Source organism: Microtus oregoni, unplaced genomic scaffold (genome assembly GCF_018167655.1).
Source record: "Microtus oregoni isolate MIOR12 unplaced genomic scaffold, Mior012 000005F_ref0000423, whole genome shotgun sequence".
Lineage (NCBI taxonomy): Eukaryota > Metazoa > Chordata > Mammalia > Rodentia > Cricetidae > Microtus > Microtus oregoni.
This window is the reverse complement of record NW_024543064.1, coordinates 17,575,044-17,715,900: the sequence shown is the minus strand read 5'-3', so window position 1 is coordinate 17,715,900 and position 140,857 is coordinate 17,575,044. Positions and strand designations below refer to the sequence as shown.

At 50.0% G+C, this 140,857-nt stretch overlaps 4 protein-coding genes and 1 long non-coding RNA gene across 12 annotated transcripts in view; 2 read left to right on the top strand and 3 right to left on the bottom strand.

The window, feature by feature from the left end:
* The window catches only part of Rcan3 (RCAN family member 3), a 24,316-nt gene extending 8,737 nt beyond the window's left edge, over nt 1-15,579 (bottom strand). The window contains exons 1-4 of one of the 2 annotated variants that reach the window (XM_041651328.1): nt 15,353-15,579; nt 6,175-6,410; nt 3,213-3,386; nt 1,533-1,704 (exon numbers count right to left, since the gene is read on the bottom strand). In XM_041651328.1, coding sequence (XP_041507262.1) covers nt 1,533-1,704; nt 3,213-3,386; nt 6,175-6,369 — 541 coding nt within the window. In that variant the 5' untranslated portion in view covers nt 6,370-6,410; nt 15,353-15,579. The remainder of the gene's footprint in view (nt 1-1,532; nt 1,705-3,212; nt 3,387-6,174; nt 6,411-15,352) is intronic. The other variant, XM_041651327.1, reaches the window with a different exon arrangement.
* A 9,898-nt stretch (nt 15,580-25,477) lies between these two features.
* Nucleotides 25,478-67,031, bottom strand: Nipal3 (NIPA like domain containing 3). 6 transcript variants are annotated; one of them, XM_041651579.1, is made up of 13 exons: nt 66,166-66,355; nt 62,460-62,813; nt 54,019-54,087; nt 51,712-51,883; nt 48,190-48,249; nt 45,252-45,397; nt 40,964-41,060; nt 38,803-38,938; nt 36,917-37,005; nt 35,932-35,995; nt 33,934-34,028; nt 32,251-32,282; nt 29,107-29,241 (listed from the first exon to the last, which is right to left on the bottom strand). In XM_041651579.1, the coding sequence occupies exons 2-12, from the start codon at nt 62,556-62,558 to the stop codon at nt 32,266-32,268; spliced, it is 1,044 nt and encodes a 347-aa protein (XP_041507513.1). In that variant the 5' UTR covers nt 62,559-62,813; nt 66,166-66,355; the 3' UTR covers nt 29,107-29,241; nt 32,251-32,265. The 6 variants fall into 6 exon arrangements, with proteins under 6 accessions (XP_041507510.1, XP_041507509.1, XP_041507508.1 ...); XM_041651576.1 differs by lacking the exons at nt 32,251-32,282; nt 66,166-66,355 and adding an exon at nt 66,727-67,031 and having other exon boundaries at nt 25,478-29,241; XM_041651575.1 differs by lacking the exons at nt 32,251-32,282; nt 66,166-66,355 and adding an exon at nt 66,465-66,709 and having other exon boundaries at nt 25,478-29,241.
* LOC121448024 lies at nt 29,936-33,872 on the top strand. Its single transcript, XR_005974339.1, has 3 exons — nt 29,936-30,064; nt 32,827-32,980; nt 33,610-33,872. It is a non-coding gene; the product is annotated as an uncharacterized LOC121448024 (long non-coding RNA).
* Nucleotides 67,032-76,862: 9,831 nt separating the features above from the next.
* Nucleotides 76,863-107,399, top strand: Stpg1 (sperm tail PG-rich repeat containing 1). Its single transcript, XM_041653168.1, has 8 exons — nt 76,863-76,950; nt 78,822-78,940; nt 85,479-85,580; nt 89,731-89,901; nt 94,484-94,595; nt 98,172-98,337; nt 104,698-104,888; nt 107,323-107,399. The coding sequence occupies exons 1-8, from the start codon at nt 76,863-76,865 to the stop codon at nt 107,397-107,399; spliced, it is 1,026 nt and encodes a 341-aa protein (XP_041509102.1).
* Nucleotides 107,400-112,092: 4,693 nt separating this feature from the next.
* Nucleotides 112,093-139,622, bottom strand: Grhl3 (grainyhead like transcription factor 3). Of its 2 annotated transcripts, none has more exons than XM_041652319.1 (16): nt 139,369-139,622; nt 129,148-129,334; nt 127,149-127,210; nt 125,840-126,185; nt 125,522-125,595; nt 124,821-124,974; nt 124,582-124,693; nt 123,568-123,662; nt 121,592-121,750; nt 121,068-121,146; nt 120,824-120,960; nt 120,098-120,132; nt 119,021-119,109; nt 118,184-118,269; nt 115,940-116,004; nt 112,093-112,940 (listed from the first exon to the last, which is right to left on the bottom strand). In XM_041652319.1, the coding sequence occupies exons 1-16, from the start codon at nt 139,383-139,385 to the stop codon at nt 112,826-112,828; spliced, it is 1,812 nt and encodes a 603-aa protein (XP_041508253.1). In that variant the 5' UTR covers nt 139,386-139,622; the 3' UTR covers nt 112,093-112,825. The 2 variants fall into 2 exon arrangements, with proteins under 2 accessions (XP_041508253.1, XP_041508254.1); XM_041652320.1 differs by having other exon boundaries at nt 120,824-120,957.
* Nucleotides 139,623-140,857: the final 1,235 nt, after the last annotated feature.

Sequence of the window (140,857 nt, the reverse complement as noted above, 5' to 3'; positions counted from 1 at the left end):
TGTAAAATCATCTATCCTGCACCAGAGGGGCTTAGCCTGTTTGGCATTAAAAATTTCCCTTTTTTTCCTCTCGACGGGGTCTCAGTATGAAGACAGGCTGGCCTGGAACTTCCAGAGAGCTGCTTGCCTCTGCCATCCAAGTGCTGTTAAAGATAAGTGCCACCATGCCCTGCAGAAGTTCCATTTGTTGGGCTGGAGAGATGGCTCAGTGGTTAAGAGCATTGCCTGCTCTTCCAAAGGTCCTGAGTTCAATTCCCAGCAACCACATGGTGGCTCACAACCATCTGTAAAGAGGTCTGGTGCCCTCTTCTGGCCTTTAGGCATACAGACAGAATATTGTATACATAATAAATAAATAAATATTTAAAAAAAAAAAGAAGTTCCATTTGTTAAAGACACTGTCCTTTCTGTCCTGGGAGTTAAATCCAAGCATGGCTGCTAAGCTCACAGGCACCTTCAGGGCAGACCCATTCAGCATACCCTGAAACCATCCTATTCACAACAACATCCTGGCCATCATGTTAATCTCCATGACTCAGGAATCATAATCAGCATACTCAGGAATGGGCCTGCTACTGTATGAATATACACAAGCTTCCTTCATTCAGGGAGCACCTTGCTTTGGAACTAGCTCCTGTCTCTTCCTGCAGGTGAGGAAGTTTCTCCACTCTTATGTCCTTTGCTTACTTGGCTTTGTGCTCGCTATGATGGGAACCCATTGATTAAATTATATAAATACTAATTAACTTGTTAATATAAATGCTAATTGCTGTTCTAGAAACAACTGAGGTGGGTTAGTTACATTCATAAAGGTTTTGGGTCCCATGGGAGGCTCTGGCTAGGCTCCAGGTAGCAGTTTCTAGTGTAGGACCTGACTTCTGAAGGAGTTCAAACGGCCACAAGCATAAAGCTCTTTCTTCTCAGATGCCTCTGAAGTGCCCTGAGGAGACATGCTGTCCTGAACAGCTGGAATCAGCTCCTCACATTATTAAAGAGATGAGAGAGACAGCACGTAGAGAAGGAAAGTAAGAAACAAAACAGAAGCCGGGCGGTGGTGGTGCACCCCCTTAATCTCAGCACTCGGGAGGCAGAGGCAACCAGATCTTGAATTTGAGGCCAATCTGGTCTACAGAGCTAGTTCTAGGACAAGCTACAAAGCTACAGAGAAACTCTGTTTTGGGGAAAGAAAAAAAGGAAGGAAGAAAAGAAGGAAGGAAGGAAGGAAGGAAGGGTTGCAGAGAGAAAGTAGCCAGTGTGTTCGCTAACAGTCTGTGTGAACGCCCAGCTGAATCACTGACAGTGAAAACGATCATGCTGTACACACCATCTAACGTTCACAAGCAGATAACACAGGCTTGGCAGCTGGCTGAGGACCACAGTATTGGAAATACAGTCAGAGTGTGGACCCAGACTGGTGTGACTGCAGTGTCCCCTGGGCAGCCTGCTGGTGCTGGGCTCCACACCCCCTACTGAACACCGTCTCTGATGCACAAAGCTCCTGGGGACAATAAGAGCAAGAGCAGAAGCCGTACCTGGCCCTAGCTTGGAGACAGCACAGAGTAAGTCGTAGTTGATCACCGGCATCGCATCTTCACTCTGCTTCCACCCCACGGGCGGGGAGGCTGGAGGGGAGATGAGGAACTGCTTGGCGGGCTGTGGGGGCAGTAAGTAGGACTTATCCCGAGCCTCCCCAGACACCTGCACCTGCAGGGAAGGACATGACCACGACCGCTTTGCAAATGTGTCTTCGTTTTCTTCATTTCCATCTTTACGGTAACTGTTACTTTCTTAGAGGGTGATTAAAAAGATCCTAAAACGTTTGTGATCTTCCAGAAGGGAGACCGGGTTCACCTGGCTCACTGCACGGGACCACACACACCGGAAACTTGATAAACATGAGTTGTGTGAAAGAAGCAGTGTGCAAACAGACGGACGGAGAAACGCACAGCAGTGACTGTGGCCGGGATCTGGGCTCTCAGTGCTCCTCAGGGCCCATGTGGTAGAGGTTTACTCCCGAGGGGTGAAACGGGAGCCTTTAGGAGCCAGGGAGGTCTTTAGTCACTAGGAGCACACCCTAAGGCACAGTGGGACCCCAGTCCCTGACTTCTTGTTTCCCATGAATGAAGTGAACAGCTTGGCTTTGCCTTCATGTGCTACACCCATTGCAGGCCCAAAAGAAAAGGGACGATCATATATGGACTGAAACCTCAAAATCATGAGCCAAGACTTTTCTCTGTTACAGTTATTATCTCTTGTTACAGCGGGTGTGCTAGCTAGTTTTATGTCACTTGACACAAGCCTTCATTATTGAGAGGAGGGAACCTCAATTAAGATCAGGCTGTATGGCAAGCCTAGAGAGCATTTTCTTAATTAGTGATTAACGTGGGAGGACCCAGCCATAAGGGTGGTAACACCCTGGGCTGGGGTCCTGGGTTCTATAAGAAAACAAGTGAGCAAACCATGAAGAGCGAGCCTGCAGGCAGCACTCCTCCATGGCCTCTGTATCAGCTCCTGCCTCCAGGTTCCTGCCCAGGTTGAGCTCTTGCCTTGGCTTCCCTCAGTGGAAGGTGATTCTGGAAAAATCCTTCAGTGTCCATGCTACTTTGGCCATGGTGCTGCATCACAGATGGCATTACAGACTTCATCGCAGATTAGTAACCCTAACAAGCTCAGTGGGAAGAGCTGACGCATGACAAAGCTCCAGTCTTAGAAGAGAGGAAAATGCCAGAGGAGACAGGTCAGCTCTTCCCTCCTACCATGTATGTGTGGGTTCCAGGGACCAAACTCAGGTTGTCAAGCTTAGTGGCAAGCACCTTTACCCACTGAGCCTTCTTGATGGCCCTTGAAGATTTTTTTCTGTTCTCCCACAAATGTCCCACAAATGTCCCATCCTAAGTGCTATTTTAGATGCACAGAACATTTAATCCACTAACCTTGAAGGTCAGGGCTTAACCCTTGGAGAGCTCTAGCTAAGCAAAGCTGCCACTAAAATGAATCCCTTAACTGTTAGCTGCAGCAAAACAAAGACAGAAGGCTTAATACACTCCTAAGATAATGAACTTAGGTATGTGTAAAGTAAGAGAAAACACGACATCGTCTGCTCATGGGAACGTCGACTTCACAAACCTCTGACCCAGTGCTGGAGGGAGAACTGCCAGGAGCTGTGACGGAGAAGCAGCTGTGGTGACACGCAGCCACGCAGCACACCGTACCTGTGCGAAGTAAAGCTTCAGCTTCTGGCCATGGAAGTCACTCTCGTGCAGCTCTATCCGAGCTCTCGCTGCAGCCTCAGGCTTGCTGAAGTTGATCCTCACTCTGCGGAAGCTCTTGAACAACTGGAATGTGACCTGGTCATCATAGAGGGTGAAGAGAGCTTCGAACCTCTCCTGCGAGGAGGGCAGCAAGGCAGAGAGAAGAGGGAAGAAGAACAGAATACTCCTGTTAACAGGACGCCTGCGGAAGAGAAGTGGCCGGGTGAAGACCCTATGAAGTGCACTCCTTTCCTTCCTGAGAGCCCCTCTCTGGAAGGAGTTCAGGGTGGACGTCGTGTGACTTGTGCTTGCATCTGCACTGACTGAACACGGCTAGCTTCGTTAAATACTGCAGCTTCAAAGGTCATAAGATAAACATGATGCATAAGCCAGCACACACGCGTCTGCACACAACAGGAGCACAGCTGCCAAAATCACCAGTGTATCCAGCTCTGCTGTTCCTTTGACAAAGGAACATCTCTGGTACTTGGGGTGCCCCTGATTTCTTCACAGTGCTAGGCATTTGTTGCTGCTTAAGCCTGACACACTGAGCAAGATGTGTCTTAGAACCTGGACACCTCCCCCAGCATGTACACACAATATAACACAGAGAAATCACTCCTATCTTTTTTATTTTTTTAAAATTTTTTTTTAGACTAGGCTCTTACACAGGCCAGGTCAGCCTCAAACTTGCTAGCAGCTGAAGATGGCCTTGCATTCTGATCACGGGGTGCCACCAGGCCTGGCAGCTTCCTAACTTTCGCTTTTAACGTCTATGTATCTTTATGCTTAAGAAAAGTTTCAGAAACAGCAATGTACATATGATATTCATGCGATGTGTGCAGTAAATAAAGCCGACTTACTACCCACTGTCTTGTTCAGAGAGTGTCTCTCACTATGAAACACTGGTTGGTCTGAAATTCAGAGAGCCACCTGCCTCTGCCTCTGCCTCCTGGATGCTGGAACCATAGTATCTTTTTATAGACTTTATAGACTGGCCTTTAAAATCTTCAGATATTAAGTTAGACAATGGTGGCATATGCCTTTAATCCTAGTACTCGGGAGGCAGAGGCAGAAGCAGGTTTCTGTGAGTTCGAGGCCATCCTGGTCTACAAAGTGAGTTAGTTCCAGGACAGCAAAGGGTATTACACAGAGAAATTCTGTCTTGAAAAATCAAAAGTAAATAAATAAAATTCAAACACTGAACAGTTCCAGTAGTGTTTTGGTTAGGCAGACTAGGAAAGAGTTGGGGTGAGGATACTGTAATTTCAGAACAGAGCTCTTCCTCCTTTCCACTTAGCAGCCTCCTGTGCAGCCTTCATTGCTCGTCCTCAGCCACTGCCCTGAAAACCCATCCCTCAGGGCAGCGGATAGTTCGTGGGTAAAGGTGCTTGCTCCTGCTACACACTGTCCTAATTAGGTTTCTTGGTATATCTGGTTTCCTCTGGCTAAAGCGACCTTCCTTTTCTCTGTAAAATTCTAACTCATAGCTCTTCCCCAACCCCACATGCCCCTCTGAGAGACTTACTGAGCCTGGCTGCGCACTTGTCCACTGAAACTTTGGTGGATTTCCAGTGTTTCTAGAGGGTCTAACTTTCCATTTTGTCGCCGACCCACCAGCCCCACTGCAGGACTGTACGCCCGTGACTCAGATGCTGCTTAATTCACACTGTCCCTCGACCTATGCTGCAGGTGCTTGAGCATGTATCCAGCTCTGCCCTGAAAGACACTGAAGGAAGTCCAGCCTGGGCTACAGAGTGAGAATGGGTCTCACTGAAAGGAAATTCTTTGTGTACACAGTTAACATTTAAGGATCAAATCAGGAGTGGTGGTTTCTAGCTGTGTATCCAGTGCCCAGGAGGCTGAGGAGGATTGCCCAGATGTCAGCCTAGACCACACAGTGAGACTATGGCTCAGAGAAAGAAAAAAAGGTGTGCAGGCTTTTATGAGATCACGATCTCTCTCTCTCTCTCTCTCTCTCTCTCTCTCTCTCTCTCTCACACTCACACACACACACACACACACACAGTTTCTAAATAAATAAATAACTTTAAAAAGATAATCTTAGTTTTCCTTCCAAACCATACAAAGTACTACCAGAAATGTTAACAATAATTAATCCTAATAGCCTACATGCAATAAGCCCTAGGAAAAAGCCGAATTCCTTCTTCAGTGAATGCACAAGTAGGAAGAAGCCAGGAAAAAAAATCCATGTGCTTGGAGGTTGGGTGTGGTGACATAGCCCTGTGACATATCTCAGCATTCAGGAGTTAGAGCTGGGAGGATCACTGGAAGTTCTAGGCTAGTCTGAACCACACATCTATTTCCACGGCAGTTCGGGCCACACAGCCAATCCCAGGCCAGTCTGAGCCACACAGCCAATCCCAGGCCAGTCTGAGCCACACAGCCAATCCCAGGCCAGTCTGAGCCACACAGCCAATCCCAGACAATCCTGGGGCCAGAGTAAGACCTTGTCTCAACTACAGCAGCCTGTTGGGTAAAGGAGGAATTAGTGGTGGAGGTGGGAAAGGCACAAGAGAGGATGACAGAATGTATATGGCAGAATCACATTAAGTACAGAAATAAAATTACTAATGATTCACATTATGTATATTTAATATCTTCGAGTAAAACATTAAAAAAGCTTTTCCTCAATTACAGTCTCCAAAACTCAATGAATAAGAGAATGAATGAAAAGCACATTTAATGAGCCTTGAGTTCACTAAGAGCCAAGGCTTCTCAGGTGGAGCAGGAGGACTGGCTCTGCAGCACACCTGTGAGTGGCAGACGGCGACTCTCCATGATACAGGGAGGGACCCAGTGTAGCACACACTGTTATTTCACGTCACGGGCTCTCGGGCCGGTCTACCCAAAGCTATCTATGCTTCCCATGGTGTAAGTGCAGGGACTGGGCCGTGCCTACCTTCTGCTCTTGGACCTCAAACACCGCTTCGTGGACACTGCAAGCAAAAAGTGAGGTGGGCAGGTCGCTTAGATCCATCATCTCTTCCAAGTCATCTTCATTTTCACCGAACACCATCTCCTCTTCCTCTTCCTGATCGCTGCTACAGAGATCAGACTGGCTATCATTCCAAGATTTCATGGTGTCTCGAAGCATCTTCTCCGTAGGGAAAGTTCTAGGATATCTGCCAGGCACTGCTTAAAAAAAAAGAAAGAAAACAATGGAGAAAAAAAAAAACTGAAGGCCTGATCATGTTGCAGTCAATTTATCCTCAAGACAGCAATTCATCAAGCAAAATGACTTTATCGAGGAAAGATCAATCAGCATTTAAGTCAGCTCCAGCTCTCGCAAATGAATTTCTATCTACAAACCTGATTTGCTTAGCAGATTTTATGGGGCAATGGAATATGAAGAAGTGAAAAAGCAAATGCTTCCTGGTGAAAACGGGATGAGAAGGACGAGGTGACAGGATCGCATCAACATGTACTTTGGTTTACAAGCAGAGAGAGGGAAAGTGGGAGCCGGAGCGGCCCTCACATATTTGTTTTGGGTTTTAGGTGGCAAACACTGGAAGTGGCCCAGCAGAATCACACCCACACGGTCTGCTCGCCATCTGCACCCTGAAATGCTGTCTGTGAGGCTCTGCCTTTCTTACCCAGTGTGCTTTTCTTCCTGAGCAGACTCTCAAATAACTAAGTTGCCTATGTCTCCGAGTTCCCTCTAAAAGGTGTTCATGAACACACACCAAGAGTGTACAGCATACAACTAAAGCTGGAAGACAACCCAGAAGACGCACTCCCCAACTTTTAGACATTGTGCACTTAGAGTCAGGCCTAGAGCTGGCACTGTCCTTCTGTGAAATACTGGGGCAGAATCTGCCTGTGCCTGGCTCCTCAGGAAACCACACCACGCTCATCACAGTGTACCTTTGCACATGTGACATGGAACTGAAGGAAAACCACGAGTGACAGAGACACCGAGTGATCATGATTATTACGACTGCACTTCTGAGTTCCCTTTCATTTTGAAGGACACAGGCTCCAGATGCATTGCTTACACAGAATACATTTCATACTAGTTATTAACTATGGGGTAAAAATAGTGTAGTTTCCAGCTGGGCAGTGGTGGCGCACGCCTTTAATCCCAGCACTCGGGAGGCAGAGGCAGGCGGATCTCTGTGAGTTTGAGGCCAGCCTGGTCTACAGAGTGAGTTCCAGGACAGCTAAAGCTACACAGAGAAACCTGTCTCAAAAACAAAAACAAAAAAGCAGAGTTTCCCATTATTCTATACCACTCAAGACAACCTTAAAAAAATAGCATCTATCCTTGCTCTGTCAATATTCTGGACACCTACTGCCAGGCGCTGAATAGTTCTCCTGTAGGGCCAGCCAGTCCCACTCCCTAACGGGGCCTCATCCTGCTGTCTGCTATACCGTCCACTTCTCCACTTGCTCCTCTTCTTCGGCATGGAAGCCTGTTCATATTGGATCCCCACCATCGGTTCTACCTTGTTGTCATCTACCTGCTCCTCTTCCCACCCACTCCCTGTATATGGGTTCACTTACTTTATTTCCTCCCCTCCACTCCCTCCAGGGTTTAGTCTCCCAAGCAGCTGCCATTCTCTGTCGGCTTCAACTCCCCTCACTACTGACAACCAAGGCTTCCTGAGCACCAGAACCCACTTTCTGCAGTGTGCCCTCGAGGCCCCTCTCTTCACTCCCAGTCTCCCCCCAGGCTCATTTTCTCAGTCAGTCTTTACACCTGGGTCTCTCTGAGGTTCCAGCGCTGCCCCTCTGGAGCCCTTAGCTTCTTAGTTCTCACCTGGGTTTCCTGCGTCTCTGGGTCCCCCATGTGCCAGTTGCATTGCACAGACTGCTCCTAAGCCGTGAAGCACGGCATCAAAGCCATGGGGAAAGGAGGGCTGAGTCTGCACCACGCAGAACTGGAGGTTTGAGAGATATACCACATCCCTGGAGATTCTAAGCTGCCCCTTGCCCCACAGGTCTGACAATAAATTTTAGCTGATTCTTTTAATTGCTGTGTGAGGCCTTTCTGGTCTGAGGGGAGCCCCCAAGAGAGTGTCTCACTACAGCTTTCATGGGGGAGACTGGGCTCTCACACTCCGCTCCCTTTTCTGCTCTAAGGTTATTCGGCTGCTGACAAATCACCCGCCTGCCCGTGTTCTGCCCGTGCCTTCAAATCCCTGCCAGTTTCTGACTCACAGCTGCTCAGCAAGGACTGCTGAACAAAAGCAGACAGCACCGAGCTTCACGCCATGCCACCATGTCACTGGCATGTCATCAATGACAGAAAAAAATTCAGTTCTGTGAGGAATCAGAGATGTACTGTGGGACAATGCTCTTGCACCCTGTAAAGATTTGTCACTTGTATGGTTTAATAAAATGCTGACTGGCCAGTAGCCAGGCAGGAAGTGTAGGTGGGGCAACCAGAAGACTCAGTCTGCAGTTATCACCCAGATTCCGAGGACACAAGGTGAGAATGCTTCACTGATCAAAGGTACCAAGCCATGTGGCTAACACAGGCAAGAATTATAGCTTAATTTACGATGTAAGAGTCAGTTAATAAGAAGCCTGAGCTAACAGGCCAACCAGTTTATAATTAATGTAGGCCTCTGTGTGCTTCTTTGGGACTGAATGGTTGTGGGCCCAGGCGGGACTGAAACCTCTGTCAACAGAGATGGGCTCCCAAAAACGGTTGTGAAGGACAATAGCAGGTAAAGAATAGGTGCAGTCAGGCACCAAGCAGGCGTGTGCAGTCAGGACGAGAAAAGTCAGAAAGCTGGTAAAGGTATTTAGTACCAGTCTAGTTTAACCTGGGGTATAAAAGTGGGCTTTCTTTGTAGCCTGTCTATGGCATTAAGTGTTTGTTTTTTTGTAATCCCTCATTTATTTTTTATTTATTCCCCCACTTAAAAGATTCTGGGTGGTGGTGGCACACACCTTTAATCCCAGCACTTGGGAGGCAGAGGCAGGCGGATCTCTGTGAGTTCGAGGCCAGCCTGATCTACAGAGTGAGTTCCAGGACAGTCAGAGCTGTTACACAGAGAAACCCTGTCTCGAAGAAAAAAAGGAACTCCCTCAATATCCCCCCACAAGAAATATGCACAAAAGATGGTCATGGTAGCTCATGTTTTTAATCCCAGCACTTGGCAGACAGAGGCTAGTGGATCTCCACGAGTTCCAGGCCAGCCTGGTTACATAGGGAGTGAGTTCCAGACCAGTTCTAGGCAGGCAGAGCTCCTTCGGGGAGGGGGAGAGTAGAGGAAGGGAAAGAAAGTCAGGCCATTTTTGGCCTACATATGTGTAGCACTGGCCTTGATAGTGCTAAGCCCATACTCTACTATTGAACTACAGCCCTAATCTACAGTCTACTTTTGATAATTAGTACTGTGTTTCAAGGCTCTTCCTCCAATATGACAAAGAATAAAAATAGAGCATAGGAAACAATCCTTGGTTTGACTTAGAATTTTATATATTCGTTTCCTGTTTTTCTACCTTCATCTTATGGTAGCTTTCTTTTGATATAACTTCAAAAAGAAATGATAAAAATAGGCTTAGGCATGCACGGTAGCTCATGTCTATAATCTCAGCACTGGAGAGCCTGAGACAGGCGGAAAGCCATGAGTTTGAAGTCAGTTTGGGCTATATAGTAAGTTCCAGGCTTGCCTGGGTTACAGGGTAACAACACATCTTAGCTGGGTAGTGGCGCAAAAGCGTTAATCGCAGTACTCAGGAGGAAGAGGTAGGAAGAGCTCTGTGAGTTCAAGACCAGTCTGGTTTACAGAGCAAGTTATAGGACAACCAGGGCTACACAGAGAAACCCTGTCTCAAAAATGCAAAAGAGATGGCTCAGCGGTTAAGAGCACTGACTGCTCTTCCAGAGGACCTGGGTTCAATTCCCAGCAACCACATGGCAGCTTACACCTGTCTGTAACTCCAGTTTTAGGGGACCCAACACCCATAGCAAAAACACCAATGTACATAAAAAAAAAATCCAAACAACAACAAAAACTAAAACATCTCTACATATAGGTAGCAGACTGCCTTTTATCATTCTCTCTCCAAACTATTAAAAAGTAAAGCATAGTTCATATCCTATCAAATCAGCATGAGAGCAAAATCCATTTCTTACACAGTAGTAAAACCCATCCATTTAACAATGATATAATAGCATTATCTATTTTAGTCTCTATTCAAATTTTATTAATTATCTTAACAATGGCCACAATAATAATTTTTCCTTCAAAATTACTTATTGTGGCACTAAGGGTTGGACCCAGGGCTTCCTACATACTAGGCAAGTGCTCTACCACTGAGCTGCTTCCCAGTCCTCTTTTTATCTGCATTTTGAGACAGAGAGACATGGTCTCATTAAGGTGTCCAGCCTGGCTCTGAATACTTGCTTTAGCTTGGCAGTCCTTGACCTTTTGACCCTCTTGCCTCAGCTTCTCTGTTAGCTGGGATTATAGGCCTATGTCACCAAGCCCAGATCAAAGGTTTCAGATCATTAAGTAATTATGTTATAAGACTTACACATTTATATTCTTAAAAAGGACAGAATGGAAATGCACCTAACTGTGAACGTGTCTGAGCAATCCCCGGTCTCCAGGAGGGGTCAGAGGCCACCTTCAGACCTTCAACACGGGAACTCTGGCACCAACAGGACTCCGCTCGTACACATGACTCTACCTATCTTACCTGTTTCTGGTGGCTTTGGTTTTGTAAACTTCTAGTGCCTCCTTATGTATGTGTTTTTACACACATGTATGTGCTGCTATGTGTCATGGTGTGCACAGGGAGACAGGGCAATTTTTGGGAGTCTGTTCTCTCCTCCTACCATGTGGAACTCAGGCATCAAGTGCTTTTACTCCGTGAGTCATCTCACTAAACCTGCCTGACTGTTCCTAATTTCTCAAGCAGAAAATGTAGATAGTAATAATCTCCACTCAATAAAGATGTTGGGAGACGTAAACACTCATATTCATAATAACGGTTTGCACATGGCCAGTACTCAGTCATTCTTTTAAAAACAAGCATGATATGAGTTTCCTTGTTGGTTGAAAGGGCTGAAATAGCATCAGCACGGCTGGTAGAACTGATATTCAAATCATAACACAGAGGAGAAAAAAACAACAAGACAACCCTCTAAATGATCACAAAGGAAGAGAAATCCCTCGCAGTTTGTATGACCCCAAGAAAAGCAGGGAGGCTTTGTCAGTAAACTGAGCTAACGAGTTATCTGCTTCCAGTGTGGAACAGACTTAAAGCAAAAACGCCACTAGGCCTTTGCATGAGCCTTACAGAAATTTATGTCACAACAAAATTTTTACGGTATCAGCCATTACTTGACAGATATTGGCTGTCTTGCTAAAAACACACAATGAGGTTTTTTTTGTGTGTGTGTGTGTTTGTTTTGAAGTCAACACTGTCAATGACTTCAGAATTTCCTGACATTCTAAATGTGGTTAAAACTGAAAAGAGAATCTGGGTGGCAGAGACGCACGCCTTTAATCCTAGCACTCGGGAGGCAGAGGCAGGTGGATCTCTGTGAGTTCGAGGCCAGCCTGGTCTACAGAGGGAGTGCAAGGACAGGCTCTAGAGCTACATGGAGAAACCTTGTTTGGGAAAAAAACAAACAAAAAACCAAATTAAACAAAAAAATTGAAAAGAGAAATATACATGGACGTCACACACTTTAACCTAGCAGCTACTTAAAGCTAAAGTTGGCTTCGTTAAGGCAGTGCACAACACAAGGGTGGGGCTATGGCTCAGCACTACAGCCTTGGCCTGGCTCAGGAGGCCCTAGCTTCCATTCCTAGCACAGAGGTTTTATTCCTGACTGCTGGAACTATTGCAGCCTCCGCTTGTGCTGATCGGGGCTTAGCATCACCTCCAGTGCTGCCTTAGTCCTGGCTGGGCTCTGGCAGACGGCTTCTTCATAGAAACATGAACTGGGTGGGAAACCTCCAAGGAGCATGGCCATCTGCTTTGCTGGACCAGCCTCAGGACAAGACTAATCCACCAAGGCTGCACGCCAAGCAATTTCAGTCGATAAGGAAAAGGTGAATTCTTTCTGCTCCAGAATTTAAAAAAATATTATGTTTCCCAACTTGAGGAACATTTTAATATCTTAGCCAGATTTGTTTGAAATGAGCAAAATGTCTACAAAAATACCAGAAGCAAATGTGTACTTTATTTGAATTTCTAATTTAGACTAAATCTTCCAAAAGACTATTCAGGACTGCCAACATCGGGGTTCTGAAGTCTACTATGATTCCTCTATCTCCCAGTCCTTCTTATCGATCAATGACAGAATTCTACTTTTTTTAAAAGTAGTAATGGCAAACAAAAATCATCATAATAAAGTTAGTGGAACATTAGTGTAAAACAGGTTATAAAGACTAGATTTGGGGCTAGAGAGATGGCTTAGCAGCTAAGAGCATGCACTGCTTTTGCAGAGGACCAGAGTTTGGTTCCTAGCTCCTACCTCAGGTGGCTCTTAACAACCCGCAAGTCCAGCTCCAGGGGATCCAATGTCCTCTTCTGGCCTCCACAGATATCTGTGCTCATGTGCATATACTCACACAGAGGCACACTTTAAAAAAAAATCTTTTTAAAAGTTATATTTCTGGAGCTAGAGAGATGTCTCTTACTCTTGAGGAAGACCTGGGTTCTGTTCCCAGCACCCGTACGGGAGCTCACAACTATCAATAATTCCAGGATATCTGATGCCTTCTACTGGGGGTACTAGGCATATGTGTGGTACATATACATACAAGCAGACAAAATTCATGCACATAAAATAAACCTCTAAAAACTTAAAAATTACATTTCTGCATTTTCAGGACCTAAAGTCACGCCATTTTATTGATAATCTACAACGTTCCTATCATCATCGCTGATGGTCTTACTCCACCCATCAGTATGAGAAAGGCAATGCTCAGTGCGACTTCGGAGAGTGACTGACGCTATTTGTTGCTGCGTGTAACCCAGTCACTTCACTCCAGGGCCAGGCACCCTCCACTCAGTAACTGAAGGATTTTTCCCTGTTCTTACACTGGGGTTGAACCTAGCACCTCAAGCACGCTGGTCAGGCGCTTGAGCGCCATCGCTCCAGGCAAAGTGGAGCTTTCTGTAGGGTTCTGGAGCTAAAGTCAAAGGCTGCTTCTGAGCAACACCTGCAAGCCACTGCACAGGGTCACAGGTCAGAGGAATGGAGTTCTAAGTCACACTACTTTTCACACCTTTCCCGCTTTGGGACCCACATTTCCTGTACCCTCATGTAGCGTTGCTTCTCATTTGCTAGCCTAAGACTACATGGGGTTCTAAAACTGTAAAATATATCATGATTGAATGGTAAAGAAGAAAATCCCCCAAGCACTAAAACCTCCTCTTTTGGAGACTGGTTGCCGATGAGGTAAGATGCAAAGCTGTAGCAAAGACTAACAGGACGCTAATTTTAATTACTTCATGATCATCCTACATCCAAAGTTTATCAGAACACTACATAAAATCCCGGTCAAAAAGAACAACTCTGCATGCCAGGAAAAAAAAATCTAGACTCTGAGACGTACTGTATTTTTTAATTCTGGCTTTTTACTTATTTATTAGTATGTATGTGTGTCCCTGTGGGTGTATGTTTGTGCATCAGGTACATGTATGAGTCTTCAGAGGTAAGAAAAGGCGTGGGATCACATGGAACTGGACTTGTGAACTATCATATGGATGCTGGGAATTTATGCCCAGTCCTCTGCAAGAGCAGCAAGTGCTCCAAATAGCTGAGCCAGCCCTCCAGCACCAATATTTTGTTAGACTATATTTATTTAATGTATGTATTGTGCTTGCCTGTGGTCGCAGCAGCACTCACATGGAGGTCAGAGGACAACTCGGAGGAGGTGGTTCTCTCCTTCTACCCCTTGGGCTCCCTGGATCCATGAACTCCAGCTGCCAAGCGTGCTGAGCCCTCACACAGGACCAAACATTGTTTTACAGTTTGACACACTGGATCAGAGGTAATGGCATAGTGATAAAATGAGAGGTTTTTGTTTTGTTTTTTGCTTTTGGACAGGGCCTTGTTAAGTAGTCCAGGCTAGGTTCCCAAGTACTGAGAAAGAAAAAAAAAAAACAAAAACAAAACCGTGCGCCACACCCAGTCCTTAGAATAAGATTTTTTTTTAAAAAAATTTATTTATTTATTATGTATACAGTGTTCTGTCTGCATGTTTGCCTGCATGTCAGAAGGGAACACTAGATCTCATTACAGATGGCTGTGAGCTACCATGTGGTTGCTGGGAATTGAACTCAGGACCTCTGGAAGGAGAGTCAGTGCTTTTAACCTCTGAGCCATCACTCCAGCTCCCCTAGAATAAGATTTTTAAGTAATCAGCAATTACAGATACTGATGAAATTACTTTTCTAGCCAACAGTAGATGAAAGACTTCTACGAAAAGTTCAAGAAAATCTGTTGTACTAGACAGCTTTCAACAAGGGGACGCGAGTATTTTTTGGTTTTAAATCCGACACTACACCACTCTAAATAATCCTAGTTTGAATCTGAAACACGGGTGTGAGCGGCTAGAATCTTAATCTCCTCAAGAGATGATGAGATTTCACACGGAAGCTGGAACCGGGCAACCTGGAAACAGACCGCTATTGAAGGCGCGTCGGTTCAGGAGGCGGACACAAGTTTCCAGAAGCCAGGGAGGCAGAGATGCGCTGATGATATTCCTGCATCCTGGGGGAGGGAAAAGGGGGAGGAGACTGGGGCTTCCACCTGCTGCCAGCCTGTTTTCCTGGCCACACCTTCCCTGCCCTCGAGGGCAGGCTGGGCCTGTCATCTTCCAAAAAGTCGTACAGTTGATGGAAAAATTGGTGGTGGAGGAGGAAGGACTTGGGGGGCGAGGGGTGTTTTGTAGGGTGTTACCCCGAAGCGCCCTGGGAAGACCCTGGGGACCAGGCGGCTGGCCCTTCGCAGCGTCTAGGGGGCTCCGGGCAGCTCTGGCGGCTGCTGCTACGGCTGAGGCTGCTGTAACTTTCGGGGTCCCGGGGATCCCCAGCGCCGCTGCAAACCTGCCCCGAGCGGCCGCACGCCGGCCCCGCCCTGCGAAGGGGAGACTCACCTGTGCGCTCGAGGGAAGAGGCCCGGGGGCGACGAGCGCGGCCTGGGGCAAACAGAACCCCTCCGCCCGGGGCCGCGAGGAGCCGCCACGCCCTCGACGCCGGCGCCTCAGCCGGGGACGCGGGCGGTGACTTGGGCCCGAGCGAGGTCGCTGGCGTCGCGCGCGCTCCCGGACCCGCGCGCCTCGCGCCCTCCCTTGGGGCCTGGCACCTAGCGGGCGCGAGGCGCAGGCGCACGGACCAGTGGGTGGGGCCAACAGCTGGGTGGGCGGGAGTCCGGCGAGGTGGACGGGGCTGTATGGGGTGTGGCATGTTCTGCGCGCGCGCACTCGCCCGCTCTTCCTGGCTTTCTGGCACAGCTTGTAAGGGCTTTGGGCGGGAACCCTGTGCTAAGGCTTTATTTGACCTCCAAAAAAGGACCTTTGACAACCCCTACGAGTTCGCCGCGACCCAGAACCTCTCCTCTCTCCTTGCTGACACCACAGGACAGTGACAAGAACAGTTAGCAAAGATACTAGAAATCTTCTCAGGGCGGGTTCCTGTGAGCTCCAGCCGGGGAACCTCCCGGGAACCCGCCAGCCGGATGTGCCAGACCGCACCCTGCAGCCCCCACCGCCCAGCAGAGGCGACGAGCTATGGGTGTCACCAGGTGTGTGACTGCACCGGCTCCACCCCTCCCGCCATTGCTCGCTGCACAGATGTACAGTATTAATGATATTTGCGGTTGCCTTTCCGTGCCCAGTCTTGATTGTCTCCCTCGGAGACAATGGGGCATTAATTATGTCTAGGTCGAGGTCTCTGTCAGTGGTAGCACCGAGGCTGGCTGGCATTAGAGCGTTAGTTTAATTTGACTGAGGCCAGCCTGGCGCGGAGCTGTGCTTTCCTTCAGCTCACAGGCTGGATGACGGGTACAGAGCTGGAGATCTTGTCTCAGCTCCAGCTAGAAGGAATCCGCTCTGCTGGCCCGCAGTATGGTTCGGCGGCTGAAGGTGCTTGCTTCCCCAGCACCAGCATGGTGGAAGGAGAGAACCAACTCCCACAATTATTCCTTGATCTCCACACGGCTGCCCTTCCAAATAAAAAAAATAAATAAAAGGGTCCCAGGACAGCCAGGATTATGACACAGAGAAACCCTGTCTGGGGTAGGAGTGGGGTGGTGGTGGCCGACTGGACCAAAAAAGTAAAAGAAAGTCAGCTTTTATCACTCAAGACCCTTCTGAGGACAAGTGGAGCAAAGGGGTCAAAGCAAAGGAGTGACACAGTGTTGTCACTCGGCAAGGGTTATGGGCATAAAGTGTAATAAAATTCTTAGCATCTTCATCAGGGTTAGATCTAAGGAAGCGCTGTAGCTCCTATAGTGTCTGCTGCGGGGTCACACGGTTGTATCCCTCTTGCCTAGTTTCTGCAGCTTCTCACCCTGTGGCTGCGGAGCAATCTTGACTTGACAGGTTACATTCTTCACTTTTTCACTAAAGAATGCTACGGAGAGCGGCTTCCATTGTCAGAGTCACACTGGGAACCGCAGTCATTTTTCTTCTGAAGTTCTCTTAACACAGCAGTTTCTGAGATGGCTCAGTCGGTAAAGCACTGGGATTCAGTCTTAAACAATAAACAAGCAAATGGGGAACAGTTGAGGAAGACACCCAACATCAGTTTCTGGCCTCCACACACACGTGCATGTGTGTACAAACAGAGACGTGTGCATATCATAATATACACAGTGGAGTTTTCGGTCAATGTGTCTAGGACTGCTGCCTTCTCTAGTCCTGCTTAGCGATGCATGAGAACTAGGAGGAATATAGGAAGAGCTGTGAGCCCCTCTAAAAGCCTGTTTTCCTTGGGTATTAAGACCCTGCGCTGGGGGTTGAGCCTGGAAGGGACAGCTCAAGGAATTCACTAGGAGCCCACCCTGACACACGTGTATGAACTCCTAATGCTCCCATCTGCCGGAACCCTGGAGGTCGGAGGACTTGTTTCTATTACTGAAAGGAAAGGGAGTGAACAGAGCTGGCAATGTGGACCATTGCTTCCTAACAGTAGGACAGGGATTCAGATCAGAGGATCTGGCTTAGACAGGAGCCGTGCAGGTGGCAATGGGGAGAAATGGCAGGATTGTGGATGTGCTCCAAAGGCAAAGCCAGCAATAGTCACTCATGAGAGCCATGGGAACTTGGAGTAGTGGGGAACACACTTCTGGGACCTCCGCAGGTGAGTTGGAGGGTGGTGTGGTGTCAGCTGAATCCATGGGCTCAGCTGAGATGGCCCAGAGAGAGTAGGCAGAATAAAACACACAGGTCAAAAGTCAGAAGCCAGATCTGTGTGCCTGCCTTCACGGCATAGGAAAAGTTGCTGCTGTATTGTGAACAAGGCCAAGAGCAAGAGACTAAGAGAGCAGGAACAGAATCTTCTACATCCTCCCTCCTCCCCATTGTGTGTGACAAGGCGACAGGCACTGTGTGTAAGGAATGTTTGCTATGAATGAGCTTGGCACAGACTCCCATTTCCGAGGCACCCTACCTTGCTTGCCTCATCTCTGTGGTTTGTGTTACAGGCAGAGAGAAAACGATCGCTCCATCCTTTGAAACGGGGCTAAGGTTGATAAGCGTTTTCTGTCCCACAAAACTCAGGAGAGCCTGTTAGCTGATGCCTCCGGTCCTAAGTGGCTCGGCTCCTGCAGCAAAGTTTCCAGACACACGATCTCATTTCCGATTTTCACATCCGATGTGCAAGCAGTCGATACACTGAAAGCATCCTTGATGGGTCTGCTGGAGGAATGAAAAGGCTTGTGGCTGTTCCCAGAGATGGTCTGCCACTCTATCAACTAGATGGACACCTAATCTGTGATCCAGAGATTCCACTCCTGGGCATATACTGAAAAGGAATGCCCAACTCCATCTCACCCCCCTCCAAAAAAAAAAAAGAAAGAAAGAAAGAAAGAAAGAAAGAAAAGAGGGTAGGGAAATGGTTCTGTGAATAAAATGTCTGTTGCCCGGGTATGAGGATTGTTGCTCAGATCCACTCGAGGGGGTGTGGCCTTTGCTGTAACTCCAGCAGAAGACTGAGACAGAAGATCACTGGAGCAAACTGGCAGGCTGGATTAGGCAAGCTCTGGGTTCAACTGGGAGTCCCTGCCTTATGAATACAGTGGAAAGCGATTGAGGAAGACTTTGACGTCCCTGGGCCATTCCAGACACATGAACAAATGTGCAGGTACACCCATAGATAACATACAAGCAAACAAGTAAGTGCGCGCGCACACACACACACACACACGCACACACACTTTCTTTTTTTCATTTTCACACACACATACTTTCTAAAATATTTTACTTAATTTTATTTTTTGGGTTTTTTGAGACAGGATTTCTCTGTGTAACAGCCCTGGCTGTCCTGGTACTCACTCTGTAGATCAGGCCTATCTCTCTGTCTTCCTGAGTGCCACCTGGCCACTCTTTCTTTCTTTCTTTCTTTCTTTTTTTAAAGAGACTTGTCCAAGAGTTCTCTGGACATGTTTGCTCATTCATATTATCTCTGAGTTGGAAGTGTCTCACATGTCCATCAGTTGAGTGGCTAATAAGAGCATTTTAAACATCTGCTGACCTATCTTAGTTCTTTGAACTAACAGAACCAAGGCTTTTCTTTCTTTTCTTCTCCTATTTCCTGCCCTGCACACATACTTTCTCTTTTTTGTTAAGACAGGGTCTCTAGCCCAGGCTGGCTTTGAACCCTCCAAGTGGCCGATGATGGCCTTGAACTTTTGATCCTCCTGCTTCCACCTCTCCACTACTGGGATTACAGGTGTGTACTACCACAGCTGATTTACGATGTTCTGGGGATGGAACTCAGGGCTTCGTACATGCTAAGCAAACACTACCAAGGGAGCTACATGCCCAGCCCCCAGGTTAATTTTTTTTATCCAGTAAGGAATGAACAAAAAGCACCTGTCTTTATTACAAGGCATACTCTTTGCCTTTTGCTAGTCTCCTTTCTTTCTCTAGCCTGCAATGCAAACACAATGGCTGGAGTTGTGGCAGCCCTTATGGACAAGGAGGTAACTCTGAAGGTGGCAGCTGTGAGTGGCATGTTGACTCCAGAAGATTAGAGGTCTAGCATGAGTTTTACAGGCGCAGGACTAGTCTATGCAATGATGTGGCCCCAGCTCTTATCATGGCATCTGGTGCTGGTGGAGATTAAAGGTTCTCCGGCTGTGGAAGAGATGGGGAGGCAGGAACCATCTGCTGATGTTGGTGAGAGAGATGGGCTCCCAAGAGGTCACACTGAGGCTGGAAGCCGAGAGGCCGGGAGCTGAACTCTATGGGTCAATACCACCCTCCCAACCCCCACCCCTCACCCCCAACTACCTACCTGCGCTGCTGATTCAATCCAGGATCTACCATCCACTCTAGATGAAGCTCCTGAAACGAACTCGTTTCCCTGGTAACGTATTTTGTATCTACTTCTGGTTGAATCAACCATTTCCCCACCAGGAGCCACAAGTGACCCAGAGATTTAACATTTATTTATTTTGGTGTTCCTGTGTGTGTACATCCCATATGTGCAGCGGTGTGAAGCGCAGGGGTTAACTTTAACAAGTTGATTCCATACTGTGGGACCTGGGAATCGAACTCAGGCTGTCGGGCTTGTCAGCAACACCTTGAATTTACATCACCTGCCCTGTTATCCAGTAGTTTCTTAAAGGCATCGCTTTCAATGTTGGTGGGGAGATGAGTCCTGTAGAACTGGGATGATTTTTAAATGTTTTCATTATAAAAATTGGATTTGGCAGATAGGCGTGGTGGTACACGCCTTTAATCCCAGCTCTCAGGAGGCAGAGGCAGGCAGATTCAGCCTGGTCTACAGAGTGAGTTCCGGGGGACAGCCAGAGCAACAGAGAGAAACCCTGTCTTGAAAAAACAAACAAACAAAAATTGAACTTGGCCTTTATAGATAATTTGAAAGCAAATGTTACTAAGATAACTAGAATCAGCTACAACCCTTCGATATTTTGGTATATTTCCTTTTTATAATTAGGTTTGCTCTTGGGATCATTCAATTTGGACTTCCCATCTACCAGCATCATGCCGGTAAGTATTTCCTTGAGTTTCAAAAATGATTTTAAAATGGTTTAAAATAATGATCTAAAACTTTACCCCATGCAATTACTTAGCTAATTGGTGAATCAAGGCTTCTTGCAAACTTTCTCTTGTACAATTAACCATTCAGCAAATGCTTTATTGCATCCATGTTGGTTTCAAGTTCCAGAAGAGGGCGGTGGGCCAGAGAGCATGAACATGCAGAGACTTAGGAAATGACAGCCCCACTGTGGGAGGCTTGCAGGGCCCACCCCTCCCACATCCTCCATGTGCGCCTCACCACATCCCTCATAGCACTGACTGAGGTATTGAAGAGGCTTTCCTGTGCGTGTTCTACAGGCAGAAAGCAAAAAACAGCAGCAACATGGCGTCTGCATCACAGGGTTGGGTGACCCCGACTATCTGCTCCTCAGGGGAAATTGCCCAAGTTCATTGTATTCTTTTACTGAGCTATTAGCATGGCTCAATTGACTATAACAACACACTGCATTTGCTGGAAAGTTTCCCTCTGTGGATTCCCTGTTGAAATCATTTTTTCCCTTCCCTTCCCTTCTCCCACCCCCTCTCCTCTTCCTTCCTTCCTTCCTTCCTTCCTTCCTTCCTTCCTTCCTGAGACAGAATTTCTCTGTGTAGCCCTGGCTGTCCTGGAACTCACTTTGTAGCTCAGGCTGACCTTGAACTCAGAGATCTGCCTACCTCTGCCTCTGCTGGGATTAAAGGTATGTGCTCACCATCACCTGGCTGTGATGCTCATATTTTTAAAAAGATTTATTTTATTGTATGTGTATGCATCTTAGTCAATGTTCTATTTGCTGGCAAGAGACATCATGATCACACAAATCTCATAAATGAAAATATTTAATTGGGGCTGTTTACAGATTCAGAGAGGATAACTAGCAACTAGCTGACCTTGCTTTTTGGCTGGATATGCTGCAAAGGACATGTCTCTTCCCTTGTCCCAGAACCAAAAGGAAGCTCATACTCCAGTCCCTGCCCCTTCCTTCCTGCATCTTCTCTATCCAGATTGCTGGCTTCTCTATGGGCAATTCCAGTTGGTGTAACTTTATTGGGCGGTCTCGGGAGTGTCAGAGCTTGATCAAAATCTCCCACAACAAAGTATGTGTGCGTTTCTGAGTATATATGTGCAACATGTGCATGCAGTGCCTGTGGAGGCCAGAAGAGGGCATCAAATACCCTAGAGCTGGAGTTACAGTTATGAGCTGTCATGTGGTGCTAGGAACCCCTCTTTGGTCCTCTGCAAGAGCAACAAGTGCTCTTATCTGCTGAGCCATCTCTCCAGGTTCAGCAATCTCCATTTTAAAAAAGTTCCCCTATCTTTTTCTGTTTTTCACAGACTCACTATATAGCCCAGGCTGGCCTTAAACTTGCAGTCCTCCCGCCAAGATTACGAGTCTGCATCATTATGTCCAGCTTTACTTTCTTTTTTGATGATTTGCAATTTTTATGCTACTGCTCTTGTCCCTTTCCATTTGACTTTGAATTTTTATTGCACTTATTTGTTTCTGTGAGCATTTGCATCCTCTCTATCTGTGTAGGACAGAGGACAACTTGAAGGAGTCAGTTTTTTCCTTCTGTCCTGTGAGTACCAGGAATTGAACTCAGGTCACCAGGCTTAGTGGCAAGCACCCTTACCCATTGAGGCAACCTATTGACATGTTAGCACCCCAATTTTTGTTTTATGTTTCGTTGGAACTCACTTGTGCCATTTAGACTGGCCTCAAACTCAAGGCAATCCTCCTGCCTCTGGCTCTAGAGTGCTGGAATTACAAGTGTGAATTGTCACAACTCACTCTTTAAATTATTTTTTTCCAGTGACTTTAAAGAATTGTGCTGGAAAGATGGCTGAGCAGGTCAAGGACCTTGCTACACAAGCCAGAGTGAGTTGGATTCCCAGAATCCATGTAAAAAGCTGGATGATGTAATGCCCATTTGTTGCCCAGAACTCCCTCAGTGAGATGGGCAGCAGAGACAGGAGAACCCACTTGGAGCAAAGATGACCCAGCCACAGCAAGATGGCAGTCAAGAGCTGACTCCTGACCTCTACAGGTGCACTGTGTGCCGTGGTAGGCCCATGTGTGTGCATGCACACACAAATTAGGAAAGAACCTATTTCTCCTGATGCTTCATATAAATACAACTATATATGAGTGTGTATGTATACATATATTTCCAGGTTGTTTATTCTCTTTCTTTTTTTCAGACAGGGTCTTGCTATATAGTTCTGGCTGGCCTCGAACTTACAGAGGTCCACCTGCCTTTCCCACCATACCTAGCCAGGTTGAAGCTTATATTTAGTTATCTGTTAATAGAAACTGTTTAGATATGTCTAGTTTATTCTCTAGAAGGGAATGTCAGGGTATTCATATTTCCAGACACTTTCAGGAAAGTTTTTACAGCAAGGCATGACAGTGCACATCTCAGTGCTTATGAGATAGAGGCAGGAGGATCAGAAGTTCAAGGTCATCCTTGGTTCCATACTGTGTTCACAGCCAGCCTCAGATACATGGGACACTGTCCAAAAGCAAGTAAACAGAAGACAAGTGAACTGTTGTAATAGATTGCGCTGACTCTGAGGCTCAGATGGGAGGACCCGATCCTGTGTCATTTAGCTTCACATGACAGAATGGAATTTTACCTGCTCTCTGTGATCCCAAACACCTGAAAAAGATATATTTCTACCCAAGCCTCAAAATTATCCAGGACTCTTTTTTTTCTGAGACAGGGTTTCTCTGTGTAACAGCCCTAGCTGTCCTAGAACTAGCTCTGCAGACCAGACTGATTTCGAACTCACAGAGATCCGCCTGCCTCTGCCTCCCGAGTGCTGGGATTAAAAGTGTGTGCCACCACCACCCGGCCCAGGACTCTTTTTTAAAGATAAAAATTTAATAGTTACTGACCACCCACCTTTTAATTAAGACATTATTTTTTTTCTAGAAACTCCCAGAAACAGTTAATAGAGTCTCAAAAGCATCTGATACAGAAGGTACCATTATTATCTCTGTTAAAATGAGGACACACTAGGATTTAAAATATATGAGATTTAGGGCCAGGGAGACTGCACATCAGATAAAAGTGCCTGCTGCCGAGCCTGATAATCAAAGTTTGAGCTCTGGAGCCCGCGTGGTGGAAGGAGAGAACTAACTCTTGCAGGTTGTCCGGACCCCAAACGTGCTGTGGGGTGAAGGAGACCACATACATATGTGTTGAAAATATGAGATTTGCTCAGGTTGAGCCAATAGGTAATGATACCAGCCATTTTTTATATTTACTTATTTACCTATTTATCGTGTTATTTGTTTTTGGTGCTGCAAATGGAATCCAGGGCATTGTGCATGCTCAGTCATTGAGCTGCACCCCAGTCCTAAAGACCTTTAAGATTTTTTTGTTTTATTTTGTTTTTATTTTCAAGATAGGGTTTCTTTGAGTAGACTTGGCTGTCCAGAACCTAGCTCTATACACCATGCTGGTCTTGAACTCACATGTGTGCAATGCCCTCACAGTCCAGAAGAGGGTGATGGATCCTCTGAAATCAGAGTTACACACGATTATGAACTGCTGTGTGGGTGCTAGGCACCCATCCCAGGTCCTCTGCAAGAGCAGTAAGTGTTCTTAACCGCTCAGCCTTCTCTCCAGCCACCACACCACAACGGGAACATTTTGATAGAATATGTTTAGTAACTTTTTTGGCAGTGTAAGAAGACAAGACTTCCCAGCTTCCTGAGTGTCCTGGGCAGCAGGCAGGGCTGGTACTGGAAGGTTGGAAGGTTAGCACAGGGCATAACAGCCCAGCCGTATTTATCGTGCCTTTGTATTATGGTCAAACAAGCTTAGGGGAGCTAAACAAGGGCTCTGTGGTTTTGTTTCTTAAGAGAGAGTAACCTGAGAGTGGAGGGCATTTCTAGAAAGCAACGCTGAGACTTCTTTCTTGGGCTTCCTGGAGAAGGCAGGGCACTGTTCTCAGGGCCACTCTGTTGTGGAGCATTACTTTGTGTAAAGGCGGGTTACATTCATTTCTGAGCTTCTGTTAATGATGCAAAGATGTGTTACATTTGTTTGATTTAAATAAAATTAATCTGGGGTCAGGAGACTGAGTCAGCAACTAGCAGACAGGAACTGGTAGGAAGGCTACACAGAGAAAGCCTGTCTTGAAAAACTAAAAACAAAACCAAAACACAAACCAAAACCCAGAAAAAAAATCAAACAAACAAGAAAACAAAACAAAAAAAAACCCAAAACACCCAAACAAACAAACAAACAAAAACCCCACAAAACCAACAGCAGAACTCGGGCTGATGTGCCAGACATAATCTTTGTCTAAATAAAGCTAAATTTTATTCTGTAGCAAAACGAATGATGATGGTGATGATGATGATGGTGATGATGATGATGAAAGAGAATGGGACTTGGGAATTGTGGTGATCTGACAGAAATGTCCCCATAGGCCCAGATGTTTGAACACCTGGTCCCCAGTTGGGTGCTGTTTGGAGAGGTTCTGGAACCTTCAGGAGGTGGAGGCTTCCTGGAGGAAGGATTTTATTCCTTTGCCCACTTCCGGTTTGCTCTCTCTGCTTCCTGATGTGATGACTCAGCTTCCTGTTCCTGCTGCCATGCCTCCCTGCCATGATGGATTCTTACCCCTCTGGAGCCATATGTTGCTCTTGGCCACAGTGTTTTAGCACAGTAACTGAAAGGGGTGTGGCTCTGCGGTAGAACATTCGGGGCTAGTGAGATGGCAGGTAAGGGCACCTGCTGCTAAGTCTGTCAACCCAAGCTTGATGCCAGGCACCCACATACATTGTGGAAGGAGAGAACTGACCCCCAAAAGTCCTCTGGACATGCGGGGCACACACACACACACACATTCACACAATATAAAACCTTAGTTCCTCAGTCACACTAGCCATGTTTAGAGTGCTCAGTAACCACGTGTGGATGGCTAGGCAGAACTGATATGGAACATTCTACTAGGCAGCTGCTGAAGTATTAGCTGAACACAAGACTCAAGCTCCAAAGTACTGTTTGGAATTTTAATTAAATACCACTTTATAATGTTATCTGCACACAGTACACACATTCTTTGTGAACTAACACATGCTGTATTAGTTTTGATGTTAACAAAATATAAGCATCTATAGACTATATTCTAGAGTGACTTCATTTACACGGCGCCTTCACTGTCAGTTAGGGCTGGGTCACATTTGAAATTTGCAGGACTGCAGGGGTGGGCAGGGCCCAGTTCTTCTCTGATGGCCATTAGCACAGTACCCTCAAGTTGGCTGGGTCCACCAGAAAGGCTCTCCCCGCACCCAGCACTCAGTTGCACACTGATGCCCCAAGCCCCGGTGCTGAAAGTGAGGGTGTCATCAGGCGGCAGTGTGGGGCCAGGGCTCCCCTCTTCTCAAGCAGCAGTCCACACGAACATTTGTTCTAATGTCTATTCAGGGACCCAGAACCCCAGGCTGAAGAACAGAGAGCCAGAATGGGGGTGGGAGAGGAAGACAAGAGAACAAACCAAGTTGAACCCACAGTTGGTGACCTGTTGGAGGTGCCTCAGGGCTGGGAAGAGGCAGCGGTGTGACATTTGATGTTTCCAGCAGAGTTCAGATGGGAGCTGGACAAGGTAGCACTCAGCCATAATCCCAGTACTCCTGAGGCTGAGGCAGGAGGACTGAGAGTTCAAGACCAGCCTGGGCTACGTATTTAACGCCTATCTTCAGGGTGAGGATGGGAAAGAATGGGAGTGAGTAGGTGCTGTTAGAGCCAGGAGTGAAATCAGTCAGGGCTGTGGGTAGGAAGTGGGCAGTCCTGTAGTCAGCTGACTATCTGATGACACCTAGGGGCAAATCAAGGCTTCTAGGACAGGGTGGGAACGCTGGAGACAGGTCTCCCAGGCCCTGCCCCATCTCCACTCAGGAGCTCAAAGGCCTTTCTGCTCATCTCTCACGGTTCAACTTGTAAGATGGTGGCCACCATCTTCAGCCTAGAAGCCATTGCGTTCCTGGGTGGCACTGCCCACCTCTTCTGCATTTGCCTGCAGTTACAGTATACCTGTATCTCAGGTTGGCCAGGGCTAAACAGCCCACAGAAGAGGGAAGGGAGGGGCAGAGGGAGGCTGGGCACACATGCCATGCCCAAATGATGGGTGCCCACTTGGGTTGCCATGCTTAACCTCCCTGCTCACCCACTTCCCGATCCCTGTCAGCTTCAGACCTCCCTCCTGCTATGCACCCCAGAACAGGTACTATCAGAACAGAAACAAGATCTGATTTTAATTCTGTTCCTAGGGACCTGGGGCCTGACCCTGAGGGTGACTTAATATTCCATCTCCTGCCCCTGCTTCCCCCCCCAATCCCACCCCAGAACAGGGTTTCCTTTCCAGTAGGTGGTGGCCCTGCTAGCCTCTTCCTCACAAATCTTCTGTGGCTCCCGCACTCTCTAGAACACATGCCTCTGACAGCTAGTTAAGCCTCGAGAGGAGTCTGCCTTCACTGGCTCCTCTTGGACGTGTGGCAAATCCTCCTGGAGGAAAGAAAAAGCCTCCCAGCGGCCGGGACCACCAGTGTGAAGCCATCCACGACTTCCATTGCTCGTCTTCTTTCTTCTTTTGGGTTTTTTGAGACATGGGCTTCTCTTTGTAGCCCTGGCTGTCCTGGAACAGTAGACAAGGCTAGCCTCAAACTTAGAGATCTGCCTGCCTCTACCTCTCGAGTGCTGGGACTAAAGGCGTGCAGCACCACGCCGGGCCTCACTGCTTGTCTTTTGAGGCTCTTTGACAACCCTTGGCTCCAATCTCTGACTTTGCAAAGCTGCCCGTTCCCTTGAGAGCTCTCTAGTCTTAGCTACACTTGCCAGTACCCATGAATGCGTGAAAACCACCTCCACTTCTGAGCACCCTCTGGTACTGGGACCAGCCTCATGAAGGCCTCTGTCTATCCTTCTCTGCGGCACAGCCTGCCCCGGAGGGCAGAGCTCCGTGCGTGTAGTTCTGTGAGCTAATCACATGGTAAAAAGCCCTCCAGTGTGACTGAGCCACGGAGCCTTTGCTCTGCCGCCGTCTCTACCTCAGGCATGTAAGCCACAATACAGACATGGTCAAGAGGAAATACAGACGTGGTTAGGGACTCTGTGCCAGATGGCGTCATTCTGTTTGGGTGTGAAGAGCTGTGGCGAGGATGGCTTATCAACACTGACCTATTAACACTGTCACCTTAGAGCGGGGTTTACTGAGTAGAGACTGCCCTAGGTCCTCTGGGGCCATCCAGCTTGCCTGCAGAACCCAGAGAGGGTAAGAAAACTGGAGGTGTGAACCTTCTGGTAGGGCTGTGTAGACACTCTCTAGATTTAGTGGCCCATGAGGAGGTTTCTAAGGGAGTAGGCTTTCTGGGTTCTGGGATTCAAGATCTCCTGTGATGCCCACTAATAATGCAGACTCTTGGGTCCCACTCCAGGTCCCCTGAGACAGGTCACCAGAGCTCGAGTGAGAAACCGGCATTTTAAACAAACCCCTATGGGATTCTGATGCCCTTAAAAGCCTGCAAGCCTCTGCCTGCCACTCTCAAATGTGCACATCGGTCCGGAAGTGGGGGTGGGGGTGCTAACCATGATATAGACAAGGAAAAAGCTGCAGACCTGTGTGTGAGAAACGCCTGCTCAGCCTGGACCCAGCTCAGGGCCGGAGACCCCGGTGCTCCAATGATGGGAAACAGGAGGTGAAGCTTAGCTATTTAGCGGTCTTAAAGGAACGGAAGGGGAGGAGATGGAAGTGGATCCGTGTGAGGGCTCCAGATTCTTCCCAGGAGCCAGATGTGCCAGAGAAAGAGTAGTCTGTCCTACTCAGGCCTCGGCACATCCCGCGAAGCTGGCAGGAAAGTCACCGAGCCAGAAATCACCAGGAACCTCTCTATCAGTTTGAAGCAGAGAGGGTTGAAAGCCCCCTCCCCTTGCCTTACTTCTGTCCCCCTCACCCTCTGTTCACTCGACTTCTTTGGAGGGAGGAAACAATGAAATAATCTTCACAGGACTTGAACCAAGCCGGTTTTCAGAGCAGGCCCAGCAGGAACTCACCAGCAGGTCTTCACAGAAGGAAGGCCCGTGCACACCACCAAGGTGCAGACGACAGCTTGTTCCACTCAGGGCTGGCCCTGCTGGGCTCAGCAAAAGGGACACCAATATAGTCACAGACTCATGAGTGTGCCAGGTAGAGCTGAGGCATGCGTGGTGGTAAAGGAAGACCGACGGTGGGGGTCTCCAGCCTTTCGCTGGACGTATAAAGAGGGGGCTGACTCTGTCTTGCCTTCGCTCTAGGGAATGTGTGGTAGGCTGCAGCCACTACCTAAGCTCACTCAACCCCCACCAGGCTAACCTGCCATACAGCCCACCTGGCATGCTCCCCAACAACTTGAAATGTCTTCCAAGGCCAAGGACATTGAATGGCTTCTCTGCCAGAGACAAGGGCCTCCCAAGATCATCTTACAGAGTTCTCGGTTTAAAACCAGGATACTTGAAAGGCAGGTTGGACAAAAGGGCGGAGCCATGGGGGGCGGGGCTGTGGGCAATTATGCCCCCAAGGGAGGCAGATCACTGCTTGTTGGTGTGCTCCAGGACACGGTAGGGAACCCCAGGGGTGCTTTTGGAGCTGTGCTCCTCCTGCATGACGGGCAGTGTGGCCGGGGTGTAGATCTCAGAAATGCTGTCATTGTTTTCCAAGGCCCCGTAGGAGAAAGAAGCTTTGAGGTCGGGCTGGACCGTCGTTCCCTTTGCATGCATGTCCGGCATACCTGTAATGACATCCATGGCCCCAGTCATCACGTGGGAAGGGAGGCTGAACTTTCCACGCTCCCCCCACAGACCCTCCCAGAGCTCAGGAGCCAGTCAAGTGCAGTCCTGATTCCCCAGCTGCTTTAGAGTTAAGAGGAAATGCTCCTGTTTACACAGCAGGAAGGAAGGTGTTGGCATCCTGAGTGGCAGGTGGGCAGGGCAGGACACGTGCCCCGGACGTGGTAGATGCCACTTTGCTGTTGAATCAACTCAGGGATCCAGGAAGCTTACTTAGCATTGAGGAAATAGGGCGACTTTTGTACCCTGGAGACTCAGCAATGAGAGTAGCATTGTGATGACTGGAGGGAGTGTTTGACCTTTGACCTGATATTCCATATCTCTAGGTAGGGCGAGGTCTGATTTCTATTACATTTATGGGAAACAAAGACCCAGTGTTGTTGTTGTTGTTACTGTTGTGTTATTACTGTTTTGAGAGACAGGGTCTTTCTTTATAACCCTGGCTGACCTGGAACTTTCTAAGCACATCATCACGTTGAATTAACTGTCTCTGCCTCCCAGATGCTAGGGTTAGAGGCCTGCACCGCCAATGCCTGGCTTAAGGAACGTAATCTTCAATTCCTGTGACCTTTTCCTACAATCCCTCCAGGAGATCACGTGGGGGCCAACTCGTTCCCTAACTAAATGCCAAGTGTCTCCTGCGAAAGGATGGGAACAGCTTGTCTCTCACTGCCTGGCACACCCTCCGCACTGGGCTAACACTACACGGCTGGAGACCAACGCCAGCAGTAATGCCTGTGGCTGAGGTGTGCTAGCATTTAGAAGGTAACATATGCTGTTTCAAATGTTCACCCAATTTTGCCTCATCTGATCCGTGAGGCCGTGGAGAAGGAACAGAGAGCCACAAGCAACTTACCCGAGGGCCACAGCTGCTGAGAGGCAGTGGTAGGGTTTAGCACAAGGTTGTTTAAACTCAAAAGCCTATGTTCTTAACTGGAGTGGTATGGGGCCGCCCTACAGACTGAACGTAATCCCTAAACAACCTTAGGACAGAGAGAAACTAGCACCCTCACGTCCTGGATAATAAAACAGGTTCCAGGAGGCAGAGCAGCTCACCTAACGTCATCCAGCCAAAGAGCAGCTGGAACCCAGCCTGGGAGCCTGAAGCTTTAACATCAGCCGGAGAAGGCCTCTAGCCTCCACGTGATGCAGACACAATGGATGGTTGTCTTGAGGACCAGTTTAAGAGTCTGTGGTCTGTGCTTGGACTGTGGCTCCATCAGCAGAGGGCATGCCTGCTTGCCCAGCACACACAAAGCTTTGGTTTGGATCCCAGGCACCACATAAAATCATCCCTGTAATCCTAGCATTCAGGAGGCAGAAGCAGGAGGTTCAGAAGTTCAAAGTAATCCTCTGTCATATAGAGTCCACAGCCAACCTGAGCTACACAAGACCCCGTCTTTAAAACAAATAAGTTTATGATTTGGGGCTCATGGGCGTAGCAGGGCAGGTGAAGGTGTCTACTACTCAGGGGAGAGTTAGTTTACTGAGCACTGCATAGCTTTGAATTTTGTCAGTGCCTCCAGCCCTATGCCACCAGTCCACAAGAGTGTGATGGGTATGGGTTTGCATCGTAGAACATGGAGTATTAGGGGTATCTACTAGGGGGTCTTAGGTTTGGGTTGGGGGACCTGAGGAGGGCTCAGATTTTGACACTGTTAGGAAATGGGATACTTCTGTCCTTGGAGACCTGATTGATTCTCTTTTAGAAGACTGGACAAGGCTCAGACTGTGATATAAATCCGCATTAACTAGCACGCAAGCCAGTCTAGGAACAGCACCTCTGCTTTCTGTGGTTTGGACAGTGGCCATACTTGGTCTATGCTCAGACATGGTAACAGAGTGTTCCTGTCCATAGAGACACCTATCCAGACGAGCATGGCTCTACTGATGAGCTCTGAGGAGTGGGTTCTAGTGGGCCACGGACCACAGAGCCTGTGGAGGCTCCCGTGATCCTGACAGCCAGGGCTGCTGTTCTCTTTATCCATCTAAGAAAGCCCCTCCAGCTGTGATGTATCCTGAAGTCCTGGAATCTAAAGGCAGCAAACCAGACAGTCAAAGGCCAGATCCCATGACCAGAGAAAGCAAGTAACTGGAGAAGTGGTTCTGTTGATGACCATGCAAGTCATGTGCTAAAATCCTGGAAGTGTGTGTGTGTGTGTGTGTGTGTGTGGTGTGTGTGGTGTGTGTGTGTGTGTAGTGTGTGTGCAGGCACACAAATGTGCCTGTGTGTGCATGTGGAGGCTGGAGGTTGATGCTGAGTGTCTTCCTTGATCACTCTCTGCTTTAGATTGTCTTAAGCCAGGGTCTTTCACTGACCCTTGAGCACACTGATTAGTTACACTGCCCCCACCAGCACTAGGACTCCAGACACGCGCTGCTGGGCCAGGTCCAGATGTGGGTGCTGGGGATCCATCCATGGGGCCGCACATTTGCAGAGCAAGTATTTATGCACTGAGCCATCTACTCAGCCCAAAACTTCAAAGTTTTTTTTAAAAAAAAATGGAAGCAAAGGCAAAACTAGTCAGGCATCTACCACATCCCAGACACTGTGCCCACAGCCTTGACACATGCACCCCGCAACCCAGAGATAAGAGTGAGGGTGAGGGGCCTCGACACGCCTTATGGGGGGAAGGTGGCAGAGGGCAGAGTTGGAATGTGAATCGAGCCATGTGAACTCTATGTGTCCAGTAGGATTGTCTCAACCGCGAAAGGACAAGGTCTTCGATCTTCAGTGCCTCATTTCCTACTGAGGTCATGAGGTAAAAGAGCCACACCCACAAACTGGTCATAGAATCCTGGCTTCTAGGACCAGCCAACGTCCCCCCCTACTTCCCATCAGAGAAGTGTACGTATGCACACAGGGACATGTGTATGGACAGACACACAGTTTATAAACGCACAGACACACGGGGACATACACATACTCGCACACAGAGTTGACACCTCACCTATCTGGGATTCAGCTATCCAGCGCCCTCATCTATCCGGAACACAGCCGAGAGACAAGGAAGTAAGCAGAAGAGGCATCTGAGCAGCCAGGTTCGACGTTAACACAGTCCACGCACTGATAGCTCGAGCCCTGAACTGCCAGGAGAAACCTCAGGGCCCCACTCAGCCACTCTGCGTTCATCCACACGTGGCTGAGTCGGGCCAAATGAAAATGCTGACATGGGGTTCTCTACTCCTACTCAGGCAGGCTGGCCACAGCAAGCAGGGCAGAGGGCAGCTTAGCAGAGCAAGATAAAACAAACAAACAAACAAACCAGTAAGCGGGTGCGGCTGGGGCCACTCGACACGGGAGCACATCAATCAGTCCTGAGAACACGCTTGGGTCAAGGCATCAAAACCTAAAAGCTGAGTCATGCTGCTATGTAGCCCAGGTTGGTCTTGAACTCATGATCCTCCTGCCTCAGCCTCCCAAATGCTGGGGATTATAGGTGCATGCTGTTACCAGTGTTTAAGAACTGCTCTCGATGAGGGACTATTTTATGTGGCTGACATATGTGTTCATACTTTGTTTATAGATTCTGTGACTGGAGGATGCGTGATTATGTTGTGAAAAAGTAGAAGAAAATGCAGGCATGGTCTGGTGCCCAGCCTACCTGGTATATTGCACCTCTATGTAAGAAGCATGGCACACCATGCTCCTGAAGTCAAAAGACTGAATTCTGAAGTGGCGTGAGTAGCCGGTAGCTGGCAGGGGGATGAATCTGAACAACTTTAATGAGCTTTTTCTGTGGAGAGACCCTGGTGGTGTGGGTGCTCACTGTCCGTTCTGCGGTTATGTGCTAAGCAATCCTAGCAATCTTCCACTGTATAAGTTGTACACACACACTAAAGCAGATGCTGTTCCCTGAACCGTCTCCAGAGTGGTTTATCTCTGTGCCCTTTACAGACCCACGACACTGCTGTCTTGTCAGGGGACGCCCAGTAATGGCAGCAGAGGTCATGTTAGTGATCATTAGTAGCCTGGAGAATTTATATCAGCTAACTTAACCCAGGCTAATCCATTCTTATCTGTCCCACTCAGTTTTCCTAGCCCACCACAATCCCCACACCTCCCTATCACCTGTGTGTGGCTGAATGCTAAGTGGTTCTAGCCATGGCTAAACACCATTTGAGCTTGGGTTCCCAGTGTGAGCCCTCAATTCCCTGGAAAGTACGGTGGGGCAGGATGGAGGTTATAGTGTTGGATTTGTTCATGTTAATTTTCTTTCTCACTGACCTTTCTCTCTCTCCCTCTCTTGCTCTCTCTCTGTCGGTTTCTCTCTCTCTCTCTCTCTCTCTCTCTCTTTCTCTGTTTGCAGGCTCAGGGCCTGGTGCTGCTGATTGGAGCGACACTTGATGTAAGTCGAGGTTTTCTTTCCAAGACCCTGTGACAGACCTGGGAACTGGCAAGGGGTTCTCAAGGCCAACTGAGGCGCCTCAGCCATCAGCTCCTCATTTGAAAGAAGAGCTTGAAAGCGATACAAACCAACAAAAAACAGGGCTAGAACTCACACCACAGCACACCTGTCCTTCACTGCGCTTCCTACACCAAGTAGCAGTCATGCTACATCACCCTACAAGAGCAGCCAGCAGGGCACGGGGGAGGCAGGAGGGGGGAGGAGGAAGGGGCGGGGCTTCGTTACCTGGCATGGCGTCCATGGAAATATAGGGCTCGAATGGAATGGCCTTCTTTCTGTTTCGCGTGATTAAGAACACACCCAGGAAGGCGATGAGGCACCTGAAGACCGGAGAGGAAGAGAAGTGAGACCAGGAGCAACCACGAGGAGGGGACTTGAGGGCAAGTGGCTAAGGGCCAGCTAAAGAGAGCGGAGACCACAGGGCAGGCAACCAGCTAGAGATACTGTGCATAACAGCTTGGGGGCGGGACAGGGAACAGGGGCCACATATCTAGAGTCCACAAACTGGACTCTATAGTGATATTTTATTTATGCTTTAATAAATAAAGTTTACCTAAAGATCAGAAGGGCAAAGCTAAGCCACTAGATAGAGATCAGCAGTGGTGGCACATACCTTTATTCCCAGGATTTGGGAGACAGAGGCAGAGGGATCTCTGTGAGTTCAAAGCTACCCTGGGCTACACACGATCAATGCAGAAACAAATCCAGGTGGTGGTGCCTCACATCTTGAATCCCAGCACCAAAGGGAATATAAAATGGGAGGAGACAGAGGCTTAGTCCGCTTAGTCTGAGGTCGCCCAGCCTTGGTAGAGGTAAACCTTCTCTAGTGGCTTGGCTGCTTTGCTTTTCTGCTTTTCGGTTGAGCCCCAATATTTGTCTCTGGGATTTTATTATTTGTGCTACAGGATTCAGAGTTGTCTCAAGTCTTCCGGGGAAATTTGTAGCATGTGGCTCATCTACTTTCCTACAGTCAGTGTTCTCAAAAGTATGCCCTTTAAAAAGCTGTATTTTTTTTTAAATTAAAAAAATTTGCTTTATTTTATGGTTTTTCAAGACAGCCTTGGCTATCCTGGAACTTGCTCTGTAGATGAGGTTGGCCTCATACTTGCCTGTCTCCCTAGGGTTGGGGTTACTGGGATTAAAGGCATGTGTCACTACCACCCAGCTCTAAAAAATTTGAATACAGTTGGTATAAAAGTCTAGCAGCACGACAATGGATATACTAGAAAGTCCCTATGTCTCCTCTCTTTCTCTCTTGCGCACATACGTACACACACACACACACACACACACACACACACACACATACACACACACAGTACATTGCTCTGGCTGGTCTGGAACTTGTTATGCAGATCAGGGTGACCTAAACTCACCTATATACCTGTTTCTGCTCCACCCGCCACCCCAGAACTGGGATTAAGGGTATGCGCCATCCCACTCGGTTTTTCTTTTCTCTCAGTGTATGGAAAGAAGCAGTTCCTCAAAATCAAGGTGCAGTTTACAGGCAGTGATGCAGAGAGCCCAAGAAGAAAGATGGACAGTCTCTATTCACGTGTGTGTATGTTCACCTACCAGGTCAAGATTGAAAGACTTCTATCCCCCTAGAGCACTGGTTCTCAACCTTTGTGATGACCTCTAACCATAAAGTTATTTTCATTGCTACTTCATACTGTAATGTTGCTAGTATTATGACTAATAATGTAACTATATGGTATGCTGGAGATCTGATATGTGACCCCTGTAAAAGGGTCATTCAACCCCCATAGGGGTTGTGACCCACAGGTTGAGAACCACTGCTCTAGACGATTCTAAGCAGCTGTGGGTAACCCTGAACTGATCCTTCAGCCTCTATCTTCTGAGCACTGGCATAAGAAGTCAGTGCCACACTGTCTGGTTTCATTCATTGCTCGGGATGGAACCTAGAGTTTTAGCATGCTAGGCAGGAACTGAACCAAATAAGCCCCAGCCCAGCTTCCCGGAAGGACCTCGGTGCCTTTTCTCTTCATGCCCCACCATGCCCAGAGTCTCTACCACCTGACTTCTCTCCCCACGAGTTACATTTATCAGAAATGACAAGAGGAGAGAAGGCTGCAGGCCTTTGAGGAGCCAGCTGCTCACTTTTGGAGCCAGCACCCTCCGGCTAGCAACTCTCTCCATTCCAGGACCAGGGCTGAAGCAATGGGTCAGGGGCAAGTCCTGGCTAGACAGAGTGGGACTCACCCCAGGGCAAACATGCAGACGTGCAGCGCTTCCTCCCCGAGGAAGTCCAGGTAGAAGATTGCACCTGCAGCAGCAAGGGAGAGAAGAGATTGGGATCATTTCCTGTGCTCACCCCTTGCAGCCTCTCGCTATTTGCTCTTCCTTGCAGGGTACCAAGGTGACCAAAAACACTAGGACTAACTCCTTCGGAGGTGACTGTCTTAGGAGGCTCTTTATATCCCCATAGTCAAACAAACTTTTGAGATAATATTCAACTGCTCCAAATAGCAAAGCTCTGTATACACTTCCTCTAATCTCATCCCTATCATTAGCCACAGGTCACAATAATTGATAATTGATAATTTCCTGCCTCAGCTTTCCAAGTGCTAGACTTACAGGCTCTAGCCACCATCCCTGGTTTGTTTGTTCCTTCATCTCCTCCTGCCCTCACCTCTCTCTCTTTTTTTTTTTTTTGTGACAGACTCTCATGTAGCCCAGGCTGGCCTCAAGCTCCTTAGGTAGTCAAGGATGACTTTGAACTTCTCATTCTGCTTCTACCTCCCAAGTGCTGGGATGACAGGTAAGGTGTGCATAGCCAGACCTGGTTATTGCAGCATGAAGGATGGAACCAGGGTTCTGTTCACACTAGGTCAACACTCTACCAACAGAACCACATCCTAGCCTCGACGACCTACACTGTTGGAGAAGCCCTGCCCAGGACCCACAGCAGGAGGAACAACGGGGGATGTTTGGATCATATATATTGCAGTTCTAGAGAGGAAGTGTTATTAGACCTGTAAAACCAAGGCTTGGAAGGTGGGTGGTTATTCCTTGAGCCACATGGTTGGCATAACGACTGTCGGAATGCAAGCCTTCATCTCCAAATCTCATGCCCTCCACAAAAACCACAGGCAGATCCAGAAAGCAGAGAGAGGTAGGCCCCCACCCCCACCCAGGTCCCTCTATTCAGGCAGGACACAGAAACCCAATAACGGGCAACTCTCACCTGCTGTGATGGCTGCCGTGGTGGACAGGATGTAGCCTACGCTGGCAATCAAGGAGGAATCATAGATCTGAGAGGCTTGACTCAAAAACCTGCAACACACAGGTACTTGGGTCAGTGGGCTAAGGGGGGTAAGAGAGGAACTTGGGGTACAAGGCAAGGCATGGGGAGGGTTTCTAGGTCTATAAGAATGGACTCTCTCCGTTACAGTGCTGGGGACCTAAAGATTTGAGGTCTGAGCTTGGCCCACAGACTGAAGCCCTTCTGCGGCATACCTCTGACTGTGTGACTGTGGCCATGGCCACACCCTTTTCCTCACCCCTGGTCCCCACCTCACTGAACTGAGCTTCTCCTGGGTCTACACACATCCCAGGACAGTCTCATGGGACTTGTCACAGCCAGCCCAATGTTGTAATTTTTTAAAATACTAGAAACATGTTAGTGGTTACTGCGATGAACGGGAGAAAGGAAAAGTCAGCTCCTATTTTGTCTGTGGCAGACACCACCTTCATGTGGGAACTGAGCCTCTGTCCAATTCCCTGTTGACATCCCAGCCAGCACTGCACAGCTGCCCGCAGGAACACTAGCCGCTAAGCTAACCGTCTGTGCACAGGCTGTATCCCTGAGACCTATGAGGGGGATTGTGGCTCTGTGTGCTGAGGGACTGTCCTGACTGGGAGACCATACGTTCCTAAGAGGTGGCAGGAGTTCTTGGTTGCCTGTGTGACCCCGATCTCTCAGCACTGAACCTGTGTACCTGGCAAAGGTTCTCCTTAGGAGGGCTATAATAGTGTTGAGGGGCTAAAAGTCCTGATAGTCAAACGGTAGCAGTGACAAAACTCATGACGTGTGTGGGCGCCAAGCTGGGGTACTTCGGGCAGATCTGTGGGTCTCAGCTGCATAGGGTGAAGCTGAACCCCAGAGCAGCCTTGTGGGACTTGGAGGAGCAGATGAAGAGGGGCTCAGACTAGGAACCTGATGCTTAAATTCAGCCCTCAATTTATCATGTCCTAGCTTTAATCTCCCTCTGCCTCCCAACACGGGACAGACAATACCATCTCCAGCCAGCCCCGCAGGGTGCTGTGAACATAGGTGATCTGAAGATGGAGCCCCCAGCAGCAGCAGCAGCTGCTGCGATGGCCCTCAAGGTCAGGGTACTGAGCTCAGGCTAGACCTAGGAACCTGACCTTCAGGCTGGCTCAGCCTCACCCACCATCTTGAATCCTGACTGACTCAGGTTGTCACCTAATATTCATGGAGTACCACTTCCTTCTAGTCCTCTGGCGGGAAGGGCTCTAGGACTCAGACGGGGAAGGGGGCAGGACTGAAGCCTGCTCTCAGGGTTGCAAAGCTTCACATCACCCATACTCAGAGGTAGAAATGAGCGTGCACTCTTTTCTCTGTGAGGGCCGGGGCCGAGTTCTCGAGGACAGGAAATGACAACTCTGTTTCTCCAAGCAAGCGCCTCCTCGGTGACGGCAAGGCTTCTTCTCAAGTTCCCATAGGGCAGATGACAGGCTGCTTCTTATTTTTTTTTTTTTTCGAGACAGGGTTTCTCTGTGGTTTTGGAGCCTGTCCTGGAACTAGCTCTTGTAGACCAGGCTGGTCTCGAACTCACAGAGATCCGCCTGCCTCTACCTCCCGAGTGCTGGGATTAAAGGCGTGCGCCACCACCGCCCGGCTGACAGGCTGCTTCTTAAACTTTGAGCACTTGGGACAGGGAGGGATGTGTGTGTGTGTGTGTGTGTGTGTGTGTGTTTGGATTCCACTCCCTGCCCCAAGAGTTTATCTCCACCCTGATGCTAAACTGGCTCCCTGTATGCTCCGGCTGCCCTACAACTTCTCAACCAAATGAAACCAGGCCCCAGAGTGGAGGAAATGCAACGCACGTGGCCTGATAGACGGCAGTGGCCACCATGCACACGAACATCACGTAGAAGATCGGGTAGTCCAGCTGCAAGTTGCCTTGGATGGACAGCACCAGCATCCCCGACACAGCCTTGACCGTCACCACCGTCATGGAACCTGAGGAGAGCAAGCAAGGTCCTGAAAGGACTTGGGGGCAGAGGTGGGAGGTTCACGGAGCTCCCGTGGTAAGAAGACACCATTGGCTAGGTCTACTTTGCCCAGGACTCCCTTAGCTGGGCTGACAAGTCAAACGGAGGGATGTGAGGTGCTCACAGCTCTTTCAAATACCACGTCACTATACCCTAATGGGCAGCAAGTTCAGATCTCTGCCCCAGACGACATGACAGTGGGCGGGAAATGGCTCTCTGAACAGACGCGCAAACTTCCCCTGAGCACCAACTTCATGGTAATCCAGGATAACAGGTGAGGAAAGAACTCAGGAATGGGAGCTTCATAACGCTCAGTCACGTGCATTTGCCAAACTGGAGGTAGAAAAAAACGACCGGGGTAAGGGACAAAGGAAGCCACAGCCCCCACTGAACTGCATTGCTTCCCTCTGTCAACTGCCTCAGTAGCGTTCTCCTGCCGGCAATCCAGCACGCCGTGCCTTCTGGGCCCCGCGGCCACTGCACTGGTCTGCAGGCATGGGAAGCCCCTGAAGTCACGCTTGAGGCACCGTACTGTCCACACTACCAAACAGCAGATGGGCCATGAACGACGGGATGTTGACGACTTCGGTACTAACCACCACAAAGTCACAAAGGGACGGGAGACTGCTTATGCTGCAACTTGGGTACACCTAAGAATGTTACGTTCAAACGAGCCAGTTACAGAAAGGCCTCATAGGGCCAGGTGTGCAGTGTGCACCTGGAATCCCAGCACTCAGGAGGCTGAGGCAGGAGGATCAAGAGCTCAAGGCTAGCTGTCTACAAAACAAGATTTTTTTCCCCCTAAGCTGAAGATGTTGCTCAGTCGAGAGAGGGTTTGTCTAGCATTCACAAAGCCCTGGGCTCCGTCCCCAGCACGGCCTAAACAGGGCGGGATGCAATCCCAGCACTCAGGAGGTGCCAGCAGGAGGATGAGATGTTCAAAGTGGCAACACAGGGATTTCAAGGTCAGCCTGGGCTACCGGGAACCCAGTCTCAATACAAACAAATGAAGAGCCACGTTAGGAGCCACATTAGGATATAATTCCAGTTACGTAAGATGTTCATAGAGATGCATTTATACACAAAAGGGAGGTTAGTGGTCGCCTGGAGCTGGGGAGATGGGTGATGGGAGTCATCAGTACTGAGTACAGGGTTTATTTTGGGGTGTTCTACAATTAGATTGTGGTTGTGTGAGTCTATGACTATAGGAAACCCCACTCAAGGCTTCCCTTGAGCAGAACCACGTGGCATATGAATTCTATCTCAATAAAACTGTTTTAAAAAAGTAGATCAGAATAATGCCAGCCTGTGTTCAGTGACAGACATCTGCATGGTTTGGAGGGGGCCTGTCACTGAGGTGTGATGGGGGGAATAACATGTGGGTACCTCTGCCCATATCAGTTCACCGTCCTCCCAACACTGGGGTATTTTCCTTGTCGTGTTGTGTAGAGGAGACACCAGACGGCCAGCCCTTTCTCCTGCTCTGTTGGACACTGAGTGACTAGCAGCATCTTTGCCTCAGCCTGAAGGCCATCTCCGGCCTCAGCACCCATCCCTTGAAAGGAAGGAAAACCTGTCTGTTCTGGCTCCATACCTGCCCTCTGACCACACAGCGCTTTGAGGATACTGCTGGACAGCTCTGAGGTGACCTCTGACCTCACCTAGCTTACCCTCCTTCCATTCCTTCTCCTGATGGGTCACTGCCCACACTCAGGTGGCTGTGATCCATGTGTTTGCTCACTTTTCTCTTGTTGAAGACGGTCCTCTCTGAATCTCCACTGGGACTTTAGTTCTGGGCACTTGGAAGACTCGAGACTTGAGCCGGAGTGCAAGAAATGTTAGAAGACACCTCGGTCAGCCAGGCCCAGCTCCCTGTGGCCACCTGTAGAGTGACCGTCTTGAACTGGCCTCAGGTAGCTTCTGTATGCAGAGCCGACAGCCTTGAGCAGGGTTACCGGGGGTGACAAAGCCCCATCACCCAGAAACTGCTTACCAAGCAAGGCCACCAGGAGGAGAATCACGATGATGCTGTTGGCATTCTTCTCCTTGTAGAAGTACAGCAGCAGGCAGAACAGGACGATCGCCACCAGCTGCGGAGGACATCAGTGGTCACCAGGCATGTAGTCAGGAATCCAATGTGTGTCCCTGTCCTGACCAAGCCCAAGTATGTGTGTAGCGGATCAGAGAAAGAGGAAGGCAACTGTTGGGTCCAGCGGCACACTTAGGAGGAGCTGAGAGGTCAGGGCCGGCTCAGACTGCACAGTGAGTTCAAGACCGGCCTGGGGAACTCAGGGGCTATCTCAAAATATGAAAAGACAAAAGTGGTTGGCACAGACAAATTTCAGAGCACTTTCCAGGGACATCCAGGCCCAGGGTTCAATATCCAGTAATAAAAACCCAACCCAAACAAAGACGACAACAAAAAAAGCAAAATGCTACTCCCAAGTGAGACACATACTTGGGGAACCATTTGGTCAAGTAACAGTAGCACGCTCTGTGTCACTAGGCCTCAGCTGGGTGCAACTTCCAGAGAAAGAGGAAGGCAGCTGCTGCTGAGTGTGGTGGCCCTGGCCTGAAATCCTGGCACTTGGGAGGCAGAGGTGGGAGGGTTTTGAGTTATCGGTTAACCTGGGCTATGCGGTGAGACTGTGTCTCAAAATATAAAAGAGGAAGCTGAGTGGAGTTTGGGAGTCGTAGGCTGTAGTTGTGTCTGTCTCTAAATTGCTTGCGTGACCATAGTCAAGTCTACACATCTCCAAATCCCCGCTGCCTCCACTCACAGGGCAACAGTCAGCACTATGCTGGCTGAACGCTGCCCACAGGCCAGACGCCACTCCCAGCATGGCTGTCGCGTTCAGCTCCTTACACCAACACAGTATTGTGAAGTGGGGACCATTACAACCCTTGTAGCTGATGGCAGAGGCAGGATTTGAACCTGGGCAGCCTAAGGGTCCATATCCTTTCCCAATAGACCATGCTGTCTGGGGCTGGAGGCCCAGAGTCCTGTATGGAAAGCGACTTCAGCAACAGAAACTCCCTAGTAGCTAATTCTAAGCTTGCATTGTAAGACTGTTTCCTGGCCACCATCAGCCACCAGTCCTTTCTACTCCTTAAAGGCCTCGGTGAGTGACGGTATGACCCGTAAAAGGAAGCCAGCCCCAGCACCTGGCATTGCTAAGAAAACTGTGATAATGGCTCAGCTCCCCTTGCCAACCCCAAACCCACACTAAAGTCTGTTCATACCCAGAACTAATGTGGGAACATCAACAGACATTTTAAAGTGAGACTTCAAGATGTCCTTGTAATTGGAGGCCATTAACTCAAGCTCTCCCATGTCCGCCGTGACCTGCGTTCCATCTGGTGATTGTCTTACCTAGTTGTTACCAGTCTGGAAGCGAGTCTTGTGTTTTAGGAAGAAATCATGCACCCTCCACGAGGTTACTGGTGGGTACCCCATCACATATGTGCAGACTGACTCAGTAACACTCCTGAGGCTGTGGGGAGGGCACCCCAGTTTTCAGCTATTGCCTGACTCTTTGTGACTCACCAGTGAAGGTGAGGCCAGCACCTGGTGTTAAAGCCTAAGACGGCCGTGCATGTGTGGGCGTCTCAGGAAAGACCAGGACTGCGAGCTGAGCTCAGTGACCTTCCATACCTACAATGCCCAGCGTGTAGGAAACCCCCTAGAGACGTATTCTTTGAGTTTGATTTAATCCCTTCAGCGGGTGGCACTGCCACACTGTCAGGCCTGGTGAAGCCACCCAGCCCTTCACAGAGCATCTTCCATACTCTGGGTGACTGCTTTGCAGCCTCATGTTGCACCCCGACAAACCTAAGTCTAGTCACTTTTGCTATTTCAGAGAAGAAATGAGACTTGCCACATAGCACACACAGGATTTGAGGCCAGCTCTCTCAGAGTGAGAGGCCCGTTTGGGGGTCAGGCTCTGCTACAAGTTTCTGTTGGGGGTTGCTGGAGTTAAAACTGATAGAGTTCTGGACTCCTGGGATTCCACCCTCTGTTTCCTGGGCTATCTGACCGCTCAGAGTTTCAATGTCTCCATCCGTGAGACTGGGAGGAAAACAGCTTAAAGCGGTGTGAGAATGCGAGACATAGAAACCCATTTTGCACTGTGTTGGCACGAGGCCAGCTCACAGCAAGCAAACGCTGTGTGAGCACCAGGGCTGTTCTCTGTTTAGTGTGTTTGTGTATCTGAAGGGGAGCTAGCACTGACGGGTGGGAGGGTCCGCTGGGTTCCGCCCCTGGGGGCTCTGTCCCCTGGCTTCCCATCAGCTGTGTGATACAGGGAAAAACAGCATTCTTAAATTGTTTAATTCTGAACTTAAAAAAAGCTGTTTAATTTTAATTAACTATTTTTTTATTTTTATTTTTTGAGACAGGGTCTCCAATCCAAGCTGGCCTTAAATTGGCTATGTAGCTGAGGAGGGCTTTGAACTCCTGATCCTCCTACTGCCATCTCCCAAGTGCTGGAATTACAGGTATGTGCCACCACACCCAGTCTGTGTGGTGCTGAGGATCCAGCCCAGGGCTTCATGTATGGTAGGGAAGAACTCTGCCAACTGAGCCATATATATATATATATTTATATTATATAATTATTAAATTATAATATATTTATATTACACATATAAACATATTACTATATATTTATATTATATATATTTATTTTTTATTTTTTTTTTGATTTTTCAAGACAGGTTAACAGTATAACAGTCCTGGCTATCCTGGAACTTGCATTGTAGACCAGGCTGGCCTCGAACTCACAGAGATCTGCCTGTCTCTGCCTCCCGAGTGCTGGGATTAAAGGCATGTGCACCACCACCGCCCGGCCTGGCATCTATCTATATTTTTAACTCCCTCTTTTATTATAAAAACTTTTTCTCAACTTACTTTTTATTTATTCTTTGTGTCTTTCACTATATGCCTCCCAATCCCACCCATCCCCTCCCCCCCAAAAAAATTAAAATTTAAGAGAAGAAAAAAAGAAGAAGGGGAACATTTTGCCATTGAAGCTGCAGCATGACACAGTGAGTCACATATACATACGAGTGTTCATTGCAAAGAATCACTGGTCTGGATCGAGGCCCTGGTCTCTGCTACACTATTGAGGCTGGAACCTCATTGGGACTCCTCCAGGACATCCTGTTGTTGACCTGTGTGGTGGAGGTCCTGCAATCCTGGTCTGCAGGACCACTCCCTGCCACTCCCCACACACACCATGCTCCAGCAGATCACAGATGCAATGGATGTTGGGGTGGGTTGACACATAACCCTGGTTCTGGGCCTGGGTGGTTGCAGGGTTGGTCAGCTCTCCCTTGTCCTCACCCCAGGGTGAGCTCTCCAGCACTGCCCTGGTTAGTTCCCCCCTTGCAGCGGTGAGCAAGGTGTGGAGTCGGTTCTTTCCTAGGCTCAGGGTCGGCTGTCCCACACAGACCCTCAAGGCCAGCTCTACTGTGTCGCCAGGTGTAACATGGGGCCACTCTCCCAAGTGCTGCAGCTGATGAGGGGCAGGGACAGCTCTTATGACCTCATGGCCAGCTCTTCCATCTGCCTCAGGCACTGAAGGGCATTGATGGGCAATGCGGGGACATCACCTCCCCACCATGCCACCACATGACAGATGAGTAATGGGGACAGTCTCCCATGCTCACAACATCGTCATAAAATCTTTAAAAGCTAGACCCACTGGCACGGGTCTGTCATTTCAGCTACATGGGAAGATGAAGCAGGAGGATCAGGACCTTAAGGCCAGCGTGGGCTACACAGAGAGTTTAAGGGTAGCCTGGGCAACTTAGCGAGCTCCTGGTTCAAAATTTAAGAAGTAAAAAGAGAGCCAGGAGTGTAGTTCAGTGGGGAAACTTGCCTAGCATATGTGGATCCCTAAGTTTCATCTCTAGTGCCACAAAAAATAAAAATAAAATTAGATGCACGATATTAAAATTTTGGACACAGAGAGATGAAGTGGAAATAAAATCTACATCATAATTTCATCTCCCAGCGACAACTACCCAGAATTTGTTCCACCTGTCCTTCACAGACACAGACTGTGCGTACGCCTTCACAGCCCTCTGAAAACCCAAGATTGGCGGTGACCACAGATGGATTTGGATGGTGCCCAGGACAGACATGGCCCCAGCAAGCCATGTGTATCCGGCATGTTCAACTGTGCCTCAGTGATCCCAACTGCTGGCCTTGGGGTTCGGCGACCAGGACGTGACCCTCTTTTAGTCTATTCAAGCAGAAGGATGGGACCTTCACTTACCATGTACAGGAGAAAAGGCCAGCTCACCAGGTGCCTGGCAATGTTCTCGCCTGTCATTTTCTCGTGACTATTGGGTGCAAATGTCACTAGCAGGTAGGTGCCCACGATCGCCAAACCACAGCCAACAAAGGACAAGACATAGCGCCCTGTGGGGAAGGAGGGAAGATGGTCAGGGGTTCAGGGCATGAGCCAGGTGCATGGCGGTGGTGGTGGTGGGGTCCTTGGCAAGTCAGGGCAGCCTCTGCCTTTGTCCTGGCTAGTTTTATCTCAACCTGACACAAGCCAGAGTCATCTGAAAATGAGGGAACCTCAATTGAGAAAATGCCTCCATAAGATCAGGCTGCAGGAAAACCTGTAGGGTGTTTTCTTAATTAGTGACTGATGGGGGAGGGGCCAGTCCATCGTGGGAGGGGCCAGCCTTGGCTGGTAGTGGTCCTGGGTTCTATAAGAAAGCAGGCTGAGCAAGCCATGGGGAATAAGTCAGTAAGCAGCACTCCTCCATGGTCTCTGCCATCAGCTCCCACCTCCAGGTTCGTGTCCTGCCTGAATTTCTGTCCTGATTGCCTTCAGTGAAAGACTGTGGGTGTGGAAGCATAAGACAAACCCTTTGCTCCCCAACTTGCTTTCAGTTGTGGCGTTTCACCATAGCAACAGAAACCATAACTCAGACGGCCTGTGACAGGCATCTGGCACTGCCTGTAGTCAGTACAAATCAAATAAAAAATGGTTTCTCGTAAGGTTTATTTGTATATTTTTATGCATATGAGTGATTTGTCTGCATGTATGTGCACTAATGAGTACCTGGTGCTTTTGGGGGGTCAGAAGGCATCAGATCTCCTGGAACTGGAGTTACAGACAGTTGCAATTCACCACGTGGGTCTTGGGAATTGAACCCAGGTCCTCTGCAAGACCACCAAGTGCTCTTAACCACTGAGCCATCTCTCCAGGTCCCCTTAATATGTGTGTGTGTGTGTGTTTAATTTACTGTTTACTTACTGGATTTGATTAATGTTCCACAAAACTTTAAATTTTTTATTTGATTTGTACTGACTTTGAGCACCACTGAGGGCATCGACTGCTTTGGTTCTTACAGACATGGACTTGTGTAGTTCATTTGGTCACTCAGCATGGTGTTCGTGAGGTCTGTCTGTACCAACTGGGTTCACTCATTATTTATTTATTTATTTATTTTTTGGTTTTTCGAGACAGGGTTTCTCTGTGGTTTTGGAGCCTGTCCTGGAACTAGCTCTTGTAGACCAGGCTGGTCTCCAACTCACAGAGATCCGCCTGCCTCTGCCTCCCGAGTGCTGGGATTAAAGGCGTGTGCCACCACCGCCAGGCTGGGTTCACTCATTCTTACAGTCAAGCGGTAACTTGTGTGACAGCGACCCAAGCATCCATTGTCTGCTGCTGGGCACATGTGTTTGCTGCCTGGGATTGTAGAGTATGTTGCTGTGGACACTCCTGTTTGAGTGAATCTCTACTGGGTATCAAGTATGCAGTGGAACCCTGGACCACCAGGTAGGTGATGTTTGGTTTGATGGTTACCATGACATGGCTCTCCAAAAATGCCTGTAACAATTTACACTCCCATCAGTAGTGTGGAAGGGCTGCTTGTATGCTTGCTAACACTTAATGTTTTGTAGTTATTCTGGGAGTGGGCTATGTTTCACTTTTTGTTTTTGTTTTTTTTTTTCAGTACCAGGAGTGGAACCCAGAACCTTGTTCACTGGGTGTGCTTTCCCAATGAACCACACCCCAGCCCCTGCGCTGTGGTTCTAGCGTGCGCTTTACAGGGAAGTCCCAAGCCTAGAATTCCTTTATGGGCAGGCTGAAGAGGAACTGAAACTCACTGTGGAATATTTGTTTAAATATTTTGAATAGTGTAAAGATGTGACTCTGCCTTAGGTGCCTTCTGATTGGTTTAATAAAGAGTTAAATGGCCAATAGCTAGGCGGGAGGGATAGGTGGGATTTCCCGGAAGAGAGAGGAAGAGGAGAAGAAATCTAGGTGTGAAAGACACCATGGAGAGGCGAATGAGTCGAACACACAGAAAGGGAGAGAGGTAAAAACTAAGTGGTAGAATGTAGCTAAATAAAAGTATGGGTTCATTTAAGTTATAAGAGCTAGTTGGTCAAGCCTACGCTAAGGCTGAGCTTTTCTAATTAATAATAAGTCTCTGTGTCATTATTTGGGAGCTGGTAGTCCAAAGAAAAATTCAACTACAAAAACTCCCTAAGAAAACTCCATGGTCCAATGGGTAACTTTTAAGAATGACTGTTCTTTTCCAGGCAGCTACTTAGCCGACTTGCAAGGAACAGACTCGGTGCTGTTGTTGCTCTGCCCGGAGGCCGGTCAGGGACCAGCATCGGGACTCAGGACAGAGTGGAGGTCAAGAGCCCTGTGCCTCTTCCCTGGCATCCTGTCATACTCCAGAGGGGAGGGTCCAGCCTAGGCTAAGAGCTCTGATCTACGCAGCTGCTGAGGGAGGGCTCACTCTGTTTACTCCAGCAACCCTGAGCCCGGCTGTGTATCCCCAACACTTTGGCAGTTTCTTCCCTGTAAAGGTCTATGTAAAAGATTTTAGACACAAAGAAAAGCTGCAAGACTTGTGTAGTGAGCTCCTCAGTCCCACCACTTAGACGGGTGGTTCTCAACCTGTGGGTCATGACCCTGGGGTCATAGGGGTTGCATATCAGATATCCTGCATATCAGACATTTGCATTATGATTCATAGCGGCAGCAAAGTTACAGTTACGAAGTAGCAAGGAAATAATTTTATGGTTGAGGGGGGTCACAGCAGCATGAGAACTGTATTAAAGGGCTGCAGCCTTAGTAGGAAGGCTTGGGGCACTTGATACTCACTCTAGGAACATGGACCCCGAGGGGTAGTGGGATGCGGAGGGGCTGTCCATGGGGGGGGTGCTCCATGACTTACTCACAAAGTCCTTAGGTTTCCACTTTTCTTTGATGAATATGATTCCAATGATGGCGCTCGCTGGAAAAAAAGCCAGGGAGAGAGAAGAGGAATAAGGTTGCTGCCAGGTCGAGGGGTGGCCCCCCCACTCATGCCCTCTGGGTGGTTCATGTCCCCCAGGGATCTTTAGTGTTTGGTCTGTTTCAGCCTCAGGCACTTCATCTGGGAGAGGGGACCTCCCAGAGCCTTCTGTGGGATTTCTCTGGGCCCTGCAGTCCACTGGGCATGAGGCAACTTACATGGGTGACTTTCGGATGCTCAACCTTAGAGGTGGGCTACAGTTGGTCTTATTTGATAAATGGGGATCCTGAGGTTAAAAGAGGTGAAGCTGATCAGAAAAGACAAGATTTGAACGCAGGACGGTGCGGGCCAGAGCTTTTCTCCTCCTGCACCCTACCTCCCCCATGGTACCTCCCTGACTATTGCAGGGTCACAGCTTTACTTAAACTCCTGCGGCCGACCTATTGGACAAGGCTGGCAGCCACCATGACTGACTCCATTACTAGCCCAGCTCTGCCTCAGCTGGCTGTGTGGCCCCGGGTAGGTCACTTCCTGAGTGACAGTCTTCTACTCTGTGAGACGGTGTACTGGGTCTGGCTGTACCAACTTGCTGTCATATATTTGGGCGGCCACAGATGGCTTGAATTTCACCAAGGCAGAGCAGATACACTGACACCGCAGAGCTCCGCTCTGGGTGAGGGGCCTCAGCGACCACGCCCATCTCCATCTCCTCTCCTCGCCTCCCCACCCCAAAACCCCACTGAAAACTATTACTTCTTTGAGTTGTAGGTCAATTAAATGAGATTCTATATGCAAAACATTCTGCATAAAGTAAATGCTCATAATAAAATGATTCTTGTTATTGAGGTACTTGGAACAGCAATGGAAAAATCTTAAGTAGACAATGGATGAACTGTTATTATGTTAAGTAGATTTCTCATAGGGTGACCTTGGAGGTTCTAAGAGCTTCTTAACCTCCAGTAGCTGACTCCCAAATCTTTTGTTTGTTACTTATAGTGTCCTGCTTGCATGTAGGTCTGCACACCAGAAGAGGGCACCAGATCTCATTATAGATGGTTGTGAGCCACCATGTGGGTGCTGGGAATTGAACTCAGGACCTCTGGAAGAGCAGCCAGTGCTCTTACCCTCTGAGCCATCTCTTTGGCTCAACCTCCAAATCTTGTCACAGTTCACCCTACTTATTTATTATGGCACTGGGCATTAAAACCAGGGCCTGGTCCCAATCAGGCCATCATTCTATACCCCCAGGTCTCAGCCTCTACGTTTGAAGCCGGTTTACTTACTCAAAATCAAAGACTAATATTTACAGTGTTGGGCCCTTGATCATTTATTCTTCACTGTGAGTGAAGGTTCCAAGAGGTCATTAGAGACCCCAGCAGTGGACAAAACAGAGAAAAGGACGTAAATTTAACGATCGATGGGGCCTTGGCGGTGGCCTGAGTGCAGGAAGCAATCCAGAAGACAACAGGGAAGACAGAGATGGCCGAAAAAAGTGCCTTAACCAGAGACATTCAAACCACCTTAGAAGAAAACACTGGGGAAAGAAAAAATACTGGCCCGACCTGGTAGCTAAGCGGCAAGAACTTGCCCAGCACACACGAGGGCCCGGGTTTCTCTCCAACACTTAAAAGATACTGGGTGGAAAACCTCAGCGCAGCTTCTGCAGTCAGGTGACCAGCCCTGTTTCACCAAGGGGGTTCTTCTAGCGGCAATGCGGAGAGCCAATCAAGTTTCCATTTTGTTAGTTTCTTATAATTGATAGCAGCTGAGAATTCTGAGGTCCAACCTAGGCAGTTGTGATTGATTAATGACGTCTTTCCTGAGCCCAGGAGGGGCACAGTGACCACACACGTGTCACGCACAGGCCCTTCCTGCGGTGAAGAGGACCTTAGAATTCAAGCAGGGGTAAGGCGCCAAGATTTGCTGTTTTCCTGAGAGCAGGAGAGAGTGGAGCTAGCAAAATGGAAGGAGACATTCAAGACGAGCCCATTGTTCCAGCTCCTGGGCTGTCTCTATTGGAACTGTATTTTATCTGTCACCTTGCGGCATTAAAGTTCTTTCATCTTTGGCTGGTTCAGGTGCTCTGATATGGAAATCACGGGAAAATGACACGTGGGAAAGGTAATGATGACTGGCCGGGGTTACAGGGAAAGACCTGAGCACCAACAGCGTTTCTCAGAGGTGCAAGACGGTGAAGAGATGAAAGTCGTAGGCCTTGCCAGTGTGAAGACCCTTCGATGAAGGCTGAACTCCCTTCTGCAGTGGCCATCAAAGCCATTCTAAAGAAAATGTTCTGAATCTTTTTTTTTTTTTTTTTGGTTTTTCGAGACAGGGTTTCTCTGTGGTTTTGGAGCCTGTCCTGGAACTAGCTCTGTAGACCAGGCTGGTCTCGAACTCACAGAGATCCGCCTGCCTCTGCCTCCCGAGTGCTGGGATTAAAGGCGTGCGCCACCATCGCCTGGCTAATGTTCTGAATCTTAAACACGGTCTGGAGGCAGAGACCCTGGCTCACACCCCTCCCTGCCACTGGTGACATGCACCTCACTTCCTCTATCTGTAAAATGGGTGCTACATTCTCCCCCCCCCCCAGAGTGCTCAGAGCTGGGCCTGTGGGTGACATAGATGGTAGATGTTCTTACCAAAGCAAAGGCGCCTCTTTTTTAACCAGTATTTATTTTTTAAAATATATTTTATTTTATTTATTTATTTATTTATTATGTATATAATATTCTATCTGTGTGTATGCCTGCAGGCCAGAAGAGGGCACCAGACCCCATTACAGATGGTTGTGAGCCACCATGTGGTTGCTGGGAATTGAACTCAGGACCTTTGGAAGAGCAGGCAATGCTCTTAACCTCTGAGCCATCTCTCCAGCCCCTAAAATATATTTTAAATTAAAATACAATCCCATCACATCCCCTCTTCCGTTTCCTCCCCCAAAGCCTTTCCACGTCTCTTGCTTCACACTCCCTCTCAGAGTGTTCTTGTTTGTGTTTTTAATCTTTATTTGTGTGTGTGCGTGTATGGGTGTTTCACCAGCACATAAATCAGTGTTTCACATTTATGTTGTGTCTGAAGAGGACAGCAGAGGGCATTGGATCTCCTGAGAATGGAGTTACAGTCCCATGTGGATGCTAGGAATCGAACCCGAGCATTTCTTCTGCAGGAACGGTCAATGCTCTTAACTACTGAGCCATGTCTCCAGCTGCCAAGAGTAGTGGGTTTATTTTTTGATGTTGTTTTTTTGAGGCAAGGTCTCCTTACATAGCCCTGGCTGTCCAAGAACTCACTATGCAGACCAGCCTGCCTCTGCCTCCCAAGTTCTGGGATTAAAGGTGTGCACCAGCATGCCTGGCCCCAATTGTGTGTGTGTGTGTGTTTAATATGAGTGCTCCAAGCCTCGTGATGGCGCTCGGGTCACACAGACCATGGGTCCTGGGTGGAGAGAAGGCTGGGGCTTACCTATCACGGAGACGGCACTGAGGGGCACGATGAGCGAGAGCGGGGCGAAGGCATAGGAGGCGAACACGCCCAGTTCTCCCAGCAGCAGCAAGAGCAGTCCTAGCCACCATGTCTTGGTCTTGAAGTAGGCCCGGGGGTCCTTGGAGCCTGCCAGGCGGATGTGGCAGTATTTCTAGAAGTCCAAGAAGGAATGCTATTTGACCAGATGTTGAACCAGGTGTTTAGAGCACATGAAAGACTCTGATGAAGGAATGCCAGCTAACATTGCACTTTTAAAACCACACATGGAGGCCTGAGTTGGGTTTGGGGGTGACGTGGGTGGGACCTGGAAATGGACATTTCTTTGTGATTATGTGTACATAGTCACATGTATGTAGATAGCATGCACATTGCATAGGGAGTGCATGTTTACATGTATGTGGATCTGCACTGATGAGTGTGCATGTGTGTGTGCATGTGTGTATGTGTGTGCGTGCGTGTATGTGTGTGCATGTGTGTATTGTGTGTGCATGCGTGTATGTGTGTGCATGTATGTGTGTTTGCATGCGTGTATGTGTGTGCATGTGTGCATGTGTGTGCATGTGTGTATGTGTGTGCGCGCATGTGTGTATGTGTGTGCATGTATGTGTGTGTGCATATGTGTATGTGTGTGTGTGCATGTGTGTGTATATGTGTGCATGTAGGCCAGAGGAAATAGTCTTTCGCCATGTTTTTTTGAGACAGAGTGACTCAGTGACCCAAGCTTGACACGTAGGCTAGGCTGGCTTGCCAGTGAGCCCCAGTCTCACCTGCTGCCACCTTGGCACTGGTTTATACACGCACACCGCCACAACTGGCTGTTTTGACACAGGTTCTAGGAATGGAACTCAGGCCCTCGATTAAGATATCGCTCCAGCCCCTCTCTTCCTCTGGCTCATGTCACCCAGGCTGGTCTTGAAATTTCAATCCTCGGGGCTGGAGCGATGGCTCAGGGGTTAAGAGCACATATGCTCTTACAGAGAACCTGGGTTTAGTTTCCAGCACCCCTCGTGTGGCTCACAACCATGCATAACTCCAGTTCCAGGGGATCTAATCTGATCCCCTCTTCTGACATCCACAGACACCAGACACACACACGGCACACAGACATACAGACAGTCAAACACTCACATGCATAAAAATAAATAAATAAATAGGGGAAAAAAAGAAATTAAAATCTTCCTGCCCCCCACCTCTAGAGTGCAGGGGTTACAGGCATGTGCACTGTGCCTGGGGCTCAGGGCGGGCCTCGGAGAACCTCCGAGAAATTTAAGAGAGGACATTTACCCACTGACTCCTGTAGTGGCCACCTGGCATGGGAACATCCTTGTCTCCTGGGACACATGTGTACCAGTGCCCTGGGACCCCAGGGGAAGCTCCTCCAGATGTCGGCTGCTGCACAGCACAGCTGTGGCCACCACCAGGCCAGGCACTGTGGGGGTAACTGCTGCCATCCCTGTCCCTGAGACTCGAGGCACTGACAGTACTGGAATCAGAGCTGAGGGTAATGGCCCATGATGGTCCCAGCAGCTGGAGGCATAGGGCAGCGTGCAACAAGACCTGGGCCTGTGGTTAAGATGTCACTGGTAGAGAGAAGGCCGGGGCTCGGCTGGGGAGACAGCACTATCAGAGAAACGTCTGCTGTACAAGCGTGAGTTTGGAAGCTCGCCATCAGCGTGAAAAGCCAGGTATGGCGGTGGCTGCCTGTAATCCCAGCACTGGGGAGAAGGAAACAGGAAGTGATTCGCTGGCCAGTTGGTCTTGCTATCACTGAGCTCCAGGTTCAGTGAAAGACCTTGACTCAAAAAAAAAAAAAAAATACGGTGGGGCTGAAGATGGAGAGCCCACTCAGCGGTTAGGGGCAGTGTTGCTCTGCCAGAGGACCCACTTCGGGTACCGCCCATAACTCCAGCTCCAGGGGGATCTGATGCCTCTGGACTCCGTAAGCACCCACACTTGTGTGCACACATCCCCTGTTGCACATAATTCAAAGTGAAAGAAATCTTAACAAATAAACAGGGTGGAGAGCAACCAAGGAAGAGACTCACCATTGCTCTCTGGCTTCCATAGCAGGCGTGCCCACCTGCAAACACATGAACACACACACATACACCACACACGCACACACATGGAGAAACTGGAGGATGTGACCCATGAGAGGGGAGAGGAAGGAGGACAAAGACTAGAGAGATTCAGGCAGCAGTCAGGGTCCTCCCAGAGAGCAGACAGCAGACCTGGCTCACCTGCATTGCTCCTCTGCCTGGGACAGTGCTGGCACCTGAGACTCACCTGCAGGTTAAGGGCGATGCTGACCACGAGGTGCCCGAAAATTGCCAAGAGAGCGCCAATCAAGTTTTCCTAGAAGGGTCACAGAACAGAAGGGAGGGGCACTTAAGTCAAAAGGTACCAGGACATATGTGATATTCAGCTGTCTGTCCTCCAAACAAAACCGGAACAAGGCCCACACTCCCCTCCCTTCAGACCACCCAGGTGTCAGCCACCCAGCTCTTTAGAGATCCACTGGGCACTGTCCTGAGCTGGAAACATCCAGAAAACACTATACTTGGTTGTCCTCATCTCGGTGACCTGAACGGGCCTAAACTTGGCCCACTGGCCTCTGAGAGGCACTGACCTGACGCCATCTTGAACAGAAAGGTAATGTGTAGAAACCAGTGTGGAGGAAGAGAAACACAGGCTGGGGCTTCTACCACCACTATCTGGCCAGGGAAGTCTTACAGCTTAGCAAGAACCTCCCATGTAGCCGGCTTCAGTGTGGACTTTTCAGTTATTAATCAATGCAAACCGCATTTATAATCACCCTACTGATGAGAATCAGGCTCCTGGGCATGATACTTTTTTTTAAATAAAAAAATTACTCAACATACATTTAGAATAGAATAATTAGGAAGCACAGGTGACAAAAATGACAGTAAGAGCAGGGTGTGGTGGCCACACCTGTCATCCCAGCACTACTGTGGTCGAGGCAGGAGATCAAGAGTTCAAGGCCATCCTTGAGATGTCATCTCAAAAACCATAAAACCTTGGGGCTGGAGAGGTGGTTCCAGGTTTAAAGACTGCATATTGTTCTCAGAGTTACCTTTCCAGCATCTATATGAGGCAGTTCACAATTGCCTGTAGCTCTAGTTCCAGGGGATCTGAAGCCTCCCACCCCACCCCACTGCCACCCTAATCCCCCCCAACTCCTGGCACAGCACTGATCTACACAGCATACTGTGAACATACCTCTGTGTCAGGCACACTGTGTTCATCATTTTTAAAAGGTCAGCAGGTACCCTATCACCTAAGCTGCAGCTCCTGCCCCAGATGACCATTTTAAATGTTTGTTCATGTTTATGTACTTGAATGTTTTGCCTGAATGCATGTATGTGCATTGCCTGCATGCCTAGTGTCTGCACAGGCTGGGGGGTGTGTATGTTATCAGTTCCCCCAGAACTAGAGTTAGACACAGTTGTAAATTGTCATCTGGGTGCTGGGATCCGAACCCAGGTCCTCTGCAAGAATAGCGCATGTTCTTAACTGCTGAGCCATCTCTGCCGTCCCCTTATCTATTTTTGACAGAGGAAACAGTGGTTTCATCTGGTTCAACTTGTAACTGAGCCACTATGACTTTCACATAGAGACTACGCCGTCCTTTGATAGCACTTCGATATAAAGAACAATGCGGACGAGAAGGCGGAAGTTAAGAGCTAAGTAAGGGGAAAGTGTCCTGCCACCCACACAAACCAAACTGCATCAGGGAGAGCTGGTGAGAAGGAATGGGGGAAGTGAAAACTAGGAAACCCACAAAGACAAACTAATCTAAGTACCAGGGCGTCTCACAGTGAAGGGTTTCATGGTCAAGGCTGGCATTAACACAGTGCTCACACCTGATGGGGGGAGGCCATCTCTATACTTTCCCTTTGGGGATACATACAAGCCTAAGAGAACTGGCTTTGAAATAGACCCAGCTCTGCTTGGGAGCCACTGAGGTGGGGTGGCATCATCGAGGAACGTCAGGGCCCTTGCTCTCTCTACAGCGAGCCCAGTTTCAGGTAGACTTTCAAGAATCCCATACACGTGTATCCAGGCTCCCTGATCGGATGGAATTAGAGTGAAAAGAACCCATGGTGGTGGACACACCTATGATCTTACCACTGGGGAAGTGGGCTATCCTTGGTTACATAGGGAGTACAAGATCAAGACGTTGCTCCCAAAATAAATAAATAAGTAAAAATCCAAACCCACGGGGCTGGAGAGAGAGAGCTCAGTGGTTCTGAGCTCTTAGTGCTCTTGCAGGAGACCCGGGTTTAATTCCCAGCACCCACATAGTAGCTCACAAACTTGTAGTTATTTCCAGGGATTCCTGACACCTCTTCTGATCTCCGAGGACTCCTGAGGACACACGGAGCACATACATACACTCAGACCGACAGACAGACAGACAGACACACACACACCCCAAAATAAATAAAATCAAAATCCCAAACTAAAACAAACCAAAACAGCAAACGCCCCCAAAGAGCCCTAAGAGGTAATGTTCCACTTTAATCTCTTCTCAGCACCGGAGCTGGAAGCTCACGGACGCCTAAAGTAAACCTTGGAGAGGTAGGTACCACAACCCGACCAGGGCGCAGACAGGAGGGCCTGGGATCGGAAGTGTGACTTCTGGCCTCCTGATAAGAATGCTGGCCCCCGCGCGGTCTCCAGGGTGTTCTCTGAGTTTATTCAGAGGTGAGAAGGAACTGGGGGTGGGGTGGGGCACCGTGTAAGTACTCCACTTGGTGCTGACGCAGGCAGTCGAGTTTGCTCAGCAAAGCCATTTGCGCTGCACATTAATCTTAACGCTTAATAGCCGGTTACAGACCAACACAGTGAGTAACAAACAGACATCGCTCATGCCATCCCATCTGAGTGTCTCCAAGGGCCTCATCAGCGCTAATTATGCCCCCGAACCCTTGTGAAGTGGTGCGTGGTGGAGTTTTATGAACATTTAAAGTCACGGACAGCTGCCACCGCCCAGGGGTTACACAGTTTGAACACACATTCACCAGCTGCCCTCAGGGCTTGGCACGAGGCGTTCAGAGCCAAGAAGGTTCCTGCCCAAGTTTCCTCCTCCAGCCTCAGAGCTTGAAGACGGGACTCTAGCTCTGGAGGCTTGGCCAATGGCTTCCTCACTGGACCCCCAGCAGCTCCCTCAGTTGCTGAAGAGTTATCCTTGGTCCCTGGGGGGTTTATTCACAGCGAGAGGCACCAAGTATATGACCAACACTGACTCTTAGGAACTCGGAACACAGACATGGCCCTTAAGGTGCAAACGGGAACAAGCAATCTACACTGCCTGGTGGAGGCTAAGGCTAACTGTGTGTTCTGAGAACCTATCACCTCGGAGGGGAGGGGCGAGTAGTTGGAGGCCCCGCCTCCTCCAGTCCTCACCAGGCTCCAGCTTTCCATTAGGGAGCGGAGGTGACAGGATGAGCGGGCAAATGCTGTCAGGCACTGCTTCTCACAGACATCACCTGAGGAGGGGCAGATCATGCCCATGCATGGCCAGCAGGGCCCAGCTCAAGCCAGGGCTCTTTGCCCACCTATAATTTTGGGATGAGAAATAGCAATGGGCCTTATGTTTAGGATAATCATACATTACCTAAAGGGAGACACCTCAAAACGAAAGGGCGCCCCACTCAGCGGCAGAAGCCAGGGGTCCCAGTCATCACTTCAGTGAGACCTCTGGGCCACAGTGTCCTCAATGTGAAACTTGGAAAGGGACCATTGGACAGAGGCGGTGACATTTCAGACGACTTCCTGCCACGGCTGCAAGCTCCCCGTGACCTTGGTATCAGGGAGACAGTGGAGAGGCCAGAGGTGCCTCTCTCTGCTCCTCTAGGGATTCAGGACAGCGGACCTGAGTGGAGTCCTGCCTCTGCTACTTCCTTGCTGTGTCACTTTGGGGAATGACCTCAAGTCTCTGGGCTATAATAGAGAGCTGAAGCAGCACACAGTGCAGTAAATCCTGTAATGATTCTAGCAACTGCTATAGTTTGTCTTCATATTATTTTCTTTTATTTTGTTAAAGACAGCATTTCCTGTAGCCTAGGCTGGCCTTGAACTTATTACGTACCTGAGGATGACCTTGAATTTCTGGTCCTACTGCACCGCCTGCACTCCTAAGTGTGCCAACAAGCCTGGCTCACCTTCACTATCATTCCTTTTTGTTTGTTTCGTTGTTTTTGTTGTTATTGTTTTGTTTTCTTGAGACAGGGTTTCTCTGTGTAGCTTTCACTGTTGTGGAACTCACGTTATAGACCAGGCTGGACTCGAACTCACAGAGCTCCATCTGCCTCCCGAGTGCTGGGATCTCCTGTGTCCACTTCACACCTCTCCCTGCACCACAGGGCTGTGGGTTGTTGAGGGGCAGGACCAGCTCTCCCACAGATGCAGGGTCCTGAAGCTGATGTTTTCTAATCCAAACTGATTTTTTTTTTTTGTCCCCTATGACTCTGAAAGGAAACGAAATGCTTCCAGGAAGGCAGCTGCAGGCGAGAGGCAATCCCTGTATGTGGATCTCGGCATCCACGTGAGTCAGCTCACACGCCAGTGTCTAGGTCCCCCTCAGGTCTGCTCCCATCAGCCTCCATTTAAACACCACCATCACCACAGCCACCTCTTGGAGCGTAAGCTGACCTCCCACAATGCTTTGAGCTTGAAGCTGTAAACAGGTAAGTTGCCTCTGGACTGGCTTTGGGTGGCTGGCATTTCAAAGCATGTACTCCAGCGAACCAGGTCTGCCACACCTGCAGCTTGGCTTCAGGCCACCTCCCTGACGCTGTCTTTAGCAGGTGAGGCATTACCTGCCGTGTGCCAGCCATCCCTACACTCGTGGTAGAAACAGAGGGAGTCTAGCTGAGTGCCCGGCACAATATAAACAGCATAAAATGGTGGCCAGGACCCTGGACCTTGGCCATGAGTAGATGATTCAAATTCCAGCTTTTACATAGACCGTGTGGTCTCAGGCAAGTTAATGAGCTTCTCTGTGCCAGTTTCCTTACGTGTAAGATGAAGTTGGAAGAGACGGGGGAGGATCAGTACAGTCCCTGCTACAATCAATGCTCAACACACACAGATGCTTACGGCAAAGTCTGTTAATTAACTACGGACAAAGGACCCAGACTTCCCACTGGGAAGTGTTGGAACATGTGATAAAGGAATTGGGTGGACTGGTAGAGTTTCCCAAGCAGAAATGGATGACTCATGTGACTTGGGGTTCCTCATTCTGGGCATTCCAGCCAACCTCCCAATTACCCTACAGGGCGGATTCTAGCCTCACCTGCAGGTCTATGACTTTCCTAGGCTTTAACTCAAGACATAGCAAAGCCAGGACTCGAGTCAGCCTGTCTGAGTACAAAGTCCGAGGTCTTAGCACTCTACGCTGCCACTCTCTGCTCTAGTTCTTCCTTCTTTCCCTCCCTCCCTCTCTCCTTCTTGGTAGAGGGGCAGGGATAGAGTCTCACTATGTAGCCCAGGCTGGCCTGGAACTCAAAGAAATCCACCTGCCTCTGCCTCCCAAGTCCTGGGATTAAAGGCATGCACCACTATGCCCAACACCAAATTTTTCTTAAGGGCAGGCATCATGGAGACCTATCCTGCCTGTTGCTCTCCTGGACTCTAGGAAAGATGATCTCACTTATCCACACAGCTGCCCAGGTTTGCTGAACCGGGATTTGCAAAGGGAGAAGAAGGGGGAGAGGGTGCAGACGAAGAGATGTGTTCAAGGCTGAGCCAGAGCTCCCCAAGAATGGCTGGTAACCAGCCAGGACTGGGGAACCATCACAGACTCCACCCCTTCATTTGACAAAGACAGAAACCAAGGCGCTGAAAGGAGGGCCTGACTGTCTGAGGTCAAATGTAACGAAAAGCTGAGCTGGATTCTAGGTCTCCCGATGCTCACTGTTGCTGTTCTGCCTATCACTCACTCCTCCAAGAACACAGCAGTGGCCCCGAGGCAGGTGGAAATGACAGGCTTTTACAGAAAGAGCAGAGAGCAAGAAAACCATGCCATCTTGACTTTGAAATAGACCCAACTCTGCATGGGAGCTACCTAGGTGAGATGGAACCAGCGAGGAACGTCAGGGCCAGCTCTTGCTCTCTGCAGCGAGCCCAATTCCAGGCAGACTCTCGGAACTCCCATACGTGTGTATCCAGCCTCCCTAATTGGATGGAATTAAAATGAAAACAGCCCTTTCATTTTCCTCCTCTGTCTCTCTCCCCAGCACCTGCCCTGGCCTACGGGGTGACAGGGGCACTCAGGAGTCTGCTGAAGCAGAGAGGGCACTGGCTGAGGAGCCATGATGCCAGTGAGGTGGTTAAGAGCATGCTACCATAAAACCTCATGCTTCAGTTTCCTTGTCTCCAAAGTGGAGATGAAAATGCTGCTAGCAGCCACCTGCTGAAAGTTGCCCATCGTATGCGGGTCGGTCACTGTTCCAAGCTTCATGTGGCCGGATTCACTGGCTCCTGCTAACAGCCAGGAGGCAGGTGTTACTGTCACTTTAAGGTGAGGAAGAAGGTATGTACTTTCAGTGTCGATGAGAAGACTGTCGGGGAAGATACATTTGAAGAACGCAGCCCAGCACTGGGGCAGAACGAAAGCCCAATGCTCATGACTTGTCGAGATTCCTATCGTCACTCAGAGCTAAAAATAAGCCGGAGCGTCTCCTACCAATGAGCTACATGATCTCAAGTATGTCCCTCCCCACCGTTGGCCTCCAGTTCCCCAATCCATCAAACCAGGGCGTTTGGTGAGCTCTAAACCTCCTTCAGCCCAGGGTGTTATCAGTCTCGACTGTGAGACAATTTATTTCATTTTATGCACACGTGTGTGCACCTGAGTGTATGCATGTGCACCACATGTATGCAGGGTCTGAGGAAGGTCAGAGGAGGAGTGGGATCCCCTGGATCTGCCATGTGGGTATGAGGAACTAAACCTGAGGCCTCTGCAAGAGCAGCCAGTGCTCTTAACCACTGAGCCATCTCTCCAGCCCCTGGGATGGATCCTTTAATTGTCAACTCATCACAACTCATCACAACTCATCACCTGGGCAGAAAGGCTCAATGAAGGATTGCCTTGATCTGGTTGGCCTGTGGGTATGTCTGTGGGGGTTGTCTTAGGTTAACTGATGGGGGAGGAACAGCCCACTGTGGGCGGCACCATTCCCTGGAGGAAAGGGAGAAAGGAAGCTGAGCACTAGCGTGCAGGCACATGTGCATTCTTTGCTTTCTGAGCTGATTATGGATGTCATGTGACCAACTCCCTCAAGCGCCAGCCACTGTGACTTCACTGCTATGACAGGCTGCGACCCGGAATTATGAGCTTCTCCCTGAAGTTGCTTCTATCCCAGTGAAAGGAAATAAAACTAAGAAACCAACTGATTCAGAGGAAAACAAAAAAAACAAACAAACAAAAAACCCGATTCCAGTCTTTATATGCTTCGTTAGGGACACCAAAGTCTGACACGAAAACCTTTATCTATTCATAGGCAACGATCTAAAACACACCCAAGGAAATCATCCGAGGTGAGCACCGGGGCCGGCCCTCAGTCATGGTCACAGTTCACATCATCCCATAGTCTAAACAACCTGAGTGCCCAATCACAGGGAAGCTCTCATGCGGATCCCCACAGAGCAGCTCAACAGGCGACTGGGCAGTCATCCTGGAAGCCTGTGGCGGGGGACATATTCCACATCAGTGCTGTGGGAAGTATCCCACCGTCAGTGCTGTGGGAAGTATCCCACCGTCAGTGCTGTGGGAAGTATCCCACCAGGAGGGGGAACTGAAACAGGGGATCGCAAACCTTCTGAACAGTGTGGCTCCAGATCTTAAAACACTAGAAAAAGACAAAGCAGACTGAGATGTGAACAGAGAGACTCTCAACTAAAACCCAAATCTTCTGGACTGGAGAGATGGCTCGGCAGTTAAGAGAGAGTACGCACTACTCTTAGAGAGGACCTGGGTTCGGTTCCCAGCTCCCACATGCTGACTCACACCCATCTGTAACCCCAGATCCAGAGGAAACACCGTTTCTGACTCCCTTGGGCAAGGTGCACAGACATACACACATACATATAAAATAAAATAAAATAAAAATCAATAAATATCAAATCTCTGAACTGGAAGTGTATCCAGTTTTAACTCCGCAGTTAAGGTATTTTTTCAACATTTGTATTTATCAATGCGATTTCAGTGTGTGTGGTGTATTTGTATGTGTGTGCAGGTGCAGGGCCATCTGGAGGTCAGAGGTCAACCTCCAGAGTTCTCATGATTTGTTCTCCATCTCATTGTTTGTTCTCTACCTTAGTTATTAAAGCCAGGTTTTTCGGCTTGAACTCAGAGCTGGCTGACCTGGCCAGTCTAGTGAGACAGCTTGCTCCAGGGCCTCTCCTGTCTCTGCCTCCTGTGGGCTGGGATTATAGACAGCCTGCCAAAATTGCCTGGCATTTACATGGATCCAAACTCCAGCCCCACCCTCGTCCAGAAGAGCACTCTCCTACCTGAGCCATCTCCCTAGCCCTAGTTTTATGTGTTTGAGCGAGCATTTCTTACCTTTGGATTCCACGTTGCGCTCTATGGTGGAGCACCTGCCTGTCTCAGCTAGTGATCAGCATACAGACACAGGGGACACCTGTGAGGCCATTTAGAAACCCACAACATTCCCAAAGGACAGTGAAGTGCTTGCCTTGTAGGAGAAGGAGCCCTCGCTGCTGCTCAGGCTCACGGAGCTGCTGGTAGTCAGGAATGGCTGCAGCTGCAGGCCTGCGCTGTGGGCCCCATCCATGGCTGTCTAGTGGAACATCCCACCTGGCCCGGCTGGGAGCTGGGGCTTCCACTAGGCAGGGTGCAAACTGGGAGCCATCTCTCCCGGTGTTCCCCTCCTTCCGGCAGCCTCCTAGGTCTCTTCCTCAGCAAAATGCGTTCTTCTCTGGGCTCTCTGGGTTGATTTACAGCCTTCCCCTCAGGCTCCCCTGAGGCAGCTCATGGTCTCTCCCCCAAGCAGAAGGGCGAAGGCGTGTCTTCTGACTCTGGCCAAGCTCTGTGTGGTGGAGAAGGACATGAAAAACTCATGTACACAAGACATAGCACCCAGCTTCATCGCTTGAGAAAGTGCTTCATGCAAAGCACGTCTGGACATGCAAAAGCAGACCACGAAGGCCTGATTGTCGGGCCTCTGACCCCCGAATAAAGAGACTGTCCTTTGAAAGCTTCATTCCTGGCCCTCAGACATCCCATTTCCTTTCCTCCTTCCTATCAATCCTAATTTAAACCTTCCTTTCCTTTATAAGCTTGAGGACAAAAGTCTGACCACATCCACTTCTCCGGGTCTCCAGAATCAACAGATAGAGCCCATGAGCATCAAATAGGAACCATCCTCGGGTGTGGGGCACATGCTCGCAATCCAGCACTCAGGGGAGGCTGAGGCTAGGCAGGACCACAGGATAGCCTGGGCGATATAAGGAGATCTTGTCTTAGAGTAAACCAATCCAGCAGTAACAACACTAAAAACCCCACCCAACCCAACCACCAAATCATGGGGTTTTCAATTTAGGAAGGAAAGAATGTGAAGTAAATCCTGGCATGGGGGGGGGGGCGCTCTTCTAGGAGGTGGGACCAGATGCCCATGTCAGTTTGGCTCTGGGTGACTCAGCGTCTTATCTGTAAAGTGTGGACTGTCATATGGCTTCAAGTAGGAGCAGGGATGACAATCACCCTGTTAATGTCACTGAGCGGATGTTTTCAGTGTTTCTCAAACTTTTCCCAAACACAGAAGAGAAAACTCGTGCCAGCAGCTCATGGTCAAAACCCTACCACCATAGCAAAAGGTTCTGTAAGATCTTACGCTTAGGAAAAAAATTCAAACATACAAAGCAAAATAGCCCCGCCCAAAGCACCAACAAAAACCATACAAATTTAGATTCCATCGTACAATCTGCTTATTGTATTTTATGTCATAACATTTAATTTACTATTGTCGTGATATGTAAGTACGAGCGTTATCGTGTGCCGATGGCTCCTCCCACACTGGGTTCCAAGGATCGAACTCTGGCTGTCAGGCTTGCTGGACAAGCGCTTTCAGCTGCTGGGCCGTCTCGCCGGCCCCTTCAGACATTCTGAATTGCTCTTGAATTCAGAATCTTGAATCTGCCCTGTGCGCTCCCTGTGTACCGCGACCCGGTCACTCAGCTTGTGAGTCAGTTTCCGTAGCTGTTAAATATGGATCATGTTTCCACCCCACCGGCTGCAGTAAGAATTTGACAGAACACGGCATGTGAAGGTGAACACGGTAGATGGCTGCCACATGCCAAACGCCACCAGTATTACTTTATTTAGTTCTGATTTTCTAACATCTTTATTGTGTGTATGTGCACGCACACACGCATGCGTGACATAGCACACATTTGGAAGTCACAAGGCAACTTTGCGGAGTCAGTTCTTCCATCCTACACGTTAGTCGTGGGGACTGAACTCAGCTCATCAAGGTTAGGAGCAGGTGCCCTGCGCCACTAAGCCATGTTAGGCCCATTCTCCAATTTAATCCTGTGTCTTATTCATATATACGCATGCTCCCATCACCCAAGCGTGCACCCAAGAAAGAGTTAAGGGCTCAGCATGTGCTAAACAGTCTCTGCCAAGGTCCAGGCCTCAAAACACTGTGTATCCCTCAGTTTCGGCTTCCTTCTGTCCCATGCCTATGAATGTCAATGACATGCACTGATGTCACAGGACGAACCTCATGCCCACCTAGGAGATGCCAAATGCAGGCTTAGGACAGGGCAGCCACGAAGACCTGCTGCACCTTGTCAAAGGGCCTAAGTTAACTCACGGCTGCTGTTTTCCTGCTGGAACAGAGTTCCTGCCTAAGACACCCTCATCGGGTAACTCACTGACCTACGTTTCTTTCCTGTAAGACCCAAAGAATATAGGATTGCCCAATGGCTGGGAGGGCGTAATTGCTCTGCATTAGATTGCATGTGTGTGAAAGCAATGCTGGGTTAACCATCTGCATCTCTGTCTTGGCATCGTTAACGAGGGTGGGCTAGGGCTCCTTCTACCTGGGAGAGACCTAGAGCTGCATCCAGTCTGGGGCTGAAGGGGCCCCCTGCTTCCTCTGGAGACCTAGCTCAGAGCCTGGCAAGGTGACTGGCATATACACCCACTCCTGACTAAATGTAGAGCCCCTGGTATACTGTGGCAGAAAGAAAGAAAGAAAGAAAGAAAGAAAGAAAATAGAAGCCTTATTCAGGATGTATAACCACAAACAGATATACCCAGCCCCACCCACAGGATGTCAGAGAAAGCACACAAGCCTTGGGGACCAGCTAGAAAGGACAGCAGGAATTCAGGCCTTCTAACCTTCTCCAGGCCAGCTCTCTCCTCTCTCTCTCTCTCTCTCTCTCTCTCTCTCATTGGCTTTTAAAGAGCAGCTCCAGCTTCCCTCTCTACCCGGGGAGCCCACAGGGCTCTAAAAGCAGGAAGACAGAGCAGAGGGAAGCCCTCTCTGGGCTAGCACACAGTCACTCAGAGGCTCTGTGGACTCTGCAGGTTGCACTCCCTTCTAAGGCTCACACTTTGGCCTGGTGACGGTTTAGTGTTGGTTTCAACGCACTTTTCCAGGACCGACATATGCCCAAGTGGCACACAGCCAACTCGGTGTTGACAGTCACAGTCACAGCGCATGGTCACTGACCCAAGAAAGAGAATTCACCAAGTGCCTGCTTCCACTCCCGCCCGCCCCCCCCCCCCCCCCCCCCCCCCCCCCCCCCCCCCCCCCCGCCTCATCTAAACCAAGTACTCCATTAATCCCACCGAGCAAGTTTTCCAGAGAGAAAACCAGCCTCACGGCCATGAAAAAATAGATAACTTAGAAGTCAGCTGTAACTGAAGACAAGGGTGTGTGTGTGTTGTGGAGGTCTTGGCACCACCTGACGATTTAGTTTGACTAGAGACTATCGGTTTCATGCCAAGCTTTCCCTTCCCGGAGCTTGTGAGCACCGAAGGGTGGCATTCTCGGGTGCTTTCCCATTGAGCTGGACATTCCAGCACACCGGAGACACACCTCTGTTCCAGTACCAAGCACAGGGCTCCGTCTAGACATCTGCGAGCTCCGCCGGCTATTTCCAGGATGCTGGAGCTGGCAATGCCTTCCACTTCCTCATCTGGTAACGCCCAGAATCACCTTCATTAAGGCAAACCCGTGCCCACCCTCCTTGCAAATATGGAAGAAAAAAAAATCGGAGGCAAAAGGACCCAAACAGACAAGGCTGGCCACAGCAAGGGAGACCGTATTTATACTAGGGACAGGTTAGATAGCTAAAAAATGCGTTGCTTTTCCTAAAACAGCAAGCCTGAATTCAAGTCCCCCTTCTCTCAGTCTTGACAGGACTCACCCACAGCGTTGCTTCTTGATCCACCTATCCCAGGTTCCGGAGAGGCAACCGGGACACTCCGTGCCACCCCGGGGTACAGCCTCCTGGATCCCTTCCCAGCTCCGAGTTGCCAGGGGGCTGCAGTCAGTGTTTTGCTTTCAAAGGTCGAGACTTGATTTGTCACCCTGTCTGCCAGTCCTAGGCTGGCGGAGCTTCTGCGCAAGCGAGTGGCTGTCAGGAGGCGATGGGCGGGATATCCTGAGATAATTGGCTGCGCTGCCAAGCTCGCTTGCAGCGTAGGGGCCAGACCTGACACTCACCTGGAGGAGTCCCCTCTAGCGGCCAAAGGAAGAAGTCGGGGCTGCTTTGGTTCCCTGGGTAGGCAGCTCACCTCCACCTGCCCGACAGGTGGGCTGGACTTGTGCAGCCGTCCCCTGTAACCTGCGCTAACAACCACAATCCTGGGAGGTGCCCCTGCTGCTCCCACCAGGTAGTGAGGCCCTCAGCAGCGGCACCCAGCAGAGCCGTGACGTGTCTCGGGGACCATGCGTACCCGTCTTCTTCCCTTCGCCTGCGTCCCACCTGTTGGCTGTGGCGTCCTCTATCTCCCAGCACGCCTGCAGCTCAGCAGTTCCGGAGGGCTGTCAATCATCCTAGTCCCCTGCTGCTGTTTCCCGGGTGTTCAGCTTTGACCACGAACCTACGCGTGGAGCTTCTAGCGCGCACATTTTCCTGCACACGCCATTCGGTTCAGAGCCTCACAGCAACCTCTGGAGGGAGCTGTTGAGATCAGGCAGGTTTTACGAGGGAATGACATTGGGGCGACCTCGGCGACGGCAGGGGGCTCAGGTGAGGGGCCAGCGGAGACGGGAGGGAGCACTTAAGAGAGGAGGAAGCCACCAGATTGTATTATGGGAGAGGCTTAAGGACCAGCTGGGCTGGTGCGAGATTTTTTTCTTGAGGCGTGGGTGGCAGGAGCTGTGAGCAGAGAACGCCGGAGACAGTTTATAATAAAAGGCGTATCCCACAAATTTAAAGGAGCCACTGGTGGGTTCAAGGCGGGCTGCGAAGGGGCACTGTGACTGCGGTGAAACGGGTACGGGGCTCTTGGAAAACTGCGCGCTTGCCCTTGCGGGGTTGTATGATCAACCTTTTCTCGTGCGCTCAGGGCGTGGATGTATACAAACATTCAGGTTTATGCCTTGGGTAGGATTTTCTTAGGCCTTTGGTTCTAAGAATTTCAAGAAGTCGCCAAAACAGCAACAAAACCCCCAGACTCAGAAACGAAGTCCCTAATAGTTCCCTGCCAAGGATCCTGGCGTAATCAACCTAAACCCTAAAATTCTGGTAGCTTCTCTGCTGATTTTGAAACGGCTCTCATGATTGGCCAACAGCTTTTCACGTTAGAGAAACAGAGGACATCATTGGTTAGAGTTAGCCGGTCGCCTGCCACCGGCATCTGGAATGTTAGGCCAGTGGTTGCCATAGCGACTGGGCGGCAACCCCTTGACTAGGTGTGAGCCAGCTCTTGTTGAGGGACCGGTCCTTGAGGTCGTGAGGAGGACTCTGCGCACTCCATGGGACACCCACTGAGACCTCCGGACTCCGGGTGTGTGCGGAATCTCTGTGCCCAAACTGGGTGGTGCCTCCAGGGCCAGAAGGTGCCACTTGGGGTGGGGGTGGGGTCAGTGTATGCCCCATCTGGAAAGTGCTGTAAACTATGGTTCGCCTTCCCCTCGGACCCTGTGAGTGGGGTGGACTTCTGACTCTCCCTACTTCCGTCTTTGAGGGGCACTGGTGCTGGGTCGCACACTGGCGAACCACCAAGAGCCCAGCTCTAACAGAGCCCCTCTGGTACATTGGGTCTTCCTCACAAGTCTCCCTTATTCTGGGCCTCGTTTATCCAGGGTGAGACCGGAATCTTGGGGCCACTAACCAGCTGCTACAGTTTCATCTACCCTCCCTCCCCCAACTCACCAAGTAAAATACCTAATGGGTCATCTTCCCCAGGCTTCAGAAAGTCTCCTGGGTCTCTTGTGCCTCCCACTTCCTACGGGAAGAATGTTTTAATTGGAGATCAGTGTAGATTCTCCGCCAGGACCACCCAGGAAGTGCCGGATGCTCACCTGGACCGCATCCTGTTCCGGGTTAGGCTCTACCTGTTCTCTACGAACTGCCCCGGCATTCCATGGAAAACTGGAAAACAAGATTGACAATGTTACCTTTTGGTGACAGGATAATGTATTTGTTTGACATTTTTATAATTTCTTAAAATTTACAAAATTCGATAATTTGCACGAGACACATAATTTTTTTTAAAAAATATCTTGCAAATTTTTCTTTTTTAAAGACAGGTCCAACTGTGTCCCACTGGAACGCACTATGGAGGGCTGGCCTCAGATTCGGAGAGTTCCAGCCACCTCTGCCTCCTGAGTGCTGGCAGTAAATGACTAAACCACAACACTAGGCTTCCACAATTCCGTTTGTTGTCAGTTTTTAAACTCATTTTTATTTATCTAATGTCTATGGATCTTTTGTCTGCGTATACGTCTGTGCACAATGGACGTGCGAGTGGTGCCAGAAGGGGCATCTGATCTCCTAGGACTGGAGTTATATATGGTTGTGAGCTCTCCATATGATTGCTTAGAGCTGAGCCCAGGTCCTCTGGGGGGGAAACAACAACAACAACAACAACAACAACAACAAAACCAGCAGTGCCCCTTAACCCCTGGGCCATCTCTCCAGCACTGCCATTTTGGTTTTTGAGATAGGGTCTTGACAGCCCAAGCTGGCCTAGAACTTAGTGTAGACTAGGCTAGCCTTGAACTTCCGATCCTCTTGTCTCTACTTCTTGAGTGCTTGGATTACAATACGTACTACTGCTGATTAACCTGGGGCTTTGTGCTTCTTAGGCAATGCTCTTACCAAAGGAGCCACATTCCCAGCTTTCTCAAACTGCGACTTCATTAAAGGTAGGGCCGCAACCAGTTTTTCCTAAAACAGCAAGGTCACACTGCAGTGTGGCCAGCGAATACCAACGGCTTTCAGAGACTCTCAAAGACATTGTTCTGTGGTCAGTATTGATCATTGTTTTGAAATACCTTAACGTTTTAAAGCGGTTGTTTCTCATGCTCTTATTAAACGTTAAAATCCTAGGTTATTCAAAAAGGCTACCAATTGTAGCTGTGAAGATGCCTTCAGCAAGGAGCCCACAGAGGAAGAAAGGCCTGCACACACCTTTGCTTGCTCAATGCTCCCTCCGTTAGTGTTTAGAGATGGTGTGAGCTCTTTAGGGGGAAAAGGGAAATGAATCCCGAGTCTGCTCATGAAAAATGAACGGCTTTGGCGATGAAACTGTGCTCGTGCTATTGACAACTAAAAACAAAAAGAACAAAACAGCCCCAGCGGTGTAGATTAGAAAATTCTTTGGCTCTCAGGCAGCAGGTGGCACAACAATGCAGTCCCTGAGGGCTGTTCTCTTCGCTCAGTGGGGGAGTCCTTTCCAGACTGCACCACGGGCAGGAGGGGGTGGAAACAGACTGTGGCTTTCTGAGTTGAGGCACATTCATGATAGTTCGCATCTTGGATGGCCCCCGAAGCCTGTATGTTGAGAGCTTGGTCCCTGGTCTTTGGTGGTACGGTGTGTGTGTGTGTGTTGATGGTATTGGGGGCTTGTGGAACCTTTAGAAGGTGGGGTCTAGTGGGAGGAAGTTGTGTCACTGGGTGTGTGATCTTGAAGGAGATGCTGGGATCTGGCCCTTCCCTGTTTCTCTTTGCTTCCTGGATGCTGTGCAGGGAAAAGACCCCTTCCACTACGCTGTGCTCCTGATGTCATGTACAGAGCTGCCATAGGCCCTGAGCAGCAGGACAGTGACTAGAGACGGAAACCCTTGAAGCTGTGAAGCCCTGAATTTGAGTCCCAGCACCACATACAGGGGGCATGGATGGTGGTGCATGCCTGTAGCCCATCAATCAGGAGGGAGTGGCAGGAGAATCAGAAGTTCAGGGTCAATTTTAGCTGCAGAGTGAGGTTGCCAGCCCGAGCTACAAGAGACCCTGTTAAAAGAAAAAAAAAAAGTATCATGTCTTACTAGTGAAGATAAACTTCTTCCAGAAAGAAAGCTGTTCTGAACCTTTCAAAATTTCAAAGCTTGGAGGGGTCCAATGACTCTGAAAATTACTGAAAATGAGTCAGGGGACTGGAGAGATGGCTCAGCAGTTAAGAGCACTGGCTGCTCTTCCAGAGGCCCTGAATTCAATTCCCAGAAACCACTTGGATGGCTCATCACCATCTATAATAGGATCTGATGCCCTCTGCTGGTATGCAGGTGTACGTGCAGACCACTCATACATAAAATATAAATAAAATTTTAAAAATGAGCCAGGAAAATATGTAAATGTGTAAGAATGAAACTTTCAAACTATCGGAAGCCAGTACAAAGATCAAGGAGAATGTGACACCAGTGCCAGCCCTGACAGAAGCAGCAGAAAAGGTCCTCAGGGCAGCCGTCACAAACTGGCAGAATCTGGCAGGAGCTGAAGGAGGCTGGACAGGGAGGTCTTTCTGAAAACAGAAAGAAAGGAAAAGATGCTGCCCAGGGGGTCAGGAGCAGGTTAGTTTTCTCCGCCGATTAGGAATTAAAAGGCTGTAGAGAGACGTTACCCAGAATCTTGGGGAGTCCCAGCAGGGCCTCATATGACACTGGAGAAGTCGGAGTCCTTTCTTCGGGGTCTCGGTTTCATTAATAAAAGGATTTAAGAATGAACACAAACAGAAGCGCGAGGACAAAGAGCTGACTCAAACTGAACTCAGAACAGTGTATTAGAGGTTGAAAGGAGGACGGCGGTGAGCTAAGCCTCACAGTTGCCTGGAAGGGAGGAGCAGGATGAAGAAGAGAAGCTGGAATGGAGGTCAAAAACATGGCAGGGAAAGGATCTTTAGAAAATGATTAAGGAAGCTCAAAGCATTAGGGAGTTTAAAAGCATACTTGAGCTCTGGCCAGCATCTGAAAGGAACAGAAGAAATCGTTATACCTGGGCGGACAGAGCCAGCAGAACGCCACAGCAGCTGGTTAGGACTGCACGGGCTGCGGGGGGGGGGGGGGGGGGGGGGGGCTCCACTTCCTTAAGGTAAACCTCCCTTCCCATGGGTGTCCCCCAGACAGCCCCCAGACCTGTCCCAGCTGATTAACCCTCAAGGGAGGAGACCTGTGTCCACCAGGAGGTAGATTCCTCCTATACAGCTCCCACAGGATCCCAGGCCAACAAGGCAAATCAGTCAGCTCCCGGTTCAGCATGAGACTTTGTCTCAAAAGATAAAGTAAGCAATTGAGGAAAACGTTCGATGTGGATCTTCACATTCATTCATGCCTACACATGAGCACACACAGGCCGTAAGGTAGCATCTAGAAGTGAAAAAGATACAATTAGAATGAAAACAGTTGGTAAGAGTCACAGATACGACTAGATCAGAGAGTCTGAAGGCAGAGCAATTCAGGTTGTCTGAACAGAGTACAGAGATTAAACAAGGCTGAACTTCAAAGACAAACACACTCTCAACCACCATAGGGAAACACCAAAGTGGTTTAATGCACCTATAACTGTCACCTTGGAAAAGGAGAGCAGAAGGAACTATTTGAAGAATGAATGCAAAATGTTTTCAGAATCTGTTGGATTCAGGAAATGAAGCGAATCCCAAACATTCATGTCAAGGCTGTTGTAATTTAAAAAGCGGCATGAGAGAGAAAGACGCCATGCGACAGAACTCATGTGAAGGTTTTTTTATTAAGGGAAAGGGAACATAAAAAGGGGGAAGAGAAGGGGAAGAGGAGAAGCAGAAGAGGAGAGAGGTGGTGTGTGTGGGGGAGACAGACAGGCAGAGAAGTAAAGAGAGAAGAGAGGTGGGAGGTGGTGGTCAGCGCCCTTTTAAAAGGAACGTAGTGAATATGCACAGCAGGTGCTCTTAGTAACTGAATCCTGACAGAATCCAGACCCAAATAATCACACAGAAACTATATTAATTATGACACTGTTTGGCCAATAGCTCATATTTCTTTTTTTTATTTTTTAATTTATTTATTTATTAAAGATTTCTGTCTCTTCCCTGCCACCGCCTCCCATTCCCCCCATCCATCAAGTCCCCCTCCCTCGTCAGCCCAAAGAGCAATCAGGGTTCCCTGCCCTGTGGGAAGTCCAGGGACCACCCACCTCCATCCAGGTCTAGTAAGGTGTAGCTCATATTTCTTATTAACTAACTCTTACATCTTAAATTAACCCATTTCTATTATTTATATTTTACCACGAGACATGTGGTTTGTTACCTCTTGCTTCTTGGGCAGCTACATGGCATCTACCTCCTTAGGCAGTTATGTGACGTCTCCTTCACTCTGCCTACTCTCTCTTTCTCTCTCTCTCTCTCTCTCTCTCTCTCTATATATATATATATATATATATATATATATAAATGTTTGTATTTCTCACCTGGCTTTACTTTGTGCCATTGTCCCAAACAGCTTTATTCATCACCCAAACAGCTTTATTCATCACCCAAATAGCTTTATTCATCAACCAATAAAAGCAGCATATATACAGAAGGGCATCCCACATCATCTCCCCCTTTCTGTCTAATTAAAAAGGAAGGTTTTTAACTTAAACATAGTAAAACTATATAATAAAATAGTTATCAAGCAAGAATACACTTATAATATTTAGTCTAAAGCCAGGCGGTGGTGGCGCATGCCTTTAATCCTAGCACTCTGGAGGCAGAGGCAGGCAGATCTAGTTCCAGGATAGGCTCCAAAGCTACAGAGAAACTTTGTCTTGAAAAACAAAAGAAAAAGAAAAAAAACCCACAATATTTAGTCTATTTGTTTCTGGAAAGTATCATATCTATCTTTTACCATAACTAAGGGAAACTGTCTTCACTCCATCAGACTCCAGAAAGATATAATGTTACCTAAGTAAACAGGAAGTGCATTGTAAGCAATTTCCAAAACTCTAGAATTGTCAGAGACATCTTGATGCCAGGACAGTCTCCCAAAGTTCTTCTGTAATGTTGGGGCATCCATCTTCAGCCTACAGGACCATAGGATCTGGCAGACCTTATCATGAAGTAGGAAATTTGAAAGGTTGTTTTACCGATATTGGCAGTTTGTCAGTCACTTTCTTCTGATTCCTGCAGAATGTCTGGCAGACTCTTTCATGAAGTAGAAACCCTGAAGGACTGTCTCACCTTCTTTAGGCAAGTTCAGCAGTCATTTCTCTGTGGGTCCTGCATGTTCAGTTTGTACAGCATACCATCAAACAGTCCAGTTCTTGCCCAAATGGCTAGCCTTGTCTCATTGAAGGCAAATTCTGTAACAAGTTTCTTCAATGCCTATCAACCTCTCTGAAGTAATTGGTGCTGCCAGAAGCAGACTGTCAAGAAAAGTCTTAAGTTCTTAAAACATTTAAAATGCCATATTCTGTAAGTCTTTGAAGGGTTTGAAGAATACCTATCCATCTGAAATCTATTTCTGTATATCTAGAAAACTTAACTACATGACTATAATGTTTGTTTATCACATATGACTATCAATCTGAGCAATAAAGGAGGGACATTTCCATAGATACTAAAAGGACAATTCAGCCAGGTATGGGAGTACACACTTCTAAACCCAGCACTTGGGCACTGGCGGGCTAGTTTACATAGTAAAGGGACAGAGTGTGACCCTGTCTCAACCAACAAGGACTATCAAAGACCATTACCAACAACTTTATGGTAATGAACCTCCTGAAGAGGAAATGGGAGAATTTCTTTTAAATGTGCTTATTCCCAAAGCTCCCTCAAGAAGAAACAGACTAGCCAGGCGGTGATGGCGCATGCCTTTGTCCCAGCACTCAGAAGGCAGAGGCAGATGGATCTCTGAGTTCAAGACCAGCCTGGGCTACAGAACTGACTACATAGAGAAACCTTGTCTCAAAAAAACCCAAACCAACCAACAAACCACAAACAAAACAAGAAACAGAGAGCACGTAGAGCTGCGGACTTTGCCCTTGAAACCCACCCTCAAGGAAACAACAGGCCTTGACGCCTTTTGTGAATGGAAAGAAGAAATAATATCAATCCAAGCAAACAGTTGAGGAAGAAATAATGCCAACACCAGGAGAGAAAAGGAGGAATAGGATGGGCAGTGTGGCAGGTGAAGGTACCTGCTGCCAAGCCTGAGGATGACCTGAGTTCAACCCCAGGGAACCGTAGGGGGGGGGGGGCCTGGGGGAGAGGAGAGAACAGACTCCCTCCACATGTGCTCGCATGGACACACAATAAATGTAATGTTCAAAAAACAAGAAGAGGGGCTGGAGAGATGGCTCAGAGGTTAAGAGCACTGCCTGCTCTTCCAGAGGTCCTGAGTTCAATTCCCAGCAACTACATGGTAGCTTACAAACATCTGTAATGAGATCTGGTGCCCTCTTCTGGCCTGCAGCATACATGTAGGCAAAACACTATACATAATAAATGAATCTTAAAAAAAGAAACACTTTCAAATTCATTTTGTGATGCAAAAGTCAAAGCCATTAAAAAAAAAATAGAAGAAAACCGCATCTAGCAGTCATGCACTTAGGTGAGGAAGTCTACATCACAACCTAGGAGCACAAATGGGAGAAATCCTAACCCTGCCTGGTGATACACACCTCTGATCCCAGCACTCAGGAGGCAGAGGCAGGCGGATCTCTGAGTTCAAGGCCAGCCTGGTCTACAAAGGGAGTTCCAGGACAGCCAGTGCTACACAGAAAAGCCCTGTCTCGAAAAACCAACCAAATAACAAAAACTTCCCAGAGCCAAATGTGTTGGTACACATCTTCATTCCCAGCACTCAAGATGCTGAGGCAGGAGAACCACAAGTTCTAGACCAGCGTGGACTATTAATACATGCAGACCCTGTCTCAAATATCAACCAAACAAGTGATAAAAACAAACAAACAAAAAAAATGTCTACCTACCATCCTAATTAATGTAGAAAGACTGTGTGAATACCTACTCACGCTGGTATTAAGGTAAATGTCTGTTATCATCAGTCCCATTCAGGGTGGCCTTGGATGCCCTACACATTGCAATGTTATAAGGGGAAAAGGTAACAACCAGACAGATGGAAAGGGAGAAAACAAAACCCTTTCTTTACGTAGAGATGGCTGTATGTATTAAAACTTCCAGTCTGCAGAGAAACTTTATAACTGAAAAATAAGGCTAAGTTGGAGGACACAAGATCAATATATAAAAATCACCAGCAATGGACTTTGGGGATTTGGGGATGCAGCTTAGTGGCATCATGCAGGACTCTGGCCTCAATCCCCAGCACCAAGAAACAAAAGGTGATTTTGTTCTTGTTTCTTTTTGTTGGTTGGTTGGTTGATTTTTTTGAGACAGGATATCTAGCGACCCTGGAACTAGCTTTGTAGACCAGGTTGGCCTTGAACTCACAGAAATCCACCTACCTGTGCCTCTAGAGTGCTGGGATTAAAGGCATGCACCATGGCACTACCACTACCCAGCTGTTTTTTTGTTTTGTTTTGTTTTGTTTTGTTTTTTGAGACAGGGTCTTGTGCAAGGCTTTTGCAAAATTTCATTTTCATGGCATAGACATATGGGCAGTAGGCAGAACTCTGATTTCAAGGCTGGTCTAGTTTACAAAGCAAGTTAACAGAACAGCCAGGACTGTACAGAGATCCTGTCTCAAAAAAAAATAAATAACCAACAATGAAGCAAAACAAAAGGAAGAAGGAAGGAAGGAAAGAAAACTATGACAGAGGTTCACAAAAATACGCAATAGCTGTTCACTTACAAGCACAAAATACTGCTTAGAGACGTAAATATATCAAAGTAAATTGGGAGCTTCACCACCATATTAGGGGATCATAGTACCCAAGGAAGCTAAGATATTCTCACTGAATTTTTGATGCAATGCCAATCAAGATCTAGGAAGAACTTCTTAAAATGAGTAACTCTTTTAGTTGTGTGTGTGTGTGTGTGTGTGTGTGTGTGTGTGTGTTCACACATGTAAAGTGCAGGTGCCTGTGGAGGTCAGAGAAGGGAGTCTGATTCCCTGAAGCTGGAGTTCCAGGCTGTTTGACTTGCTCAGTGTGTGGGTTGTTGGGCTGCCTTGCAAAGGTTCTGCCCATTGAGCTGCCTCACCAGCCCCAGGAAGACCGTGTTGGTAGCAATTGATCTGCTGATGGCAGCATTTGTGTGGCACTGCAGAAAGGCAGCTATTGTGACAGGAAGCTGGCAGATGCCAGCTCCAGATGGAAATGACTTCAGAAGCACACGGGAACTCTTCGGGTTACAGATAACCTTGATGTCTTAATTGTGGCAGTCTGCAGCACAGCTGCGCACACTATCAGAGCTTAGACGCTTACCTTTACCACTGAAGAACTTTATCGCATGTAAATATATCTCGGCCAAGCTAGGTTAATAATGAAAATAATATGGAAAGTCTTCATGGCTGTATGCAGCAGCGAGGGTGAATTTGTGTGGCTTCCTAATCCGTCAGTACAGTGTGCTTGGAACCTGGGGCGACAGAGCAGTTGGTGGATGTCAGCTTCTGCGCCGCAAGATCTCTTAACCTAAGCCACCATTAGCATAGAGCCGGCACGGTGTGAGACGGCCCCTGAACGTGCTGTATTTTATTTCAGGTGTATAGGAGAATGCAAGCCTGAGGTTCCCCTCAAACAGACGGAACATGTCCCAGAGCTTCAAAGTGGACAACGTTGCCCTGAAAAGTGAAGACTCTGGCAAACCTAACAAGCACAACTACAAACTCCAGAAAGGTCTAGTGAATTTATGTATTTATTTATTTATTTATTTTTTGATTTTTTGATTTTTCGAGACAGGGTTTCTCTGTGGCTTTGGAGCCTGTCCTGGAACTAGCTCTGTAGACCAGGCTGGTCTCGAACTCACAGAGATCTGCCTGCCTCTGCTTCCCGAGTGCTGGGATTAAAGGCGTGCGCCACCATCGCCCGGCAGGTCTAGTGAATTTAAATCTCAGCACGCCTCCTCTAGTATGGAAGAGCACATTGGGCGGATTAGTAAACCCTGGGTGTTATCCACAAGGCCATCCTTTGGGAGTGTATCAGACAGATTGCCTTTGACCCTGCTGACCCTAGAGTGTAGGTGGGGAGAAACTGTAAGGAAGGGTAAATGGGAAGGTGGCTGTCCCTTCAGTAACAAAAAGATACATGCTATTTCCATATGTTCAGCCAGAGTCCTGTTCTTTGGTTGTTAATGTATAGCAGGTCTTGCTTGCTTTATTTCTGACAACTGAATTCTTACTGCAAGCCCTCATTCTTTTTACTTCTTTTTCTGGGTTTATAGCTGAACTATGTTTCTTGTAGGCAGCATGTAGCTGGGTCTTTCTTTCTTGTCCAGTCTGACAGTTCCCGTCTTTGAACTGGAATGTCTAGCCCACTTATTGTTTAATGTGGTGATAAATGGGTGAGTCCGCTGGTTTGTGATTTGCTTTCTGTCCTAGCTGCTTGTTCTTTCTTTGTTCACTCTTTTGTATTGAATATTTTAATTTTAAAACATTTATTTTATGTGTTTGGGTCTGCATACCATGTGCATGTAGTCTTTGAAGAGGCCAGAAGAGGGCGTTGGATCACCTGGAACTTTAGTTACAGATGGTTGTGAGCATATGGTGCTGGGAATTGAACCTGGGTCCTCTGGAAGAGAAGTCTACGCTCCCAACCCCAGAGCCATCTCTTCAGTCTCTATTTTAATTTTTAAAAAGTATATTTATTTATTTTGTTTGTGCATGCCAGGGAGCACATGTGGAGGGGACAGAACAACTTTTAGGCATTGGTGCTCTCCCTCCCCCATGTGGTTCTTGAGGACTGAACGCAGGCAGTCAGGCTTGGCAACAAGAGCCCTTGCCCACTGAGCCATTCTCTGACCCTGTATTGAACTTTTGTTTTTAATTCAAAGAGGACAATCTTACTGGAGAAAAGAAAGACCCCCGAGCAGATAAGCTGTGATTCTCAGCAGCTGCCAGGAGGAGGAGAGCAGAGACGTAGAAAATGCCATGGAATTGAGCCACATGTTATCAGGCAGCCGCAAGGCGTGTGTGTGTGTGTGTGTGTGTGTGTGTGTGTGTTGTAGAGAAAGAGTAAGGAAGTCTAATAGACTACCGATATAAGTATACATTTGTTCTGGTCAGAATCCGAGAGACAGAAACAGAGAGAGAGAGAGAGAGAGAGAGAGAGAGAGAGAGAAAGAGAGAGAGAGAGAGAGAGAGAGAGAGAGAAAGGAAAAGTTGTATCCTTCTGAGTCACAGAGGTGGGTGGACCCTGAACCTCATAGCCCCTAGTGAAATGGCCTATAGCGAGTTCTCTTTTGTTAGCTCACTAGGATAACTATTTGTTTGGTTGTTTACCTATTTTTTGAGGCAGTGTCTCATATATTCCAGGCTGGCCTTGAACTCAATATATAGTCAAGGGGTGACCTTGGGTTTCTAATTCTAACACCTGGTCCTGTGTGGTGCTGACGATGGAACCCAGGGCTTTTGTGCATGCTAGGGAAATACTCTGCTCGCTGAGCTACATCCCCAGCCTAGGATGAATCCTTAGAGCGTTTTCCTAGCGGTTGCACTGAGCAAACACTGGCGGCGTGCGCTGATGACTGTCTTTTTGTTGTTGTCGTTTAGGTTTTACTGCTGCGTACCCAACTCAATCTTCCATTCCTTATAAATACAGAACATCAATAATCCTAGAATCAGAAAGAAAGGGATTTAACAGCCAAGCCAGGAGATTCTACAACAAAAAGGTAAATGACATTGCCTTCAAAATTCTTTGAATTTTAGCTGTTGTGTTTCCTCTATGAACAGCAGGGGGCAGTATCACCGAAGGACCTGCGCCATCCTCCAAGGATGTGTCAGTATGGTAAGAACCCACCTGAAATTGATCGATTGATCTACTTATTTGCTGTGTTGGGGGATCCACCCCAGTACTTTGCATATGCTGTATGTTTGGAAAAGATAACCAGGGATCTTGCTATACATATATACAAAGCCAGGCTGGCTTTGAATTCAAGGTCCTCCTTCCTTGGCCACTGTGTGTTTGAATTGAAGGACTATGCACTCATACCCTGTAGCCAAAATTATCTTTAATTTGAAAGGAATAAAAACACAAGATCTTCCAAATCTTGTGTATATGTAGTAGAGGATAAAAACCAGCCTACTCTGATCTATCAGAGGGAATTGCATCGTCCCCCAGATAACACATGGGTAAACAAGTTTCTGATACATTTATTGTTGTGTTTGTGATGAGCTCCCCATTAAAAATTTCCTTAAGCAACAACAAAAATAAAATAAAATTCCTTAAACAATGTCTTATTATTACTATGGGGGCTGGTAAGGTGGCTTGGCAGGTAAAAATGCCTGCCACCAAGCCTTGAGTCCTGGAACCTCCATGGTGGAGAGTAGCCAGTTCTTTTAAAAGCTGTCCTCCGATCTCCACGTGTACGCCATGGTATGTGCGCACACACAAGTAGATAAATAAATGCAATTTAAAAACAATGCTGTGCTTGGCCCTCTCTATCCTTCCCCTCTTCTCTAGATCTCCACGTCTGGGAAGTTCTGGTGCTTCCTGGCCAGCCTTTATTTAACCTGTTCCTGGGACTTGACCTTCTCCTTTCTCACCAGCAGGGGGCTGTAGCAACTCCCAGGCATTGGGGGAGAGTCTCCCTGTCTTTTAGTAGGACCCTTTTCAGCAGTGGCCACTCCAGTTACCTTCTGCTGCCTTCTGCAGGCGGCTGGGCTCTCATCCTTCCACTTTGCCTAGATGGCAGAGAAGGGGTGGGAGGACCCCGGTTCTGAACACAGGTAAGGTATGCCATCAAGCACCCTCCTCCCCGCTTTGCTGGGCCCTCACCCCAAGCCCAGCTCTTTCTTTGTGAGCTGGTTGGTATGCGGAACTAGAGAGTGGATTAAGTTCCTTTAACCTCCATTACCTCAGGATCTATGAAACCCGCAATAAATAATAGAGCAAACACATTTTAGAGCCACTGGTAGCTTTCCTCAGGATGATAAATACTTGATCAGGCATCCATCCTTTCTTTCTTTCTTTCTTTCCTTCTTTCTTTCTTTTCTAGTTTCTCTGTATTTTAGCTGTCAGCCTCTTCCCCACTGCTGTGTGGGTTCCCATTGATCACCTTTAATGAGAGTGTGTTAGTTGTCCATGTCCAGGATGTCCGCAGCTCAGTTCTCACTACAAAGACCAGTAGCTGTCACTGACCAAACCCTAATATGTGTTAAAGCATTTTTAGGTCATATCACTGCTCCTCAAGACAATGCTAAAAGGAAGGGTTTGGTGTCTTCACTGAACATAAGAGGAAACCGAGGCTTAGGGAGGTTAAGTGACCCACCCTCGGTCACACAACCCAGGGTTTGCCACTTAAGAGACTCTAAGTAAATATTTGCTGAATCAGTGTTGAAAGAATTAGACCTCAACCCAGGCGCAGCTCACGCCAAAGCCTTCACTCTTTCCACACCGGGCCACGCCCGCCTTTGTGGCCTTCGAGGCTGTAAATTCGGTTGATGAAAGTCAGCCTGCTTCTGACCGGCCTTGGTAAAACCGAAGGATCTCCAGGGACGCGAATAAATGCTTCTTGTCAGGGCTCCGTCCCACATGGCAAGCTCTGAAGGCTCTGATCCCAGAGCTCAAGGTGCCCTGTGAAATCCTGTCACGTCTCCTGCCCAGGGAGCTGGCGTGGCCAGCAGCCTGAACGGCGGATGGCAGACATACAGGCAGAAACCACTAAAAAGTTTGGTTTCACATTTCCCAGGGTGGTTGCATCCATTTGATGAGAAAACTTTCGTCTGAACCTTTGAAAGCTTTTTTTTTCTTTGCAAAAGCATGGTGTCTCTATGGACCCAGCCCCTTGTGTTCTCGATCCCTAGCTGGGAGCCTTGAGATCAGCCACTTGTCCTTTTTGGGCTTCGGTTTCCTCATCTACATCATAAAAGTTGGGATTGTGTAATTCCTGAGGAGTTATATAATTCCCCACGTCCTAAGCACAGAGACTCCACTCCTTCCGTGCCCTCTGCCCGTCATCCTCATTTCTCCCGGGGAAACGAGCGTGGAGAAGTAATGCGCTTGCGCGGCATCACCCAGTAATTTAGTGAGACAATGCACGTTAACAAGAGATTTGAAACCTCCCCTGCCTCACCGCCCTTCTCAAGACAGGAGGCACACACGCCCTGTGCTGAGCCCACACCCCGTCATCTGCTCACCTGGGAGCTGTGACCCACTTAGCCCAGCTTTTCCCTGGTGTCCTCAGAGGCAAGCGCTCACTTTTGCTGCCAGTTTACCTTCCTTGTAGGAATCCTTCCGCCGGGGTGCCAGCGAGAAGGCGGGGAGGGGGGTTGGCGGGGGTCAGGGTATCCCCCGGCAAACTTACAGGTCTGAGTTCACACTCTGGGATCCATGCAGGAGGACAGAACTGACTCCCTCGGTTGTCCTCTGGACTCTGCTCTCATGAGGTGGCACACACGTGTGCCCTTGCACGCACACTTTTTTTTTTTTTTTTTTTTTTGAGTAAAGGAATCTCAACACTGGTGGTGCGAGAGGCCTGCACAGACTTGTGGCTAAACTGGCAATTTGGTTTGCTAGGAATAAACTTCATGATTGTTTACAAGTGTGTGGCTAACTTTACATTCCTGAGGAGACCTGCCGCTAGGTGACAGAGCCCCTGTCCCTCAGCCTGTGCGATATTTTCTACCCTGTCTCCCGTCTTCTGCTCCATCTCACCCCATTTCCCAAGCCATGGAGCTGTAAGGGCCCCATATGTTGCCTCTGCATCTGTTTCCTCCTCTTAAAAAATTAGAACGCTACACACTACACCAGATTAGCTTTTCCTGGGAGTGGCGACTGCATGTTCCCAAACCTGCTGCCTTCCATGGGAATGAACCCACGTGGGAGGACAGGGACACTGTGTCTTCTAAGTGGGCACCATTTAAGGTGCATAAACAGGGGCTGGAGAGACGGCTCAGTGGCTTTGAGTGGGGAGTAGGGTGGGGGTCAGGGTACTTGTTGCCCTAGTAGAAGACCTGGATTCGATTCCTAGGACCCAGATGGTGGCTCATAAAATGCACAAGGAAATGGACTGTGCTGGCCCATTCCTGCAACTGCAGCACTTGGGAGGCCAAGGCAGGAAAATCAGCGGTTCAAGATCGTCCTTGACTGGATAGTGAGTTGAAGTCTAGCCTGGCATAGAGAAAACCACCTCCAAAACAAACTAGTTAGCTAGCTAGCTAACTAACTCGGGGCGTTCTGTACAGGGTCTGACATGAGATCTATCCTCCAAAACAGCCAGAGAAATTGTGATGAAATCATGTGAGGTTATGTTTATGGATGAACTTGACAGAATTTATGGAAATTTTGTGGAAACCGCAGTGTAGGGTGCCATGCCTGACTCTAGTCTCTGCAGTAGGATGCCCTCCCCTACAAGCCTGGGGAGAGTCCCTGGCCCAGGAGCTGAATGCCCACTCCTTCATGACCCTCCCAAGGTCACATGGATAGGGACCACCCACCTCCCACTCCTGCACCTGCAGAGGCTGCCAGTCCAACGAGCTCTCGAAGTGCTTTTCAGCCAAGTGTCCCCCAAGCTGTGTGTCGGGGGAAGGGAGGGGACCACATCTGCCAAGCATTGCTTGCTCAGTCCCATGCCCACGAGGTGGTCCTGGCTCTCAGGTGGCCGTGGTAGGCAACTACTTCTATTCTGATCATTTGGAAGTGTCTCATCTAAGAGACCAAGGGGGTAGCTGAGTCTACACCTGGTTTTATCCTGCCCACCCTGAGAGCCCTGCCCCACATCCAGCAGCCTCATATAGGCTCTCTGCCCCGGTGGAGGTCCTCTGGCTGTTACATAATCCAGTTTTTCCCTCCACTGTAGCCTCAGGAGATTTCTCCAGTGTAAAATACTCCTAGAGTGACCAATTTCAATGGCCACTGTCAGGATTTTAATGGCTCCCTTCACAGGCCAGCTCCAGCATCCTTCAGCCCAAAAGATTCTCTTTGGACCTTCCATCACGAGTAACTTTCATCCCCACAGGCTAAACAGAGACAGCCCTGTTCCCGTTTGCCTTGGACTCTAGCCATTTTGCAGTCTGACCCAGGCGGTGGATGTCCAGTAGAGTTGTCAGATTTAGCAAAGAAAAACACAGATGCTTGGATAAACTAGAATTGCAGATAGGTAATTATTTTAGCATAAGTATGTCCCAAATACTTCATGGGCTGTACTTAAACAAAAACAGCTATTTGCTGTTGGTGATTCTAATTTAACTGGGTAGGTTGAGTCAGAGCAGTGGGCGTGTGCAGATGGACTAGGAGCTAGAGGTATGTCTTCCCTGCCCACTGTTCATACCTGTAAGAGGCGCATAGCAGAGGCTGGAGAGCCGGCTTAGTAGTTAGAACACTGGCTGTTCTTCCGAGGACCGGGGTTCAGTTCCCAGCACACACACAGCAGCTCAACTGTCTGTAATCCAGTTCTAGGAGACCCAATGCCCTTTTCTGGCCTCCATGGGCAGCAGGCACATACGTCTGCACATGAAGACACCCATACACGGCGTCATCATCATTAGTCCCACCGTTGTTCCTGCTGCTGCTTTCCCTAGCGACACTGGGATCCCAGCACCTTGAGGCCCGGTGAGGTTAAAGTTACTGAAAATCATGAAGCTGAGCAGCCCAGAGGACAGACTTCCCAATCCACAACCCTGGGGCAGGACTTTTCTCTTATCCCCTACAGTCTCATCCGAGAAGCAGTTGGTGTCCGTGGTCAGGAGACTCTCACTGGACTGTCCAGGTTCAATTCCGACTCCAATCTTTGCTGGTTGGGCAGCGTTAGGTTGTCTCTCTTTGACCCCATCTTCTCTGTTTTCCAGTGAAGACTCAGTGAGCCACCATTGTGAAGTCTCAGTGTGCTGCCGGACACAGTGGGCCAACAGCACCTGGGGACCCTGACTCCTCTCTCTGTGGTCCTTCCCTCCTGCGTCTTCAGTGTCCATGCTTCGGACTCTTGGCCAGAAGCCTGTGTCCTCTGTTTGTTCTTCCTCTGCCTGCCTCACACACATGTGCACATGCTTGTGCACACCTGTGTACAACACACATACACACTCACACACACACACACTAAAATTCAGCCCCAAGATCCTGTTAGCAGTATCCATGCCTCTATTCTTTATAATAAACTTCAATCACTCTGTCCCCCGCTCTCCAGATAGGAAAGTTCTAGAAGGCACTAGCAGTGCCTCAAGCTCTCTGCCTAGATAAGGCAGCAGACACAGTAGAGTTAGGATGTATCTATGACTGAGTGGCGCTAGCAAACTCTGGAATCTGGGTCCATGGGCTCAAATCTGGGGTTTACTGCTTACTGGCCATGGCCTCACATGCCCAGCTTCTGTTTCCTTACGTGACTTTGGTGACATGACCACCACACACTGTGAGCTCAGCATTTGGACTAATTCATCTGCATGTGTCCATTTGTGAAATGGAGACAGTAATCCCTTCCTCATCGGGTGATGGTGAAATGAGATTAGCTTTGTAAAGCTCCCAGCACCGGGCAGGACCCAGGAAGCTGCCCCAACCATGAAGCATCTCATCTCATGCCACTTGCTTTTGTCAACACTGGTGTCCCCTTAGTAACTAACACCAGACGTGAGTTGGAAGATTCGGAGGCTCAGGCAGCAGCAGTATCAGAACTTGCTCTGAACATGGCATCTGCTGGCTGCTCCCTGACACCTTGGTCTCAGGTTGCCCTTGGGCCCCATGGGCTCACCTTATTTTGTCTTCGACTTCAAGATGGCCTCACTTGGAATGAAGGTTGTTTTTGTTTCATTTTGCCTTATAAACAGAAACACTCCCCAATTTCCCTTCTCAGAGGCCTCAGGAGGAAGCTGAGTCAGGTGGGTGTGGTTGCCATAAAATTGGTCACCCTCCCTTCTTTACCTCAGGCTTGGCTGGCCCCGTCCGCCCCCGTCCGCGCACAGGCTGACTTGCACACCAGCACATTTCCCTAATGACACGAAAAACAAAACGCGGTTCCTTTAGAACTCAGGATGGAGACTTGGGGGGAAGAGCAAGGGCTTTGGGAGAGCTGGCCTGGATTAGGATTCCTGCCCCTCCCACTGGTCACTGAGCTAGAGATTGGGTAAACCAGAGGAATGGTGGAGCAAGGCTGTCACCCCTGCAAAGGATGGTGCCTGCCCTGGAGGATTAGAGCAAGGCTTAGCGTTAATGGATGGAAAGCTGGCCGAAAGCGTGTTGAAGCTGCCGTGCCCAATGACACTGCATTCTGTCCTTTTCAGGATGACATCCCGGGCCCCGGGTTCTACAACGTCATCCATCAGTCTCCAGTGTTCAACAGTGTCTCTCTTTCCAAGAGAGGAACCTGCATGTTCCCCTCCACGGTGAGAGCCCCTGGGTGTTAAACGCACAGTGATTCCCTCTGCTCATGCAGTGGGCAGCTGGTCCTTTCTCCAAAGTCCGTGTTCTGATTAAGACAGCAACCACATCCTGTGAATGCACAAAGACGGACCTGAGCCCGTGTCTTTAGGCCATCTGTCTCCACGGATGCACGTAGACAAGGGAGGGAGGGCAGCTAGAACTTGGTTACCAAATACGAGGCAGTTTTCTTCCCAAGGCTGTTAGGTCTGCTAGGAAATGGCTCTGTCCTGTCCCGAGAAGACTGCCAAAACTTAGTCCATCTAACTGGGTTGTTCAAATCGTTGGGAAATTGGATGGGCCAAAAAAGAAACGAGGGGACAGTTTGAGGGCATAGAGGATAGGAGGTGCTCCTGCCAAAGCTGAGGGCCTGAGATGGATTTCTGGGACCTGTGTGGGAGGAGAGAACTGACCTCTGACCTCCACACTCGCATCATGGCATGGCCATCACCCCCTAAAGAGAAAGAGACAGAGAGAGAGAGAGGGACAGAGAGAGAGAGACAGAGACAGAGACAAAGAGACAGAGAGAGAGAGAGAGACAGAGAGACAGAGAGAGACAGAGAGAGAAAGAGAGAGTCTGCACTGGGCCTGAAATACAGGGATCTTCATGGTACCACATGAGACTTTATCTTTGTTGAGGAGTCTCGTGGTAAGATACGTATATGAAGCCCCAGGGAGCCTGAGCAGACTCGGGTGAAGACAGTGTTCTTCTGTATTGGTTTTGGTATGTGTGTGCTGAGGTTGGCGCCCGAGGCTGCTACCAGTAAGCAAGCTATGGCCTCAGCCTTAAGGGAGAGAGCCAAACCAGGGCCAGGTCGCCTAAGGTGGAACAGCAAAGAAGGCAGAGCCAGAATCTGCCATCGATAGGACGCATGTGCCTGCGTGTCTCTTTAAAGGTTGTGACAGTGTCTTACATGAGCGTCTATGATGCCTGACACTGGGGCCAATTCGTATCACTCTCACACAAAGGGACCATTTAAAGGTCGCCAATTGCAGCAGCTTCTTGTTGGGAGTTGGGCTGGGAGTGTGGAATATTCAGGAGCAAACTGACTTAGGGGCAAAGGCTCACAGTCTCTGAGCCCTCAGCAAAGTCACAGGATAGCCAGGCCTTTAGCTTTCAGTCAGGAGAAAGACCCTGAAGCTACTGTCAAAAAAGTGCTGTATCGCCTGCCGCAGCCTGGGCCACAGAGACCTCATCCTGACTCAGCTGTGCAGCCTGAATGTGACCTCAAGCACGTCACCTTTCCGTGTTCCAGTTGCCTCAGAGACTCCCTGGAGGCCCCGGGCAAAGTGCAGTGAGAAAGACTGTGAAACTGCAGACCAGCGTAAACGGGAGCTAGAGCTGCCTCCCTGAGTCACCCTTCAGATTGCCCAGAGCGCCTGGGTGCTCACTGAGAGGGCCTTTGCCAGACAGCGCACTACCATTCCTTCTTGGTGCCAAGGAGGGGCTGGATTGGAGACACGGTTAAGGCCCTGCCAGGCTTCACCGGCGTGACTTTCAAATGGTTCGGCTATCCAGAAGGGAAGGCATGGGAAGGTTTGAAGTGTAGAATCTAACCAGGCCTTTTATTTCTTTAAAAAAAAAAAAAAGACCCATAAAGGAGATGTGGGGTTGCCCTCCTTTTGGAGCAAGGCTTCAACTTTATATTTCTTGTTTTAAAGAAAACATTTTTAATTATGAGTCTGGGGGTGGGGTGGGGGCGGGGGCATGATCTATGAGCGCAGGTACCTGCAGAGGCCAGCAGAGGGCGCCAGGCCCCCAGGAACTGGAGTTACAGGCAGGTCTAAGTTGCTTGCTGTGGGTGCTGGGAAATGCATCCAGGTCCTCTGGTGAAAGCCAGAGTTTCTGAGCCATCTCTCCAGCCCCAGCATTATTATTATTATTATTATTATTATTATTATTATTATTTTTGGTTTTTCGAGACAGGGTTTCTCTGTGGTTTTGGAGCCTGTCCTGGAACTAGCTCTTGTAGACCAGGCTGGTCTCGAACTCACAGAGATCCGCCTGTGGTCTCCAGTTTCTGCTCAAATTAGATGAGGGTCAGAAAGTGTTTGCCCCACTTCTGGGTTCTGACACTTGAGGAATTCAAGGCTCCCACCTCAGAAGGGGATCACAAGGATCCATTTGAGTGTAATCGGGGCGAGGCTGCCCGAAAATGCCCGTGGGCCTACAAATTCTACACACTTCCTGATGGCTGTCAGGGTGAAACCCAACCCTTTGAGAACGTCTGTCGTTTCTCGGAGTTTAAATGACATAAAGCACCTCATTAAGGCACTCCAAGGTTTTGTTCTAGAATCTTCTACAACTCTGACCGGGAAGCTAAATGAGGCAGGTGGGCGGGAAGTTCGGTGGTCTTTCCGGGTCACACAGTGGCGGGCGGGGTGGTTCTGGAGGAGTCAGTATGAGGCTGGGAGAAGTTGTCGAGGGTCAGTGTGGGGCCTGATTGGGCACCACAGGCCTGGCAGGTAAATGCAGGGTGCAGACTGGAGGGCTAGTGCCGCAGACACTAATATTCTATGAAGATGCCTCGGGGAACTTGGCATCACTGGGTGTTTTTTTAGAACATTCTCCTCCGCACCCCAAACTTGAAAGCAGGAAGTCTCTGAAGGCCAAAAAGACACCACCAGGGTGTTGGCCTTGTGCCTCCCGACCCATTTCTCTTTTGAATGTCATGTCTGATCCACGTCACCAGGTGGAGACAGACTGCCTTGCTGAAGATGGTGGCTCCTCACCCTTTTATTCGCAGAGTTGACTTTCTTCTTCTGTGAATTGGTCATAATGTCTGCCGTTCAAAGTTGTGAAAACCAAAGGCGGCAAAAAAATCCGTGGTAAACAAGGTGGCTAGAAGTGCAGGCTGCTACCGTTGGCGGAGACTTTGCTGTTGAGAACTTGGATTTGAACCTGGGTTACAAGCCAGTCCTGCTTCTGGTGAAACCCATGCCCCCCACCAGGTGCCACCGTTGAGAACCATCTCCACCCAGCCCTCGAGGAGGGGGTAGAGGGAGGAAAAGGATGGCTCCCAGCTCCCCCCGCTTCCTGTACCTGGGTGGCATTGACCTCTGTTGAGTGGAGAAAACCCAGAGCAGTGTTCCCAAGCTTTTCACCGTGAAATCATGGGAACTTTTTTTGTCTTATCAGATTCTAATACTAGCTATGCTGTCATAGGTGAGGAGATGTTATCATCGAGTTTCTATGGCTTTTTCCCCCATTCAGGTGGCAAACACTGTGTTTGTTTTTGAACTGAAAATATTTTAGTTTGGTTTCTAGAAAGGGCTGGAGTTGGTTCTGTTGAAAGAGTAAGTATTTTAGGGTTTTTACGACTGCGTGATTTGTTGTTGCCCTTGGTGACCTATTTATTTATTTATTTAGACAGTGTTTTTGTCTCACTGGGTAGCCCAGGCTGGCTTCAGACTCACTGTCTTCCTGTCTCTGCCTCCCAAATTCCGGACCACAGGTGTGTGCCACTGCACCTGGCATGAACACGAGCTGGTAGGGTTGGGAGGCTTGCATGAGCATCCATCCCTGACTAGCCCCGCCCCTCCAAGCTAGCTGAAGACACCCTGTAGACGCCACTGGGACCAATGTGACCCTTCCTGTGGCAGGAGTCACCCCACAGCTGACGAGGCCGGAGGAAGTAGCCTGGAACAGGGTGCAGCGACAATGCGTTGCTGGGAAAATCGCCCTGTCCAGGGCCCAAGCAGATGACGAAGAGTTTAAATTAGTTTACAGAAGTTGGAATGGGTCTGAACTTGTATTTCCCAAGAGCGAGCCCACAAAGCCCGAGGTCCAGTTACTACTGTTACTTGCTACAGCATTTCCTCTTAGGGGAAAAAATGCTTGTAAGCTGGGCATGGTGGCTTGTGCCCAGCATGCCAGCACTGGGGAGGCTGAAGCAGGAGGAACATTGCAAGTCGGAGGCCAGCCTGAGCCACATAGTGAGCTTCAGGCCAGCCTGGGCTACAGAGTGAGACCCTGTCTCAACAAATAAACAATCGGGCAAATAAGCAAGCAATAAATCAAACAGCGATGGACTAGGGACAGGGTCCTTTCCCTTTGACCTGTCTACACAGCCCCGGGGGCACTTGGCAATGCTGATTCTATTCCTTCTTCCTCAGTGTGCCCGACTGGACGACAACATTTCTAAATATCCCGCTGCCAATGCATACACCATCCGCTCAGAGTTGTCTTCCAAGAAGGACTTCAGCAACTCATGTTCCAGCATGTTCCAGCTGCCAAGCTTCATGAAAGTGGTCAAATCGGGAAACCCTGCCCCAAACCATTACTATGTAAGGAACGTCACCCACCTTTGTCCAGTGCCTGTGTTGCCAGTGCTCAGGGGAGAGTGTGAGGTTTGAGGAGAAGGATTTTAACACAGAGGGTCAGCCAGTGAGCATTGTGAACAAGCTGGGGGTGAAGAGGGGTGACCGAGGCAAAGACAAGAATCTGAAGGTCCAGCAACGGTAGAGGGCGGCAGGAAGCTGCAGGAAGCTGCAGGAAGCTGTAGGAAGCTGCAGGAAGACCACCTCTTCACCCTTGCGGAGCCTGCCAGTGGTTTTCTCCTCTGTCATAACAGCTGTGTGCGTCCTGTTTCAGCTGCTGACACTATTCGTTTACTTTTTAGAATATGATAAGGAAAACCCAGCTTCTTTCTATATCTGAAAATCATCAACATTCTTGCTTTCTGAGATAGGGTCTTACTGTGTAGCTCCGGCTGTCTGGAATAAAGGTGTCAGGAATTGTGTGTGTGTGTGTGTGTGTGTGTGTGCAGTAGTGCTCTGAGCAGAATGGAATGGTGGGAAAGGGTGTCTGCAGGAAGCTGTAGTTGAACTTTCTCTGGACCACCAGCTCCCAAATAATGACACGGAGACTTCTTATTAAATACGAAAGCTTGGCCTTGGCTTGTTTCCAGTTTGCCCTCACAGCTTAAATTAACCCATTTGTGTTAATCTACATTATGCCATGGGGCTTGTGTTTCCCACTTCTGGCTGGTAAATCCTACCTCTCTTCTTCCCAGAATGCCTCTCTCTCTCTGCAAGTCCCACCCATCCTCTCCTAACTGCCTATTGGCCATTCAGCTCTTTGCTAAACCAGTCAGAAGGTGCCTAGGCAGGCGAGGTAAAACAGTGACGCATCTTCACAGTGTGTAAAACCATGATCCCGCTACAGAAGCTGTGGCTGAGATCTCCACTCTCCCATGCCCCGCGTCTTGCCCATGCTCCACTAGCCTTTCAGGACTTGGGTTGTTGGTCCTGTAGTGTGTGTGTGTGTGTGTGTGTGTGTGTGTGTGTGTGTGAATACGTGTTCACCTTCCAGACTTGGTGAAGATACTCATAGGGAGAGTCTAGGATGAGGAATGAGGACAGCACCTGGTGCACAGGTCTGCAGTAAGCAGGGAAGTGGGTGGGCTGTCCTTGGTTAGTCATGGGGTCTGTGGAACCACCACTATAAAGTGGAATCAATGACAGCTGCTTTAGGGGGCTATGACCCACAATACCACACAGAAGGTGTGCGCCCCAAAGGATTTTGGTCTCAGAAACCTCAGTCTCAAGTTCCTCTTTGGAAACCTGACTTGTAAGTCATGCTTATTCGTCTACAGAGCTCCTGCCCACCATATATGACCCGGTTCAGTTGACTGTAATGTGCTTGGAGCAGGAATGGCACCTGCTGGGTCAGCTCTGGGCAGTAGTGACTTGATAGGGACAGCTGTGTCCTTTAGAGATCTTTAGCAGTGGCATGTAGAACTGAAAAGAAATAGGTGAAATGAACTTTTATAACATATCTTGTCATATTTTGCAATATGTCCCAGGAGATCCAAAATGTCACTGAGATGTCTCAGGAGGCCCCTTGTCTCACTGAAGTTTCTGGAATTTGATGTGTATTTGATATTTACAGCCTGTCTTAATTTTGGACCAGTGATGTTCCCAGGGCTGATTGTGGCTGGCTCAGCATTTCACTGCAGACCCCAGGGGAGTGTCTGAACTTTGTTCTCTGTGCCCCTGGAAGCCCCTGAGGGGGGCTGGGAAGGGTGGGACATAACCCGAGGAGGTTCCTAGAGCACCTCTCTCAGATTGCCCTGTGGAAACTGCAGAGAGGAAGCTGTTAGGCTGTGGGAGAAAGAAGGGGTGTGGTCCGAGCATGATCTGCCCAGGTACATGGCATTCAGAGAGAGGCACTGGCCACCTGGGAGGCAGGCTCCGCTCTGGCCTCGTGAGCACTCCTCCGTGGCCTCCTTAGCTGCAGCAGAGGGTGGTGATAAGGCTTGAGCTTTGCCTGGATGCTTCCAGTGCTCCATGTCATCTGAGACAGCTGGCTGCACCCTTGTACTGGTTCACAGGGCCCTGGACACAGCAGTGTGGGGTCAGTGTCCATCATCAAGGGAACGATCTCTGGGCCCGCACAGCTGTGACTCTGCAAATAACCGAGGTCCAGGCCAAAATTGTTTTCTTTTTGCCAATATATGCTTGATGCATATGTGTGTGTGTGTGTGTGTGTGTGCGTGCGTGCGTGTGTGTATGTGTGCGTGCATGCATGTGCGCCTGTGTGTTCATATGTAAGCATCAGGTTTCTTCCTCTATTGCTGTCTACTGTTTTTATTATTATTTATTTATTTTTGAGAACACATCCTCACTGACTGGCTGGCCAATGAGCCTCAGGGACCCTCCTGTCCCTGCCTTCCCCAGATGAGTGTCACGGTGCCTGACTTTTTAAGCTGAGTGCTGAGGGTGTGAACTTGGGTTCTTCTATTGGCTCAGCCATCTCCCCCAACCCCATAGAGTGCATGAGTTTTGTTCACAACTGCTTCAAGGCGACTGAGCATCTTGAATATGCAATTAAGCGCTGTACAAATCCAGCATGCAGAGCAGAATTTCCTTGTAATTATCCTGCTCTTTGTTAAAAAGTTTATTTTTTTAAATGATAATGTGTGTGTGGGGGGGCAGTGTCTACATACCTTAGTGCAGGGGACTTTGGAGGTCAGCGGCATCGATCCTTTGGAGCTGGAGTTATAGGCAGTGAGTAAGAAGTCACTTATTGTGGGTGCTGGGTACCGAACTCTGATCTACAAGAGCAGTATGTGCTCTTAACCGCTGGAGCATCTCTCTGACCTGGTGCCAGTTCTCTTTTAATTAATAAGGCAAATGCCACCGAGAGCCAGGTGCAGTTCCTTCAGGGGCTTCACATCCATACACTTCACATCCATACACACACACGCACGCACATACACACGCCCTCCATCAGTTTTGGAATCACCCTGCACAGGGTCTGGGTGAATTTCCCCTAGCCCCCCCCATTCTTCTCCAGGTGCCCCAGCAACTCAGCTTTGTTCTGCTTTTGACCTGCTGCGTATTTTCTTAGTCTACCGGCGAAATCTCCCTGTGGACTCACAGATAGACAGAAATGCCCCGTTTTCCACAGGTTTTCTGTCTGGGTAAAGAACAAAGCCAGGGAACTGTTTTGTCTGCAGGAGGCTTTTCCTCAACCTGGAGAACAATGGTGGCGGCATCAGGCGAGGAGCCCAAAGGCCATAATCCCGTTAGCCATGCTGTGCCCTGAGCGACTTGCCCAGCCTCTGTCCTGCTTCTCTTTTGGAGTCCTGTGCTGTGGGGCTGTTATTATCTTCCCCGGGCCTGGTGCTCTCCTGTCCAGTAATTACCCTGCCCATCTGGTCTTTGTTTAGGAGTTCTCTGCATGCAACCTGCCTCCAGGACCCTGGGAAGAGCCGCATTCCTCCACCTCTGTGAGCACAAAATCAAATGCCACCTGTGTGTCTCAAGAAACCTTTTTTCTCCCCCCCCCCACTTTTTTCTCAAACAAAGGAGTATCAGGGAGAATCAAGCTGCCCCAGCACCATAGTTTCACCCATTCAGCAAAATTCCCAGCGCCCTGGGGCACAATTTTATTGCTTCTGTTATCTAACAAATACGGAGACTGGCTACAAATTGGCACTTCAAATATTTGTGATTCACGCATAACATAAGAATGGTCTCAGGTCCCACAAGACCCGACACCCCCCATCTCCACCCCCATACCTTTTTTAGAGTTCTGAGAGCATGGGACACTCTCATATGTATATTGCGTGGATCAGCCAAAATTCTTAACTTCTGGTCTGTCCAGAAAAGCAGAGAGAGAAGAGCGATTGCAGACTTGATCATAATCTTGAGCGATAGGACTCGGCGCTCCCCAGATGCCGTGTGCAGCAAGCACTGTTTGCACAGAGAAGAATGCAGCCGGGGACCAGGTTGAGAGGCATGAGGACTTGTCCTGGAAAGGCTAAAAATGACAGCAAAAGAAATGTAAACAAATTGTGACCGGCCCACACCAAACGCTCAGTAAAAACACCCCTACCCCCCGAGCCATGTGGTGCATGGGACCCTAGCACTGAGAAGAAACTAACAAGCAAAACCCAACTTTCTCTAGATGGTTTGTGATGCCCACGACAATGCTCTAAAACAAGCAGAGTGGGGGTCACCTGATGCCTTTTACAGAGCGAGAACTCAAGCTCAAAGAGATTAAGCCACCTGAGCAGGGCCATACAGCCTCAGCCAGGCCGAAGAGGGGCCAGAAACCAGGGTCTTCAGATTTCCCTCCTAGCCACTCTCCTCTGGTTTCACCTTGGTGTGTGTGCATGTGTGCATGGGTGCATGTGTGTATTCGAGCATGTGTGTGTACATGCACGATCGTCACAGACCACTTGAACTAAGTAGGTAGTAAAGTCACGTGCAGAGTCGTCACCTTTTCAGCTCATGTCAGTTCTCCTCTCAAGAAGGACAGGTTTCAATCTGGTTCATATTTGCCACCTGTCCAGGCAGGGTGACAGGGACAGAGAGGGGGCAGGCACTGAACACACGGGGTGTGTTTTCTCCCTCACAGGCCTCCGTCCCTGGCTGCAAACAAAGAAGCAATGTCTCTCCTCAAGTTGGGTTTCTGTCAAAAACAGAAAGAGGAGTCTTCCCTTTGACCAGATCCGGAGGGCCAGCTCCAGGTAAGCAGTGACTTGGCTCTGGTTCTCTGAGCACCATCTCTCTAAAGGGAGCCTGTTGGGAAAGAGCTTGTTTTGCCTGTGTGTATGTGTGTGTGTGTGGCATGTGTGTGGGGGGGAGTGCGTGTGTGTGTGGGGGGGTGCGTGGGGGGGATGTATGTGGGTGGGTGGGATGTGTGTGTGTGGTGGGATGTGGGGGAAAGAAAGTGCTGAACAGAGAGGAGAGGATAAGGGACCCAGTGGCTCTGCATGCGTCGCCTAAGCAGCCTTCTTGATGTGGCCGTTTGGGGTCAGACACACCAGCCCTGGCTTCTTCCTACTGACAGGGAGAGAGAGGGTGACACTAGTTTTGGTCACTTCACTGTCTTCCTAAATCGCCTGGCAGGTCCTGGCTGCATTTCCCAGCATTTATTCCACAGGGAGCATTCTGCCTGCCTGTGCCCAGAGTCCTGGATTTCATTATGGAAGAAAGATGCTCAAGGAGTTATAAAACTTGTCCAGTGCCGTTGGACACTAAATAGCGTATCTAAGCTCAAAGATGCCTTGGCTACACCCCTGTTTCCCTTCGGGTCCCTGGTGCCTTCTGGACCAGGACCCAAGATCACATCAGAGCTTGCCTGAATCCAACTACTGGATTCCAAAAGGTGGCAACACCCCTGTGATCCCACATTTCTATCCCTGGAGGACATCCTAGTGGGTCGATCAGTTCAGAGGGGTCCAGAAGAGCGCACACAGCCTGACCCCTCAGCCTTTCCCAGCCGAGCCTGGAGCTTTGGTCCCAGAACCCAGAGGAGGGGCAGGGAGGCATAGGGTGTGGAGAAAATTGCAGGGCATGTCAGCTTTCAGCAAATCCAGATTAAAGCCAGAAGATCAGGCCAAGCCGAGGAACAAAACCATCACTAATCAGGAGGCTCAGCCACAAGGCACCCCCTCCCCCGCACCATCCCCACAAAGCCCCACCTTGTTTGTTTATACAGCCAAACAAAGCTGGCACCCTTGGGGTTTAGCCAGAGGCCCTACCACAGAGCCCTGGGATGGGACATCACAGTCAACACAGGCTCCCCAGGGTGCCTTGTATCAAAGAACAGAATGGGGAACAAACTGCTCCTCCAGCACAGGGTGAGTGTCCCTCTGGGTCTCATAGTCTCACCCTGTGTTCTCTTCATTACTTTTCCAATAGAAAAGGAAATCCTGTTTAAAACAAAGTTACCCTCTTAGAAGACGGAAGCAGGAAGGTTGCCTTGAGTTTGGGGCCAGCAAGGGCTAAAGAGCGAGGCTCTAACTAAAACAAGAACTCAGACAAAACAGAGTCAAATTCATAGTGCTTTGAACATCTGGACTCCCTTCCCTGCAGTGCCAGCTAAGCTTCTCCCCACTTTTCTGGATCCACCAATTCTACCGGATTTCTTTTCCTGGCGTGACTGCTATTGACCCCTGACCCCAGCCCAGGTTCAGTCACGGTCACTTGTGCATAGCTGTCATGATAATATGTATAGACTTTCAAGTTTTGTGTTACTCTTCCATTCACGTATGTCTTTAAAGATCTACTAGAATGTGGCACCTGTAATCCCAATATTTGAAAGTCTAAGGCAGGAGAATTGTTATAAATGAGGTTCTGTTCTTTAGAGGGGCTGTGGTCGGGAGATGACTCCATCGGCAAAGTGTTTGCTGAGAACACATTGGCTTCTACCACCACGTGAGAAGTCAGGAGGAATAGCAGCGGTGGTTCCACGGTAGCTCCAGGAATGGTTCCTGCCATTCCAGAGCTGGAGAGGCAGAGACAGGAGGGTCCTGGGGTTTGCTAGCCAGCCAGTCTAGCCGAACCCTAGGCTAGACTCCAGGTTCACTGAGACCCTGCCTCAAGAATTTAAGGAGGACTGCCAAGATGGCCTAGCAGGCAAACATATTTGCTGTCAAGCCTGGTAACGGGTTCAGTCCTCTGACCTCCACGTGTGTGCTGTGGCACATGTGTAAATGCACACGTACGTGCAATAAATAAATACATCAGAAGAATTGTAGAAGGCAGAGGTTAATGGAGGAAGACACTTGGAGTTGAATTCTGACCGTCACATGCCAGCACATACAAGTACACACATATTAACGGAGGTGCTAACACACATGCAGATAACTGAAGGTACAAACAAAACAAAAACAACAACAAAAACTCAAGCCACACCCAAGTGGCCTTCTGGTGTTCGAGAGTGTCACTGTTGAACTTGCTTTCTGCAATGCTCTCCTAGATGCTGAGGCTACATACACCTCGTGTTTACACCGAGGGGCCTGTTGTGTGTCCAGCTTCCTGCCTGCAGTTTTTATGTTCATTCGAGTGATGGGAAGCCTGGACCAATGTGAGCTGTGAGGACCGACGTGTCTGTGAGGGCTTTTGCCCAAACACCTGTGTCCCCGCCCCCCCCCCCCCCCCCCCCAGCTGTGAGAATGTCCGGGGTGAGACTGCTCGCTGCTCTCCCTCCAGCCAGGCCAATCTCTCCTCCCTGAGGCTTTGAGCACAGGTGAAGTGAATTTGACTATGGTTTCTTAAGACAGAACACGGGGCACGGGCAATCCACACAGCAGGTTCTCAGTAAGAACCTGTTATGCAGGGCTGGAGAGATGGCTCAGTGGTTAAAAGCACTTGCTGCTCTTCCAGAGAACCCAAATTCAGTTCCTAGCCTCCACAACAGGTTGCCTCCAACTGTCTGGAATTCCAACTCCAGGGGATCTGACCCCACCAAGGGACACTTACACTCACGTGCCCATGTGCAAACAAAACCACCTAAAAATAATAAAATTAAAAAAAAAAAAAGAACCTATTGCTTAGGGCCTGAGGAGGTGGTTACATCAGGTAAGGGTACTTGCTATACAGGCATAAGAATCGGAGTTCGAATCCCCATTACCTATGAAAAAGCTGGGTGTGGTCACACATGTGCCCATAACTCCAGTGTTGTGGAGGGGACAGAAGAATCCCTGGGGTTTGCTGGCCACCAGCCTGGTCAGTGAAAGATCTCTGAAATGAGGCAAAAAATGACAGAACAGGGCAGGGCAGCCCTGGCCTTTGCCTGCATATAAATGTTTGTATAATACACACACACACACACACACACACACACACACACACACACACTTAGCTTATTTGACATTTACAAACCATTAAGATGATATTCTGCTATTGGAACCACCTTGTGCTCAGGAACTAGGTGTTTCTTACTCTGCAGAATGGGGGAGCTGTGTCAGTACAGGCTACCCCGTGTTTGGGGGCATTCCTTAGGTGCCTGGTGCCTGATTGGATGGATGCCCTCTGGCTAGTTAATTCCTATCTCTGGGCTGCAGGGCCTGGGTGTAGGTTGGAGGGGTGAGACCCACCTGGACAGGTTGCCGTGTAGCCCATGGGTTGAAGTGAGTTATTCAAGTGGAGGCCTGACTTTTGGTCTACACAGGCAACCTTCCCATAGGGCCCACTGAAACCCACTGAAGTGACGTTACTGACAGCTGTGAGGTACCTGTGAGAGCCGGTGGCAGGCGCTGCTTTTCACTGATTTGGGGAGAACGTTTCATCCTATGTCAATTCTTCTCTCTGTTCAGGGCATTACAATGTCAATGAATCGCTGGTGAAGCGTTCACCGAAGATCTTAGTGTCCTGCTTCAAATCCAAAACTGGCCGTGGATTAAAACTGACATCAACAGGCCCAGGACCTGGTTACTACAACCCCAACGAGCAAACCAAGATTCTGAAAAAGCCTCATGTCCCGTGAGTCCTGCATTTTCTTCTGAGGTAGCTCCAGGGGATGCTCAAAGAGGCAAAAATGAGAATGCTCACCCGTTAGACAGGACTCAGTCTGGCGGGAGGGCCCCATTCCCATGTCACAGTGATTGACAAGCCACTGGAGTAGCATCTGTTAGGGACATGTCCCCCACAGTAGTAGAACCACCAGCCTTGCTTCCTGGAGGAAGGAGCTGGACTTCAGGAAGGCTCCCCATGAAGCTGGCTTTTCCTCGGGCTCCGACTGCTCTGTTTTTATAATGTGGGATCTCTCCCGCGCTTGGGGAGATGCAGCAGCTGGGGCACACCGATGGAGCTGGATCTGCCCATCAGCCCTGCTGTATGGCCTCGGGCAGCATGTGCTACACTCTGTGAGTGCTCATGCCTTTATCTATAAAGCTAAGCGGGTTTAATTTTTGCCTCGTAGGGTTGCTTTCAGACTTAAAAATTTGTCAGGCATATAGTAGGTGCAAATGGTGACTTCTTAGTAACACAAATTTAAAAAGAAATAGAGCTGGGTCGGTTGGTTCACATTTGTAATTCTAGTACTTTGGAGGCTGAGGCAGTAGAATTGAGAATTCAAGGCCAGCCTGGGCAATGTAGCCAGATTCTGCTTCATCAAAGTAGGGTTGGGAGGTGGAGAGAGACAACCGTGTCGCCCTGTTGAATATATTCCATTTGAGAGTTTTCATTTCTATTTTATGTGTGTGGGTGTTTTGCCTGTATGTGTTTGTGCACCGTGTGTCTGCAGTGTCCATGGCAGCCAGAAGAGGGCAATAGGTCCTCTGGAACTGTAGCTATAAACGTTTTGTGATCTGCCTTGTGGGTGCTGGGAACCTAACCCCAGCCCCCTACAAGAACAAGTGCTCCTTGCTCCCGACACCCCCCTCCCCCCACCTCTTTATTCACCATTCCTAATGTTATTTTCATCCAAGAGACTCGAAGGTATTCAGGGCTTAAGAATTCCTTAAGTGGCTGTGGAACTTCCATGAGGTTTTGTCACCTTCTGAGTCTTCACTCCTGTGGCAGCCCCCCTTGTAGGTCCAAGAAGGGTGACCACCAGGGTTGGGCCGAGTGTGTGGGTACCTGAGCCCCTCCACAGTGACATGGCAGGGGTCAGGGCCACAGCTTGTCACCAGGCATCTGGCAGGAGGCTGGAAACATTGGTCACCATCTGGCCATCAGTCTGGGACATGGGGAGGGGATTCAGGAGTCTGTCAAGTCAAATAGGAGGTGGAGAAGGGACTTGGGCTTAGATGGAGGCTACCAGGTAAGTTCCTTCTGTGGTCCCATTGTGGGATTCTGCAGGATTCTTTCCAGGCTCTGGGGCAGGGGATTGACTCCTTCCTTTGGGCTGACTTGAGTCCCCTCTGCACACGAACTTTTCCTTAGTCTGCTTGTGAAACACTGCGGGAAGGGGCGAGGGATTATCTTCCGTGGAACCTCCCCTGCCTGCCTCTTTGCTGAGTGGCCTTGAGGATCTTCCCCGCTGTGGCTCCTGCAAGGCTGAATGAAGCAGAACTTGGAAACAGTTCTTACTTTTTCCCAGCTGACGCATAAAAGCCGTGCATTTTTATGGAGACCATGTGATGTTTTGATGCATTACTTAATGTTCAAACCGGGAGAAGCGTCTGTCTCCTCAGACATCTGCCTGGCTCTTACTCATTACAGTCGAGATTACTATGTATCCTACCGAAATAGAATACAGCTGCAATTTCGCATGGTGGCTCAAACCCACAGCCCAGATCTGGCAGCCTCAACGAGGTGGGCCAACCCAGGAGCTTTCTGGAGTGACACTTGTAGGGCCATTCCACACCAGAGGCTGGAGCTTGTGCCTCAGGAGTCGTGGCTGAGGAGCGCTTTGTGGGTGTTCTTGGCCTTCGGCTGCCCAGCTGACTCAAAGTTAGGAGGATTTGTTGGCTTGCAGGTTGTCTTAAGATGTGAAGCGAGCGTTCGCCAAGGTTTCAGTTCTCAAGTTTCTCAGTACCCATCCTGGGGGTGACTCAGCGAGGCAGGGCAGAATGGGGTCCTCCCGATGCCACCTGTTGCCAGGCAGAGGAACACCCAGAGACTCCATTCTGACCACTTCCTGGAGTCCCTAAGTCATTGGCTTTGCATAGCATGCAGTCCTGTCAAGGGTAGCCCGAGAATCAAGCCCCTTGGCCCAGGTCCAATTCTGTAATTACACTGGCCAATTATGCTGGGCCCACCTAAAGTTCCCGGGGATTGTCAATTCGCTGTGGGATGCATCTTCCCAGGCGGCTCATCTGTCACTGCCCCTGCCCTGAAGAACAGACAGATACTGCATTCCACCCCAGAGGCAGTCGGTCACCCTTTAATGTGGAGAGGAATTGTGAGAAATTGCCCCCTTTATCCCTCCCAAACCTGGGAATCCCCCAGGCAGAGAACCTGTGCCTGCGAGTGTCTCAGGGGTCCTGATGCCTCCCACAAGTGACCTGCAGAGACCTCGAGGACATCCATTATCTCTGAGCCGCTGACAAAGGGTTTCCTCGGAAGCTGAGGTGTGCTTACTCTCTGCTGTGGCTGCTGGGGGAGCTGGATCCATGTTGTCGTTCATCCATCACTAAGCCACCAAACCCAGGCTGGTCACACTGCATTGCCCGTCATACACATCCTGAGTGTGACCACTGGACGTCTGTGATTTCCCAATTGCCCCACACCACCAGGAACCAGCCCTGGGTAAGGGGGAGTTTGGTGTCTTGACTCCATCACCTTCCTTGCAAGCTATCCCCCACCGAACACGCAGATTTGGGGACACAGGAAGAGAGATGACAGCGGCCACCTTCATCCCTCCCCACACTGTCCCTCTGTTGTTTCTAGGTGGTTCCCTTGTTTCTCACCATCCTCTCCCCCATTTCCTCACAGACCCTGTAAATGTGAAATTAAGAGGGAGCTCTGACTGTAGCCTTTCAGACACACTTTCCCTCCCAGAAAGACCCAGAACAGCCCTGCTCTTGACCCGGTGCCATTGCCCACGCTGTTCCTCCTGCAGGAGCATCCTTCCCTGTACACTCAGCTCCACCCTTACACACCCACCTGTTGTGCCCCTTCCCCGTGAGTCTTCTTCCTGTGCACGCCCACACACACACACACATGCACGCGCGCTTACGCCCACTGTGTGTTCTATTTGCCTCACCCTTTAGGGGTGGTGACCTTGGCTTACTCAGCTTTGAGGTCCCTAGCCCCTTGCTGAACCACAGAGAAAGGGGAGGGGGCACAGAAGGTGATGGAGCCCAGATACCACAAAAGGACTGAGTCTGGCTACTCTCTCTCCCTTGTCTGCCCCTGTGTGCCCACTGCTGGAGTGCCCTTCCCTGCTCTCCCTACCTCGGGGTTCCCTGCTGACCTCTTCCAGGGCACAGGTTTGGACCCCCTAGTGGGAATTATTGCTGCCCTCCTGTTTTCAGAAGAGGGCTTCACAGGATAGCCCAGGGTGCCTGGGCACTCTGCATACAGTCCATGCTAGCCTCAGCTTTGTGCCAATCCTCCTGCTTCAGCTACCCAAGTGCTGGGATTACAGACATGTGCCTTCATTTGTGCTCAGAACGTTTTTATTTTTAAAAACTATTTATTTATTGTTTATTTAGTTTTGGTTTTTCAAGACAGGCTTTCTCTGTGTAACAGTCCTGGTTGTCCTGGAACTAGCTCTTAGAGACCAGGCTGGCCTTGAACTCACAGAGATCCACCTGCCTTTGCCTTCCCAGTGCTGGGATTAGTGTGCGCCACTGCCTGGCTGTGCTCAGGATTTAAAACTCCCCTTTTAACAGACTTCCTGTTAGGAACAGGAGCAAAGCCTAGTTACTCCTAGCATAAGGTCTGGGGCGGTCAGATTTCCTGAAGACACATACAGTGAGCAGGGTAGGGGACATTTAAGCCGCAGCTGCCCTCTCTCTCTCTCTCTCTCTCTCTCTCTCTCTCTCTCCACTGTCACCGTTCAGATGACACTAGCTGTGGACGACCCAGCCCTCATGATCCGTGTCTTAGTCCAGGACAGCCTGGATCCTCAAAGTGCTTGACTAGAGCTGTACGTAAAGCTGGCGTTCACTGGAGACCCTAGCGTTCTGCTGAGGGGGTGGGGCATTCCTAGTACTGTGAGAGGAGACGGGAAGAGGCTGCTCCAACCAAATGTGCAAGTGTGTGTTGTGGCCCAGCCTGCATCCACCTCTAGTAGCTATCCTTGCTTGGGCAAGCAGACACCCCGTGGGCTTCCCTGGAAAGAATGTGGGACTCTTGGGCTTGGGAGTGACCCACACCAATGAATGACTTCATCTGGTAGTTGGCTTATTCCAGTTGTGACTTCTAGGAGTCATGTCTATCTCAAAATGTAGCCAGTCTGGGTGTCTTGGGGAGGGAGTCAGAGCCAGAACAGGAGCAAGGTAGTATTTACTTATGAGAAGAAAGGTTCTTGACCACACCCTAAAGCCAGGCCCTCCATACGGAGTAGAGGGATACATTCTCCTCCTTCCTGTGGGTACCTTTGTTCAGATGTAAGCATCCAAGCCAGCTGTCTCATGGTTCGAGCCTCTAGCAGAGCGAAGCGGCTTTCCAGGCCCCCCTAGCAGCAGGCCAATCCCCACACGCCAGAATGGCCCCGGTGTGAGCACTGAATTTGCACTAGCTCTGTGGGAGCCGCTCCACAGACCTCTGCTGTTTTTGGTTTGTTTTCATAGCTCTCCTACAAAGAGCAAAGAGTGAGGGTTCTCACTTCTGCTCCAGATATTCCAGGGGCTTTGTCTGAGACCCCAGCAGCCAGCCAGTGGTGTGACTAGAATTCATACTCCATGCAGGAGTCTCTGAAATGCAGACACCTTTAACATGGCATGATGTGGGATGGCCTTCTGTATGTGTGTTGCTTTTATTGGTTGATGAATTGTTTCAGTCAATGGCCTAGCAGAATACAGCCAAGCAGAAAATTCGAACAGATATATATAGAAAGAGTAGGCAGGGTCAAGGCAGACACCGTGTAGCTGCCGATGGAGAAAGACACTGGAAACTTACCTATAGTTCACAGCCTTGTGGAGATACACAGATTAATAGAAATGGGTTAATTTAAGATGTAAGAGGTAGCTATAAATATGCTTGAGCCATTGGCCAGACAGTGATATAATTGATGTAGTTTTGTGTGATTATTTGAGTCTGGGTGGTTGGGAAATGAAAGAGCAGTCTCTGCTGACAATGGCCTGTCTCCACATTGCTGCTACTAAGAGACTGTCCTACAGAGCCACGGGTCTGCAATGGGGTCTGACTTTACGTGCTACAGTCTCTCTGGACACTGGCTCCTTTAGCCAATAAGGAGGATGACTAGACATCTCTAGGTGTCCTGGCTCTATGGAGTTAAGAAGGTAAAGGCCCAAGGCCAGCAGGGTCATGGGAGCCAGGACTCCCCCACTGCTTTTGGGCACAGTGTCCGTTCCGGAATGTTCTAGGCTCTGAGAACCTTACTCCCCTTTCCATGAGAGGCCCCAGAAGAAACTTCAGGTGGGAGGTGGCCTTTCCCCTGAACAGTGGCTTGATTCCCCAGATGGCCGGGATACTCAGTAACTATCCTACCTGTGGGCTGAGGGGAGGGGACAGTCCTCAAAAGTCCTCTTATCTAACTCCCCGACTCATGCATGGGTAAACTGTGTTCCAGAATTGTTATGTAGGCTTGGCCCTATGTAAGTGTTTATTTAGTGACTTAATGGCAAAGATGCGATACAAAATACACCCCTTTCTGGAGGGAAATATGTCTGCCTGAAACAGTTGCAATATAAGCAGTGAGTGTCCTTAGGAGTTCTAGATTCCAGCCCAGTGCTTTTCCATCCCTGCCTCCAGCCTTAAGGGCAAACTAGCAGGGTTCTGGGGTGTCAACAGAAATCCGTCAGTTGTAGGACAACAAATCTATGGAAAGCAGACTGAGGCTTCCTTTCCCCTGGCCATGCAGACATCACAAGTGGCTTATCCAGGGCTCTTTCATCCAGGCTTCAGTTCTTAGAGCTCCAGCCAGACTCTACCAATCGATCACAGTCAGCACATACGATCAATGGGACCTGCTTTTCCCAATGAGCTCAGCAACAGACACCTCTAACAGAAAAAGTGTCTGTGCTCTCATTGCCCCAAGGACTTTGTGTTAGGTACCAGCACCTCTCAATCCTGACAAGCCTGTGAGGTTTGGTTGCCATTGTACAATTGAGGCCTAGAGGCCCTGGGCTCACAAGCAACTGAATTAGGCTAGATACTGGTCAGGGTGAGCCTCGGGGCCCCAGGCATGGCCTGTGCTTTAGACTCTGCCGGTTCCCCCACGAGGCTGCTGTGGTGACGTCTTTGCATTTTTTTTCTTTTCCAAAGGAAAGGTACGCTCCTGAACTTCTCTGCCCACCCTCTGCCTCTGCCCCCAAAGCCACCTCTGCCCGGGCCTGGTCAGTACGATATTGTGGACTACGAGGGACCCCCTAAGCATTTCATCTCCAGTGCATCGTTTGTGTCCAATACCAGCCGGTGGCCAGTGTTGTCATCCAGACCAAGCCTACCGGGCCCAGGTCAGAGAACTGTGACCCCAAATCTTCCGCAACAGCTTGTCATTCCAAGGCCATCAAATACCACCAGTTTATGGACTGTTTGCTAAGCAGGTTACAAGGGTGAGGTGGGCTTAGCAGGTTATCGGCTTACAATTTCAGGGCACTAAAATATTTGTTTCTGAATGTAAAGAGGGCTTGCTTTGGATTTGGAATCAAGGCTGGGAGGTCCAAGAGGCCAGAGGCTCTGCATAGTAGTGACTGCACTGGCTGGAGTGTGTACCTCACAGACCTCATCTCTACTCCTCCCCTCCCTTCCCCTCCCCTCCCCTCCCCTCCCCTCCCTTCCCCTCCCCTCCACTGTTCTCTTCTCCTCCCTCCTCTAACCTCGTGTGTGTATGTGTGTGTGCGTGTGTATATATGTATGTATATGTGGGTGTATGTGTGTATGTGTATATGTGATGTGTATGTATATGTATGTGTGCGTGCCCACACTCTCATTCCGTGCTGTATGTGGCTGTAAGATGATAACTGGTGGATCCTGGGGACTGAACTCAGGCTGGCAGGCCTGGCAGCAAGTGCTTTAAAAGCCACCGAGTCATCTCAGCACCTCTGTTTGATTTTTGGAGACAAGATGTCTCCCTGAACCTAAAGCTCACTGATTCTGCGAGGCAGCTGGCCAGTGAACCTTGGGATCTGCCTGTCATCAGGCCACCGGTGTTAGGGTTACAGGTGCATGCCCTCACCCGGGCTTTTCCCTTGGTCTCCGGGGAGCTAAAGTCAGGTCCTCATGCTTGTGCGGCTGGCACTGTACTGTGCCATTGTTCCAGCCTCAGAGACTGTTCTAGAAGGAAAGGGCCATAGCATTTGTGGGAGTCTCATAAAAATTCTTATTCTTAAAGATATTTAAGCCTCTAGTCTAGATTGCCTAAGGTCTGAAGGGCAAGCTGCTTACTGCTAGGGGCATTTGTAATAGGGCCCAGTCTCCAGGTGGTGCGCCTTGTTTGTGATGGATACCAGAGGGAGGGGTTCTCTGTAGCCACTTAGCTCCTCCCTCCCGACCCAGATGGAAGGAACTTGCCCTTGCATTTAGATCTCCCCACAAGTTAGCATCCAGAGGAGCCCCCTCCACCAGGATGGGCAGTTTTCCATTCCCAGGGTGCTCCCTCCACAGTGATGGGTGGTCTCTGCAGCTCGCTAAGGCTCCCTGGCCTATCTCTGACAATGACAGGAGCTGGTGGCCTGTGCTCTCTAAGGCTCCCTGACCTATCTCTGACAATGCCATACGCACGGGGACTGGAAAGCAGAACTGACAGGAAGCCACCTTGTCTTTCATGCTCAGTCATTAGGCAAGCACTGTTGACACTCCCATTCTGGGTAGCCCCGAGGTGACTGAGGGTCTCCAGAGGCATCAGTCTGGCAGGAGAGAGTCCCCCCTTGCTCTTTTACCCATAGGCAAAGAAGTGGTAGGGGACACTGGGGAGGGAGGCCAGTGCTCCAGCAGGGCCGTTCCTGTCACTGTGGTCCCCTCCATCATGATGATCCTGTGGGTATGCAGAGAGGACGCACATGTACACATCCATTGTGGTGCCTCCAGCAGGCAGAAGTCTGCCTGGACCTATGGACTCCTCTCCTTAGTTTCTTGAGAGGATATGAGAGGGATCCTGGGGCTGTGGCTCCCTAGTCTTGTTTGCTAGAGAAATATGTCTTGGATGGCCATGGCTTTCAGTTTTCTGGCAATTTTTCCTCTCTTCTTTAAGAATACTGTTTTACTTGAAATGGTCATTTCAGTTTCTAGGAAGTGGTATTATAAAGTTGGTTCTGTTATAGAAGCTATATATAGTCAAAGATGGTCAGAGGGCAGCCTCGGCCAGTAGAGCCATGTAACAGGGCTGGGAAGGTGGCCCCATAGGTCAGGTGCTGGCTGGGCAAGCATGAGGACCAGACTTGGATCCCCAGCACCCATGCAAAAGCTAGAACTGATAGTGTGAACCTGTGACCCGGGACAGAGACGGGAAGGGGGGCGGGGGATGAAGGTTTCGGTGGGAGACCTTAACTCGAAATAAAAGTGGAGCCAGGGGGTAGTGGTGCACACCTTTAAACCCAGCATTTGGGAGGCAAAGGCAGGTGGATCTCTATGAGTTCAAGCCCAGCCTGGTCTATAAGAGCTAGTTCCAGGACAGGCATCAAAGCTACACAGAGAAACCCTGTCTCGAAAAACTACAAGGAAAAAAAAAAAAAGTGGACTGGGATAGAGGCAGATACCTGAAGGTGACCTCTACCCTTAAAAAAAAATACCATGAGGCCAGTTGCAGCTGCTTCCTCTCCCTGTGGGAAGAGGGGTGTGTAGGCTGAGGGGCAGGAGCAGGGCTCCCTCACCCTTCCCAGCTCTGAGACTTGGTCCGGGCCCTGCAGCCACGTCTTTCTATTTTGATGCCTTTTCTTTCTTTCTCCTCAGCCACATACAAGCCAGAGATCCCAGGGAAGCAATCCTTCCTCTACAATGAGGACAACAAATGGATCCCAGCGATATAGTGATGCCACAGCAGCTCCGGGAGAGGCTCGTGCAGCTGGGCCCCCGAGCCTGCTCCCCAGGACACCCATCAACCAGAACCCACCTTTCCTCTGTCACCCAGCCCAGGGTCACATACTGTCTGGAGCTGCCTTCTGGAGACTGGCCACCCCTGCCCCTCCCACGCTTTCCTGAGCAGAAAGGAAGAGAGGCAGAGCTCTCTGACTACCTCCACGTCAGCCTCCAAGCTGGTTTTGGGGACTCCCCTCCCCAGAGTTAAGGGATCTTGAAGCACAGACGCTGATATGGAACCTCGGCCTACTTCCCTGTAGTGAAGTCCTTGCTTAGAAACCAATCAACCAGTGCTCTGAGGCCTGGTCCGTGAGCCCTGACCTCCAGTTGTCTTTGACTTCTGGGAGGCAGGAGGCTCAGAGGGGCCTGCAATGGGAGCACAGGCTATTCCCTGGGAACCCCTGCCCTCTGCTGTGCCTTGTTATTGCACATCAAGAACATGGAATCCAGTCATGAGTCATCACCTATGAACATGGAGTCCAGTCATGAGTCATCACCTATGAACATGGAGTCCAGTCATGAGTCATTACCCATGAACTCGTAGACTCTGTATTCATCAGCAGGCAAGGCAGGACCCAGCTGGAGCTAGAGGCCTGGAACCATGGTCCCCAGGGCAAGGAGGACCTCTGTGTCCATTGTCTTCATGATCTCACTTCCCCAACCTTGCCTCTGCCTGGCCTGGTCTCTGTCGCCTTCACGACTTCCCACTTTTGAGAAAGTTTTCTGAGAAAGCATCAATTTCTGAGTTGGATGGTGTCTCTCACAGATCGTGGCTTGCCTGCAATGGCTAGAGGAAGAGCTGACCAAGAACCAAGAAGAGATGAAACTGGTTGCACATCCTCTCCTTTCCTGGGTGTCGCTAATGTCTGCCACTTTTCTAGATGGGGTCCTCTTGGGCTCCCTTCCCTCCTCCAGCCCCGATCCCTTTCCATGAGGCCTGGACTTCTCGCTTCCCAAGGCCCCTTTCTTGAAGAAACTGTACATCCTGGGCCTTCCATATGGACTGGCTTCCTAATTGGGTTTTCTCCTGAGGGAAGGGCGGGATGAAGAAACATTGTCAATTAAATGGAATTCTTGCTTTTCACAGAAGCTGAGCTCTTTGTGAACCGCAGATTCCTGCAAGCTAGGGCTTTGGAACGATGAGGTAGCCTGGTATACCCAGAAAGCATGGAGGCTTCTGGTCATACTGATCCTGGGGACTGTCTGGGCTGGAGTCCCCTGGTCCTGGGTCATTGAGAGAGGCTGGCAATATACCGGGAGTTTACATCAGGCCTCTTCAGTCATCATGGTGCTCCACCCAGTGATGCCTGTAGACCTGGAAGCAGGCCTCTCCGAGGCGGTGAGGAGGGCGGTGCCAGAAGGGCAGGGTGAGAAGGGCGGGGCTCACCACACCTTCCAGAAGTCACTGTTGGCACTGGGGCTGGGCTGAGGCCCTGAGCTCTGATGATCTGCCTACTGGTCCTCTGACATTCTGAAGATGTCCCAGCTTGAATCTCAAAAGCTCGGATTTAATTGAGTTGGTGCCTGGAATCAGTTACCTTTCTCGTTTCTTGACCAGTATATCTGACAGAAGGAAGAGTGAATCTCAGCTCGGTGTGAGCATGTAGTCCATCACGATGGGGACAGGATGGTGATCAGGACAGCTCAGGATGGCGTAGCAGGAGTGAGCATGAGATGTCTGGTCATTCTGTATCCACAGAAAGAGAGAGAGGCCAAAGTTGGCACTCGGCGGCTGGCTTTCTCCTTTCTCCTGTCTTTCTCAGGCTGGTCCCCCGGTCCATGGGATGGTGCCACCCACATTCAGGCCGAGTCTCTATCCTTCCATTCATCCTTCACAGGCATGCCCAGACTCAAATCCAGACATTGTTATTAAAGTTCCTTTTTTTATAGTTTACTTCTGATTTTTTGATACAAGGCCTTCCTCTGTAGTCCATTGTCCTTGAACTCCAGAACCTCTTGCCTTCTCCTAGGCGCGGGGATAACAGCCACGCAGTAGCCTGCTGATTTATAAAGTCCTGGGTGTGACTGGGATGGAGCTAGCTGGACTGAGGATGCACTGTTGTCGTACCAAAGTGCTTCCCAAATGATAACACGCACACAAATCACTTGGGTATCTTGTTAGAATCCAGACTGAGTGGGTCTGGCTGGTCTGAGAGCCAGCAATGAGACGTATTCCGGACGGTGTCAATGCTGCGTGTTTGAGATCCGTGCTTACAGTAGCCAGGTCTGATACACGCTCATGTGGTTGTCAGCTTGCTTCTTCCGCTGGGTCATCCATTTTTTTCTTTTTGTTAATTTTTCCTCCTTCCCTCTCATTCCTTCCTCTCCTCACACCTCTTGTGCTGGGTGACTTTTACGTCAACTTCACACAAGTTAGAGTTCCTGGGTCCTGTAGGAAAGCAGGCTGAGCAAGGCTTGGAGAGCAAGCCAGTAAGCAGCACTCCTCCATGGTCTCTGCATCAGCTCCTGCCTCCAGGTTCCTGCCATCTTTAAGTTCCTGTCCTGACTTCCTTCAGTGATGAACATTGATGTGGAAGTGTAAGCTGAGTAAGCTCTTCCCTTCCAAGTTGCTTTGGTCATGGTGTTTCATCACGGCAGTAGTAACCCTGACTAGGACACCGCCCTCCCTCATTCTTCCCCTTTAACCTCATGCTCTTGTTGTAAATCCACCGGGCAGCAGTTACCTGTGGACAGGTAGTGCTCTCCCCACGTGTTGACAGCTACCCTTCTAAGAGAAAGTTGTTGGAAAGGCCCTGCCACGGCTCCATTCCTCCTAACCTTTCGCTTCAGGGAATGGCAATCTCATCATGGCACCCCTGGCTCCTGACTCTCTCTAAGGGCAGGAATGACCTTTTTCAAGGCTTGTCGAACACTTTCTCTGGGAGCCAGGTGGCCTTTTTTGCTTGAGAACCCTCATCTCCCTATGTGCCGGTGACTTGCTGGAGGCTGTAGGTGCACGGGGTGCGGAGGATGCCAGCCCCTGGCCTGTGTTCTGTGGCAGGTGTGCTCTGAGGCCGCTGATTCCTCTGTGTGCATGGACCAGCCACAAAGAGAGAGAGCCAAAGGCATCCGTGCCACTTTGGAACAGTGATCCTTGCCTCGGTTGCACACCATGATCACCTAGGGAACTTCAAAAAGTGCCATTGCCTGAACTTTTATCCAGAATGATGGCTTAGAGAAGAGGGCAAAGGAGACGCTGCCCAGATGACACCAGTGAGGTTACCATTACCCCCCTATCCCTACCTACCATTCCCACCCCCTATCTCTCCATCCTCCCCTCCTTGCCCCTGCTTCCTTGCTCCGGGCAAAAGCTGTACAGGAAGCTAAGAAGGAACTCACACACACAGAGTCCTGGGGTGTGTGTGGTGCCACCAGTCCCTTTGCCTGACTGTCAGATCACCATCACACTGGCTTTGCTCCAATTGCGCTGTCCCAGCACAGGGAAGCCTGACTCCCTGGGCAGATGTAACCTTGAATGCTCCACAGTGTCTCTTGAGCAGGGCTGCACAATAATTTTAGATTGGGCCTTGTTGGGCCTACCTGGGACCCTAGTATTCTGAATGATGAGTGTAAGATTCGCCTAAACTACACAGTGAGACCCTGTCTAATAACAACAAACAAAACAACAGCCATTCCCCCCAGTGCACTAAACTGCAATCCAACTGCACCGCTGGATCCTTTGGCATCCTGAGGCCAGCTCCTCACTGCGTAGCCTGCATCCAGGTAGAGCTTGTGATATTTTACCACGGATTCTGTTGGAATTGGGAGTTCTCAAGGAATCTTGATTCTTAAACTTTAAACACACACACACACATGTTGTACAGATATACATACAGGCAAAACACCCATACACATAATTTTTTGTAAAGTCTTGTTCAGACATAAGAAATTCTAATTCATAGGAAGCAGAACTTCTGGTATTGAAGAAAGGGATGCTGAACCTTCTCCACACCTGGGCCTTTGAGACTCACTGGAGAGCCTGAGGTTCTGAGGTGAGACCAGTGAGGACCACACTGTGTATTTTACGAGGAGGGAAAAGGGGTAGATTTGGCTGTAGAAAGGAAGAAAAGAGGAAAGGGAGGGAGGAAGACAGGAAGGCATTCCTTTTGATTGTTCCCTGGAGAATAACAAGGCTTGGTTTGCAGTTCCCTCTTGTCCCAGAGGCGTAGACACACCCACATGATGGTATGCAGGCTGTCAATATGATGCCACTGCTGCACAGTTGGGAAGTGATGTGTCGTATGAGTTAGATCTAGAGAAAATGACAGTCTGGAGAGTAGGGGCAGAGTTGGTCCAGGTCTCGCCTGCATGGGTCCAGTCTGAGGCTCCGCCCACTGGCCTCTCCATCATTATCATTGTGACCCTTTCCAGGCCTTGCTCTGGGCATCAGGGGTCCCTTCTCATGACCACCAGTCTTGTGAGACCACATCGGATTTTATGGCCCGTCAGGGTGAGTACCTCTGTTCATCAAGCCGTGCTCATTCCCAGCCTTCAAGTGCAGGACAAGACACCCTTGGGACAAGGCCACAGTGAAGAGAGAAAGAGGAAGGTCTCCTCCCCCAGAGCCTCTCTTCTGGCTGGAGACTCCCAGAAGGAAGGCGCACATGAGGCCGGGAAAATGTGCACAGGTAGGCTTTTATTACTAAATCCTATGTTATACAAAATGCATAATTGAATAACAGCTAAAAAATAGTCCAAGAAATATGAAATACATACTTTTGAAATGATAAAAATGTAACATAAACATACAAAATGTTGTCTATATATACAATATATTCATATATATAATCACATAATGAAAACTGTAAATAAGAAATGTGTACAACAGTGGATGGCAAGGGGATTTGCGCCTGTCAGTTCCATGATGCTGACTGATGTCTTGTGCTGAGGAAATCAGTGAGCAAGTTAGTTTCCTCTCCAGTGTCCTTAAAAGGCATCTGTTCTGAAAGTCAAGAGTTTTCAAGTTCAGTGGCCAAAGCGTGAGAATTCTTTGGTCTGAAGTTGGCGGAAGGATACAGAGGGAGGGTCAGAAGCAATCAAGGCAGCTGGTATAGCCCTGCAGAGAGGGAGCTGTGACACCCACCAGGGCCTCTGTGAGGGAACTTGGAGGAGGCAGGCAGTTGGGTCTTTGTTAACCCAGACTCCAGGTCTCTGGTAGATGGGTACTCGCAGGAAGCTCTGGAATGAGTGTGAGCCTGGATGGGACATTTAGATCCTGGGACCTCCATGGTTGCTCCCTGGTCCTGACATCACTGACTGTGTGGCTTGAGAGACCTCGACCCAAGAAAGGCGGTTCAAGTAACAGTGCTGACACAGGAAGGGAGGTTGTGTGTGGCCTGAGTCAGGCCCTGGGGCTGAGACGCTTGAGGCTGGGCCCTCACAGCTCCTTCAGGATGATCTGGATCTTGCCGTCCAGCTCTCCCATGTCCAGCAGGAAGGCCACGTGGTTGCTGTAATGCTGGATGATGTTGTTGTCCATGTTGACCAGGATTCTGAAAGAGAGAAGAGGGATCTGTGGTTGCAGTGTGTGGCAAGCCCCTGTATCCTGGCCCCCTGAGTAGCAAGGATGATAGCCATACTGTAGGTACCACAGTAGCTTCCTCTGACCCTCAGAACCAGACTGCAAAGTGGGCACTCCCCGTGACCGAGGATCCGCTGGAGCCCTAGTCTGCCAGTCATACCGCGCTGGTGCCTGCTGGCAGATGGCCTCCCTTCTGAGGAGCGGAGTGTGGGTGCTTGTGAGTGGCTGAGGAGCAACTCTGGGAGAAATGCCTGTTCTTTAGTCATTAGACTGGGGACTTGGACTCTAAGTTCAAGTTCAGGAGGCGTGGCAATCTGGGTTTAACAAAAGGGCACGTGGAGCCACTCAGGGGTGCTTGCCTGAGCCAGAGGCAGGGGCCATACAACGCCTCTCCCACTTGATTCCTGTTAAGGTGAAATCTCAAGGGGATTTATACTAGACTGGAACCATACAGCCCCACCCTCAAGGCAGGGATCTGGCCAGCCCAAGAAGTAGACTCTCCATCGCTATAGACTCTGAAAGGCCCAAAACCACAGTTTATGCCAAGGGTACCCTGTAAGAGCTCCCTCCCTGATGAAAACCACTGGGAGGTGACCTGAGTTTCCCTTAGTCCCTTCCCTGCTAATATTCTGAGCAGGTAATGGAATTGGGCATATGCACTCAACCATCAATACATCTGTCTGTCCATCCATCTGTCCATCCTTCTATCTATACACCCATCACATCCATCCATCAACTATTCATCTGTCTACGTGAATTAAAAACCCTCATGTAATTTGCATCAGAAAATCAGCTCCATGAACTCATTTGGGGACCAGAAACTCGGGCATAACAGCAGGAAGAACCCTGCACTGCAAGGTGATTCTTTTTTTTTCTGTCCAAGGTGATCTTAGCCTGGGGGCTGGAAGCTGGAGACTGCCAGAGAGCTGGGTTGGATGGGGAAGAGAGGGTGTGCTCTGGCAGCTCCAGGGCTGGGTTGTCTGTTTCTCACAGTGGCACCAGTCAGCTCTCAGGTATGAGTGCCTCCAGGGCCGTGGACCCAGGGAAGGTGGACCCCTCCCGTTAGTGACAACTGGGTCCCAAGTGGCAGGGGCTTGCCAAGAGCTATTGCTACTTCCTAGCTTCCAGCTTCGTCTGCCATCATCAAGTTAAACCCCTGGCCCGCTGCCAACAAAAACAGTGTCTTGGTTAATCTTTCAAGCACTCTGTGATGCCTGTAAAATTGATTTTATCTGCCTTGGTCAGGAGGACTTTGGGGAGGGTTCGTGAGAATAAGCTAGGCTTGGGGTGAGACTGTCCACCTTCCTCTGATGTGGACATTTCTTGGAATGAATTTGAATTTGGAAATATGTTCTTTCAGACCTTGGTAAACATCTTTGGGCTGAGGTTTTCATGGCCGCGGGGGCCGTGGAGTGACGTCCTGGTCTGTAGAGAGTAGCCAGGCTGGCCACAGATTTTGTTAGCGTATTTCTTAGTAGTCAGAGGAGCCAGGAGAAGGGGTGAGGTCGAACTCTGAGGGGAGTGCGCTTTAGGATGCTGATAATCCCTTTCGCTAGTCCCCAACTCAGGACTGCTTGGAACCCCAGCTTCTCTGGCTGTAGGAACGGGAAGATCCCACCAAGCTAAAGGCCAGTAAGATGGCGTCAGGCCTCATCGAGTACAGCAATTGGCCCGAGGGAAAAACTTCCACAGAGGAAGTCATTCACAATTAGTTTGTGCAGCTGCGGGATTGACGGGGAAGGCTCTGGCAAAAGAGCCAGGAGCCAGAGAGCTAAGACCCTCACTTCACGGCTCCTAGGCTTCCCATCAAAGACAAAGGCTATTCCAGGCCGCTTAGCCTAGCCTGGGGTGGGATTTGCCCTGCCCAAGAGAGGCAGGAAGTAGGGCATGTGGGCGTGGCACTGAAGGAGCAGTGGGGCTGGGCTTGTCTGGACAAGCAGATCGTAAGTAGATTCTACCCCAGTGTGTGAGCCCCTGTATGAAACCGAAACTTGGTGGGAGGTGGAGGATGGGGGTGGGGTGGAGTGGGGGGAAGACCCCACACACTGACAAAACCCTCTAGATTCTCCTGCAACCCAAACCAAAGGGGTCCTTTTCTACATCCCAGCCTTCTGCGCGGGAGGCTAGAGTAGGTTAAGGTGAGCTGGCCTGGGATGGGTTTTATCCTTCCAGGCCTTCTCAGTGGGAGAATGCACAGACCACGGCGTGGGCCCTGTGCAGGTGCAGCTGGAGTTAGATTGTCTAGCAGGGTCCGCTGTGCTTTAAGCAGTGCAGCTGGAGGACGGGCAAGTCCGGGACTGTATGGCTGCTTCTCTCCTGCCTCCTCCAGCCTGTAGGTGGAAGAGGCCCTTGGAGCTCCTTTGACTGGGATCTTCAACTCAACCCCCAATTACATTCCCACTTGGGCTCAAGGCAGCTGCCCCTTCCCGTCGCTTTCTGCCTGGGGTGGCTTTTCTGGGCCTTCTCACCTCACCGTGTCTTTGCTCACAGCTGCCATTCCTGCTTATCATCTCTGAGCCTCAGTTTCCCTGTAAGATGTGGGTCATGTTATCTACCTGCCAGTGTGATTGGGAGGGTTAGATGATAGGCTCGGTCTGAGGTCTGACATATGAGAGTCATGTGAATGGTCGTTGCTACAGTGAATAATAATAATAATAACAATAATAATAATAAAAAGAAGAACTTTGTTCTCCAGTGGTTTGGGGACTTGAACTTGGGTCCTCCAGTGAGTGACCTTGTACTTTCTATGCCAGTAGGTCACTTGTGAGAAGATCCTTGAACCGCCCCCTACGCTCATCCTTGTTGCCTAGGAACAGTGTCTGGTTTCTGCAGGTGGAGAGGCGACCATGGCCTTGGCCTGACTGGGGGACACTCCACACCCACTGAGCATACTCTCTGCATCCCACCAGGGTGCACTCAGCCTTGGTAGTTCTGAGGAGCCACAGACAGGAGGGTTGAAGGGGCACTCACCCTCGCTTGCATTTCTTGTAGACTTTGCAAATATTCTCCTCTGGGAGACCATACTTCTCGGAGATCTGGAAGGAAACAGTAGGGTTTCACTGCCTGCAGCCATAACTGGATTTATACAAACTTTTTAACACTGCTTTTTACTTGGTTCTATCAAAATCATTTATATCAGCATTGTGGGAAAATGAAGAGAACCACAGTGATCCTATTTCCCTAGGCGAGCACTACTGGCTTCTGAGTGTATACCTTCCCCTTGGTGGACTGTGTGTACGTCTAAGTTTATACCATACATCCACACATGGGGGTTTGATATCATTTTACATTGTCTTATGATAAGCTGTAGCATAATAAATACTTAGCAAACTGCATTTTAGTGTCTATAATATGTTTGCTAAATGTCTGCTGTTTCCCCTGGTTCTCACCTAGCGCCTGACATTTGGATCTATGTTTAAGGATCTGTTTGTCACTGGCTGGGGACCCTGTGCAAACTCTTTGTGGCAACAGCAAGAATGTCCACCCCAGAGGACTAGATGTAATACATCCAGGACAGATCCTGCCATGTACCAAAGCCCCCATGAGTGGACTCTGTCACTGTCTTGGGAGCAATGGGCATGCTGCTGGCCCTGCTGTAAGGTGGGGTAACCCCATGTTTCCCCTTCTGGGCAGGAGTGAGTAATTGTAGCCGATGGTGGAGGCACGCCAAGCTCCAAGTGCCCAAGCCTGGCTCGGTGCCTACAAGCCCATTATGTCCACATGGGAGCTTCCTTTACAGACGAGGCCACTTTGTCTCTGAGGTTGACTGAGCAACCTGACTGAGCCCAGGCGAGTGGTCCCTGCATGGTTTTTCCATTGTTGCTTGAGACAGGGTCTCTCCACACTGTCCTGGCCATCCTGGAAATCACTGTGTAGACCAGGCTGGCCTTGAACTTACAGAGATCCACCTGCTTCTGCTTCTGGAATGTTGGGGTTAAGGGTGTGCTCCACCACACCCTGAGAATTGTAGAACTTTGAACAGCATTCCCACGTCTTTTACAGTTTCACTTTTGTGAAATGGGTGTGGTGATAGGTTGGATGCACACAAAATGACTCTGAAAGGACTAGTCTGGCCCACTGTCAGAGTCAAATACCGGTGCCTCGTGGAACTGGCGGTCTTGAAGCTGCAGCCATGCCCAGACCAGGGACACCAGTGGCAGGTGGTCCTCTGGGCATCACTGACAGAGGATCGGGTTCAGTGTCCTGGGTAGACTGACAGAGATCTCTCCAAACTAGAAATGTCCCTAGATTTTATTTGAATGGTGGTGTCACTGGAAGCTGCTAGGGAACAGAGGTCAAGTCTGTCTATGGAAGACTTTAGGAACAGATTGGATAGAGGTAGCGGGGGCTATCGGAAAAGTGGCAAGTTCTCCGCCTCTGGAAACAGAGAAGTTAAGAGTGGGTAGAGATGAGGCTAATACTGTAAACTGCAGCTTAGCCCAAAGATTCTGTCTCTATTCATGTTTGTTGTTGACTTTTCTGTGAGCCCAATTTCCTGGGGCTGATGCCAAGCAGGCTGAAAATATGTTATAAGAACAGGACAGCCCAGAGGGCAGAGAATTTGGGCTGGACTGGCACTTTGCCAAGTCTCTGACCTCTTGGAGTGAGGGGTTGCTAAACAGTACCCAGTAGAGAAAGGGGGGAAGCAGGCACTTGTGGTAGACGTAACAAAATGCCTGGCGTGTGAGCCTCCACCAAGCAGCCCATGAAGGTAGCTAAAGGTCTGCCAGCTACAGGTGCTGAGCTAAGAGGTTCTGCCCTCAAGTCCAAGGCCCTGGTGACTCTGGTGGCCAGAGATGCCATGCATTTGTCCAAACTGGGCTGTTCTGCCAGCTCACAGGTGACTGGGGGTTGGGGAAGGTCTCCTTGCCCAGATACAGTCCCACCCTCAGCCACCCCCAAGTCCTGTAAGCAGGAGGAATGAGGCCCCCTGGGAGGGAAAAATGAATGTCTCTGGGCCCAGCCTTTTTGTGTGTGGGTTTCATTCCCATTAAAACAGAAACAGGTTTGCAAAGCCAACAAAAGCCCTGGCCTGTCAGACAGCAGCCATCAGATTAAGGAGGATTTATGGTGTGTGTGACTCTCAGGGTGGAGCAGGGTTCCTAAGGGGTGATAAGACCTGGAGGCATACCCCCTAGCAGGGCACTGGCCCCCTGCTGAGGGGTTGAAAAAGTAGCCCACCAGAGCCCCTCTGTGGGAAATGAGGCACCTTACCGCATTCCTTAGCCCCTTCAGGTCCGGAGTCTTCAACATGAGAGCATCAAACACCTCCTCTGTCTCCCTCCGCACATACAACAGAACTGAAAACCAAGGGCAACAGAGAGGACACTGAGCCGGAAGGATCTCATGGGATGGAGACGGGTCTTAAAAGGCATGACCTTAATGTAAGGGGCAAGCTTTTTTCTAGCCCTTTCTAGACTGTCCATACTTTGCCGGGGGTGTTTGAATCTTGGGTCTGGTTCTACTACCTGGCAGCTAGTTACCTTGACTAGGGGGTTTCAACACCACTGAACCTTTTTTTGTATGTAAATGGGTGTTCTTGCTCCCTACTTCAGAGCTGCTTCTGGAATCAGGGACAATATTCAGAAACCCTCCAAGTCCATGGCTAAGCTTGGTTCCTGGGTGCTGGTGGCTCTCCCCTGGTCAGCAAAGCCTCCAGGGACTTCTATGTCCTACCCCCCAGATCACAGACTTAAGGATGTCAAAGCCAGACAGCCAGACATGGGAGCCCACCCTACTCTAATCCACTTAGAGAAACGTGGGCCTCGCCCAGCCCAACAGGCTTGTTGCCTGCACTAGCTGCTCTGGGATAGCCAAGCCCAAACAGGGTAAAAGCCACAGATGTCCTCCATCTCTTTGGCCATCATCTATTCAAGCTCTGGCGTGCTCTCAGCCACCCCCAAATCTTGGCTTAAATGCACTCCAAGGTATGAATAAGGTCTTGGGTGGGAGACTTTAGGGAAAACCTCATGGGGTACGTGGGGGCTTCCAGGAAGGCTCTGGGGGGGGGCATTTGGAAGGGCTCTGAGAGACCCCGAGGGCTCAGACTACCTCTCTGAAGGTCATCTTCCTTGGCCTGTTTGGAGGGAAGAGGCTCAAACTCCTCGGCGAAGGGTGAGCAGGTACGCTTCAGAGGCAGCCTGTGGGGACAGCAGAGAGGGACTAGTGAGGACAGCTGCCCCTCCAGGGATCCCTGGGACAGGGAAGATCCCAGGGAGGGATAACAAAGAATCAGAATAGAAGTGACATCCTAAGCCTGGGAGCAGGTCAAGCTGGGTCAGACCCCAGCCCTGCCACTTGTCGGCAGCATGCTGGACCAGGTCCTGTCTTTAACCTCAGGTGGTACATTTGACCATGGAGAGAGCTGACATGCTATAGGAGGTGGTCTGACTTGCATGGCCTTAGCCCCGCCCACATTTATCTTCTAGAAGGAGCAAGCCATGGAGGGGTAGAGCCAAGAAAGGAGTGGGTACAGTGGGGCCTGGAGGGAGACCAGCTTTGGTTCAAGTCCTGCCTCTTCTACTTATCAGCTGGGTGACTGTGAGTGAGCTGCATTACTTTTCCGGACCCTAGTTTCCTCATTAGAGGAGAACCTTGACTCCACCTTTCCGACCTGCCAGGGCTGGTCTAAGGTGATGAGTGAGAGAGTTTGGAGCGAAAGCCCCATGTGGAACATTCGTGCTGTTTACAGAGAGAAAGGGATTCCCGCAGATGGCCTGAGAGCAAAGCCAGCTGTGGCCCACACTCACGCTGCCCTGCCCTCCTGCCTTGCTCTCCAAATATTCGGGGTCCCCAAAGGCTGCTGGAGCAGAGGCTGTGACCGACATGGAAGGGCATGGGTGACTGTGGCCTCTGGAGGTGATGTGTTGGGGAGGGGGGCGTCCAACAGAGCTCTGCTCTGTGTTCCCCGACTATGTAGCCCCATCGCAGAGGCCTTTCTTTGCCTTTTATTTTTTACAAGCAGGTGTCTCGCCAGAGATCTGCCAACTTTCTGTGTAAGGCAAGCCCATAAAAACCCAGGCGGTTTCAGTGGGAAGGAGAAGATCTAGGCCTAGCTCCCAGTGACAGGGGAAGGGCAAGAGGCAATGGGCTCAGAGAAGGACAGAACCCTGGCTGCTTTTCTTGTACCTGTCAGAGCTGCTGTGTCCTGCTGAGGGGACAACCTGCAGCAAAAAGAAAAGACATTTATGGTCAGGCGCAAGGAGAAAGAGTAGAGCATCTGGGGAGGGAAGGGGGATGGGTCCATGCTAGGACCTTCCCTGAGTGTTCTGCCCAGAGGAATCCCTAAGTGAGTTGGGGGTCTCAAGTCAGGAAGAACTGTCCAGCTAAGGCTGCTGAGTCAGGGACTCAGGGACACAGTGGAACTGCTCCAGTACCACTGGCAGAGTGTGAGCCAGCCTGATGCCAGCAAACCCAGAGGCCAGGGGCTGCAGCGGCAGGGCCTGCAGCTGGGGACCAGTGATAACGGGAAGATGGAGTTAAAGCAATGCCCCTGAGCCCACTGCATTTTTGACATTACTGCTGCTCGTTGTCCGGTGGGCACCATAATAGGCCCAGAGAGGGCAGGAGATGGCTCAGGGCCACACGTCACTCTGTTCCTTTCCTCCAGGTGAGCTCGAGCTCGGCTGGTTTGATAGATAGGTCCTCCTGCATACCCACATGGTCACTGGTCATTTCTGAACCCTCACAGTTCAACAGAGACAGCTTTCTTTTAGCTTATAAATAGCAGGACCTGGAGACACGCTAATGGGCAATCAGGGTGGTGGCAGGTAAAGCCCCCAGTAGGGTGCTTAGGCAGGCCCTCCCGGATCCAGAGCTCCCTCCTAGTCCCCCTTCCACCTGCCCTGCCCTCACCCCTCCTGGGCGCTGTAGGCTGGAGAAGTGCAGGTTGGGAATAAACAGCACAGGCTGGGTCTCTAGGTCAGCTTCGGGCCGCAGGTATGTGGTCTCATTGCCCCTGAAGCCTGACAGCAGGCAACCCTTGATGCCTGCTGGGAAAAAGAAGCCATTGAGTCCCAAGGTCCCTTCCACACAACCCCTGACCAGCCTCTCTGGCCTCCATCCCTTTGGGCCACCCCAGGTGGCCCCATCCACTGACCGTTGTTATTGGAGTCGGGGCACTTGACCTTCCTTCGGAACTGCTTCCGTTCATCATCCCGCATTTTCCTCTCTGCCCCCTGTAAAGAGAGGTGGTGCTCACTGAGGGCCAAGGGAGGGGCTGGCCGTGCCCACCGCTGCTGGTTTGCCTCATAAATGTGGGTCCGGTCACAGGAAAAGTGGGGAATGGGGAGGTAGCAGCATGTGGCTCAGCCTCCTCAAAGTCAGCTCAGGCCATGAGAGAGATGGAGAAGGGAGCTTAAAGAGACAATGAAGGGCTTGGGAAGGAGAGGAGGCGAGCTGGGGGTGGGGGGGGCAAGAGGGAGAGATAAGCAGGAATGGGGAGCACTGTGGAGAAAAAGGAGTCACTGAGCCAGACTTACAGGCTCCTGAAGGGAGGGGACAGAAATGTGGACACAGATACAGAGAGGAAGACATGGGACAAGCACATGGAGAGGAAGGGACCGAGAGGGACAGGCTTCTCAGAGGAACAGGTGGTGTCATCCCCCAAACCCCAACACACACCTTATCACAGAAGATCTTGATCTGGCAGACGGCTCGGTGTACCAGGCGCTCAGTGCCTGTTCCACAGTCATAGGTATCAATTTGCAAGTTCAGGGGGACACCCTTCACCCCCTTCTGTGAGGAGAAGTCTGTGCTCAGACAGTTGACTCCGATGAACACCTAGGGACAGAGTGAGGAGCTGGATAAGTTGCGTACTCAGATCTGTGCGTTCAGTGAATACCCTTCGGCCATCTTGGGCTCTGAAGGCAAGCATCACTACCCCCCTTCCCTTTCACAGATGGGAAGGGGGTGCTAGTGAGTCAGGTTGGGGTGCCCTGAGGGCACCCCACCCTGGGAGGGCACTAAGGGTCCTTGGAAGACTAGATCTAAAGGTTTACTTCTCTGCAGCTTGGAGCGAGTTAGGGACACAGCTTTCCTGCTAAGCCATGCACGCAGAACATGACACCGCCCCTTCACCCTAATGACCAATTACAGGGATCCTAGCATTTCCCATTCAGGTTGTCCCACGCCATTTGTGGCCAGTGGCCACCCAGATTATCTGTAGTCTATGGCTCTGGAGGTTGATTGGAGAAAGAATCGCTGCTGCCCATTCCCTAGGGAGTTGGGTACATGAACCTGGAGCTGGACCCCACTGATCAGCAGTGGGAAGTGTGCCAGTTCGTGGCTTGGGCAGACTCTGTCTCATCTATAGATGAGGATGGGTAATGTATTTTGTGAGGCTGGGAGAGCTCGCACTTTCTCCTGTCAAGCAAGGACACTGGCTATTCTGGTGAGGGGATGGTTCAAAGTCTACCTACAGCCTGTGTTTTCTCAAGGACAGCCCGGGGCCTGTCTCAACCTTGGCAGGCTGGGGGCCAGACCCTGCTGCTCCAGTCTGGCCTTTGTCTCTGGGACATTTCCCTTGGAAAAAGCCCTGACCTGAAAGGTGGGGATGGGAGGAGGCATCTCCACAGACCCCCTTCAGTCACAGGGTTTGGGGGAGCTCCCCTCACCCAACCCAGCTGTGCTACAGCTTCCACCAGCTCCCATCTAGCACTGAGACCCAGGCCTGGGGGAATGAAGGCCGTGAGAAAAATCCCCACTGAAACCCACCCCCCCTTCCCATGAAACTTTCCCACCTCCCTGGCTCACCCCCCTTCCCAAGAAACTCTCCCACCTCCCATGACTGGCAGGCTCCTCCTCTAGCCCCTAGCTCTGTTTGAATAACAACCCCAGCTGGGCCCTGCCTGTCTCCATATCTTTTCTATGTCCCCCCAGGGGAAAAAGGGGTCCACAGATGCCTTTGGGATGAGAGGTCCCAGGCCCAGTGGGTGTGGTGAGCCTGCTCTGGGTGTGGAAGGACAGACTGGAGAGAGATCGCCCGAACCCCATCCTGAGGGCCAGGCTGGTGCCGTTTCCACAGCACAGCTCTCTGCACAGAAAAGCTTTAAGTGCCTAGCTGGGAATGGGCTCAGGCACCTGGGTGGGAAGAATGCTTGGGGTTCAAGCTCCCATGAAGGAAGCCAGTAGGGCTCCCTCTCCCTGGCTTCTCACTTGACAGACCCCGTGGCTGTGTCTTGTTCTAGCCTCTTAGATGTGGGAATGGGAGCTCACCGCTGCCCACAGTCTCTAAGAAGCTGACATCTGGGATCAAGCCCTCCCCTGCCCCTTCAGAGCCAGCATTCTCCCAAAGCCTTGGAGCCCCTTCCTGTGAGGCTCAGTTATCTCATCTGATGAATAGGCAGGCTGAGTTGATTACCTGACAACTGTCAAGGTCACATGATCCCCACTACAACCAGTTAGTTGGGGCTATGAGCTTAAGAAAGTGGCATAGCTTTGGAGTGGAAGGGCTGGGTGCAGCCCAGCTTGGTTGGCCCGTGATGCCTGTGACTGCCACCACCCCTTGGAGGCTCATCACCGTGGACAGCACCACCCTGAGGCCCCTCAAGCCCCTCCCAGACGTGGTCACTGGTCATTCCACCCAAGCCCACACTGACCTTGGCCTCCTCGTTGACATTCCACACAAAGGACAGCGCGTTGTAGGCTACCTCCTCGATGTGCTGAACGGTGTTGAAGTTCTCTTTACAGTCGGCTGCAAGTGCAGGAGACCATTAGGTCAGCGGGAAAGAGACAAGGATGCTGCGGGGAGGGGACGCTGTGAACCGCACCTTACTCCAGGCAAGGCCATGTGCCTGACCCCCCCAGCTGTGCTATAGGGGTTCCCCTGAGGGGTGTGAAACTGAAGATCTCTTAGGTAGTGCATCAGGGACAGCATAGCAAGGGCAGCAGGGGTTGGAGTTGGGGTCCTGTCATTTATGCGACCCTGATACACCACACACCTCGGTAAATCCTCCTCACTCTCTGAAGAGTCAGTTTACACAGGAGGAAAGTAGGGCTCAGAGAGGCTGGGTTTCTTGCTCAGGGTCACACTGCTAAGGAAAGCTCGAGCAAGGAGCCTCTCAGCCAAGTCCTTAAATTGTCTCCCACTTCTACACAGCCAGGCAGCTGGCCACCATTGACAATTAGATAAAATGAAATATAGGAAAGGAGGGTACATATCATTAGGGCAGGAAGGAAAGAATGGAGCCATGTGGGAGTGTTCCAGGGACAAGGGTCCCAGTCTACAGCCACCCCTCTTTTTTTTTTTTTTTTGACAGTGTAGCCCCAGGCTGGCTTTGAACTCTGTAGTCAAGACGACCTTAAACTTCTACTTCTCAAGTGCAAGAACAAGTCTGCACCACCATGCCAGTTTTATGCCATGCTGTGGATATAATCCAGGGCTTCCTACATGCTAGGTAAGCTGAGCTACCAGGTCAGTCCCACCGCTATTCCCCACTTTGGCCAACATCACAAGGCCTATTCACCGGCACCATCCGGGTCCCATGTCCTGTCTATCGCAGAGCAAAGCAGGAAAGAGGGGCTGCTGTGCCCATCAGAGGATGCTGTCTCCTGCACTGTGCCCTCAGGAGAGGGAAGGGGTGCAGGGGGAAGGGCACGGGGTTCATGCTCACCCACGTCGATGACTCGCTGCTTGGCGGTGGGCTGCCGGGAATGCCAGTGCCTCCAGAAGCGCAACTGCTCTACCGGGACCTTGTCGTTATCGAACACGACCATCACCACGCTCTGCAAGTGCAGTGGCCATGTCACCCTGGTCTGAAGGCCCAGGCGCCAGGCTCTCTTCTCCCAGAGCATGGCAAGTGTTCCCCCAGCAGAGGCTCACCAGCGCCCCTCCCCAAGCTGCCCCACACACCTTGACTTTGCTGGAGGACAGAGCGAGGCCTTTACCTCCCGCTGGGGTGCGCAGGGTGACGGGGTAGAACTGACCCTTGTTGAGGTAGGCCATAGGAGACTCGCCTGCTTTGATGTGAATGGCTTTGGGGGAACCCAGGGTGTACTCAAAGTCACTGTGGAGAGCAGGAGGGTGGTGAGGCAGGCTCCAAGCAGGGGCGTCCTGGGAGCATAGGGCAGGGACCTGGGTCTGTGGCGGGCTTGCTGTGTGACCTGCCGTTTTCCTGTCCTGGGAGGGTCTATTTAATAGCTCTGTTGGGTCACATTCTAGTTGAATAAAGGAGGTCCAGAGATAACTAGAGAGAGGCAGAGTGGGGACAAAGCCATGGAGGACTAAGGACAACCAAGCCTTGGTTTTCTTTGTACCGGGAGGGTTGAGACATGGTCTTACTATGTAGCTCAAATTTGCCAGGAACTAAATATATAGTCCAGGCTGGTCTCAAACTCACTATGAAGCCCACATTGACTTCATACTCACAGCAATCCTCTTGTTTCCGCCTCTCAAGGGATGAGGTTATAGGTATGTTTCTTTCTAATGGGGTGCTGAGCTTAGAGCCCCCTGCCCAGAAACAGGCTATGAATGCCCAGTATGTTCTACGGATACTTTGGAGTTGTCTTCAGCATTCTGCCCAAATGACCAAAGGTCCCAGGAAATCAAGTTACCTCTTGAGGCTAGGATAATCCTCTGGACATGGGGGTTCCGGGGATGTTTTCAGGATATCGGGGAAGAGCAGTGACTACGGAGAAACACAGAGAATAAATGGGCACATTCAGGTTGCAGATGCTCAGCCCAGGGCTGCACATACGCGGCCCTGCAGGCTGTGCTGTGTGCAACTTGGACAGCAGCATGTGGCAGCCCAGTCTTAGGCCTAGAACTTTCTCCCGTCGATCGCACAGCTCTGATCTTCGTACTGTCTTCTCTCCTTATGTGCGTGTACACATATACCAGGGAGCTGGGAGGGGCTCAGGGCAGACCCTCACCTCCTGTGGGTCATCTTTGAAGGTGCTGTCTGGCTGCCAGCGCTGTGTGGGTGGAACCCCATGAATGCTCTCGAATAGTGAGTTGAGGGAGCCGGTGTCGTATATCTCACTGGGGGGCAAGAGGTAGCTGTCCATGGAGCTGGCTTCCAGTTTGCTTGGACCTGGGGGGAGGGTAGCGGTCTTGCCGGGGGTCTGTACAGCCCCCTCCAAGCCTATTAGGTTGTTCTTCTTGAGGTGGTCTGTGTAGTCTGGGCTTCCGGACACGTTCTCTGTCAAAAACTTCATGAGGTGTGTGGGGCTCTCGAGGGGGGCAAGATCTGGCTCATAGTCCATGCTGTGGTAGAACCTGGGGGGAAAGATGGCAGAAGTGAGCACACGCCTTCTCCACAGGCTGGACGGATGAGGTGACCCTGGGGAAAGTTTAGGCCCTCCCAGCATGTGAGAAGCTAGATTCTAAGCAGGACTCTGGAGCCACAGACCACCTCAAGAAGAACACCTAATAGGCGTGGATGCCAGGCAAAGGCCAGAGGCTGGGGAGAGACTGGCAGGAGTCAGCTGACCTCTTGGAGGAGGGTTTGGAGCCTGGGCAGGAAAGCTGCCTCTGAGGCTGTCCCAGCTGTGGCTTTGAAGTGTGTTTTCAGTAAACACCAGCCCACATGGTATAGGTATCTGGGATCTGGTGTGTGCGCGAGTGCACATGTGCGTGTGTATGTTTATATGTGTTAAAGCACAGTTTTATTATAACTTAGCAAAACTCTTCTGTTGATATCATCAGATTCTTTTTTTTGAGAGGGGGTCTTACATAGCCCAGGCTAGCCTTAAATTCACTTAGTAGCTGACGATTACCTTGAATTCCTGATTCTCCAACCTCCACCTCTCAAATGCAGAGATGGCAGGCATGAAGTCATACACTAATGTATCTGGTTTTATATGGTGCTGGGCATTGAACCCAGGTCCTCATGCATGGTACACAAGCACTCTACCCACTGCGATGCACTACCAGCTAGGTAGTAGTTGTTCTGAAGCCTCCCTATTGCACCAACATAAAGACAGGTAGACTGCAGTCTGGATTGTACACTGTTTTCTTCTGGTCTTTGCCTCTTGAGTGCTAGGATTAAAGGTGTACACCACCACCCAACCTTTCTTCTGGTCTTAAAGGAAGTTAAAATACAGAAGTCCCAAGAGGCACTGTGGGTCCCAGCACTGCACCCCTATGCTCAACAGGCAGACCAGCCTGCATTCAAGGGTCCTCAACAGAGCAGAGCAGTTAACAGTCTAAAGAGGCAGAGGTGGCCTTGAGAAGCCTTACTTCTTTCCTTGATCATTCCGGCCACCGGTGCTGGAGGACAGAATCCGCTTGTCCTTGGGACCCTGGGAGGAGAAGAAAGAAAAATTGATGGGTCACTCTTGGCTGGGACCTGGCTATTCGGAGCTTCCCACCCTCCAGTGGCTGAGGCCAGGTCCTGGCGTGCTTGGGAGAAAATCAAGTAGTTGTTCAGGCTGGCTGGTGCTCCAGCCACCACTGATGCCCAGCCCCAAGCTGCAGAGTGGAAAAAGCTTCTCTGAGCTTTTGAGCTGAGAGCATGGGAGCGGGAGGCAGACCAGCCTGGCTGACTGGCCGCATTGCTTAAAGGCGCTGTGACTTTGGATAAATGACTATACCTGAGACTTGATTTCTTCAAATGTTAAATAGGGGGTTATAATGCCTTCTTCAAGAGATTCTAAAGCTATGGATTAACAGAAAATACAGAGCCCCTTTTAAAAAGAACACTTTGTATAAGTGAGACCCTGTACAAAATGCTTTCTGATTTAACTTCTCTCACCACCCTGAGCTCCTGTCAACACCATTGCTATGCCCTAGGTGGGGAGACCGAGGGCCAGAGACTCTTCTGCAAGCAGTGCAGGGATTCCTTTCATAGATATACCACGTGTTGGTTGTGTGTCCTTGGGCAAGGTACTTAACCCCTTTGGATCTCTTATCCTCATGTGTAAAAACACAATCAGCCCTGAAGAGAACTGTAGGTGCTCAGGGCAGGGTCGAGGAGTGAAGGCACAGCCCTGGAAGCAGCCTCTTGCTCTGAGTTTTTTTATTTTACAATCCAGCCTCACCCTGTGAACCCCAGGCTGGGATCTGAAGATGGATGGAGAATTCTGGCTTCCATCACGGCCTTGAGCTGGAGTAACCATTCAAATTCCCTCCTGTTGGCCTGAGCTAGACAGGATCCAGAGACTGCCAGTTTGTGGGGGGGAGCCATGCTCTCTTAGGATGAGGACCAGAGACAGCCTGGGGCCTTTCCTGTCAGGAACCACATACTTTGGCCTCCCTGGGCCTCTGCAGTCATGAGGAGAATTCACCTTCCTCCCCACGTTAGGGTGGATGGACACCCCCACCTCCCACCCCTGCACAAGGTGGCTTTAATGCTCATATCCAGGACCGGTCGCCTCAACAAATCCAGGCAGATTCATTGGAGCCATCTCCCAGTGCAAGACAACATCGCTCTCTGTGTCAGTCCAGAGACTCAGACAGGCTGAGCTGCCTGGAGCTCTGGGTTAGCAAAGCACTGAGACCTCATGGATGCTCTGTGAGGATGCAGGCTGCACTCTGTGAGCATTGCCTGGCACAGGCACCGGAGGTGGTGATGGGGTGGTGTGCTGTGAGTTCATCTTTGTGGCTGACGACAGGTTCAGAGGTGAAAGGGCACAATGCCCATGCCTGAGAACCAACAGTCACCAGAGTCAAAACCAAGGCCTCAGGGACAAGAAAAGACAGCACGGTGGCAGAGGCAGAAGGACAGAAAGACACTCAGGAAAAGGAGAGACCTGCTGCAGGTGGTGGGTGAGGACGGCGGAGGCTAGGGTGACCCAAGGGACAGGGCAGAAAGGATGGCCAGTGGGGAAGGTAGGGATGAAGGTGCTTGGCCAAGCCAGGAATCTTTCAACCGGTATGTGCTATCCACCAGGTGGCGGGTTATGTGGGCTCCTGGGGCTTCAGCAATGGTCATTCTGTGTGCCCACTCTCGAGGAGCTGTCTTGTAGGGAGATGGAAATGTGTGGGCACACAGTGTTCGGAAGGAAAGGGGAGATGATAGGGAAGGAGCTGGTGATACAGACTGGAGATCCAGGAGAACCTCCCACTCCCTACACCATGAGAAAATGGGTGGCATTTGGGCTGAGGCCCAGGCGGACAGTAGGATTTAATCAGGAAGAGGGAGATGCCATTTGCAGAGATCTGGGGTGGAGGGGCTGCTAACCCTGATGCTTGACATCAGAGACACAAGAGGGCACGTGGCCCAAGGTGGCAAGCGTACCATGTAGTAGTCATAGAGGAAGCTCAGGGCTGCAACACTCTCGTCGTCCCCGTTAACTCTCATCATGGCTTTCGTGGCGGCCGTCAAAGGGTTCTCCAGGTACGTCTTCCAGGCCTCGTCCTCATTAGTGTAGGGAAACTTCTGGAAGCTCACAGGGTCATTCTTCAGCAGTCGCACGGACCTGAAACTGCAGGCAGACAAGGGGGGGTCACTTGAGGATTGAGAGTTGGTAAAGTGCTTGTCACACAAGCATGGAGAGCTGAGTTTGGTCCTCAGGTTAAAAAAAAAAAAAAAGCCAGATGCAGTCATGTGCTCTTGTAATCCCAGCATTGAGGAAGCAGGGACAGGAAGGTCCCTGGGACTCACTAGCCAGGTAGTCTAGCCTAGATGGTGAATTCCAGGTCAGTACCAGCCTCAAAAATACGCAGGATGGAGAGTGTGTGGGGAAAGATTGATAGAGTTGTCATCTGACCTGCACATGTGTGTACATACACATGCGCATATCATGTACACCAGCACACGCACAAGCATGTGTGCAAATGTGTACACATATACATGCATTTGCAAACACAAGCACACAAATGGGATTATCTCTTCTAGGTTCAGAGGGAGCTCCTCCCACTGCCAGGAGGTGCCAGCCCTAGGAACGCGAGACTTCCTCCTCTGCCACCTTAGGCAATAAGCCTCAGATACAGACCAATGGGGCAGTGAACCTCAGTTATAGACAAATGGGGCAGTGAACCTCAGTTATAGACAAATGCCAAATTGATCTGCAATGCAGAAGCTGCAGACCTGGGGTCTGATGCCCTCATTTTTGGCACAAGGACCACAGTGCTGGCCTCTGAGAAGTTCCGCAGAGTGTTCCCATGGCTCATACTGTTCACACGGAGTCATGGCAACACTCTTCCAGAAAATGAAACTTCCAGACGGTGCAGCATAGCATAACTCCCGAGGTTGTCCTGAGACCACGAAAGGCACAGTGCCTGCAGATTATTGAATCGAGGAAAAACATAGAAACCTTCCGGCTGCAGGAGCATGTCGAGTGAGGCGCACCCGAGTACAAGCAGCCTTGAGACAGAGGGGTGTGAAGTAGCCCCTCCTCACTGGCCCCCAAGCCTGGGGTTAGAGGAACTTACTGAACGAGCCCCTGTTCCTGCCAGGCCCCAGGCTAGGGAACTCCCTAACTAAGCTAGCATGGGACAAGCAGCAGATATCTGAGGGACCCTACCTTCCCTGTTCCCCTGCTGGTCAACAGGGCTCACAGTGTTTCTCATTTATGAATAAGGATCTTAAATGTAGGGTTATGCAGACTCGGAACATTGATTCACACTTGAGAAAATGCTGAAAGCCCTGCCTGGCATATAAATGCTCAATGCACACACACCCTGCTGGCACATAAGGAGTGCCTAATGTATGCATACCGCACCGATGTTCAAAGCTGGCTTGGAGCTAGATGCAGAGAGGCTGTTGTGTTATTGGCTTGGTCACACAAGGGTCTGGGATACCACTCCTGGTCTACTGACTAAGAAATGGCCAGTCTCGGTTTTGTAGGACTATCCTTTTTCTGATCCATTTTGTAAAATAAAATATAAAAAACAATAGGGTTGTAACTCAAAACAAAAGGACAGCGTTTTCATATGGGAGTCTTCCTGGGCTACAAGGGTCTCCAATGCTTCCCTCTGGATCCCCAAATCTTATTCCTTGATAAAGAAGCCCCTCAAGTATCTTAAGCATCTACCATAGGCAGACACCATGCCAACTGTTTCTGATGGCACCTCATCTGTCACACACCACGGTCCCGAGACACAAACACCACTATCCCCTTGACAGAAGGAGAAACAGAGACTCAATCACCACCTGCTAAGAGCCTCTTAGCCAGGAAGTGCTGGTGGTTCAACTTGAACTCAGACCTCTTGCCTGGACTCCAAGTATCAGTTTTCAGCCCCCACTCACCTCCTCTCCAGAAGCCTTTCCTAGTCTGGAAATTTCCCTCCTCTGGAATACACTGAACCAGTTCTCCACAAGGCGCAGAGGAATTTCTCACCCACACAAGCAGGAGGCGCGAATAGGTGAGACAATAACAGAAGGGTTCCTGGGCAGGAGCTGAGAGCCCCGGAGTCCTGCTGCCCGTGCCCACTTTCGCCACCAGCTGACCTCACACTTTAAGGCTAAGAAATTTGCTCCCTGGAAGTCTTGACTGTGCATAAGGCCAGCAGAGTTCGGTGCCAAATCCTGAAGCCAGGACCTGGGCTTTGTGCTCTTTGAAAAACCACGGCCCAGTGGGTGAGGCAGAGCCCAACGCTGAAGGAGCTGCTACAGGTACAATGGGAAAGAGCTTCCATGAAGGAATTCACCCTTCTCGTGAGTGGTGGCTCAGAACAAAGGGGAAGCTGGGTGATACCCATCCTGTGAGGTCACCCTCCTTAGGTTCTGCCCAGATTCTCAGTTGATGTCTCTGTCCAAGACAGAGAAGGGGAGAGCTAGTCAGGAAAGGACTTGTCCTTGGGCCACATTTGTGATGACCTCAGACCTTATCAGGGCGCAGCACAGAGAGCCCGGTGCACCCTGAGAAGAAGTAACCCAAGCTCATGAGTTGGGGAGCTGTGTGTTCTTGAGGAAGGAAGGTACCGAGCCTTCTTGGCCAATTTCCCCATCTGTTAGATGGGTCTATTGAACGTTTCCCATGTGCCAGTCAGGGCTCTTCCAGGCCCTGGGAAATCAGCCAAGTCTAAGGCAGATAAGGCTTGGCTCCCATGGAACTTTTTGTCTAATTGGAGCTGACAGACTATAAACAGGCAGGTGAGTTAATTTTAGTTCGAGATAAATGCTGGGAAGAATATTAATGAGAATACAGCGCTATCACCGAGAGTCACCCCGGGTGGCTACTCTACAGCAGAGTTAATCTCTCCTGGGTTGTTAGGAGAATTACATGCATTAACATAAGAAATGTGCGTATGAGCCTGCCAACAATAATGGCACTGTAAATGGGCCCTCATGATCATCATCACCCCGGTACTCCAGAATGAGGGCGAAGGGGAGACTGCCTGAGGTCCCTGGATGATCACAAGCCCTGGGCTGTGAACCAGCTCCAGTCAAAAGACGAGGGAGACAGTGTAATAACCCCTTGCCTTGCTTTTCGAAGTCCTTATCTGACAGAGTCTCCCAACACACATGGTGGTTATCAGTCCTACTTTAAAGACACCGAAATAGACAAGGGAGACAGGAGGTGACCTGGGAACCTGGCCTGGGAACTCCATGATAAGCCCCTTTTACACCCAGGGATGGAGGAGGGAAGCAAAACCTATGGTTTGTGTTTTTGCGTGGTGTCCCATGTCTCTCTAGCACGTATTTGTCAAGGGACACTGCCGTGGTCTAGCCCCTGCCCTAGGGACAGCATGACAGGGTTCTCCTTGTCATCATGGAGGATGAAGACAAGCCAGCCAGCCAATATTAAATACGTAAAGAAAGTGGTGAAGAAGCCAGAGGCCCTGGGAGCTGCCTGAACCCTGGGGAGGTAATGATGGATGTTTATCGAGAAAGAGGCGCAGGGTACAGGGAGAAGATGGGTGGGGAGGACCTGAGACCTTCCAACTGCGAACCAAGAGCCAAGGTCTCAGCCTGGCTGGCCGTACTATGTGCTGGGCATGAGGCTGGTGCTTTGCATGTATTATCTTGACTCAAGGAAGGCCAGCTGATGGGGGAGGAACCTGGAGTCCAGGATTTGATAATCCCTCTCATTTGCATAGTGTTTTTTTTTTCAGCACATACCCGTCATCCACCTGTCATATCTGAGGTCCTGCAATGTGCCTGTAAGGTAGGGAGGGATGCTATGACTGGCCCAATTTGATAGCACGGAACACACCCATGGACAGGGCTACTGATCCGTGTTGGTACTGACACATCAGGCCTGGAACTGGGGTCTCCAGCTTGCCACATCAAAAGCCTTCACAACCCCCATCCCACAGCCTCCCATCTCTTCTTCTCCACCGAGGAGAGAGCTGGAAAGCTGGGCAAGAGGGAGGAGCTCCCCAGGCCTGGCTCCTTCAGGCGTGTGTGTGTGTGTGTGTGTGTGTGTGTGTGTGTGGCAAGGCAGGTAGATACACCTTTCCCTGGCATGGGAAGGGTACACTATCAGCTGTCTCATGTCCAGTCAGCCTCATGCCTTGACTTGAGCACGCTCCACCATGGAGGAAACTGAGAGTGGAGAAGCAAAGCTTTATCCCAGCTGTGCCCTGACTCACAGTGGCTGCTGCGTTGGGACAGAACCACTTCAGATCCCCAGGGAGACTAAGTAGACGCCGCCCATTTCCTTCTGTTAGAACCCTGGCAATTCCAGGTATTGGCAGACCTTAGACATGAAGTCCCAAAGAAGTGGTAAGACCTAAAAACACACAACGCACGTCAGGAGTCTTGAAGCAACCCATCCAGCTCTGAGGTCAATAACCGTACATGTTGCAGGCATCTCAGTAATCTAGGGGTGTGCATTTAGCAGAATGGGAAGAAGGCCACCGCCAAAGGGGGCAGCCTCAAGCCTCACCTCTGGAAGTACCTAGATTGGGCAAGCTGGGTTCCAGTTCCCTAAGCCTAAGGAGGAAGAGTCCCAGGGGCCACCTGAGCTGGGTGTTGACACCCAGATACACCCAGTTAGTGATTTGCCAAGCCCAGCTATGAGCCACCCAGCTTCATCAGCAGTAATCAATCACACTCCCAGTCACCCACAGGGACGCCCTGTCACGACGGCTCACAGCAGAATCATTTTTCAGCCAGCTCCACGCAAGGTGTTCCTGAGCATGACGGGGGCGCCTCAGGGTTCTGGTGCTTCCCAGCGGTCCATCTGGTTTTCTGGTTTTCGTGTTGTGAAATGTGCCTTGTCCACATGAGACAGGGGTCTCCCTAGGGGAAATGGTGGGGTACAGGGCAAGAACATGTAGCAGTTCCAGTTTGAATGAGGCAGCGTGGTTGGAGGGGTGTACCCCAGTGCTATTTGGACCTGGGTTCCAGCCTTGCCCTTGCTGTGTGTCTTTCAGTGAGCAACCTGACATCTCTGTATCTTTGTGGGAAGATGGGAGTGAGAGCCTCACCAAAATGTGATGATAGGAACCATTCACCCAGGAACCATGAAGCACCAAGCGTCAGCTAAGGACTTTCTACTCGTGGTCTCTCATTTTCACAGAGAGTCCAGGAAGCAACACGAGGGAAAGATGCGGTGAGACAGAGCGGGTCGGATGCAAGCACGCCATGATGTAAACTATCCCATTAGCGTCGTCGCCCCAAATGCTCGTGTTCAGCAGCCGTCCCAAGCCCACTTTCTCCTGGTCATCTCCTCCTGGCAGCCGACGGCCTTCTTGGAGATTCCAGGCTAAGTGGCAAGGGCACAGGCCAGTTTCCCATCTGGATGCAGTGGGCAAGCTGACGGAGGCCAGGCTCCAGATAACAGCTGGCTGCATTTGAATTAATTACATGCCATTTCATAATTATACCAGAAACTCGCTTTCTGTCCTTTGAGAAACTCTCCCCAGTATGGGAATTTTTCTTTTATGCTCTATTCTCTTGGTTTCTTGTCTGATATTTTTTCTTTTTTTTTTTTCTTTACTGCTAAATAGAAGTGTGGAACAAAATTGAAATCTACCTGTCAATCAGAGATCAGCACCTCTTCCTTCAGTTGCTCACTGATTCATTCAACAAACATTCGCCAAGGGCTACTCTGTGGTGGACGGCATGTGCTGAGTGCTGGGGACACAGTGTCTAGTCTCCAACGTCCCCCGTGTCCGTAGTTCTCAATGGCTCACTGAGATGACCCAAGGGGAATAACTCTTTACATGAATGTATATGCGTATATGTATGCATGTGTGTATGTCTGTGTGCATACACACATGCAAGCACATGCTGCCCAACGTCACGTGTGGTCAGAGGACAGCTTGCAGGAGGCGGTCCTCTCCTTTCACCCTCCGGCTCCAGAAATTGAACTCAGGCCATTAGACTTGGTGGCCAGTGCCTTAACTCACTGAGCCTTTGTAGGAAGCAGATGTACTAGAGAGGGGGAGCCAAGTCAGGTGAAGGGAAGAGAGTTGACTGATTGACACAACCAGCCCCTGCTCTTCTCACCCACGCTCTGAGAGGTGTTTTTTTTTTTTTAAATCACTGTTTCATACACGCAGGAAGAGCCTGTCACCAGTCCACAAGCAGAGCTGTGACCCTGCAGCGTGTCGTGTGTGTGTGTGTGTGTGTGTGTGTGTGTGTGTGTGGAGGAGCGCAGGGTGGGGGGTGGGGGGGGGGATGGCCCTCTGGGTCTGCTGACTCAGCAGTGACACAGCAGGTCCGTGGCCTCTTTTCTCCACACCTCCTCTACCCGGTCTTCTAGGCCAGTGGTTTTTAAAACCTGAACACACATCGGAATCACCTGGAAGGCCTGTTAAAACAAATGATGGCCAGCCCCACCCCCAGAGTTTCTGATTCAGAACATCTAGGGCAGGGCTAAGAATTTGCATATCCAAGTTCCCACATGAGGATGAGCCAGGGATCTCATTTTTAACTTATTTACTGTTAGTGGTGGGGCTGAGGTTGGAGCCCAGCGCCTTGGACGTGCCAGGCAAATGCTCTGAGCGACGTTCTGAGAATGGTGTTCTGGATGAGCCAAAAATAATTATTTCTTCCAGATAATAACTCTCTCTTCCCTTACCTCATTTCAAAAGTTACGCAGGCTTGTAAAACACAAGTATATAAAATTGTGAGTCGGGTGTGGTGGTGCACACCTGTAATCCCAACCCTGGCAAAGTTGAGGCAGGAGGATCACGAGTTGAAAGCAGCCAGCCTGAGCTACTTAGTTCCAGACAGGGTACACAGAGGCACTGTCTCTTATACACACACACACACACACACACACACACACACACAACGAGAAACCTACAGAAAAACAAAAGGCAGGGAATCGATCTACGTCCTTATACCTAATGTCTAGGCACAGAAGTTTTGGCTCTGATTGGGATCCCCGTGAGACCCCAGCTCTTCCAGAAGATCTTGACTAATCAATGTCACTTGACACGCCCATTCCTCTTGCAGTTACAGAGAAGGACGAAAGAGATGCGCTGATCAAGCGCTTCTTAAGTGTCTCATGTGTAGTCGGGGGTCTCCAGGCTCAGCCACTATCCCTCTTTTTGTCTGAACCTAGCAGCACAGGACTTGTGAAGCTGGTCTGGACCACACCAGGTCGCCGCGCCTCCCAGCCCGGCGCATGCGCAACCACTGCCGTTACTACCACTACTACCACCCTTGCCCCCGCCCCCTCTCCGCCCCGTTTTACAGCCGGAGTTTAATGAGGGCTTTTAACTTTTCATTCACCAGCCCCGTAACTCCGACTTTTAATAACACACCTCGTGCACGACAAAAATTTGCTCCTGGCAATCATGGTTTCGACCACAAAACCGCAGCGGGGCGGCGCTCCGGGTTAACTCTTTCAGCACTGTGGACTGGGGTGACGGGGGAGGGGGAGCGCTGTGAGTCCTCAAGCCTTGAGCCTTCCTCTGTGGTCATTTTTCACTCTCTGTTCCCAATAGCATAAGTCCCTCCACCCCCGGGCCGTTAGATGCAGAGCCCAGGGTGTTGAGGGATGGTGCCCCCAGGATGGACCAACTGTGTACGAAAGGTGGTGACACCCCCCCCCCCAATTCCTCAGCAGGTGTCTTGGACAGCCTTGCACACTGTAGGACACTCAGGAGAGTCCAAAGAGTCCAATGGTCACCAGGGATCTGGCTCTCAAGAGAGCCATAGTCTCCAGATTTGGCCAGGGTCTGTACCTGACAGCTCACTTAGCCAGGCCCACAGTGGGCAGTGTGCAAGTCCAGGCTGTTTTCCCTGAGGAGCCAGAAGGTCACAGCTCCAGGAACCCGCGCAGCCTGCTCTCGCCGCGGGGTATTGCTAGGCTGTGGGCTGGAAGCACCAGGGTGGCTGGCAGAGGCGCCAGGCGCTGGGCCTGACCACATGAAAGGCCGGGTGCTCACCACCCACCAGCTGCCTGGAGCTGGTTTCTGACTACAGGGCCCTGCCTTTCCAGGCCCACCTCCCACTGGAGGCCTAGGACTGGGGCTAGTGGGCCAGGTGGTGGGCCACCAGACCCCAGGGCTTCCCTGCCAGGTAGGTGTGCTGTCCACATTTTACTAGTGAGAAAACTAGAGTCAGGGAGGGCAAACCCATTCAACTTGACTTGAAGCAAATTCAAACCTGATTTTTCACCACTGCCCCAGGGCCGACAAGTTGTTCATTCTCCGAGGGCTGGAGACGGCTGCTTGGCCTAGCATGATTTTTCCAGGCAAGGTTACATCAAGACCAAAGCCATAACAGTAGTAGCAGCAGCAGCTCAGAACTTGCAAGCCAAGTATTTTGCGCAAACACACACACACACACACACACACACACACACACCAGCTATAGGAGCAGCTGAACCCCCAGGGTCGGGCATTGTAATCACAAATAGTACCTTCAGAGTTGACCTGCAATTACGCGCAGGTACAGGCTTCCAGGAATGGAGAAGCCTCTGCTGTCCGCTCATCTGACTTCAAACCCAAACCATTAAGGACAAGCAAAAAAATCTTCTGTTCAAATAAGCCAGCTGCAGGACACATACCCCCTAAGGAGCAACCTGAATAGATTGTCTGCAGTCTTGGCGGTTTAATTGGCACGTCTAAGTTGTGCTGGGGACGTATCTCAGGTGTGTGTATGTGTGTGTTCAAAGTTTGGGAAAATAAAAACAAGGGGGTTCAGGAATGCCCATTTCTCCACGAAGTGAGAAAGACGTTATTAGCATACTTCCTACATGGCTTTGAAGCAATCACTGTTCTAAAACCCCATAACAACTCCATAAGCACGGCTGCTTATACCGTGACATAAGTCAGAGTCTACGGGCAAGAAGTCTAGGGCTTGGGCAAAGTGACTTGCCCAACGTCACTCAGGTAATAAGAGGAGGAGTCGGGACTTGAACCCAGGTGCCAGCACAGTGCTTCTACTTTTTACTTTAGTTGGGTTCAACACTTGTACCAAGAATCCATTCAAAAATAAATCGGATGCTCGTAACGTAGTGACTGGCCAACATAGTGAGTGTAGCTAGCTGAGCCAGGCACACCTAAGAGCCAGCTGGTGGGATGAATCCTGTCCGCAGTTAGGATCCGCCAACTCTTCTGCCTGTAAGTGTTTCAGTTCCTAACCTGCCGAGGAAGAGCTCCAAGGGGAGAGAGAGAAGGGGAGGGAACAACACTACTCAGCTCTCGCATCTGCTCACCCACCTACGACAATGGGAGGAAAGGGAAGCTGGTGTTCCAGAGCTCCGGCCTTTCCTACTGCTCCCTGTCCACACCCTAACCTTATCCCATCCTCTCTAAGTCTGGACCTGAAGCAGAGGCCCAGAGTGAGGTCAGCAGCAGCCAGTCGGTGATTCTGAATTCCAGATGTGGGCAGGAATGCACCTGCCAGGCAACACAGATGACCTCACCGAAAATCACTCCTCAGCTTCCCCAGCTATAGAACTACCTCTGCCTCTGGGTAAAACTGACCACATTTTACTGAACTCAGCTTCAGACCTGGCTCTTTGGTAAGTATTTTATAGCTCTCAGCACACTTAAGAATCCTACAAAAGCATTCTTGTTCCCATTTTCCAGATGAGGAAAATGAGTAAGTCAAATGACCTGTTCAAGAACAAATAACTTGGGAGGGACAGACCCTGGGTTCGAACCAGCACAGTAAGAATGTATTCAGCCTCTACACTGTAGTACCCTCTCTTGGGATTGTTCCAACTCAACAAACAAGAATCTTTAGAGAAACTCAACTCTTTGCCTAAGACAACTCCGAGAACCACCTTGAAGAAGTTCCTTTTGGCAAGAGAAGAGAAAGCATCCACAGGGCTGAAGTGTCTCTGTTTTCCAACGCCCCTTCACAGTATCAAAACGCCATGCCAAGAGTCACAGTTTCAGCCAGCCCTGTGTTTCCCTTCCTCGAAACTGCTCAACACGGAGAGAAAGAAAAACTATTTTCCCAGGGAAACAGCCAGCCCTAGATAGAGAGCTGAGCGTGCCTCAACACGCCAGGGCAGGATCGTCAGCCCATTCATTCACCCTTACAAATTGCCGTGTGAATCCTGGCGCCGGCCTCCCTGCTCTTCCCCTGCAGGGAACCCCAGGCAGCCTCGGCCGTGCTGGCGAGGCCGGGAGGCCAGGCATCCTCCGCTCTACTCACTCGAGTTCATTAGACATCTTCCTTCTCCGAGGTCGGGTTCCAGCGATCTTTCTCTTGGCACTCAGGCGCTGCTGCCCGCTGCTCGTCTCTAACTCTCGTCTGACACGGACATTCCCTCCCTACCCAGGAAAGTGTTTGATTTATGTTGCGCTTTGGATGTTGAGATTTTGCTGACAGCGGCTCCTCGCGGCGTTGGCGCTGATTGGCTGCTAGCACAGGTGCCGACTGCAGGTACATTGCAGCAGGTGCAGCTGTTAACGCTTGGCCCACCGGCAGGGGCGGAGCTCTGGGGGGCTGACCCGGTGGAGGTGGCCAATTCCTTCCTCGCTGAGGGGGTGAGGGGGTGGAGACAAGGGAGGAGACAAATGCCAGGAAGGAACATCGGAACTAGAGGAAAAATACAGAGACAGACAGGTACTTGGCTCAAAGGAAGTCTCGACCCGCCTCCAGCTCGTATCCTGGATCCCAGAAACGTCTCCCTACAGACATCACATCTCTTTATGTTCACTGTCTCTGCCTGAGAAAGGCTCTCTGTACTCTTCTCTTTTTTTTTCCCAGAACTTTCCCTTAAAGTAACATTGAGTTCTAGTTTTGTTAGCCAAGTGATTTCTTCTGGTTCTCACCGTAACCGGCTAGGGTGATATTGCTGTCAACTCTTTCTCCCCTCCCCACAGCCATGCCCTTTACACGAGAGGAAGGAAATGGAGGCTGGAGGTTAGTGTACTGGCCTAAGAGTGAGAGTTAGCGCTAGTGTCCAGAGCCCCTTTCAGTCATCTATGAGACTAGCAACTCCTTGAGTTGAAGTTGGTGGCCTCAGTCCGCAGGGGACATTTGCTGAGCACCTGTGTGTGCAAGGTCTCCTCACTCTGGATTCTGGGGCAACAGAGGAAAAAAAGTACCCTGGTTTCTGCTCAGGAGGAGTTTGCTACCCTCCCCCTCTTCACATGCATGAGCCTGTGTGTGTGTGTGTGTGTGTGTGTGTGTGTGTGTGTGTGTGTGACGGGGTGGGGACATAAAGCAGGGCAGCCTTTCATCTTGTGTGATGCCAATCTCAACGGGATGTGGGCAGACCACATGCCTCTGGCCAGCCCAGAGAGGATGGAAAAGTTGAAGGTGGCTGCCTCAGAATTCTTAGTTGGCTGGTCCTTGGAAGTGCTTGGCTCTGTGCTGGGCACTCAGGAGAAATCAGATACCTTCTAAGTGACGATGGTGGGGGAAAGGTGCGAGCTACCTGGGGTGGCAAACCCAGATTAGCCACAAGTACCAGCAGAGGCCAAGAGCTTCCATCAGGGTTGGGGGGAAGGGAATCTAAGACACACATCTTGGAATCATGCTTTCACCCTCTCTCACCCCTACCCCTGCCCCCTCCTTGGCAAAGCACTTCTCTGCCAACCTCACCTTGGGCATACCCCTTCCCTCTCGAGGAAGGCAAGCAAGGTCCCACAGTTGGATGGAGCTTTTCAGGGTAAAGTAGCATTCAGGGGAGATC

Excerpts from the sequence above, each read along its gene's own strand:
- Nipal3 (XM_041651576.1), bottom strand. The coding sequence starts at position 62,558 with ATGGATGGGGCCCACAGCGCAGGCCTGCAGCTGCAGCCATTCCTGACT. Across the intron at positions 37,006-38,802 it reads ACTGCCGTCTATCAGGCCAC|GTTTTTGAGTCAAGCCTCTC; the intron begins GTGCGTTGCATT and ends TGTGTGTTGCAG. Across the intron at positions 29,242-33,933 it reads TTCCATGGACGCCATGCCAG|GTATGCCGGACATGCATGCA; the intron begins GTAACGAAGCCC and ends ATGTCATTACAG.
- Stpg1 (XM_041653168.1), top strand. The coding sequence starts at position 76,863 with ATGTCCCAGAGCTTCAAAGTGGACAACGTTGCCCTGAAAAGTGAAGAC. Across the intron at positions 89,902-94,483 it reads CTGCCCCAAACCATTACTAT|GCCTCCGTCCCTGGCTGCAA; the intron begins GTAAGGAACGTC and ends TCTCCCTCACAG. Across the intron at positions 104,889-107,322 it reads ACCAAGCCTACCGGGCCCAG|CCACATACAAGCCAGAGATC; the intron begins GTCAGAGAACTG and ends CTTTCTCCTCAG.
- Grhl3 (XM_041652319.1), bottom strand. Across the intron at positions 126,186-127,148 it reads CGGAATGATCAAGGAAAGAA|GTTCTACCACAGCATGGACT; the intron begins GTAAGGCTTCTC and ends CTTTCCCCCCAG. Across the intron at positions 121,751-123,567 it reads ATGTCAACGAGGAGGCCAAG|GTGTTCATCGGAGTCAACTG; the intron begins GTCAGTGTGGGC and ends CTCTGTCCCTAG.